Source organism: Mya arenaria, chromosome 9, assembly GCF_026914265.1.
Source record: "Mya arenaria isolate MELC-2E11 chromosome 9, ASM2691426v1".
Classification (NCBI taxonomy): Eukaryota; Metazoa; Mollusca; class Bivalvia; order Myida; family Myidae; genus Mya; species Mya arenaria.
The window spans coordinates 27,726,499-27,870,677 of NC_069130.1; the positions used below are offsets into that span (position 1 = coordinate 27,726,499).

Sequence of the window (144,179 nt, forward strand, 5' to 3'; positions counted from 1 at the left end):
TCTTATAGTAGCGCTTAGTTGTTTTGGTTATTTACCTTCTTGTGGCAGGAGATTGTTAATAGTAACATATGCAGGGGCGGTTCATGAATTGACGTTAGAAGGGGCGTAGCTTAGGGGAACAGGCTAATGAAATGCGCCCCTCCCTCAGAACCGAAATTTATATGGATTATAATTAGGGATGGAAACCGGATACCAAATCGGTATCCGGATATTCGTATCAAGTATTCGAATACTATCCGGATACTCGTATCAAATTGTTTTCATTTTTCATAATAAGTAAATTTCCTATTATATGTCACCCACCTTCTGTTATTTGACATAATTGTCCACTTAATTTATAATTCGTCATATGGCAATTTCACTTTTTCATTCATTCTTTCTCAGTCTTAATAATTTATAATGTTATAATCAAAGCTAAACAACTCATTTTACGTCATAAAACTCATGATGAATACCACATAAACACCTCGCGAATTTGATAGTCACTTCGGCCGAGGTGGTTGCTTGGTTACTGCCACTTGCTTTTGAGTTTGTTATTTGTCAGCAGGTTTCATGTTAAATGACGCTTTGATTATTTGATAGTTTATTGTAATTTTATTTCATTACATCGTTAGATTTAATGCAATACCTACAATTTCTGCGGTGTTTTGTAATGAAAGATATAATTGCGGAAAAGATAAGAAGACAAAAAGACTATCTGATTTTTCTTTATTTACATGCGTGTACTTTTTTTTATTTATCAATAAACTAAACATGTTTACATATCGTATGAAAAATAAAATACACTACACAAAATTAAACGTGAATAAATACTAAATAGTAAATAAATCATTTATATATTTGATCATTTAATTAACGTCATCGAGCCGGCCCTTGATACGATGGTGCCGCGATCGCCATCATTTCACGGAACCCCTGACCCTGGACGACGCTGAGGGGGAGGCAGTCGCGTACGACCCAGTCCGAAATCGCTCGCGTAAGACTTTCGGATGTGGCAGTCTACAACTGCGGAGGAGTGGACATGGTGACGTCAAGAGTCGTCTGCCTCATGGTGGACTTTGAAGGCGTAGTCGGTGGACTGCATACGGGGTGTTTTTTTTCATGTGATTTTTAAGATTTGAAGTTCCACCACAATATATACCAGTTTAACCTTACACAGTTGACACACAACACTTTTACCATCCTCGGATTTTGTAAAATACTTCCAAACACTTGAAGTCAATGTTGGAGGCATATTTCCTAGTCGTGATACAGGAATAACGATATATTATTCAAAACATAATTACAAGATTCAAAATGAGGGACATTTGATTGAAAAGTGAAAAGATAAACAAATTTGTGTTTGTATTTATTGTTCAAATAGCAATTATTTCTTCATGAATATTCATCAAAAATATGATTGGTCATTAATAGCTTTGATTGCACGACCCTTATCTTGTGATTGGACGATCAATTCCTACGGATTTATGATTATTCCGTTTAAAATCAACTAGTGCCAATTAGTGTCAAATAAGCACATCTGAGATCATAAAACAACACTTGTCATTGTAAACAAGGTCATAGAACTTCACAGGGTGCTGCACAAGGACACAATTTCACGCCTTGTGCAAACACCCGATTAGCAGACGATTTGTGACACATACTCGCTTCGCGACAGACATTGTTTATCACCTGAAACATTTCATCTGAAAAGTTTTATAACAATTGCTATGTCTCTGTTAAGCTATTTCATTGAAATGTAATTCTCAACGAATATTCGAATACCCATTTTGGTATCCGAATACTTGCGTGATATCCGGATATCCGGATACTCGGATATTCGCTTCCATCCCTAATTATAATGTTGACAGCGGAGTTGGGGGAACTCCCCAAGAAATCTGAAACGATTCATTCCGAAATAGTGCCTTTTGAGCGTATTTTATTACCTTTTTCCTCCGATATAAACATAATAAGAGCGTCATGATATGGTCCTTAAACACTCACCTAAGCAAAGGGCCACAACTCTGTGATAAAGCATTAATAAAAATGTTGCAATTAAGCATATCTTTACTGATGACCATGCCTTGTTTTAAATTTGTAATGCAATGAAGCTACCAGTAAAGTTTCATTTAATTTGGCCTGGTAGTTTCAGAGATTTTGTTTAAAGCAAAACGGTAAGTCGGCCATTTTGTTGTTGTTATTGATGATCAATTTTAATGCCTTGTAAAAAAATGTATTTTTGTAAAGGGTCATGCAATGAGGATTCCTGTCAAGTTTCAGTAAATTTGGAGTGGTAGTTTCAGAGGAAATGTTTTTTAAAGCAAAACAGGAAGTCGGCCATTTTGTCGTTGTTGTTGTTGATCAATCGTGACCTCTTGTTGTATTTTTGTAGAGAGACACCCAAGGAAGCTTCCTGTGAAGTTTCATTGAATTTGGCCAGGTAGTTTCAGAGGAGATGTTTTTAAGCAATTGTTGACGGACGGACGGACTGGCGGACGGACGGACTGACGGACGGAAAAAGACGGATCACAATAGCTCGCCTTGAGCACTTCGTGCTGTGGTGAGCTAAAAAGTAAACGATTTTAGGGTGTGTGTGTCGGGTGCAACCCCACCCCGAATCCACTAGTTATATGTGCCAAGTTTCGTTTACGACACCGACATCAAGGACATGACAATGTTTGACTGTTGTTTTTCACTAAAGGTGTTTCGAAGCAGAACCGAGGGAAAATGGGACATAAAAGAAAAGACGGACGGACGGACGAACATCCATGCTTGCAAAATCAATTCATCTACTACAAGCATTCATTTTTTACGAAAAAAAATCCACAAAACTCACCTCACACATGTCAAACGATTTCGGGAGGTCTTTCGTTCAGTTTGTTTAATTGAAATCATTTCTTCTGCATACATGTATAAAACATTCAATATTAAAATCGGCAAGGCGAACAACCCATTCACTTTAAATAACGTAAACAATTCTGCAGTTGTTTCCCTTAGATAGTAATTCCGTATATAAGTTCTGCCAATAATGTGGCAATAAAAACTAAGATGTCAGTTCTGCTTATAATGTCAGCCATGACGAATACAAATAAAACTCAAATCAACACTTTTGTCTAGTCGGTTCTGTTCAGAACCTCAGCAATGTCGAAATCAAATAACGGTCACAAAGAAAGCGGGCTCGACTACCCATTATTTTTAAGTCTTATTATAAAGGGGCATTGTTTGCATTATATGCACGATAATAATCCGGATTTTATAAATAGTTGAGTAGGTTGGATTATTGTGACCCATTGTATAAAGTTGCAATGCAATGTAGCAAGTTGTTGCTGAAATATTGACTTTTGCACGCTTAAATTGGACGTTGCATGTTGAATGCATTATATGCAAGACGTGGCTTTCTAACTAGATGTAGGTTAATTTCGACAATTCATGAAGTAGTTGCTTAGTTATTGACTGAAATGTTTTTCCATGGCTATTTAGTAGGTTGGATAGTTGTTAGCCGACCAGGCGCGTAGCTGGCTAAACGCAAATACGCGGCTGAATTCTGACAAAAAATATCTAAAAAATGAGCCAAAGTTGCACTTATGCGTACTAGTCTGACAGCATTTAATATCCTAAAACTTTCCATTTTCCAGTACTAAATTAATAAAGCACCTCAGAACACCAGAATGCACCAGATTTCACAATGGTTTTTCAAAATTTTCCGAGGATGTATGCCCCCGGACATCCCCCCGGCACAATTAGCAATCCACAGTAATAAAGGGCTAGCTACACCCCTGCTGTTGTGTAAAGTCTCTATACAATACATCACGTCGTTGTCCTTACACCACATTATCTTAATCAAATCATTATACGCAAACATGTTCGGTATTTTGGAATACTTGTTGAAAGTATTTCAATGCATGGAATATTTGCTGAGTACATGCGAAGTTGATTGGGTGATTAAGAACCATTGCAGAGGGTCCAATAAAACTGCATAAAACTTCCTCGCCAAACATAAAAGGTGTTTAAACAAAGACAAATCGGCAGTGTACTGCTCATATAAGTGCACCAGCCGTCGAAAAAAAAAACAGAAGCAAAAGTTCAAAACTAGGTAAACGAATGGTACACTTTGACTAAAAACCTAGTTTTAAGCCACTCAATTTTCTATTTTTACTTTGTAAACAAGTAATGGTTCAGCTTATACACTCAATAACTTTTTTGTTAAGGCCTCTAGAAACATAGGTTAAAAAACTGAGAGAAGCTTACAAGTGTGGCCTCCGGGGAGGCGTATTGATATTGCGAGAAAAATGATAAAACTTACTTACCAGGTGGAAATATCCTCCAAAAAAAAACTTCGAACACCGCCATTTCATTCCGCATCACACATTTTCCTCACTTAAAATTCGCAAAACACGTTAGACACCCCTGCCTTGTATCAAGTCTCAATGCAATACATCAAGTCGTTTCTGAGAAATGGTCCCTTACAAGCATAATCTTAAAGGCCTAGTTTAAGCCTTCTATAAGTGACCCCAACCCCAAAAAACAACAACTGTGTATAGTACACAAGTTCTGTGTATTGATCTTATTCTTTATTGCCTTATGCTGTCTATCAGATCTCGGATCTGAGTATCCTGCTGTGCAGTTCAAGTTTTATTAAAATTCGGAAAACACAAAACACGTTAGACACCCCTGCCTTGTATCAAGTCTCAATGCAATACATCAAGTCGTTTCTGAGATATGGACCCTTACAAGCATAATCTTAATCAGAATTTCTTAGTCGTATAACAAAGGGCAATAAGTATGCATTTAACCAGTGGAAACAAGTTGGTCGGTAGGTCACTTTTTTAAGTAATACATGCATTATTATCCCTCGCCGAATCGAAGGTTTCGGGAGGGGGATATTGTTTTGGTGTTGTCCGTCCGTCCGTCCTTCAGTCCGTCTGGTACCATATCTTAGTAGGCATTGATCAGAAAATGTTTAAACTTGGTCAGAATGTTCCCCTTGATCAAATCTCGACCACTTGTAAATGTCGGCCACATGGGGTCAAAAACAAGGTCACTAGGTCAAATTTTAGAAAAATCTTGGAACATACAAGAGGCATTATACATGGTCAAATATTCATGAAACTTAATCAGACTGTTTTCCTTGATTAACTCTTGGTCGTAAATAAATCTGGGTCACATATGATCGAATAAAAACACTTAAAAAGTGGGTCACAGGGGGTCAAAAACTAGGACCCTAGGTCAAAACTTGAAAATTATTGTGACGTACAAGAGGCATTATACATGGTCAAATATTTGAAAAAAAATCAGAATATTTTCCTTGATGAAATCTTGGACTTATTTAAAACTGGGTCACATATGATCGAAAATTAGGTCAGTAGGTCAAATTTTAGAAATAAATTGTCCAGAAAGGTAATGATTGGTCGGATTATGTTCGAACCTGTACCCCTTGATGAAATATGGACCGCTTGTAAAACAGGGGCACATGGGGTCAAAAACTAGGTCACTAGGTTAAATCTTAGAAAAATCTTTGAAACACATTAGAGGCATTTTGTATGGTCTAATATTCTTAAAACTTTATCAGAATGTTTTCCTTGATGAACATTTTGACATGTTTTAAATTGGGTCACATGTGATAAAAAATTTGGTCACTAGGGTAAATCTTTCAAAAGTCTTGTCCGAAACTATTTTAAAGAGGTGATTGGTCGGATTATGTTCAAACATTGTCAGAATGTTCTCTTGGGTTAAATTTCGACTGCCTTTTTAAAGTGGGTCATATGGGTCAAAAGCAAGGTCAATAGGTCAAATCTTGGGAACTAATTATAAAGGTAATCTAATATTCATGAAACTTAATCTAACTGTTTTCCTTGATTGTTGTTGAATGGTTCGAAACTGGGTCACATGGGGTCAGAAACCAGGTCAGTAGGTGAAATCTTTGAAAAATTGTGATGGAATAGTCAGTTATGTTCAAATTTGGTCAGAGCGTTTGCCTGAATGAAATCTTACACAAGAGTTTTATAATTGGTTACATGGGGTCAAAAACTAGGTCACTAGGTCATACTTTACAGAAATCTTGGGAACACTCTAGAGGCAATACATCTGCTCTAATTTCCATGACACTTAATCAGAATGTTTGCCTCGATGAAATTTTAGAAAAGTTTGAAACTAGTAGGTCATGTGGGGTCAAAAATGAGGTCAAATCTAAAACAAGAGGGCCATGATGGCCCTAAATCGCTCACCTGAGTAAAAGAGTTTAACCTTTGCAATCAATATAGATTGATATTTGTTCTCAAAAAATATTGAAAAACATACTGATCAAACAGGTTGCCTGGATAAGCACTGACAGGACTTGTCACAGTTGCCTGCACACTGACAGGACTTGTCACAGTTTCCTGCACACTGACAGGTCTTGGTGATTGACTGCACACTGACAGGATTTGGTTCAGTTGCCTGCACACTGACAGGACTTGATGATTGACTGCACACGGACAGAATTTGATTCTCATACCTGCACACTGACAGGACTTTGTTCAGTTGCCTGCACACTGACAGCACTTGGTACAGATACCAGCACACTGACAGGACTTTTTTCATTTGCCTGCACACTGACAGGACTTTGTTCAATTGCCTGCACGCACACAGGACGTCGTTCAATTGCCTGCACACTGACAAAACTATGTTAAATTGCTTGCACACTGAAATAACTTTAAGTATAGATACACAAACAACAAACAGTGCACCATCTAATAAAATCAATAAACTGCCTTAAAGCTGCAGCCTCACAGAACTACCGTTTTAACAACTTTTTTATTTTGTGTCTTAAAAAGAGCAAATTTTGGCGTAAATATCTACCAACCAATGATATTAAAAGATTGCTGACAAAAGATCAGATCGCAGATGTTAATATTTCTGTTTGAAAATTAATGTTTTGTGGCCTAAACCGTTACTAACAGTTAAAGAAAATGCATAAAACATTAAATTTGGACTTAAATATATAAATCTGCGATCTAAATTTTTGTCAGCAGTCTTATATGACTGTTGTCCGTGCTTTTCGCAAAAAAATGGCTCGTTCCAAGACAAAAACAAAAAAAGTTGTCAAAACGTTCTATGTGTGAGAGTGCAGCTTTAAGCTCTAAAAATCAAGTACGAGAACACATTCAGTACCCGTACACTAATATCATTGCTTCTTCCATTCAGGTCAACATCACGATCTTCCTTCACATTTCAAAAACCAAAATTTTCTTTAAATACATAAAGGCTTATTCACTATCCACACAGAAGATAAAATTGTAGCTAAGAATAATATACATGAAGTTCAATGGAAAAGTCTGATTATTAAATTCATCATTAAGTAAAAATGAAATTTCTTCTAAAGAATAAAGTGTATAATAATTATTTGAATCTATGAACCTAAAAAATGAACAATAATTACCTTTAAGTGGCTATGTTGAAGACTTTAAAATCTATTCCCTTGTTACTAAAATAGAAAGTAGCGGAATCTCATACAAAACGGGAGACCATATAGCAAGACTTGCTGCCCTTGCTTCAAGTGTAAACTTTACATGACTATCAGATTTTAACATTTTGGAAATATTGTTGTTGTTGTTGATCAATCATGACCTTTGGTGTATTTTTGTAGAGGGTCACCCAAGGAAGCTTTCTGTAAAGTTTAATTGAATTTTGACTGGTAGTTTAAGAGGAGATGTTTTTTAAAGCAAAATAGAAAGTTGGCCATTGTGTTGTTGTTGTTGCTGTTGTTGTTGATCAATCGTGACCCCTTGTTGTATTTTGTAGAGGGTCCCCAAGGAAGCTTCCTGTAAAGTTTCATTAAATTTGGAGTGGTAGTTTCAGAAGAGATGGTTTTTTAAAGCAAAATAGGAAGTCAGCCATTTCGTTGTTGTTGCTGTTGTTGTTGATCAATCGTGACCCCTTGTTGTATTTTTGTAGAGGGTCACCCAAGGAAGCTTCCTGTAAAGTTAAATTGAATTTGGACTGGTAGTTTCAGAGAGGTTTTTTAAAGCAAAACAGGAAGTCAGCCATTTTGTTGTTGTTGTTGTTGCTGATCAATCGTGACCCCTTGTTGTATTTTTGTAGAGGGTCACCCAAGGAAGCTTCCTGTAAACTTTCATTGAATTTGGAGTATTAGTTTCAGAGTAGATGTTTTTTTAAAGCAAAACAGGAAGTCAGCCATTTTGTTGTTGTTGCTGTTGTTGTTGTTTATCAAAAGTGACCCCTTGTTGTATTTTTGTAGAGGGTCGCCCAAGGAAGCTTCCTGTGAAGATTGATTGAATTTGGCCAGGTAGTTTCAGAGTAGATGTTTTTTAAGCAATTGTTGACGGGCGGACTGACTGACGAACGGACTGACGGCGGACAAAGACCGATCACAATAGCTCACCTTGAGCACTTCGTGCTCTGGTGAGTTAAAAAACGTGTGGACACTCTAAAGGCTATAGTTTTTGCAATAAATCTGGACCAATCTTCATGAAACGTGATCAAAATGTTTGCCTTGATGAAATTTTAGATTAGTTTGGTAACATGGAGTCATAAACTAGGTTTCTTGGTCAAATCTAAATGCTACATTTAATACTAGTATATATACAATATTTTATTTCAAACAGTTGCATTTAAACTCCATCTCATATATATCTATTTCACCAACAATTGATTTCCATTCCTTGACTTAGCTCAATCAGGCGGGGGATATCAATTCAACGAATTTGCTTGTTATTATTCTGTTAATGGTAGTCTACTTATTCAACAAAAAACGTTGGTCCTGTAACCGAAAATAGGTGTTTCTTTCTTGGCCTCGATACAAAATAGAGTTATCTTACTTGAGTTATTAATTTGGTTGGATTGCTGAGAACCGTTGTAAAGTCTCAATGCAATACATCAAATAGTTGCCGAGATATTAACCTATGTGTGCTTACATGCAAAAACCTAAACGATATTTCCAAGTAAAAATTTTAAGGGACATAATGTGCATTATAAGCAAGAAAGAGTTATCTTTCTTGGTAACTCATAACATTCGATGAATAGAAACACTAGTATCTGACGTTCTAAATCATGATGTTTTTGCAGAGATATTGACTTAAATGTGTGTAGATGCAAACACATTTCCAAGGTGTGCTACTGACGCCAGGGTGAGTAATATAGCTTTCATATTCTTTCAATAGTCGAGCTAAAAACAAAGTTGATTTCAGAAGGAGTGTTTTATTTCAGTAAGTTATTGCATATAGAGTGCAGGCATACATTGGTTACATGTATTTTCGGCAAAAAAGCTACGTAAATATCGTCCACAGATCTTAGCACTTGTACTGAGCACAAAATGGGGTGTAAATTAGCTGGAAATATCTGTGAAATAAGATTTCCGGCTAAAATAAAAGAAATATGGTTTATCCGAAAAAATCTGAAAAACTTGAACTAATCAGAAATGAAAAACTTTGCAAAAATGTTGGTTTTATTATAAAACACATTGTTTGAAATTATACGAAGTTAAGCAGTCAAGTCTTTCAGTTTTTCACTGGACATAATATTCTTGTTCATGAAAACAGAGAGGTGTTACGTTTATAAAATATAACATAAACAGTGTTGCCCTCTAATACGCTATACACATTTGAATGGGAATATGTAAATGAAATTCCAGTCAATCTTAAGTGAGATATATTTGAAGTAAATAAAAAAAAAAAATAGAAAGTCAGAAATGTAAATCATTTTGTCGAAAAAACATGGCGAAACATTGTAATTCAAAAAAATAATAATTTGTAGGGATTAAATCAGGAAATTACTTAGAGCAATGTTGCTAGTTTTTTCGCCCCGGCCTATTGCAAAACATTAAAAAAAGCAAAAATAAATGTTCAGATCTTTTCACATCATAAGAAAGTAATAATTATTTCAGCTTTAAAGTATAGGACACAATTTCAGTGAAATACAGATTATGCAAAAGAAACAGTATATGATGAATAAAAAGAAGCAAGGTTTTATATCTATATAAAGGAAACGGAATCATCTAGTCACATCTGACACCAGGATTAACGTGTTTCTTAATAATATCCATTGTTATTACGAAATTAACAAACTTTCACACCGTTTAATGCCATCTTAATAAAAAATATGAAGAAAAATATCAGTCAGGCCTCATATTTTTTTTTACAAATTTGATGAGAAAAATCAAAACAAAAAAAAAACAGAAAATAATATTACTAGAATTATTTTTTTAATATCCTTTAGAACAATCTTACATGTGGTTAATTGTTGTTTTTTTAGTTTTGTTAAAGATATGAGCTTTTAGAGAATAACTTCATACAAATGCCGGTTTTAAAGCAAAATATGAAGCAAGCAAAAAATTAAAACGTTGTTTGTTCAATTACAAAGGTCAAAATCTGGAATGTACTTAAATAAAATATTGGTCTAGTTTTTGTACGAATGGTGTTGGTCAGGTCCTGAGGTTATAAAGGGGAACTATTTCCGAGGCAAAAAAATAATAGTATTACATTTCTACATGGTAGAATTACATGCGTATATTAACCTCTCATACCATTTTATTCAAAAGTGTTTGTACACTACAAAAAAATCATCATTTACACTTTAAGTCACAAATGATCATTTTCCAATTAACGTCTTGATAATGAAGTCAATTTTCTGAAAAAAAGTATGTCACTTGACAGGATTTTTTCAGAACTACACTTTCCTACTAACAATGCAAATATGCGCTCAATTTAAAAAAAGCACAATTAGTAACTTAACAGGTAGTACTTCTTATTTTCAAATTCACATTATACTGTGATTAATTTGTTGGTGAAATCCTTCAACATCATAAGTCAGCCAACCGGATGGTCCCAAGAACTTTAAACAAATGTGTACATTTGTAAACCATTCGTTACTACGACATATGATAAGACAGCATTTTTTTGCACAATTACGATATCAGACCCACATAAACATTAAGTTTGGATGCCCAATCCCTCATATTATTTTGATATAATTTTAAAGGTCGTCATACAAAGAAAAATAAGTATTTGGGTAACATTAAAAATTGTAAATCAGTATTTTGGTAACATGCAAAAATTCTAAATCTGTTGTAACAGTGAAATTTCACACCAGTATTACACTATCTTTATTTAAAATTGCTGTTACATATTCAAAGATTCCAAATAGTCGGCAATTACAGCCACACCCTTGTTTAAATTTCCATGCTGACCACCTTCTGGAAGATGACCGACTACAATCGCTGTTTTTGATGCTTGAATTGAGAGGGCTCCATGGTCTTTTTTCTTTGCAAGGACTAATTTATCATCCTCTGCTCGTAAAAACTGGTACTTAGTACCTCCTACATGAACTCCATTAGCCTGAAACGCCGAAAAATCTTTGCCTTTGAACGCAGCCGCAATTTTAGCTGCTTCAGTTGGTGACATTTCGAGATTGTTAGCATTTGCAGATGTTGTCCATGCAGTCCCACCATCTAGACCAATAATGCAAGCTTTGTCGCAATTTCCTGTCCCACTTTGTGCAATCACGTTGTCGATGTATGAATCCCAACTCATGGTTAAGTCTATCCCTGTAAATAGAATAATCATTACAGCTTAGTTATCGAAAAAAACTGGATTAACACTCCTATAATCCTCGTACCTTACTATTTGGCTTTTAGGATGAGTAAGTTCCTTTTTTTCAGACCTAAATTTGGAGACAAAACCTTGCCATATTCCCACACTAAAACGTAAAATTTTTCCTAAAGGCAGGATATAAATTTCCAAATTTTCAGTTTTTAATCATTTTATTTATTTTTCAAATTGACCCCACAATATGATTTTGTATTGCAGAGTATGATGAGTTCAGAGTATTCTTAAAATTTCAAAATTTGATCACACTCTCTCATCCTCCTATCTTTGCTGTCTTATTCTTTAAAATCATTCGTGACGATTTCTCGGCAAATATTGGTCTTCCTAAAAAAGACACAATGAGAAAGGCCCAGCCCAATTCCCAAAATGGTGGGAAAAGAACACAGACATCGCTCCTCTTCCCTTAATAGCAATGAAGTCTAGTGTGGGGAATGACAGGTCGAAACCCTGGCCATATCATACATTCAAGCTGTGACTTCTACCTCCCGTGATCACTGTTTTGCCCCCCCCCCCCCCGCCCCAAGCGGACAGGCCGCTGAAACCAACACCAGGAAAAATTTTCATGGAATCAATCTGATCTTCAAAAGCTGTTGTTGTTTTTGCCTGGAATACTTCCTAACACAGGAATAGGATTTAAGAACATAACTGTCATCATTAAATGGTGTTCAAGTAATCAGTATATCATTATTCATCAGTATATAGCTTTTTAAACTACATATTTATAATTCAAACACATACAGTTAAAACCAACAAAATATAAAAAGGACAGGGTCTTGGAAGATTTGTAAAAAAGATTTGTATAGATTCAACAATATTAAACTATCAGACCATCAACAATAATCCTTGATGTTTTAAAAACCCTAAGAGGGCCTTTACCGCTCACCTGAGTTTAAGTTTAAAACCTTTGTTACCGCTAGACAATGTTACCCACTCAAATATTTTATCTCTAGGACTTTGGGTATCAGACAAGAAGAAGTATTTTTCATCTCTGTAACACAGGTGACCCTCATGGCATGACCTATTTTAACCATGGTGCATAATTTGAAAAAGAGGACCATAAAGAAACGCTACAGACCAAATACGAATATATCTAAGCTTGATATTTGTTTTCAAAACTATACACATGGTCCAAATGTCATTGCTGAAGCTTCGAAAAAAGGAAAGAAGGTCAAAAGGTCAGCTGTCAATGTCAATATGATATTTGTTTGCAAAGCTGTACACATGGTCCAAGTTTCATTGCTGTAGCTTCGAAAAATATAGAAGAGATGTTTGTCAAACATTATGCCCTCCTGAGTGCCCTGTTGTCAGGAATATTTGGACAATTGAATGAAATATACATGGACCGATATGACAGCTGAATCGTCATTGACATTAGATGCCTTTGAGGCAGTTTTAAGATAATGACCATTCAAAGTGTGACGATAGTGGGTACAGTTCTTAATCATGTTCAGATGACTGATATTTGCAGATATACATGTATGTATCCTCTAAGCAGCAGGGAAAAAGTAAATATGACGAACATTTTAATGACCTATAGGACTTGTGACCTTGACCTTTGACTTCAAAAATCCATAGGGGTCATCTATTGGTCCCTTCCAACATAAATATCAAGTTTAAGGGCCAAGGGTGCATGCATTGTAGAGCTATCACACACACAAGTTTTTGCTTTCAAGGTCATTGTGACCTTGACCTTTGACCAAATGACCAAAAAAAATCAAAAGGGGTCATCTACTGGTCAGGGCCGACCTCCAAGTCACGTTTGAGGGCCATATGTGCAAGCATTGACAAGTGAAAACTAGGACAAAAGTTTCGCATTCAAGGTCACTGTGCCTTGACCATTAAACCAATGACCCCTAAAAGCAATAGAGGTCATCTACTGATCAGGCCCAACCTTCATGTCAAGTTTGGTGACCAGCCTATGAACTGTTGGGTTTGCATTTAAGGTCACGGTGTCCTTGACCCATGACCCCTTATATCAATAGGGGTCATCTACTGGTCATGCCCAAACTCCAAGTTAAGTTTGAGGGTCATGGCTGCAGACATTGTTGAGTTATTACTCAGACAACCTTTTATCATTCAAGGTCACTTTGACCTTGACCTTTGACCCAATGACCCCTTAAATCAAAACGGTCATCTTCTGGTCAGGTCCAATCTTCATGTCAAGTTTGATCACCATAGGTCTAGGCATTGTTGAGTTATTTCAGGGACAAGCTTTGACAACCTTATACCATAAAAAGTCACTTTGACCTTGACCCGATGACCCCTTAATTCAAAAGGAGTCATTGACTGGTCACGCCCAACCCTCATGTCAAGTTTGACGACCAAAGGTCCAGGAATTGTCGAGTTTGCATTCAAGGTCATGGTGACCTTGACCCCCAAACCCCTTATATCAATATGGGTCATCTACTGGCCAGGCCCAACCTTCAAGTTAAGTCTGAGGGCCATGGCTGCAGGCATTGTCGAAGTATCACACAGAAAAGCTCTTTGCGTTCAAGGACACTGTAACCTTGACCAATGACCCCTTAAACCAATGGGGTCATCTTCTGGTCAGGCCAAACCTTCATGACAACTTTAATGAACATGGGTCCAGGAAATGTCGAGTTTGCCTTCAAGGTCAATGCGACCTTGACCTTAGACCCGATGACTCCTAAAATCAATAGGGGTGATCTACTGGCCAGACCCAACCTTCATGTCAAGTTTGATGATCATACGTCCAGAAATTGTTGAGTTATCACACTTTGTTCTTTGGACAAGCTTTGGTCTACCAACGGATTGACCAACCTACCGACCGACCAGTGCAAAGCAATATACCTCCTCTTCTTCGAAGGGACATTTTTTTGTAGAAGACAACTACACAGTATGACACATCAACTCTCTAAGCTCTATTAGGCCTTATGGTTTGTGCCAGTTTTGTTTTTTTTTACTTTTGGGAATATGACCTTTACCTGTGTGTCTGGGAATTTTCGCGTTGTTTTTGGCTATATGGGATTTTTTTCGTAAGTAATTACAAAGGATACAATATTGTAAAACTACAGTGAATAATACTCAACTGTAACTTAAAAAAACAGCCTGGCATGGAATTTATTTCTTTGAACAATTTTCAAAATTGTCCAAGCGGTTAAGGAGGAGATGTTGTTTCAAGCAATTGGTGAGTACGCTGGCGGGACGAAAGATAATGGTTATCAGACATATACCGATCACAATAGCTCACCTTGTCACTTTGTGCTGAGGTGAGCTCACAACAACATACAGGCCAAAATGCATGGAAATTGAGATAAGTTCACGTACCTCAAGAACACACAACAGGCTTGATGAATAAAAAAACAGTGGAAATGCTCTCCTTCTCAGAACCTGAAAGTAAACAAAAGTTATTGGGTAGGTTATAGGCCATTGCACGAATACTGTATTAGCGAGGTTTTAAACTGCTAAAAAGACATAGTTGGAGTTGAAAAGTCCAAAACCTATACGTCCGCCGACGCTAAACATAGAAAACGATTTTGTATAGCCTTATCACATTCACACACTGTACTCCCACTAAATTTGGGTTCAAGTAAATGACCTCCAATCTGATCGTACAAAATACATTTTAAAATCACGAAAAGGCCTATGCTACATGTAGTGTTTGCTTTTCAATAGGTCACAGCGATCATAAGTGATTGAGCAGAAAAAAGTGTTAAGTACGGACTAGTGACCATCAAATCAATTGTTTTCACCTCAAGGTCACCGCATCTTGACCTTCTGAACCAAAAATTAATAGAGGTCATCAACTAGTCATGACCAACTGGCATACCAAGTATGAACATTCCTGTGTGCAAGTGTTCTTTAGTTATTGAGCAGAAACCGTTTTTCACCTCATGTTACTGCGACCTTGACCTTTGACCTTCCGATCTCAAAAACAATAAAGGTCATCCACTAGTCATGACAAAATGGCATACCAAGTACCTGGGTGCATGCACTCTGTAGTTATTGAGCGGAAACCATTTTTCAACACCAGCATATTGTTTTCACCTAAAGGCCACCTCTACTGTAAGCTTTGACCTAATGATTTCAAAATCAAGACCAACTCGCGTACAAAGTAGTAAGTTCCTTGACCCAAAGGATCTTAAACTATTAAGAAAAATGTTTTTCACCTGAAGGTCACCGTGACAGTGACCTTTGTTCAACTGATCTCAAAATCAATATAGGTCATCTTATGGTCCAAGCGTTCTATAGTTATTAAGCGGAAAAAAAGTGTGACGTACAAATGTTTTGGACTGAGGAAGGGCAAAAACAACATTTCTCTTCCCAGAATGGGGCAGACATAATTAAGCCTTCTATAAGTGGCATTCCAAAGCAGAGCATTGCACTGGTTGTTCATTATCCCCTGCTGTGATGACCCTTATCAGTTGAGATCAATATATAATTATAGTTACTTGGGGACATTATCTGCTTTACCATAAAAAAATAATAGGCAATTGATATTAAACTAACAAGATGTTTGCCAAACATTATGCCCCCATGAGCGCCATGTTGTCAAGAACATTTGGACAATTGAATGAAATATGCATGCACCGAAATGACAGCTGATTTGTCATTGACGTTGAATGCCTTTAAGACAGTTTTAAGATTATGACCATTTAAAATATGGGGATAGTAGGTACAGTTTTAAATATGTTCAGATGACTTATTTTTGCAGATAAACATGATCCTCTTAGCAGCAAGGAATATATAAACATCCTGTAATTTTAATGACCAATATGAGTTGTGACCTTGACCTTTGACTCTATGACCACAACAAATTATAGGGTTCATCTACTGGTCACCCTAAACTAAATGACAAGTTTGAGGGCCATAGATGCAGGCATTGCTATCACACAGACATGATGTTTGCGTTCGAGGTCACTGTAACCATGGCCTTTGACCCGATGACCGCTTAAATCAATAGGGGTCATCTACTGGTCAGGCCCAACCTACAAGTCAAGTTTAAGGAACATGGGTGCAGGCATTGTCAAGTTATCACTCGGACCTTTTCGCATTCAATGTCACTGTGACCTTGACCTTTGACCCTTAAATCGATAATGGTCATCCACTGGTCTGGCCCAACCTTCATGGCAAGTTTGAAGACCATAGGTCCAGGAATTGTTGAGTTTGTGTTCACGGTCACTGTGACCTTGACCCGATGACCCCTGAAATCATTAGGGGTCATCTTACGGTCAGGCCCAGCCTCCAAGTCAAGATCGGGGGCCATGAGTGCAGGCATTGTCGAGTTATCACTCGGACAAAATTTAAGCATTCAGCCATAAAATGACCTTTGACCCGATAAATATAAAAAACCTGCAATCTAGAGTTTTGTCAGCAGTCTGATTTACATTAATTTTCGCATAAATTGGCTCGTTTTAAGACAAAAAATGAAAGAAGGTCAAAATTGTGAATCTGTGACAGTGCAGCTTTAACGGTCACTGTGACCTTGACCTTGGACCCGATGACCCTTAAAATCAATAGAGGTCATCTACTGGTCAGGCCCAACCTTCATGTCAAGTTTGCTGAAAATAGGTCCTGGAATTGTTGACTTATCACTCGGGCAAGTTTTGGTCTATCGACGAACCTACCTATCGACATGTGCAAAGCAACAATATACACCCTCTTCTTCGAAGGGGAGCATAATTACTAATTAGCCACAAATAGGAAATTAGTTGCTAGGCTTTTCCCTGCCAACTCACAAAAATACCGAAAGAAAAGGCCGAATCGAGTGAGGCGAGTAAGCCCTTTCTTAGTCTAAAATTTTACACAAAATGTTCCAAATTACTAAAAGTAACTTATTGTCAGCTGGCAGGGAATTCAATTATAACGTCATAAATGGAAAATGTCCACGTCTTAATGATGAAGCATGGTACTGATCGAAGGTAGATAGGCGAATTCCATCACTGGAAATCTATGTTATAATCTTATTGTCAATAAAAGTCATGCCAGCTGACCTCAGCATACAATTGCATGTTCCAATTGTCTGTTATAAAATCAATATATTGACATCCATACAAGCTGTGTAATATATTTAAGTTGCAATAGGTTGAGCAATGTACATGTAAGTGCTTACGCACTCGCATAATGACATCCTGGTTTTGCACTTAACCATGATTTGCCTGGGGACGGGGGTGCCACGCGTCCACGATTATTGTTGGACTGCAGTTGATTTCTGACAGGCAGGTATCGAAAGATTGCAAGACCATCAGACACAATTTAAACTAGGCCATATCCTAATTTCCATTGTTTTTTATGGAAAAACATAAAAAGGATTCAGCTTGTCCAGGAACACTGAAAGAGCCAAATCAGAACTTTATTGGGTGTATTTTCTTTTCTTTTTTAAAGGCACTTGACACTAGATCATATGGTCCTAAAATCGGTCAATACCGTATTTTTGTAGATTTGTCAAAATAAATTAGGATGAGGCAGAAACTACATCACTTGATGATTAAAATGATATTTTGTTGCCGCTTTAAATTAGCTCATAACGTCAACGGTTTCCCAGTTAATAGTGTGCACATTTAAAGAAAGATACATGTGTTGTTAGCAATGTGATACAATGTACATCAGTAAGTAAGAGTCAATGTGTTGTACAAAACAATATCAATTTTATGTAATTCTTTGACAATTTTTGTCTTACAATTGTATCATCTGTCTCTAAGTCCATTCAAGGGACTCGCTCATGGTTTGTAAAATTTCACTATTTACGGATTATGACTTTTAAATAAGAAATGAAGTGTTTCAAATCATTCGGAGTGTTCAAACTATGATAAGGACAGCTGATCCTGACTCTGGGTATATTTCAGGTTGAAGTACTTTCATCTACATTTCAGGAAATCAATAGCTAAAATCACTGAATTCGAAATGAAAGTACCTTGTCAAATTGTGGAATTCTATAAGATTTTAAAGAATTCGTCGTTGTTGTTGTTGGTGGTGTCTACTGCGGGACAACAAATATGAGGTTCAAACCCCCATTCAGGCATAGTCTTTTCTCAGTGTACAGAACTCCAAGTCAAATATTTAAGGGACATAATGTGCATTACAATGCAAGAAAGAGTTATCTAATTTGGTAAATCAAATAGGTTCTATGAATGGAAACATTTGTATCTTAAGTTTTAATTCAATACATGATGTTTTTGCTGAGATATTGATTTAAATGTGTGTAGATGCAAAATCCGTTTCCAAGGTGTAATACTGACGCCAGGGTGAGTAGTATAGCTCTCATATTCTTTCAAAAGTCGAGCTCAAAACAAAGTCGATTTCAGAAGGAGTGTTTTATTTCAGTAAGTTATTGCATATAGAGTGCAGGCATACATTGGTTACATGTATTTTCGGCAAAAAAAGCTACGTAAATATCGTCCACAGATCTTAGCACTTGTACTGAGCACAAAAAGGGTGTAAATTAGCTGGAAATATCTGTGAAATAAGATTTTTGACTAAAATAACAAAAGAAATATGGTTTATCCGAAAAATTATGAATAACTTTAACTACTCTGAAAAGAAAAACGTTGCAAATTTTGTTGGTTTTATTATAAAACACATTGTTTAAAATTATAAGAAGTTAAGCCCTCTAATATGTTATACACATTTCAAAAGGAATACGTAAATGAAATTCCAGTCATTCTATTGTGAGATATATTTGAAGAAAATAAAAAAAAAATAGAGTCATAAATGCAAAATGATTTTGTCGAAAAAACATGTCTAAACATTGAAATTCAAACAAAAATGATTGGTATGAATATAGGTACTGAATAGGAATGAAATTACTCAGAGCAAATAATTATTGTGGCTAGTTTTTTCGCCCCAGCCTATTGCAAAATATAAAAAAGCAAAAATAAATGTTCAGATCTTTTCACATCATAAAGAAAATAATATTTAATTCAGCTTTAAAGTCTAGGACACATTTTCAGTGACTTACAGATTATGCAAAAAGAAACAGTACATGATAAATAAAAAGTAGCAAGGTTTTATATAGATATAAAAGAAAGAGAATCATCCAATCACATCTGACATCAGGATTAACATGTGTTACTTAATAATATTCATCGTCATTACGAAACTAACAGAAACTTTCACACCATTTAATGCCATCACAATAAAAAATATGAAGAAAAATATCAGTCAGGCCTCATATTTTTTTTTCCAAATTTGATGAAAAAAATCAAAACAAAAAGACCAGAAAATAATGTTACTAGAATTATTTTTTAATATCCTTTAGAACAATCTTACATGTGGTTAATTGTTTTTTTGAGTTTTGTTAAAGATATGAGCTTTTAGAGAATAACTTCATACAAATGCCGGTTTAAAAGCAAAATATGAAGCAAGCAAAAAATTAAAACGTTGTTTGTTCAATTACAAAGGTCAAAATCTGGAATGTACTTAAATAAAATATTGGTCTTGTGTTTGTACGAATGGTGTTGGTCAGGTCCTGAGGTTATAAAGGGGAACTATTTCCGAGGCAAAAAAATAATAGTATTACATTTCTACATGGTAGAATTACATGCATATATAAACCTCTCATACCATTTTATTCAAAAGTGTTTGTACACTACAAAAAAAAATCATCATTTACACAATCATTTCAATCATACAAAAATTCAAACCTTTACAAACTAATCATACGCTAAAACATGAAAAGAAAAAAATGTGAATCGAAATTTTTTAAACATAAAGTCACAAACTATCATTTTTCAATTAACATCTTGATAATGAAGTCAATTTTCTGAAAAAAGTCTTTGCAACTTGACAGAATTTTTTTTAAACTTTACATTTTCCTACAAACAATGCAAGAATGCATTCGTTAAAAAAAAACCCCAAACACTTATTAACTTATCAGTTAGTACTTCCAATTTTCAAATTCTTATTCTTATTATATTGCAATTATTTTTTTATTTGTTAAATCTTCCGAACATCATAAGTCAGCCGTCCAGATGGTCCCAAGAACTTTAAACAAATATGTACATTTGTAAACCCATCGTTACTACGATATATGATAAGACAGCATTTTTGCACAATTACGATATCAGACCCACATAAACATTAAGGTTGGATGCCCAATCCCTCATATTATTTTGAGATTGTTTTAAAGGTTGTCATACACAGAAAAATATATGTATTTTGGTAACATTCAAAGATTATAAATCTGTATTTTGGTAACATTCAAAAATTCTAAACCTGTATTTGGTAACATTCAAAGATTCTAAATCAGTATTTTGGTAACATTCAAAAATTCTAAATCTGTAATGTTCACAAAGAGCTTTGTTTATTAACTTAATGGGGTTTGTTCAGTAATATCACAAATTGTCAAGAAAAAAGGAACTACATACGATCACTACATCCCTTAAAGTCTTACTGAACTTAAGTCATTATTTCATATCAGTTGTAACAGTGAAATTTCAAACCAGTATTACACTATCTCTATTTAAAATTGCTGTTACATATTCAAAGATTCCAAATAGTCGGCAATTACACCCACACCCTTGTTTAAATTTCCTTGCTGACCACCCTCTGGAAGATGACCGATTACAATCGCTGTTTTTGATACTTGAATTGAGAGGGCGCCTTGGTCTTTTTTCTTTGCAAGGACTAATTTATCATCCTCTACTCGTAAAAACTGGTACTTAACACCTCCTACATGAACTCCACCACTCATAAACGCAGAGAAATCTTTGCTTTTGAATGCCTTTGCAATATTAGCTGCTTCAGTTGGTGACAGAGTCAGACTATTAGCATGGCCACTTGTGGTCCATGCAGCCCCACCATCTAGACCAATGATGCAAGCTTTGTCGCAATGGGCGGTCCCGGCTGCATCCTTTGTTTGGCTAACCAAGTTGTCGATGTAGGAATCCCAACTCATTGTTAAGTCTATACCTGTAAGTAGAAGAATCATTACAGCTTAGTTAGGCCTTAAAAAAAAAATCATTTAGTTTGGGTTACCCAACCCTACCTACGGAATAGGCACCGACCCTACCGTTTTTAGTCAGTTTGAAAAAAAAATGAAAAACTTTGCTTAAATGCTTACTCAAAAGATAACTTAAACACCATTCTACTATGACGAAAATGACATTCTTAAATAAGCCTACCTACCCTACCTATTTTTGAAAAGAATGTAACCCTAACCAAACAATTTTTTTTTAGGCCTTATCGAAAAAAGACTACTGGATTAACACTTCTACATTTATATAAGGTCTTTCAAGTTGTCGATGTAGGATCCCAACTCATGATTAAGTTTAAACCTGTAAATAGTGATTTTTTGGGTGGAAATTACTGCCTTCTTAAGGCTCACTCAGTTTCCTCTTGTGAAAATGTGTTCATTTTTCCAAAGGTGCGTTACTGGATTAGCAATTAGCATTCCTATAAAAATTCCTACCTTACTATTTGGCTTTTAAGTCAACCCCCCCCCCCCCCCCCCGATGTGTAAGTTGAAATTTCGACCATGCCCAAACAATTCAACAATTGTCTACAAGGCTTTTGCTAATTTGTACTCCTGAACAGGGTCTAAGACACTTACATTTTTCACAAGGTAGTCCATTGGACTACTGATCTGAAATCCAGATAGTTCGAGTTTTATCTGCCTCAATTCTGAAATTTCCATATTCTTCTACAACTTTTGAACTATTTAAAAAAATTAAAACATTTATTTAATAGGCATTTTAGGTTGTGAGTGTCAAGTTTGTGGCTACACTGGACAGGGTTGAAAACAACCCTGTTCAAAAATGAGGGTTTATCGGTGATATTTGACTAGTTGACATCCATTTCAACCAAGATGGAGTGTAATGAAGATTTTATTCTCAATTAACTGATGTGATACTAAATTTTTTAAGTAGTCTAACAGACTACTGACTTCAAATTGATTGTAGTCCGACCAAAAAACTGGTAGTCTCGGACAACCGGACTACCGTTAGTGTCGAACCGTAGTGAATGGTGATCCTTAAATAATACAAATTCAACTTCACAGTGTTATTTTTTCAGTGTTATCTATCGGAGTTAAATAAATTGACCAAATCGAGTTTGCTGAATTAGACAAAATGAGTTTCCACTTCTAATTTTTATTTCATTACGCGTCCCTTTTAAATAAATCGCGTATTCTGCCTTTTCTTTTGCGTTTTGTTTCTCATTGATTTTCAAAACAATTGCGATTTGTATGATTTTAATTACACATTTTCGCAATTACGCAGCTTCGTTATCTGTAACTCTGTGTCATACACATTCAAGCTGTGACCTCGACCTGTGATCAATGTTTTGCCCCTAGGAAAGCTACGGTTTCATCCGTTTCAAAATCAGGTAACGTAGGAAGGCAAACATTATTGTCATCATTAAATAGTGTTCAAGTAATCAGTATATCATTATTCATCAGTATATAGCTTTTTAAAACTACCTATTTATAATTAAAACACATACAATTAAAACCAACAAAATATAAAAGGGGCAGGGTCTTACAAGATTTATATACATTCAACAATAACTACTAGACCATAAACAGTAATCCTAGATGTTTTAAAAACATTAAGAGGGCCATGATGGCCCTTAATCGCTCACCTGAGGTTCAGTTTTAAACCTTTGTTACTGCTAGGCAATGTTACCCACTCAAATATTTTATCTCTAGGCCTTTCAGTTACAAGCTTTTTGCTTTCAAGGTCACTGTGACCTTGACCTTTGATCTGATGACCCCTTAAATCAACAGGGGTCATCTACTGGTCAGCGCCAACCTTCAAGTCACGTTTGAGGGCCATAGGCGCAAGTATTGACGAGTAATCACTAAGACAAAATTTTAGCATTCAAGGTCACTGTGACCTTTACCTTTGACCCAATGACCCCTAAAATCAATAGAGGTCATCTACTGGTCAGGCCCAACCTTCATGTCAAGTTTGATGACCAAAGATCCAGGAATTGTCAAGTTTGCATTTAAGGTCACGGTGACCTTGACCCAATAACCCCTAATAACAATAGGGGTCATCTAATGGTCAGACCAAACCTTCAGGTCAAGTTTGAGGGCCATGGCTGCAGGCATTGTCGAGTTATTACTCGGGCAGCCTTTTATCACACAGACAAGCTTTTTGCTTTCAAGGACACGGCGACCTTGACCTATTACCCAATATAAAATCTTCTGGTCAGGTCCAACCTTCATGTAAAGTTTGATGACCATAGGTCCACCAGGAATTGTCAAGTTTGCCTTCAAGGTCAATGTGACCTTGACCTTAGACCCGATGACTTCTTAAATCAAAAGGGGTCATCTACTGGTCAAACCCAACCTCCAAATCAAGTTCTAGGGCCATGGGTGCAGGCATTATCGAGTTATCACTTTAACAACCTTTAATCATTCAAGGTCACTGTGACCTTGATCTTTGACCCAATGACCCTAAAATTATTAAGGGTCAACTACAGGTCAGATCAAGCCACTGTGTCAAGTTTGATGAGCATATGTCTAGGCATTGTTGAGTTAAAACAGGCACCAGCTTTGACAACATTTTACCATTAAAAGTCAGTGACCTTGACCTGATGACCCCTTTAATCAATAGGGGTCATCTACTGGCAGTGATTTTTATTTAAATTTTCAAAACCACCTGTGGCTCTACAATTTGGAAAATAAGCGTGTTAATTCCCAAAATTGGGAAAATACAATGAACATTAAAATGGTCATTAAAAATAACAAGTAATAAAGAAACCTATTAAAACTGTTTCAACTCTCTGTAATGACAGTTACTATCATCAAAACATGATTTTTGTGTCAAATGATCCCTATCAATGTTGGGAAATTCTTCATAAATAATAACAAAGGATATAATTTATATAATACTCAAATGAATAGCATTGGTATTTTCATCATAATATGCACTGACTGTGTTAACATCTTACATTGTTTAATCCTTTGTTTTAACTCTTTGAAATAATCAATTTTTGAATTAACAATTTCTTAAAAATTTCAGAGACAATTTAATGGGCTTATCTTCCTCTTAAATTGGATACACATTCTGCTGTCTATTAAAAATGATGACTTTTACACTCATAGAGAGAAAGGGATTAATATATCAATATTTTTAATGTTTTCCAATTTCCAAATAGTCAGACTTGTTTGCAATTGATCAAAAAACAAATGAATGAATTTTGTAAAATTTCATCAACATGTTTCCTTCGGCATTCATCAAAAAGTAAAAACACCATCATTATAATAAATAAATACTTTGTCATTTCACCCAGTTGTCTACTTTCAGTTTCACTTCTCAGTTCTGTCATTTTCCGATATTGGCAATGAAGGTCAATGTCATGTATGTAAACATGTAGGTGAGGCATGACAAAGAACAGCATTGTCTATTAGTTATTTAAATCCCCTCCTGCACCGAATAATTTACTGTCACTTTTGAATTATTAATCCTTTTTGACACATGATTTTAACACAATGTTTTTGACTCTTAATTTGTTACATGCTCTCTGATTGGATAAAAAATATAGTTAAACCAATGAAAATCCACCTTTCACCATGACGCGGATATTACATCATTGTATGTCTCTGTGAATAGACGCTTGCATGTAGGGGAAATAACTGTTTTGTTTACATTTTCATCGTCTTTTATTCTTATTTTCTTTTGAAGTTTTAGAACTCCAGATTGGGATTTTTTATTCAGAAATGGGAAAAAAGGAGTTGGGATTTTTTATTCAGAAATGGGAAAAAAAGGATACTTTATGCCATTGGGAACATGACCGAATACCAGCTATAAATATTGCCGAAAAAAAACACTTGACAATTCATAATTGAATTTTTTATTCATTTCTGAGGGGAATTAATTACCCTTTTTTGGGAAAATATGACTATTTTTTGGGAAAATTGGACGATTTTCGGTGAGGGGAAACAGCCGTTATTCGGCGGTTAATTTCACAAAAAAAAATCACTGACTGGTCAGGCCCAACCTTCATGTAAAGTTTGATGATCATACTTTCAGGAATTGTTGAGTTATCACTCGGACAAGCTTTGGTCAACTGATGGACTGACCAACCTACCGACCGACCAATGCGAAGCAATAACCCACTCTTCTTTGAAGGGGGGCATAGTTTTTTTAGTAGAAGACAACTACACATCAAATATCTAAGCTCTTTAAGGCCTTACACTTTGTGTCAGGAGTTTTTTTTTGTATTTTGGGAATATGACCTTTACCATGGGTTTGAGAATTTTCGCGTTGTTTTTAGCTAAATTGGGATTTTTTTCGTAAATAATTACATAGGATACTATATTGTAATACTACATTGAACAATACTCAACTGTAATTTAATAAAAAAAAAACAGCCTGGAATGAAATTTATTTCTTTGAACAATTTTGAAAGAGCACCACCCAAGGAACATCCCTGTAAAGTTCAATCAAAATTGTCCAAGCGGTTAAGGAAGCAGTGTTTGACACTAACGGGGTCCCGGGATCCCGAGGACACCAATTTTTCGGGAGGAACCCCTGAACTTCAAAGTCCGGTATTCTGTCGGGACACTTAAATTTTGACCGATAAAAGCTAAATATCAATAAATGAATAGCGTTTCATGAATTAATTACCTAAATTTGAGTCCCCCTAACTTTCTTGACAGTGCATGTAAAAAAGATATTAATATTAATACGTCGCACACACTAAAGCGAAAGTATGGCTGACCTTTTCACTATAATAACATCATGAATCTATAAATAAACAGGTCATTTCACAGTGCGCATGCGGTTCAACGCTTCCGCTTTGTTGTTTACATTATCAACAAGGTCAGAGGTGACGGACTTTAATAATCGGTACAATAATTATGGTGTCAGAGGTGACAGAATTTTATAATCGGTACAATAATTATGGTGAACTAGTTTGCTCATGTGTCAGAACCGCCCAAAAAGATGCCAAAACTGCTGACTTTGATGCCTTAATGATGCGACCGTCGAGTTGTTACAGTAACATTTACGGCACAAAAGACTGGCATCCTACGGAACTAGTTTACTGGGAAGCCATCCTACTATTCAGCATTCTTTGTTTTATGCCTTGATCAAAACATTATAGAAATAAAATTCCCAAAGTTTTATTATTTATCTTCAATCAATGGATAAAAGAATTATGACATTTTGGCGCGAAAATAAACATACACTATTTTCCAGTTGTCTGCTCTTCCAGTATGCACTACACTTGTTGGGCAGTCTGATTGATTCACAAGCCAGATGTAATATTCCTACTGTTTTTCAATCAAAAGCAATGACATCTGACAAGACCCTGAACCATGGCATTTTTAATGCGTATTTTCCGAAAATCTAAAAATAGTAACAACATCAAGTTTTTGTTTACATTGTACCCATTGTGTGACTTAGACATTCTACCACTTTTGAACCCAATCTACCGACTTAAGACCCAAATCTTCCTCTCTGCCATTGCCAGATCTATCGACTTAAGACCCAAATCTTCCTCTCTGCCATTGCCAGAGGTTCACATGGGTGACATTGTGCTATAACTTACTTGTCATTGCATGCTGTTGAAAACATGTATAATATGGTGTATACTGGAATTACAAATTGAAAAGTAAAAGGCACTGGATTTGTATGTTCAATTTAATATTAAAACAGGCCCATTAATGAAAAAAAATGTTAAAAATGGAAGGGACTCTTAATTTCAGGAAGGGACACCTGATTTCAGATGTTGGTGTCCCTTCGGGATCCCTTGGGAAAATGGTTAGTGTCGACCCCTGGGAAGAGATGTTGTTTCAAGCAATCGATGACGACGCTGGCGGGACAAAGGATGATGGACATCAGACATATACCAATCACAATAGCTCACCTCATACTTTGTGGTGAGCTCACAACAACATACAGGCAAAAATTCATGGAAATTGAGATAAGATCACGTACCTCAAGAACACACAATAAACTTGATGGATAAAACGAACAGTGGAATTACACTCCTTCTCAGAACCTGAAAGTAAACAACAGGTATTGGTTGGTAGGGCTGTGTATCACCGGACTAAAGGCGATCCGATTCGAATCGCAATCTTTGACCTGTGATCCACAAATCGATTCACGATTCACTTGGTTATAAAGCAATACATAATATGAAAGTAAATGAATAATAAAAGCATAACAAGTTTTCACTTTTTTGTCAGCGTTTACATCAAAGGTCACTTCTAAATAGTGCTGGATTTGATGTTTTTAATGACGGGGATGCCATGTTGACTTTGAATCGCAGACGAAGGTAAATGATAGCTGTACATAAGTTTCGCATTTTATTTTATTATAGTAGATCTTCTCTTTATTTCTTTTGTGCCCTTTGACTTTTTATTTCTTATTTGAGGAAGAATTCATTGTCCAGCTTATTTTGTTACATCACAAATTGCTTGGTGTCCACATAAAAAAAAAAAATTATCAATAGTTTAGTAAGTTCTTTTACATGCTACTGCATTTGTTTTTGTCACTTCTAAAATACCTTAGAAGATTTAAATAAAGCACTTCACACAAAAAAAGTAATGAGCCTTCAATTTATTTAAAAAATTGGTGATGTAACGATGACATTCCACTATAAATGGAACCCTTTCTTGTTGTAAACATTTGCTTTATTATAATTTGTAATGCTTTGTCACATAAATAGTTGTTTTTTATGCAGAAAAACAAAGCAAATCATGCCGAGTTTTGAAGCATACAATCGGTTTTAGGACTTTACATCCAGATGTAACTGGACACAAAGGCGCACATCAAAGAGTAAAGTTATATACTTTTGTGACAGTAATATGAGCTATTTGAGGCTTATTTCTAGTATATGTCTCTTGACTATTGCGTAACACAGGTACATAACATGTTTATACATTCTTTCTTAATAGCAATAGAGACTTAAAATGCTTTTCAAAATTATTTGGACGTAACTTGGGACTCTTTTACCCAAATGTCAAAATCGGTAATGAATGGTGTCGCCGTTACGTATTCGTATAATAAGAGCTGTTTGACAACAGGCATTTTTTAAGAAATTCCCAATTATCTGGTTAAAATTTACTCAGTTTATATGCAAAATTGGGAATTATGACTGCTTAAAATACAGCGTGTACCGATGTAAACACAATGACTTCGTAGACGTAACATAAGACACCGTAGACGTAACATAAGACACCAAAATACCAGCTTTGGATCGATCTTTACAACACATTTGAACTGAACGTGTGTGAAATCGAATGTTTTAAACCTCAAGACAATTGAGACAAATCATTAGTTTGTGCACCCGTACAGGTGAAATATACAAGCTGCATCAATTAATGTCATGAAACTGAATGAAATAGGCCCACCTCGAATCTGTTAGGACGTAACTTCCACGACAACACTTACCCATGCTTTGCTTGTTCTGCCATCTTGGATATACTACACAGTATCAATGCGCGCGTTCGGTGCTACTTTTCTGTCGCGGTATTAGCTATAGGCCACACAGTTAAAGTTTGTCGAAATACACAAAGGGCTGTGTACATGAACAAAATCTGAATAATTTGTGACGTAACATTACAGACACGACTTAAGGCAAAATATTTTGGTCGATCAATACACGTTTTGTACGTATTTATGGGAACTATTGTTTTCATCAAATGAACACCTGACCTCGGTAAAATTAAAAACAGGTCACTAAAGTGAATTATACATGTCTGTTGTTGTCAAAAAACCAAGCGATTTGAGACATATTTGACACGAAATGTTACGTCATGTTTTCTTCAGATTAAATCGGGATTTATATGTTTTCAACTCTTCCAAATGCTTATTTGGCAAATGGACGTTGGGAAATATACCTTTCTATAATGATAAATCGTCTGAAGCGACCAAAAGTCCAAAGTGCTGAAGGAGGCAATATCAGTTTTCTGAACCCACGGTAAAAATGTTCATCAAATGTTAAACAAAACTGACCAAATTTTATAAAAAATAACTAGTTCCTTTATTTTTAAAAACTAGAAATGTGTCCATAGGACACGGATGCCCCCACTTTGATTTTTTGTCACAGAAAATAAGCCATAATGATTATTCAGGATAATCTGCACATATAGGATAAGTTGAGTTGAGTTGGGTTTTACGGCATCGCAAGACTGTATAGGTTATATGGCGCCATTCAGGCAGGAAAAAACTTGTTGGATCCACATCTCATTTACATCGAGATGATATTTTTTAAGTATTGTTGGGAAATAAAGGGCCCTAACTCCTAAATGATTAAAGCGATTTCCATGGCTATCGAACTTGATCAAGATATTATGGTCACAATCATGTATATAAAGTTTGGTGAGGATTGGACACATACTTTTCAAGAATTAGATTGGAAACATATATTTTTCAAGTATTTTTGGCAAAAAAGGGCCGTAACTCCTAAATGACTAAAGCGATTTCCATGACTATCGAACTTGATCAAGATATTATGGTCACAAACATGTGTTTAAAGTTTGGTGAGGATTGGACAAACGGTTTTCAAGAATTAGATCGGAAACATATTTTTGAAGTATTTTTGGCAAAAAAGGGCCGTAACTCCTAAATGACTAAAGCGATTTCCATGACTATCGAACTTGATCAAGATATTATGGTCACAAACATGTGTTTAAAGTTTGGTGAGGATTGGACAAACGGTTTTCAAGAATTAGATCGGAAACATATTTTTGAAGTATTTTTGGCAAAAAAGGGCCGTAACTCCTAAATGACTAAAGCGATTTCCATGACTATCGAACTTGATCAAGATATTATGGTCACAAACATGTGTTTAAAGTTTGGTGAGGATTGGACAAACGGTTTTCAAGAATTAGATCGGAAACAATCTTCGGGACGTACGTACGTACAGACAGACGGACAGACGTACGTACGGACAAGGGCAACCCTATATGCCGCCACTTTGTGGGGGCATAATTATTATTATACACATAAAATTCCATCAATGTTGTCTTTCTAATGATTACAACACTAGAAGCATAGAAAAAACACGAACTACAACTAAATCCAATTATTTGACATGTAACTGAAAATGCAGGACAGTGAATTCTTCCTCATTTCTATATTTGAATTCTTTTTAAAACATTATATTCCCTTAAAACCTTGACAAGAAATATTCTCAATTCGAACACTGCACACTGAATTGAATGCTACTGCTGTATGGATTAACTTCCGGTTGCGTCAGTGTAACGTATTTCGGACATTTCGAATAAACATTGCATTATATATATAGCCACAATTTTAGCTGGAATTGAATTAAATCATTTTGTTATATTCTTTTATTAAATTTTGCAATTGAATCCAGCAATCTCAGCACTGGCGAGTATTTGTGTCTAATATTTTGCTTTGACTCGCGATTACTCGGGTACTTGTTACAGCCCTATTGGTTAGATTATAGGCCAGTGCACGAATACTGTTTAAGTGAGTTTTTAATCTGCTAAAAAAAAAAGTTGGGAGTTGAAAAAGTCCAAAACCTATCCGTCCGCCGACGCTAATTGTATAGTTTATCACATTCACACTCTGTACTCCCCACTAAATTTGGGTTCACGTAAATGACCTCCAATCTGATCGTACAAAACCCATTAGGCCTTTTTTATTTGATTCTATGTTTTACATACACCGCCACTCAAAAAAACTCATTTTTGAAATAAAAATAAAATTGTGATTTCGGGTTGTTTTTTTATTTCCGCTGATGAAACTTTATCGCGGCAAATCATTAAAATATTCCAGAAATGTAATTTTATTTCTATTTTTATTTCCTCCTCCTCTGACACTTCATAACTCTGGCCGTTCGTAAAACATATAATTTAAAAAAAGGCCTTATAAAAACTAAAATAAGAAGGCCTAAGCTAGAGATTGCTTTTTTTTAAAAAGTGCTCGCCCTCCCCTTTGTCTGGCCGGAGGGAAACAATCAATGACAGACATGAATTTTTTACATTTGGACTGGAGACGAACCACCATAGGGATCATCTAATGATCATGACCAACTTGCTTAACAATTATTAAGTTCCTGGGTTCAAGTATGAAGTTCCTGGGTCTAAGCGATCATAAGTCATTGAGCAGAAACAAAGTACCAACTAGTGACCATCAAATCAGGTTTTTTCACCTCAAGGTCACCTTGACCTTCTGATCCCAAAGTCAATAGAGGTCATGGCCAACTAGTATACCAAGTATGAAATTCCTGGGTGCAAGTGTTCTTTAGTTAATAAGCTGTTATTGAGCAGAAACCGTTTTTCATCCCATGTCCACTGCGACCTTGACCGTTTTCTTTCCGATCTCAAAATCAATAAAGGTCATCCACTAGTCATGACACAAGAGCCGTCGTAAGACAGCGCGCTCGACTAAGCCGCTTTGACTAAGAATACAATAACGATGTAATAATACCAAGTTTGGTCTCTTTATGTCAAACCTAACTAAAATTATTTGATACGTAAGGTGACTTTGATGCTGCCCTCCCACCAGCCCGCCCAAACAATGGCGCAAGTTATTCAAATAACTTGATTTCCCATTATGAAAATGTGGTTAAGAATATACAAATATGCCTTTCAAAGGAAATTTAAAAAAATTCAAAAAAAATCAAGGGCCATAATTTGTATTTAGACTTAAAACGGTGTTATGTTTCTTGTTGTAAGATGGTCGTAAATAATTTTAAATTTTATTAAGTGCATTTAATGAACGGTATAGAAGTTTTTTTATTAAAATCCCAACTTGCCCTTAACGTTTACTTGCCTAAAGCTTTAACCTAAGTCAATCTGGGGCCATAACTTGTATTAAGGAAATGGAGTTATGTAACCTCATTGGGTGATGGTCCAGAACAATTGTGTGAAGTATTAAGTCAATTGAATGAAGGGTATAGAAGTTATTAACAATATCCCAACCTGCCCTAAAACTTTAACCTAAGTTCCATAGTCAATCAGGGGCCATAATTTGTATAAAAGATAATATGGAGTTATCTAACCTCATTATGTGATGGCTCTGAACATCTGTGTGAGGTATTAAGTCAATTGAATGAATTGTATTGGAGTTTTAAGTGAAAATCCCAACTTAGGCCTAAAAAAAATACATTTGGTTCGGGTTACCTGACCCAACCGACGGAAAAGGCGCCGACCCTACCGTTTTTATAGTCAGTTTGAAAAAGAAATGAAAAAATAAAAAAAAATAAAAAAAAATTCGTTTTTTTTTTATTGCTTTTCAATATGTAGTTTAAACCTTAAATGCTTATACAGCAGATAACTTTAACACCATTCTTCAATGATGAAAAAGATATTCTTATATAAAGCCTAATAAAAAAATAAAAAATAAAAAAAAAGCCTACCTACCTATTTTTGAAAAGGATGTAACCGTAACCAAACAATTTTGTTTTTAAGGCCTTGCCCTAAAACTTTAACCTAAGTCAATCAGTGGCCATAACTTGTATTTAGGATAATATGGAGTTATGTAACCTCATTGTGTGATGGTCCTGAACAACTGTGTGAAGTATTAAGTCTATTGAATTCTAAGGATTTAGAAGTTATTAATAAATATTCCAACTTGCCCTAAAACTTTAACCTAAGTTCCATAGTCAATCAGGGCCATAATCTGTGTAAAGAATAATATGGAGTTATCTAACCTCATCATGTGATGGCCCTGAACAACTGCATGAAGTATTAAGTCAAGTGAATGTAGGGTATAGGACTTATAAGTGAAAATCCCATCTTGCCCTAAAACTTTAACCAGACGCCGACGCTGGGGCGAGTAGTATAGCCCACCTATTCTTCGAATAGTCGAGCTAAAAATGGCATACCAAGTACCTGGGTGCAAGCACTCTGTAGTTATTGAGTGTAAATCATTTATCAGAACCAACATATTGTTTTTCACCTGAAGGTCACCTCCACTGTAAGCTTTGACCTACTGATCTTCATATCAATAGGGTCCTCAACTGGTCAAGACCAACTTGTGTACCAAGTATTCAGCTCCTGGACCCAAAGAATCTTTAACTATTAAGCGGAAAACTTTTTTCATCCACTGATCTCAAAATCAATAAGGGTCATCTGATTGATGGTCCAAGCTTTCAATAGTTATTAAGCGTACCCCCCCCCCCCCCCCCCCCCCGCCCGCTTTGATGACCCTTATCAGTCGAGATCTACTGGGGGACATTATCTGCTTTTTTAAAATAGACAGTAAATATATCTTACCCTAGGAAACAGATTCAAACCAATAAGATTCAGTTTATAGGTGTCTTAGCAAATGCGAAAATAATAACTCAGGCCACAAATAGGACATAATTTACTTGCCTTTTCCCTGCCAGCTCACAAAAATACCTGGGACGCAAAAGTATTTTTAGCCTCTCGCCACATGCCATGGTCATATTTATTCCTTTTTTTGATACAGAATTCAGGGGGAAGTCAGGAAAGCTACCTTGCTTCTAACAACTAAATGCAGGATATGCCAAACAAGCCATTTTAGTAGTATTTAAAATATAAACTAGATATGGCTCAATCCCTCACCATGAACTTGACATTCAATAACTGTAGTTTTACATGCCCTGCTATATAAAATTCAGAATTTTAACAAGCCCTGGAAGACATTTTACCAGTGCAGGGCTTGTGGGCTTGTGTTAATTTCAACCACTGTAAATGTTTAAAGATACATGTATCATCTTATAAATATGGGATGAAATTCAGATAACAAAAACAAGCACACATTCCATACAGTAATGTCGTGTACAGCATAGATCGAGGCACCGAACCATGTCAAAGATAGCTTTTACTGTATACTAGTGTTATCGAAACCCTGCTCTCTACTCTCATCCATGAATGAACACAAAATAACCTACCTTTCAATCTACACTCTATAAAGATTACAACACTGAGTTTAACACATACAATGACACCAAAATTTCCTAAATAGGAAATTTTATTCGACCCTTGAGACTGTTCAAGTATTTCAATAACAGGAAATAAATGAGTGAGTGTAAAAACGGACGGACACAGAAGATAACATCATTGTTAGCAAAGGAAGTTAAATTTCATGAGCAACAAATGACAGCCATGTACATTGTACTGTACTTCAACTACTACTTCAATTTTGCTCTTTAATGAGTATCAATTATTTGTAATGAACTTCGGACTATTAAAGATAAATCTGTTTCTGCATTGAATGTACTTAAAAACTTTATTTAATGGTAGAAAAGGTCCAATCCAGTGAGGCGAGTAAGCCCTTTCTTAGTCATTGAAATTTTACACAAAATGTTCCAACTTAGATTATATTAACTTATTGCAGTGGTCGAAATTAAAACAAGCCCACAAGCCCTGCACTGGTATAATGTATTCCGGGCTTGCTCAAATTCTGAATATTATATAGCAGGGCTAGTTTAAAGATTTGATGCCAAGCAATAGTAACAATTTGGGCGTATTTATCCAAAAGTCTAATTTCGATCACTGTTATTGTCATCTGGCAGGGAACTAAATTATAACGTCATAAATGAAAATGTGCACGTCTTAATGATGAAGCATGGTACTGATCGAAGGCAGATAGGCGAATTCCTTCACTGGAAATTATTGTCAATAAAAATCATGCAAGCTGACCTCAGTAATTGCATACATTGCATGTTCTGATTGTCTGTTAGAAAATCAATATATTGACATCCATACAAGCTGTGTATTATTAAAGTTGCAAAAGGTTGTGCGATGTACATGCTTGTGCTTACGCACTCCCATAATGACATCCTGGTATTGCACTTCACCATGATTTGCCTGGGGACGGGGGTGGCACGCATTCAAGAAGGTTGGGTGGTTGAGTACCATTGTAACTATGAAGTCTCAATGCAATACATCAAGTAGTTGCTGAGATATTAACCTATGAGTGCTAATATGAAAAAACCTTAACCAGAATTTCTAAGTCGCATAATAAAGGGGCAAAAATGATATAATATGCAAGATAGAGTTATCTTTCCTGATTAATCAAGAAGGCTGAATGGTTGGGAGCCTGTGTATAAAGTTTCAATGCAATACATGATGTATTGGAATTTCTATGTCGAATAAAAAGGGCCATAATTTGAATTTATTGCAAACTAGAGTTATCTTACTTGGTTAGTTAGGTAGATTGGATGGTCGAGTACCATTGTATAAAGTCTCAATGCAATACATCAAGTAGTTGCTGAGATATAAACCTATGTGTGCTTACATGCAAAACCTTAACCAGAATTTTTAAGTCGAATAAAAAAGGGAAATTATTTTGCATTTGATGCAAACTAGAGTTATCTATGTTGGTTAATTAGGAAGGTTGGATGGTTGAGTACCATTGTATAAAGTCTTAATGCAATACACCAAGTAGTTGCTGAAATATTGACCTATGTGTGCTTACATGCAAAACCTTATGCAGAATTTCTTAGTCAAATAATAAAGGCCCATTATTTGCATTAAATTCAAATAAGTGTTATCTAATTTCATTAATTTAGTAGGTTGGATAGTTGGGAATACATATCTAAAGTTTCAACCAAGGTGTAACGCAAACGCTTGAGTGAGTAGTATAGCTCTCCTTATTCTTCGAATAGTGGAGCTAAAAAGTATTCAGCTAGTCCAGGAACAGTACAAGAGCCAAGTCAGACCTTTATTGTCTTGTGTATTTTTCGTTTCTTTTTTAAAGGCGCTTCATACCAGATCATATGGTCCCAAAATTGGCAAATACAGTATTTCCTCAAAACAAGAATTGTCAAAAGGAGGTAGTATGAGACCGAAAATACATCACTTAATGATTATTTTGTCGCCATCTCAGCTAACTGTTTTATAATAGCCCATAACGTCAATGGTTTCCCAGTTAATAGTGTGTAAATTTAAAGAAAGATATATGTTGTAAGCAATATGATACATCAGTAAGTAAGATTCAATGTGTTGTACACAGCTATATCAATTTTATGTAATTCTTTTCAATTAAACAATTTTTATTTTTCTTGCAATTGTATCATCTGGCTCCTAGTACATTCAAGGGACGCGCTCGTGGTTTGTAAAATTTTACTATTTACGGAGTATGTTTTTTAAATAAGAAATAAAGTGTTTCAAATCATTTTAATAGGAGTGTTCAAACTGTGATAATGACAGCTGATAACTGACTCTGGGTACTTTCATCTCCATTTCAGGAAATTAATAGCTAAAATCACAAAATTGAAAATGAAAGTTTAAGGAAGTACCTTGTCAAATTTTGTAATTCTGCATGATTTTCAATGATTTGTTGTTGTTGTTGTAGTGGTTGGTGTCTGTGGTTGGTGTCTGTGGTTGGACAACAGTTATAAGGTTCAAACCCCCATTCAGGCATACAGTATTTTTCAGTGAACAGTGGTATTGTAGATTGATAAACAGACATACAAGCGGTCAAGACCAGATAAAATTAATATCAAAAAAAAATATATTTACCTTACCACAATGCAATAATATCACTAGACAGACTAAATATCTAAAATCAATATTTGCTCAAGTAATAAAAGGGTGTATCTGCCATAAATATTTAAACTATCAGGTTTAACAGACTGAGTATAGCAAATAGCATTAAACCTGTGATATATACTGGTATACTCCAGAAATAAACCTTTATGAACATGCTATACATGTAGGGCTAGACCTACATTCCGCACCCTGTTTTTAGATATCAAGCTATTCAAATGACGAAATAGTCAGACATTCATCAATGGCGAATACTAGACTACACAACAATGGTTTTCTATTCGAACACGATGCTAACACAACTAATTCCAACTAATTACCAAGATTAATTCACAATTACAAAAAAAATAAGAAAAAGAAAAAGACTTACTAATACGGGTTTACACACTTTGTGTATACTTTAGACGATTAAAGGCTAAAATACAGTTGACTTCCGTCCATTCATCTCAAAAAGCAATATGCCGGCTGCTTCTATAAATATGCAACATGGCCAATGATTCATGCTTGGCGTGGCGATGAACGAAGGGCACATAATCCACTAAAATTGATATAAAACATGCTAAAAATCATTGTTTTTCGAGTAAAAACACACTACTTACCGACTTAACCGCTCCTGTTCGCCTCTGACTGCTAAAATATCCGTGAAATCGTCAATTTAAAGGGTTATTTTCCTCTTTAAATTGCCTCTTCCTGAATAGTCGACTATCAGTATGCACAAGCCGTGTGTTAGCGGGCATGTAAATCCGGTTGTCTACGTCATCAAAATGAAAGTGTATTCAATATCGGATGAGCGCTTCACGCATGGTTACTCATGCCGTATTTTAGGCGATGGGGGTTCACAAAGTATATATGAATGGTACATAATTGTATATTACACAATTTTGAGTAATGTTTACAGCGATCATTTTATCTGCTTGAAGTATATTGGAATAATTGGGTGGATATGCATATTTTGGACATGTATTTCAACGACCGATCATTGCTGATGCCGGTGACTGGGGCATAGCTGTTATATGCATTTTTCTGGAGCCTGTCAAAATTACCTAATATGCACTTAACATCGTTCGACCTTCTCCCAAAAGTAGGCACTTAACCTATTTGAGAAATACTTTAGTATACGCAGCCACTTTAGACTGTTACCGAATATAAAAGTAGTCCATTACAGGATTTAAAGGGGGAGGGCTGCGCATGCACCCCCTCCCAGCACCCCCCCCCCCAAAAAAAAATAAAATAATAAAATAAAATGGTCCAAGCTAACTATTTATGCCAATATCGGAGAAAAAAGTTATAAAGCACGCTCAAAATGCCCCATTTCTGACTTGTATTGTTAAATTTAAAGTGGGTGAGTACCGTGCCCCAGCCCCCTCCCCCCATACCTCCTTATCGCGGCATCAGTCAATTGTAACCACGCCCCCCCCCCCGGAATAGCGGGGACTTTGACTTTCGGTCCAGCGTAGTAGGGGTAAAATCCCCGTTCTGCGCAGACAAACCCCTGGTAAAATCCCCGCCAAATGCCCCCGGCGGCAACCTCGGGTTCCCGAGCTAGGTAACCCGCTATTTTTGGCGCGAGGAAAACCACTGCATTCATCCGGCAGTGCGGGCCACCTGGAAGGTAAAACACGGCCCATTTTCCCGGCTATCCCCGGTATACCCCTAGACCGGGGGTGGGGGGTGGGTTACAATTGACTGGTGCATTACAACATATTAAACAATTATAACTACTAGGTATTAAAAGGAACGGGCGCGTATAAAAAGGTTGCCCCCCCCCCCCACCTCCCACTTCATTGCAGATTTGGACGTTTCTTTTATAGACACGAAGTGAAAGCTTTGCTAACGCAGGTGACTGAACTATGTACGTATTCATAAAATAAATCTATCAATGAGTCAGAGAAAAACATATCCGATGAATAACGCGACATATGGTACATTTATATATACATGCATACGATGTCATTAATTTTACAAGATGTTACAATCTCAAGGAATAAAAGGCATTTTCAAAGCAGTTTCTTGATATATGTTATAGGAATATGTACATAGCGCCCCTGCCCCCCCCCCCCCCCCGAAAGGGCCCCTACAACTCCCCTTCCGGCCCCCATAAAGACGTCCGCTAACGCAAAGGCAATTTGTTACCGTGACATTTAAAAAAACAATTGTAGCTTTGTAGCTGGTTCAAAAAATGTTTACAACAAAAAAGTGGGGTCTTATTTTGGGGCAGATTTCTCCTTTCTTACTAGAATGATAAACTATATGAAAATCTTAGAATGAAATAAATTTCAGGCACACCGTGATGTTTGTCGCGGCAAGTTCTCCAGTGAATGACGAATATCTACTAGAGGTGTCTATCTGACATTTACTGCGTGGCCTTGGCCTTAAGCTGACGTCAAAGTTATCGCACATGGAAGACGGATACATGTACATAACCATATGACTATTTGACTTGGACGAATCATGAATCATTAAGTGAGCATTTCCGCCTTTTTCCACAATAATATGGCGACCCGGACGGGTTTCGCCGGCATGGGCGGATGTAAGTGATCACTATGCCGGACAAAATTTAAGCTGAGATTTATCATTATCATCAATTTCAGCTGAGTTTCATCGTCATCATCATCATCAGCAGCAGCAGCAGCAGCGGCAGCAGCAGCACCACCACCACCTCCTGAATACAACCACCACCACAACCACCGTCGTCGTCGTCATTGTCGTCAACATCATCATCATCATCATCATCATCATCATGCTGGTTGCTCGTAGCTACCAGAGACGACGTAACAGACACATAATGCACTTTACTAAAATATAGCACTAATATATTATAAACATTACTCTTGTAACAATTGTGTTTTACCGTTTTGAGTCTCATTTCTTTTAATAGTACGTTAGTATTCACCCTCGAGCTGGTTTAATGTAACGTCAATAGCCATACTTAATAGGTTGTTAACTTGTTTGGCGTAACCGTTTGGCCTTACAAGACGTACCCGCTACAGGGGCGGGCCCTGGAATGGACTTAGAGAGGCCGTTTACTTAGGGGCACAACCTTATGACATTCCCCTCTCCTTCAGAACTTCAGAACCTAAATTTAAAATTCACACCCCAAGAAAATAATAAAACCAGTCCAAAATTGTGCATTTTGAGCGTAATTTGCTTTTTCTCAAATATTGACTTAAAACGTTCGCTTAGACGATTTGAGTGTGTGTGGGGGGGGGGGGGGGCGCCGGATAGCGCCCCCCCCCCTTTAAATCCGGTAGATCTCGATGGTTTTACTTTTAAAACGTTTTTCATTAAGGAAGTAATGCACCAGCCAATTGTAACCACGGCTCTCCCAGGTCCGGAGAATAGCGGGGGCTTGGACTTTCGGCCAAGCCTAGCCTGGGTAAAATCCCCGCCTTGCGGGGACGAACTGCTGGTAAAAACCCCGCCAAATGCCCCCGCACCCCAGGGACCATAGGTAAGGAACATCCCCCCGCTATTTTTGGCAAAAAACACCCACCGTTTTCACCCGGCCCTGGGGGGCCGCCTGAAAGGTAAAAACACGGCACATTTCCCGCGCTATCCTCGGTATACCCTCGGACCTGCCTGGGAGGGGGGGGGTCAATTGACTGGTGCATAGAGGGTTTGGTCGCAATAAAACGACGGTAAAACGAAACACAAGTACTTTTAAATTGTTTGCAGGGGACTTATAAATCCCAGGCCGTTTTTTTACGCCGGAAAATGGCCGCGCAGCTCCGAATGCAAGACGATGAATCAGTGACCATCTGTCCTCTGTATGAGGATGATTCACAGTAGAATCTTGTTCACACAATGAACAATGGCAAGAAGCAGCTACCCTGACATTTAAACACTTCCCGCAAGCATGTCAATTTTCGAAGAACGGAAGTTTCATGGCGTCTGAACAATAATGAAACCGCCCCTATCTCTTACAAAGAAGCGGTAGTTTATAAAATTTTAGTCATGAGGAAGTTAAACTGGTGTTCATTTATGTCCCGATTATAACATCTCTTTTCATCTTTTTCTTCCATAACTCGGGTCGGTGTGTATCAACTAAGAACTACGGGGTGGTGTGACTGAAAGGGCACACTTTTGTACATGTGCCCCTTTCTTTACGAAACGAAATTAATACGGCGGGAACGTGGGAAGGTCTTTTGGCTGCATTTTTATTTCGGGTTGGGGGTTGGGTTCCTCCCCCTGGAATTTGTTTTAGCTATATTTAGTCTGAAATAGCGCGTTTTGATGTATCTTTGTTATGTTCTCTTAGATAAGGACAAAGTTAAAAGAAAGTTAACAAAGTCTTTGACAACTTAAAGAGGGGGGCGGGGGGGGGCACCCTTTCTTAATCTGCTGACAGACATAGACACCTCCTTTATAAAGGTAAAGAAGGTCAACGCCAGCATTTGGCGTAGGAGGGTAACTTGGGGTGCTGAATCTCGAGTGCGCCCCCGCCCATATACGCTTAAAATGTAATATGGAGGGAGAAGGCTATCATGGTCATCAAAAACAATTCGGCGAATTACAGTCTAAATATGGCAGGTGTATTTTGCTACATATTCTGTGTATATTAGTTTTTTTCACATTTTTCACATTCTCGGCCAAAAAAATCTCGTCGACTTTAGGCCGGGTAAACAAGACAAGTTCCGGCTGTAAAACACTTTGTATACTGAATACCTAGTAAGCCTTACCTTTCATACTTTCGACTCTGTTGGTTTCCTCGTTTTTATGTTTTATGAGTTAACATAATTATGCAACCAAAACCTCCAATGAAAGGAGCATGAACAATTGCCTGAAATCGGCTCTCCTATAGGGAAGAAATATCGCTTGAATGAACTATTAGAACTACTTTATTTTAATTATTTATTCCTATTGAAGCTAAAACGTGTGTTATCATTCGAGTTGCTACGCAACACAACGTGTACTTAAACGTTTACGTGTAGCTAGCTGTTCATGAAATATTTGCATACTTATTAAAACATGATTTAACACATTTTGGCTGACTGAATCTTATTTTCCTCGTGCACATCATTTCGTAGGCTACCTGATACTCATGTTCCTCGTGTACCTGTAGATATCATCTCTGTAGGCTACCTGATACTCATGTTCCTCGTGTACCTGTATATATCATCTCTGTAGGCTCCCTGATACTCATGTTGCTCGTGTACCTGTATATATCATCTCTGTATGCTACCTGATACTCATGTTTCTCGTGTACCTGTATATATCATTTCTGTAGGCTCCCTGATACTCATGTTCCTCGTGTACCTGTAGATATGATATCTGAAGGCTCCCCGATACTCGTGTTCCTCGTGTACCTGTAGATATCATATCTGTAGGCTACCCGATACTCGTGTTCCTCGTGTACCTGTAGATATCATTTCTGTAGACTCCCTGATACTCATGTTCCTCGTGTACCTGTATATATCATCTCTGTAGGCTACCTGATACTCATGTTCCTCGTGTACCTGTATATATCATCTCTGTAGGCTCCCTGATACTCATGTTCCTCGTGTACCTGTATATATCATATCTGTAAGCTACCTGATACTCTTGTTCCTCGTGTACCTGTATATATCATATCTGTAAGCTACCTGATACTCTTGTTCCTCGTGTACCTGTATATATCATATCTGTAAGCTACCTGATACTCATGTTTCTCGTGTACCTGTAGATATCATTTCTGTAGACTCCCTGATACTCTTGTTCCTCGTGTACCTGTATATATCATATCTGTAGGCTACCTGATACTCATGTTTCTCGTGTATCTGTATATATCATATCTGTAGGCTCCCTGATACTCATGTTTCTCGTGCACCTGTAGATATCATATCTGTATGCTCCCTGATACTCATGTTCCTCGTGTATCTGTAGATATCATCTCTGTATGCTCCCTGATACTCATGTTCCTCGTGTATCTGTAGATATCATCTCTGTATGCTCCCTGATACTCATGTTTCTCGTGTACCTGTAGATATCATATCTGTAGGCTCCCTGATACTCATGTTCTTCGTGAACCTGTTGATATCATATCTGTAGGCTACCTGATACTCATGTTCCTCGTGTATCTGTAGATATCATCTCTGTATGCTCCCTGATACTCATGTTTCTCGTGTACCTGTAGATATCATATCTGTAGGCTCCCTGATACTCATGTTCTTCGTGAACCTGTTGATATCATATCTGTAGGCTACCTGATACTCATGTTCTTCGTGAACCTGTAGATATCATATCTGTAGGCTCCCTGATACTCATGTTCTTCGTGAACCTGTTGATATCATCTCTGTATGCTCCCTGATACTCATGTTTCTCGTGTACCTGTAGATATCATATCTGTATGCTCCCTGATACTCATGTTCCTCGTGTACCTGTAGATATCTTATCTGTAGGCTCCCTGATACTCATGTTCCTCGTGTACCTGTATATATCATATCTGTAAGCTACCTGATACTCTTGTTCCTCGTGTACCTGTATATATCATATCTGTAAGCTACCTGATACTCATGTTCCTCGTGTACCTGTAGATATCATCTCTGTATGCTCCCTGATACTCATGTTTCTCGTGTACCTGTAGATATCATATCTGTAGGCTCCCTGATACTCATGTTCTTCGTGAACCTGTATATATCATATCTGTAGGCTACCTGATACTCATGTTCCTCGTGTACCTGTAGATATCTTATCTGTAGGCTACCTGATACTCATGTTCCTCGTGTATCTGTAGATATCATCTCTGTATGCTCCCTGATTCTCATGTTCCTCATGTATCTGTAGATATCATCTCTGTATGCTCCCTGATACTCATGTTCCTCGTGTATCTGTAGATATCATCTCTGTATGCTCCCTGATACTCATGTTCCTCGTGTATCTGTAGATATCATCTCTGTATGCTCCCTGATACTCATGTTCCTCATGTATCTGTAGATATCATCTCTGTATGCTCCCTGATACTCATGTTCCTCGTGTATCTGTAGATATCATCTCTGTATGCTCCCTGATACTCATGTTCCTCGTGTATCTGTAGATATCATCTCTGTATGCTCCCTGATACTCATGTTCCTCATGTATCTGTAGATATCATCTCTGTAGGCTCCCTGATACCCATGTTCCTCGTGTACCTGTAGATATCATATCTGTAGACTCACTAATACTCATGTTCCTCGTGTACCTGTAGATATCATTTCTGTAGGCTCCCAGATACTCATGTTGCTCGTGTACCTGTAGATATCATTTTTGTAGGCTCCCTGATACTCATGTTGTTCGTGTACCTGTATATATCATTTTTGTAGGCTCAAAGATACTCATGCTGCTCGTGTACCTGTAGATATCATTTTTGTAGGCTCACTGACAGTCATGCTCCTCGTGTACCTGTAGATATCAATTTTGCAGGCTCGTTGATGCTCATGTTCCACGTGTACCTGAAGATATTATTTCTGTAGGCTCCCTGATACTTATGTTCCTCGTGTACCTGCAGATATCACATTTGTAGGCTCATTGACACTCGTTATTGTGTGCACTTGTAGATGTCATTTTTAACGTGTACTTTAAAAACATACATGAATGGCTAAGCGCACCAAACACAAACCACACATATACATGCATGCCGTTACAATAAGCCGATCGGAACACCTCGGCCATCTCCGCCATACGACGAAAAAAAATATGATTCGCAGGGAAATGGCCGAGTTTCCCCGATCGTACAGTGCGTAATGAATTAAAACTCTTGTCTTTTTTCTCTTTTGATCAAAGGGAATAACTCGAGAATGATAGCAGCCAGAGTTATGCACAATCAAAAACATATCTTATATGAATATTGTCACCACAGGATTTTGACTCGGTGTTGGGTCTGAAATGACGCATTCAAGTCATTTTATAACGAAATACTGATAAAGATAACGATTTCGGACAAAAACCTGGTCACTTATTCCACGGGCCAACAAGCCATGGTGTATAGGTATGTGCTTATACTTCCCTAGTGTTTCAGGGGCGGCCCCAGGATTTGAAATTAACGGGGGTGTAACTTATTACGTAACCTATTGACTAGCTCCCTTCCGCAGAACCAAAACTAGACAGGTTTACTCCCCAAAGACATGTTAACAATATCTAGTCCGAAAAGGTGCATTTCGGGCGTATTTTATAAAAAATGTAAACTTGGGTGCCCCCCCCCCCCCCACAACTGGACCCGCTAGTGTTATTGCCAATCATCTCATACTAAACAATGAGTAGATATTTCTGCGATTGTCACTGATGATATGACTCACTAGCGAATCCGGAGGGGAGGATCCGGCGTCCATGTTTACTTTTTTATTTACAATATAAAAAAAAACAGTTATTAAAATACGCCCAAAATGCACCTTTTCGGACTAGAAACTGTTAATAACCTGCCAACATTTAAAACCATATACATTTCGGTTATGAGATAGGGTCGCAAGTCAAAGGGTTACGCCCCTAAGTTACGCCCCCTCGAACTTTCATTTCTATGTGCCGCCCCTGTTTGTGCAATATGTTTCGAGGCATCGCTAATATATTGAACGCTTTTTGAGTAATGACCAAGACGATGTTGACACCGACGATACTAATATCTGGAGCATATGGATGGAAATTCCATTTTCACTACGGAATGAACGAAAATAATTATCATTCAGAGCACTTTACAATATCTTTAGAGTGAATCCTGTCAAAAGATTCACCTCTGCTCTAATTTTACGCCCCCGACGATGTATTTGGTTTTATAACAGACACTTCAGCGATGAGTTTGTTTAAACTGTCATACCCACTCGACTCCAATACCTCATGAAAGGATATGAACCCATAATCGAAATTTATGTCTATGGGAATTTTATGATATCACCAACTCATTGAACGCAGAGTGAATTCTTGGATGATAATAATTATCTTCCTCTTCCTCCTCCCTATTACCACCGCCATCACCATCCTCCTCCTCCTGAGTATCTTCCTCCTCATCATCATCATCGGCGGCGGCACCACCACCACCATCAGCACCAGCATAAGCAACACCACTACCATCATCATTATCATTTGACAATTTCATCATCATCATCATCATCATCATCATCATCATCATCATCATCATCATCATCATCATCATCATCATCATCGTTCTTATCATCATCATCATCATCATCATCATCATCATCATCATCATCACCATCTTCATTATCATCGGCGGTGGCATCACCACCACCACCACCATCAGCACCAGCACAACTACCATCATCATTTGACAATTTCATCATCATCATCATCAATCATCATCATATCATTATCACCATCACCACCACCACCACCACCACCACCACCATCATCGTCAGAAGCACCAACATTAGCATCATCATCATCGTCGTCGTCACTACCACCACCACCACCACCACCACCACCATCATCATCATCACCACCACCACCACCACCACCATCATCATCATCATCATCATCATCATCATCACCACCACCACCATCATCATCATCATCATCATCATCAGCAGCAGCAGCAACATTATCATCATCATCATCATCATCATCATCATCATCATCATCATCATCATCATCATATTCGTCATCATTAACAACAACAACAACAACAACAACAACAACAACAACAACAACAACAACAACAACAACAACAAATCAAGAGGGAGCTCTGTATCACAACATTTATTACCTGAGAACCTGCAATATTCACAAATGAATGTAAATGCAAAAAGACAATCAAACATAAATCTCAATGTATAAGCTACTGCATCCACAACCCCAGTATTATTATGTTACCATCATAAATCCAAACGCTATACATGTTGCAAAACACGGTAGTCTTTAATCCACTAAAGTGCAATACGGCCGTATTCCTCACGGCTGACATTATGTCATAACATTGAGCATCAGTGCACATTTTTTAAAACGATGTCATGAAACAAAATAGTGTGTCATTAAAATGACATTAATTATGAAAAAAATGTTCCTTAAAGTGACTTGTCCAGTAATGTATATGATAAAGGGTTATTAGTACTGGAATGTCATATTCGACCGGGAAATTCCATAATCGACCCGGGAATATTATATTCGACCCTGGGATGTCATATTTGTCCTTGAATGTCATAGTCAACCTGGGAATGTTATATTTTTGCAGATTTTGACTTCACTCGGCTCGTTCCTCGTAAAATCCAAATCTGCGAATATCCAATCCCCCCCTCCCCCCCAATCAAAATGCAGTTGTAATAAACTGTACAAATGTTACCCTTATATATCATACACAAGCACGTTTACACAAGTGTATAATATTAATTACCATTGACTTTACTGTTATGTATGATGTTGTCAAGGACAATGTTTAAATACATAGCATGTAGTATAAGTGACTAGCATTGTGATTTATAGCACAGCAGTTATAGAACGGCTAAACCCATGCTTTTTACACATCTCAGATATGGGAGATAAACTGAGGACAAAAAACAAAGAATAACATTCCTTAACATGGTACAAATGACAAAAGACCCCATTGGCTAGTTTCATTTTTGATGAACTTACAAAAAATTATTTCTTATCAGTATAAACAAAATAATTAGACAAAACTATTTTAGTTTTACAATTGTGATTCATGTATAGTCATACATTTATGGTACAAAATATTAAATTTCAACAACTGCTTCAAATTTCCCCATATACATTGCAAATACTTTACCACAATGTTCAGTTTATATCATTTAACCTTAAAGTCAAACATTCAAATACATTCAAATATACAGTACCATATTCCATGCAAAAAACATATGAAACAAAAAAGTAGTGAAAATGTAAATACGGTATGTTCCAAAAGGAGCAAATAATAATTTATAAAATGTTTTTGTCTAAGTCTCGCTGTCGACAAGGATCTTGTGTTCTGTGAACAAAATGAATATTAAGAAAAATAAAATGTTAAAAACACACAAAAAAATTCCAGTACTAAATAACATAACCGACATATTCATTAAAGAGACACTCTTATTCAAAATCAATACATACACATGTATAACAAACATACATTTTGAGGGATAAACCTTTAACTACTCACTAACTAATGCATTTAGAGAAAATATTAATTACTGATAACAGAATTGTAACTGAGTATTTTTCTGTACCTTAATCTTAACAAATTAAACTTGGTAACCTAAATAAGTATCATTATTTTCGACATTTATTCATCCTTTTTGGTATATTAAAACAATTGTATTAATTATGGTAAATCTTATTTGGGAGTAAGAGTGCATCTTTAATTAAAATAATTACAATGGTAATTTATTGATGATTTTATAATATAAAGGATGATTGATCGCCCATGGCAATAAAATATAGTTTGTAAACAAATGATTTGATGCTAACAGTACGCTAAATTAAAACTTATTCACTGACACTGGTATAAAGTGGCCCTGATATGTATTAACATTGCATCCTTATGTTTAAGTCAAATATGATCTAAAAATGAATAATGACTTCTGTTTTAAACCTTTTTTAATTTTAAAAGTACATGTGTATTAATTATATTTATGAGAAAAAAAATCTCTTTTTTAAACCATTTTTTAACTCAGAAAGTACATGCGAGTTAAGTGTGTTTATAAGAATAAATATGGTAAACAGTTAACATAAAGATGCAAAATCAGCTATTTTAGTACAATTACTTCCTTTCTTATTGAAAACACTTCAGTTAAGTGTCGGAGCTTGATAAAATACATTGCTGTTTGAACACTTGCCAACATAAAGCATACATCTCCAATATAACAATCGATTAATCATATGAGTAACATTGTATAAACAACAAAACTTAATCACTGAAGCCTGAACATATTGTTTTTCGGCCAAGCAACAGTTAACACAGTATGCTATATAAACATTATTATATATAAAAGTCCTATTAAGACATAAAAAAGATATGCCTACCTACTTAACCTATTTCTTGTTTTATATTTAAGTGGAAGGAAAGAATTCTTCTTTTTTTGAGCTGTTTCTGATGTACAATTATGTTATTTTTTGGATGCATAGAGACACTTTATTACTCAAGTATCATTTAAAGGGTTTCATGTTAAAAGAAAGAATATGTAAGTACATGTATTACAGCAAAAAAATAAATAAATATCATTAAAGGAACAAGACACCAGATGGTCCCAAATTTGGCAAATACAGTATGGCAAATACAGTATTTCCCCAAAACAAGCATATAATTATCAAAACGTGCTAATATGAGGCCAATAATACTGAAGAAAACAATTTCAATTTAGTGTAAATTATGACAATTTTCTTTTTTCTTGCAATGGTATCATCTGGTGTCTAGTCCCTTTAAATACATAATACTTTTGTCAAAAGGTTATATGAGTGCAGTTAAACGTTTTCCATAAAAAAAACAAGAGATGTAAATGGCTTTAAAAATGTAAGATGTCAGACAAGGGTAAAATCCAGCTGGTAAGATGTATCATAATGGCTACATAATGCATTAAACAACCAAACATGGAACATGATATCAAAAATGGAACGGTGGCGCTTGATACCAAATATAGATACAAAATAATGAACACATCTTTCTCTGCTGTTAGATCAAAACATTCATTTTTCACAGGAATGTGTTTTGAAAAATGGATCTCATGACCAGCAGACTGACTTCAGTGTTTGAAAAACAAATTCTTGTCTGACAAGAAAAGAGCTAATACCAAATATTAATACAAAATTGAATAATCTTATACGAAAACTTTAAAAATTCAACTGAGCATATCTTTTCCCCAAACTCTTAATATGCTTAAATACTGAAATCATCCTTCGGTCAATTTAGATTCTTTACGATCCATTTTAATGTAAGTATTTGCATATTTGATATGGACTTATAAATCAGCGAGCTACCTCAATTCATTTATGACTGAAGAAAGCTTATCGCTACCTGCTTTCAAGTTATAATATAGTTTGGATTATAAAACATAATTGAGGCCGACATTACTTAAATGTTTGTTAAACTAACAAATGTACCTTGGACGGGAATTATTATTTAAGCCTGAATCTTGGGGTCATATTATTACATTTACGTTTTCCATTACGAAATTTAAAAAGGGGCAGGGTATACGGTTTTATGCTCTACTGAACACAAATCAATTTTTGTTTTTGTTTTGTTAACTACAGTCGAACGAGGTAAACATAATAATGCATTAAAATGGAAATATAATAAGCTTGCATCAATCTATTTTGTAAGCTTTTAAAGGGACTCACGCATATTTTCAAATGGCACCCAATTAATTTTTCCCGGTATTGCATCTTAAAACAATTTTATTATAACTATGCATCTTCTTGACCCTGAAATTGGGAAATTGGGTTCAAACCCACACTGAGTACAGTCAATGAAAAATAGTTATAATGACAACAAAACCTCACACCCACAAGGACTTGTATGCAATCTTAATGATAACTTAACCCTTAAGCCTTTTGTTGAATCGCCTTTCTAGCAGTATTCATAATCATGGACTTCAAAGACAACATTTGAGCATATATTAACATTTGTTGAATGGTTCCAGCCGTCAGTATTTAGTGTTAACAATCCTAAAGATTTGCCACACTTAATTTCGTCATTAAAAGAAAGTGAATTATATATAATACTAAAAAAAATGAGAGAGTCCCTGGGTTTGGAAAGTAAAAATAAACACAACAGAAAATATCTCCCAACATTTACAGATAACATGAAACAAACTATTTATTAATTGAAGCCTTAGGCAGTCCAGCCGAAAAATAGGATCAGAAACAGATGGGCGAGAATGTAATCTACTTATAGGTATCCATTATGTACAATTATATGAATTTGGGGTGCTAGTTGACCCAGTATTATTTTGGTCTTAATTTAAAAAGTTTAATAATAAAAAGGAGGAAAATAATATGTTAAAATTAAAATTTAATTTATTTTTCAAACAGGCTTATTCAGCCTTGAAAGATTGCAAAATAGGTTATTCACACTGGATTTAAATTTTAAAAAAGAACGAACTTATAAACTTTATCTATAGTAAGTTTCGGTCACATATTTTATATAGTTGTAACCAAGGAATTAGCAAGAATAAATTGCCCATTCAAATGCCTTGTACCAAATTTATATGCGGGTCACAAGAAATCAAAATTTAACATGATAATGCCCAATGGCTCAATGAAAAGGAAATCTTATAATGTACATAAATCCTTAAAGATGCACTCTTACTCCCAAATAAGATTAAACACAATAAATACAATTGTTTTATTATACCAAAAAGGGTGAAAAATTATGTCAAAAACAATGGTAATTATGAAGGATACAGAGTTTATTTTGAAAGAAATGTGCAGAAAACATTTCTACCTTATGAAACGATAGTAAATCACATTAAATCTTTTATCACTCACCAATCATTTAATATTTTTGCGTTTTCAGCTATTCAATACACAGTTACAATCTTGATATCAGTAATTAATATTTTCCATAAATGCATTATTTAGTAAATTAAGTAGTTTAAGGTTTATCACTAAAGATTTATATTTGTTATACATGTGAATGTATTGAGTGTGATAAAGAGTGTCGCTTTAACAAGTACTATACTTATAAACTAGTACATGTATGAGATAAAACAAGCCTGTATCTCTCAAGTGTGTTTGTCCTTCAATATTCAACCCTGTCAGCAACAATGTAAAGTTACATACTAGACATCTTAGCTGTGACAAAAAGTTAGTTATAAAGTCAGTCTGTGTTCAAGTTAGTATGTTTTTATAAGCTCTAAATGAAAATATGCAAACAATATATATGGTGCTCTTAATAATGTCAATACATATGTGTCGAAATACTGTATGTCTTAGATTTCACAATGTTAATGTTAACCCCGGGGGATTGGGGAGGAGGGGGGGTGGGGGGCCTCAGCGCAATACAAATGTATATAGATTAAGTATGTTTTTGCGCTTAAGCCCTGGATTTATCGGTTTAAAAATACTGCAAGAAATGTCTCAATTTCAAAGTACTTAAGTATGAAAACAGTTGAACATAATTTGGTGTTTCCCCATTTTGTTAAGAAAACATTTTGATATGTAAAATGAAGCTGTGTTTACTATACATTGTGAAATACTATGAAGACTCCTATTGGTATGATGTTTCAGCCTTATAATTGTAGCGTAACTTTACATATAAGGCCTTAAAAAACCAGCTTCTGGTATGGGTTACAGGACTCTACCTACAAAATGAGTGCAGGCCCTACCGTTTTTATAGGCCATGTAAAAAAAACAAAAAAGCCTACCTACTCTTCCTGTTTTAGAAATTGAGGTAACCCTAACCAAACCATTTTTTGGGGCTATGGAAGTATTTAATATCATTGTAATAATATACACGTTTGACATATTCATATCATGTTTTGTTGTTTGGTGTCTTATTTTAACATTCAACTATCAGTGATATATCATTAGCAGATTTAGAGGGGGGCGCATCCGGCACCCGCCCCCTCAAGAATCATCCAAGTTTACTTTTTATTTCAATATGGGAGAAAATAATAATAAAATACGCTTATAATGCACAATTTTCGACTACATATTGTTGATATTTTCTTGAGGGAGTAACCCCCCATGCAAATAGTTTATGCCGTATACTTTAGGTTTTGATGTAGGGGCGTTTGTCAAACGGTTGCGCTCCTAAGTTACGCCACTCTAACGTCAATTACTGGATCCGCCCCTGTATATAATGTTTTTAACAACTTGTAATATGATGAAATTTGGGTGCGTTAATGTGCAGTGGGGTTAATGTGGATATAGTTTGAACTTTAGATAATGTGTGACAATAAGCAAGTTATGTCGAATTTAAAATAACTGTAACGTTCTGGTACATTATAATTGTTTATTAAATAACTATTAATTATTAGCCCTTAAACACAGCATTCGCCTTGTCCAATAAAACATCTAAGGCCTCCTCTATGAAAGTGCCAATATCTATATCAGTTAGCGGCCCTGAGGCGAAAAGTGATATAGATATAAAGCCCGCATTTTAAAGAATTTGATTGGCTAATAAAAAAGGACAAAAAATGATATAGATTCGCAGCTGGAAATTCGGAAACAGCAGCCATTTTATTTTAAAGTCAGTATTAAAACGTTAATATTTTTTTAAATAAATTTAGTGTTTAAACTTTGAATCCTTTAAGTGCATGAAGTTATTTAATAAAATTGACATTAAATAAGTGATTTGACATCGGCCCTGTTATTTGTCCTCGGCACATTTGTATTGGCCCTTGGCCAAACAGGGCCAATATCAAATCAATCATTTATTAACTAATACCGGTAGCATAATATATCATTTTAATCAAATGCATCAAGAAGGACACTTTGTGCAATATGAGTTTCCTTCAAGACAAGGAAAAAAGTTAATAAGCGGAAATAAGTTTAACAGTAAATCTGATGTCACAAGCAAATCGAAAGTTATTGTTTCCTGTGACTGAAAATAGACTTTTTAAGTTTTGAAAGTCATGTCTGATTTTTCCGATAATGGGCCAATTGTCAGAATGTTGTTCAAGTTAAAAATATTGTATACGTCATCATTGTTAACTTTCAAATCTTTACTGCATGGTTTAATGAATTCACATGACTGTGATCTGCAGTATTTATTTACAAATTAAACATAACTGTTACAGCTGGGATAGTTGTATTTAAATATAATATTCCGCTACATAGATCGTAAAATATTTCACTTTTAAAAGTTAACAACGATGCTGTCAACAATAATGTTAATTTTAACAAAGTTAACAATGATGCAGTTAACAATGTTGTTTACTTTAACAAAGTTCTGAACACGGGGCTCATTATAAGTTTGACCCTGAATACAAACCATGTGTGACATGTTTTGAAAGGTCATGTCCGACTTTTAAAGATAATGGGCCATAAAAACTCTGTTCAAGTTCACAACCTTGAAAACATTGTCGTTGTTAACTTTCAAAACTTTACTGCTCTGGAAGTTTCATGGACACCAACATCTGTGGTATTACTCTGATCATTTAATTCAAATATATAAGCACATCCTAAAATATTACACTTTCAAAAAGTCACAAAATTGCTAAAAATAACATTGTTTAGTTCCGAACAATCAGCCAATTATGTTTCTTTCCATGTAAAATGTATTTCACAGAGTACACAAAACTGGGAATTCAAAATTCAACCTATTTATGCTTGTTGCCATTCATATTACAGGCACTATTAAATGTTAGTATGAATGTCAAAGTAGAAAGTTGTTTTTTTCATGATTTGAAACTGAAACATGCAGCATCAGGTTTTTCGGGTTTTTTTTTAATCTCTAAACATAAATATGCAAACAATATATTTGCTGTCCTTGGTAATGTGCATAAATATGTCATAACAATGTACATGTATGTCTAGAATGTCGCAGCTCAAACACTGGTTCGTCATAAAAGTACACTTGAAATATAACCGGAGAATGAAATTGAATATATTTCCCTTCAATAAGTACAATGCTTAATTGGTATGATTTGCAGTTTAGGAATTTAACGGAGTTTATTTAAAAAAATTTGTTCCTGCTTGCTAAATAAAATGTTTTAATCTAAGTCAATTATAACACATTTTGTAAAAAAACTGTATGACAAAGAAATACTTCATACATGCAATATTTCTAAGAGGCTTCCCATGGGGTTTTGGTCTGAATTCAAGGGGATTTTGATACTACACCAGGGGATTTTGGTCTGACTTCAAGGGGATTTTGATACTACACCAGGGGATTTTGGTCTGAATTCAAGGGGATTTTGATACTACACCAGGGGATTTGGGTCTGACTTCAAGGGGATTTTGATACTACACCAGGGGATTTTGGTCTGACTTCAAAGGGATTTTGATAAGCTTCAATAACATTAACACATCATATATTGGTTAACAAAATATGGTAAACATTGGTTCTATTGATGCGGCATACTTATAGGGGCAAGATTTACAACGCATGTAGCGTACAAGTGTTTTTCAAACCAATACTTCTCGGGGAAAAAAATCATGCAATGATACATGTACACTTCGTGCTGATCTGAAACACTCATCTGTACCTTAACGAACATCATTTAACATTAGATGCATACTGCATAGTTACAGAATTACATGTAACTATTCATGTGCCTAATTTGCCACTGATAACATTGAACAAATTACCATGCGATTATCTTTAATGAGTTTTAAATTATGGTCGAGGTTAAAGATTTTGCAAGCCAATGCGGCAGATAACAACAACTTTTTTTTCTTTGTCGAAAAGTGCGGAAAACCCCCCACTTTTTCTTTGTCAAAAAACCCCTATCTGTTCACTTTCTATTTAAATTGTTTAAATAAATGTGTTGTAATTTAATAAACTTACAATGATTTTGATGCTTGATTTAAAATGAAACCAAGGTATCAATATCAACAAGTCAATGCAAAACACAAGTTACATGTTTTTTTCAATTATAGTCCACCATTGGCTTATTGTCTCAATTTCCTCTTTGAATCAAACTGGATGTAAAGGACCAATTTTATAATATTGAAGGTAAGTATTCTGGCATGGTTTGAATTCTTCGAGCCTCGAGGTATTCGAGGCGTTTCCGGGACTTCGAGTCAACGGGGTTCAACTGTACAAACCAAACTCTTTGAAATGGACTCGTTCATGTTTTATAGGAATATAATCTGAACAAAATGCTTGTTTCAATGATAAAACATAATAAGTGCTTGAATTTTAGATTTATTGTTGAATATTAATTTACCAAGAGCACTGCCTGCGGTCGCTTAAGGCTCGTCTGACTTGATCCCTTTTACGGTTTATTTATTTCATTATTACATTTGATAGTGAACAGGTATTCCAAAATTTGAAAGTGATAGCTTTGATAGTTTGCATGTAAGTGACCCAAGCACAAAACTTTAAAAAGTCAGACCAGCTAAAAATTATAAGTCCAAAAATACTAAAATATCCCCCACCCTCCCCCTTCCCTTCCAAATGTGATTCAAAAAACTGTTATATATATTGAAGTGCCGTTTCCATTTATTGTCTGTGAAAAAATTGAAATCAATTGAAGAAAAATTGAAGAAGCTATTTCCAATTCAACCGAAATCCATCAAATTTCATGTTTTTTACCCTCCAAAACTGGTGAAACTCAGCATCTTTACGGTACAATGTAAAGAAGAGTATAATATGAACAAGTTCCTCAAGATTCAAAGTGATAGCTTTGATAGTTTCCATGTAAGTGACCTAAACGCAAAACTTAACCAACGCCTCCGACGATATAGACAACAATCAAGTGAAGACAATAGCTCAACATTTTTTTAAAAATCAGACGAGCTAAAAATTGGATAAAAAAACTCCAATTTGCTGAAAAACTTTATAGGTAATGCTGTTGAAAATTGAATAGTTTTAAACCTGGATATACAAACCACTGTTCAAACAAGCATCAGATCATGTCAGTTGCAAATTGTTTATTAAAGTATGTGAAAAAACAAAAACAATTTCAAAAAAAAGTTTAAAAAAAATGTTGCTAACATACAATCTGTGAGTAAAAGTTATCAATTATGGTTCTTATTATGATACATGTATAATACAATAATTTCACATCAAATTATATCAACTAATGTGTATTAATAAAAAATGTTGAAATATAGTAAAATTCAACACAGCAATGTAAAAACATCATAACACTGTATAATCTGCGAAAAAATGGAACATCAAATTCATTGATTATTTATCATGATAATTTATTGTACATGTACATTAAAGTGACACTCATATTCAAAACCAATACATTAACATATTTAACAAACATACATTTGGAGTGATAAATCTTTTACTACTTACTAATTATTGCATTTATGAAAAATATTAATAAATGATAACAAAATTGTAACCGTGTATTTGATAGCTGAAAACGTGAAAATATTAAATGATTGGGTAGTGCTGACAGATTTACTGTCATTAACTATTGTCACATAAGGTGGAAAAACTGTGTTTTCTGCACGTTTCTTTTGAATTAAACTTGGTATCCTTCATAAGAATCTTTTCATTTATTCATCCTTTTTTGTATATTAAAACAATTGTATTAATTGTGGTAAATCAAAACCAAAGTTTTCTCTTTTTTGTGTCATCCTTGGTTAGGTGTGCCTGTCATGGCTATTGATAATACCACGTATGTATAATGTTATTTACTATACATGTTGTTTATTTTAAATGTCCATGTACATGCATTCCTTACTGAAATAAATCTATATATCTATATAAATCTTATTTGGAAGTAAGAGTGCATCTTTCATGATAATTAATAGTCATCAAAATTAATATTTTCTATTTAATTTTTATCTAGTCGAGATAAAGAAAATGCTAACCTAAATTACAACAAGGTGAGTTCATTTTTACAGAATTTCAATAACACATAAAGAATACTACTAAGCGATTTCTGTGGCAATGCCAAAATACTGGTACATACGTGTGACCCTCTTTTATGTTCATATAGTTATATCTAGGGTTTCTAAAAGTTTGGACCCCCCCCCCCCCCCAGACTGGTTCTAAAGCCTGATTTTATAGAAATGTCCGAAGAATTATATCACACATTTCCGCAATGTGAATTCTTTCAACATTTTTTCACGTTGTGGCAATTCGTTAGAGGGCTTTGAAACCATCATAGCCGATTTAGATTAGTAATTGATTCAAACTTAATTTCATATTATAAACATATTTAATTATAACCAACAAGCCCGTATATATAAACATACATGTATAACAAAACCTAACCTTTTTTCAATGTATTAATTGTATTGCATTGCCTCACTAATTCATGCCCCCAACATATTTAAGGACCACAACGAAAATTAGTTCTCCAGGACCCATTTTTGTTATCCTTTGTGCTGGGATGCATGGCATAAATTTGAAGTATGTCAATATCTTTACTTTCTATTTACTGTTACATGTTTTGATTGTAATGTTGTGCACCCCTTGCCGAAATAAATGTATCTATCTATCTGTAAGCTTGAGTCGGGCTTGCGGGCTCATGCTTATTTCAATCACTGTTAATGATAATATCATAGATATGCAACATTCACATAATAATTACTGGTGCATTTCATTCATGATGTCAAAATGATTGTGTTTCAATCTTAAATCAAACATTAGCTTAACATAATGTCTACTTCAGCTAAATTTTGGGCTGATTGTTCACAACTTTGTCAAAAGTTAACAACGTTGTTAACGTCACTGTTGTTAACTTCAAATCATTTCTTTACCGGATGTTAAATGTATACACTTGAAATCTGTAGTATTTTTAATAAGATTTGAAACACCTGTTTATTTTTACCTGTTTTATTTAAATCTACACGCACATCATGAAATAACACACGATTAAAAGTTAACAACAATGTCCTTAGTCACATTGGTAACTTTAACAAAGTTCTGACCAATTGACCTATATTTTGTCTGTCGACCTCAGCTTAATATATTGATAACATTATTATAAATTCTGCAGGATGTAGAAATCTTTTTTCAACCATTTACCCTGAAAAACTACTATAATACTACTAACTTCTGATCTGAGACCAAATAATTGAACATTTATACAAAAATAACTTGCGTAGGTCGGATACCGTACAAGGTTTTTGGTGTTGTTTATTTTGTATAAACTCCAGGTAAGTTTTTCTCAAACAACATAATATTATTGCCATGACTCTAAATGGTTCAAGACTTACAGATCCAGATCCAAACAACCAGTGTCAGTGCTTCTTCTTTGGTCTCAGAATCAGCTCATTTTGGCATCAGTGCCTTCAATTCAGTCACTTAAGATAACTTACAATAAAATATTGTCAAAACAATCAATCTGTGAGAGTGCAGCTTTAACGACTAGCAAGAATGCTATGGTGCGAATGCAAATGCCAAAGCTGTGCATTGATTTTTTAAAAAGCCAAAGTTAAATGCTTCACTGTGCATGTGTTATTGTCACTGGCTACATGTGTGCCAAATTTCATATGAAATTCTTGGAACATTTTATTAGTTATTAGTCGAGGTTGTTCCATACAGTGTATATGGCAGCAAACATCCAACCAACTTTCACCAAATATGGTCCCACTTCAACCTATCTATAACACAGTCATATATGCTATATCATCTATGGTGAATGACACTACATCTTTAATTCAAAGGCCCACATTTCTGGCCAAATAAAAACCCTTTAGTCCACTATTTGACCACGTAAGCCTCTGTCGGCTGGAGGGTTTTGGTTTTAATACATTTCCACAACCAGTCTACCGACACACACACCCCTGCACAGTCTGCACCTGGACCCTGAAATAAACATACAGTAAAGTATATAAAACATTAATGATATTTTTCTCGTTTCAAACAATTTTGCCCCATCTTGTCAATGCATGTAACGCGTTTAATGTACGATTAATGATTTAAAAAACAAATATTTCTGAGTAGTAATACGCACTATTTATCTCATTACTAAAAAACTTGAAAGCATATTTGATTTTGCAAGACACAATTTTATGATTTATGACGATTAGAAAATATTTAAATGAATTTTTTTTAAATATTTTTTTCATGCATTCGAAAAAGTATGGCCCCTTCATTTAGGTTACTTTATTCTCGAAACATTAGCAAATAAATTATGTCAGAGGCGATGGCCAAGTGGTTAGAGTATCGGACTCCATATCAGAGGGTAACAGATTCAATCCATACTCAGAGCTTCATCAATGATTAGTATTGAGGTTATTACCCAAGAAAATGGTAAATGGTTCTTAATCACATGTACATTGTAGATTAAAAATAAAATAATATATATATGTATACATAAATGTATATAATTTAAGCTGTTATTATAATTCTGTAATGCAAGTTCAAATAGAACATTCAACTATACATCATTTGCAAAATCTAAAGTCAGTGCAATCTATCATTTATGTAAATGTTTAAAAAAAATATGCAAAAATGAACTAAAGTACTGATAACAGTTAGCTATAGCTAGTCTGTTTCCCTGCGTACTAATTCAGATAGTAGCATAGTGATAGGGGAAGTAATCCAGACTAACCCAAAAGCTTACTTGTTTTTTTCTAAGTGAACAAGGGTCATGAATCCATAAGTATTTTAAACCGAGTGAGGGCTCTTACTAAAAACATGTGCATATTAGTAGAGCATATGTTCCCTTATGATGGTAAATTACATGTTAGTATCTTGAATTTTTTTTTGTTATGACCTAAGATGTTTTTGAGACAGTCTGTTGATTATGACACCAACGGTTTGAAAATGTCTCGAAAATCTTCAAAAACAGACGCACCATAATCATCGTACAAACAAGCCTTATCTAATATTTACACGATTTGGTTGTTTTACAAAAAAAAAGAATCACAAGCCCTTCTAAATGAATTCAAATTTTAGCAAGCTGGAAACAATTTTACCAAAGCAGAGCTTGCACGCTTAATATGCTAACCTTTAGCGCTGAAGATAAAATACTGACCGTGTGTGATTTGGGCACTATGGAATGAGTAGCAGTGGTCTTGGTAAATTCTGAAGCTACTTCACCATCATATCTGGGAGCAGTCAAGGAAATAATATAAAGCTACACTCACATATTTACCGTTCTGACAACTTATATTTTTTTTTTGTCTCGGAATGAGCCATTTTTTTGCGTAAATGTCTGAGAACCAGTGATATACCAGTCAGACTGATGACAAAGAATCAGATTACAGTTTTTCATATTTACCTTTAAAAATTGATGTTTTATGCTGAAAAACTCAAGGGTTAGAAACGCTTTTAGCCACAAAACTACAATTTTAAAAACTGTGATCTGATATTTTGGATCATCATCTGGGCTAAATTGGCATGTTTATCATAGCGTGGTTAAATGCAAAACTTTAACCAGAATTTCTAAGTCAAATAATAAAGAGCCATAATTAGCATTATATGCAAAATAGAGTTATCAAACTTGGTTATACACGTAGGTTGGATGGTTGAGTACCATTGTATAAAGTCTCAATGCAATACACCAAGTAGTTGCTGAGATATTAACCTATGTGTGCTTACATGCAAAATCTTAACCAGAATTTCTATGTCAAATAATAAAGGCCCATAATTTGCATTATATTCAAATAAGTGTTATCTAACATTATTTATTTAGTATGTTAGACAGTTGGGAATACATATCCAAAGTTTCAATGCAATAAATGATGTATTTACTGAGATAATGACTTAAAGGTGCTAACATGCAAAACCTTAACCAAGGTGTGACGCCGACACTAGGGTGGGTAATATAGCTCTCCTTATTCTTCAAATAGTTGAGCTAAAAAGGGCACCAGTACTGGTTTTTGCCCAGGAAACGTACTTGAGCTTTTGTCATAATCAAGCTAAAATGAATTAGAATAAACCAAAAAATACTGGCAAAAAATATGACTTTGTTAAAAAACATGTTCAATTAACCTCAAACAATTGAAAATATTGTTTCAGTCTGCTGCATTTGGTGAAATTTGTTTATATGCTTTATAAATCTCAAGTGAATATTTGTCCACTGTGGTCTAGCGGATAAGATTAATGACTGGAAAAATGGAGGTATCAAGTTCGAATCCTACCGCCGAGGAAAACCTTTAAAACTGTTCTTCTCAGCTGTTAAATTGTTTTTATTGGTTATTATATAATTATAGAATCTATTTCATTTGGAACTGTCTTTTTAAAAAAGAAGAAGAAATATTTTACTTTTAATTTCAAAAAAAGTGTAGCTTATGTGATAGAAAGTTTGACTGCCAACAGATTAAAAAATAATTATATTAAAAGTTCAAATTGAAGAGGAAAGGTTTTTGGCAGTTTTCTCGTTCAATATCCAAGTATAGGATTTCAAGTTACGTTTATTACATATTTACCGACTGATGTTTCATTTTAAGAATCCACCTCACCTATTTTTTTTAAAAAAGCAGAACAATGAATGTTTAAGTTGGAAACATGTCTTCTATTCTCTTCCTGATATGTATGCTTAGCATGGTTATACCTTTTCTGCATTTTTCCATCTTTGGATTTTTAAAATTAATTTAACACATGTTTAAAACACAATTAATGCGCATCCATAAACTTTTCCTTATTTAAAATACCTTTTTTTTGGTACTGAATAAATTAAAACAGGAATATGATTAAATTTAATGAGTTAAGAGAATAACCAACCTAAAATGTTTTAGCAAGGAAAACCCCAGCTACAAAAATACATCAGAAGCGAAATTATCAGCATTATTTCATAGCTACTTCCTTGTTGCCAAAAATCTCTCTACAAAACAAGAGTCCTGCAAGGGAACCCCAACGCTTGCCTCTTTTTTTACCCAGTTGAATATGGAAAGCCAGAGAATTATGGGTTTTGCGATAATTATATGTACGCCGACAACAATAACAACAAGGCTATAACAATACCTAATTACCTGGACGTTTTTTTACCTCATAAACTGCCGACAAGCAAAAAAACAGCTGTTGTCAAATATTGACCTTATCCCATGAAGAGCATGCCATGATATTAACACTATCAATTGAAAACCCCATTTATGAAGGCTAATATTTTTCATCTGTACACAAATCACTTGGTCACTGGGCCAAAGGCCAAAGGTCAAAGTCACACTTTTCTGCTTCTTTTTGATCAATTAAGGCCAATGAGTTTAACAATAAAATTAAAACTTTTTTTGCATCAAACTGTGTTGTTCCCTATTTTTGTATAATGTATGCTTCATAAAAATAAGACTTAAAACTATGCTATATGCTTATAAATTGAATATTTGATATCATTGATACAAGTATAATATTTCCTTTGATAATTTGTTTTGATGCATGTTCTCCTTAGTAATAGTATATATTTGATATGTTTGTAATGTATTCTAAATGTAATACTAAATGGTATATTGACTATTGTTTATATGTATGATCATGTTGATGGATGATGAATTGTATGATTAAATCCAAAATTAATAAACTATTCTATTCAATTCTATTCCTATTAAAACATGAATTTATGTTGTTGTTTTTTTTTTTACCTGTTTGAGGTCTTATGATTTACATATTAATAACAGCCATAAGATATAACTATTATTTATTTTCCTTCCATTATTTTGAAAAATTAATTGTTAAGTACAGCAAAAAAATAAATAATACTTTTCTTAGTGTTTGGCGCAAATGGATCTATAATACAAAGTGCACACTTAATAAGACCAATAAACTACTTCCTGTTGCTTTAATGATAGACTTTCAAAATCATTAAATCATAATTTGTCTGGCTTGCCAATTAATGGAGACATAGGGGTAAACACTAATAGAAAAGAAATGAAAGTCCATTGCTTAAAGGATACGCTATGATGTATCGCTTGAGCTGTTTGTTGTCTTGGAGGTCGCTGGGTAGGAAGATCTTGGCACCAGAGAAAACATTCGGCAAACTCTGAAACGCATAGAAAAATATATACATAAATCTACTGGTTCATAAGATGTACATAAGTTCATTAAAGATCTAGCAGGTAAAAAGAACAAAAGGAAAAAAAATAATCATGTTTCAATGACGAACAATATACAGTAAAACTGCGATCACTTGAGGATGCAGGTTTTTCACACCTTATCAGATTCAATTTCAACTCCTCAACTTATTTATGCTTCGTATATATATATATATATATATCGTTCCAAGACAAAACAATTTTTTTTATGTCAAAACATTCAATCTGTGAGAGAGCAGCTTTAAAAAAAATAAACAAAAAAATGCTTGCATCAACGAATATTGTGTGCTTTTAAGGCACTTGTTCACCATATATTGAGTGAAATGTGAAAAAAATGCTCGTTTTAATGAGAAAACATCATCAAAAGTTCAAATCAAAGCTGCTTTGTTAATAAATTCTTAAAAATTTGATCAAAAATGCTTGATTTTGTCGAAAAAATGTTAAGTTATTGATGGCTTGGATTACAAATATTGCTCAAATGAATATCTGTCAGTAACAGCTGTGTGTTTGTGTTCTCATAAAAGTAAGAAAAATAACTATATTTGTACAAAAAGTGTAAAAATTTGTTAAGGACATACAATATGAGTGAGATACTTCAAAAAGAGAGCAAATGACAACAAAATGTAATATCATATCATGTGATACAACCATGTGTGACACAAATACTTAGATGTCAAGGAAACATAATACAAATGGAAAGTGATTCTTTTAAGCGTGAATTTGGAGGGTGAAATTGGTCTACTTCAGAATCATTTCAACACTTCTTCCTGTATTCATAGAATGGAAAATAAATCAGAAAAATTGGGTAATTGACTGTGAAGAATTTGAACAATTACCATGTACATGGCCCATTATGATACAGAATTTATATAAAGAGGGGATATTACTCAAGGTTGTAACAATTCATTTTTTGGCTTAAGTCATTTTTTTGTTTTATTTGAGTCTATCAAGGTCTGCTCGTCCCTATTGGCTGCATTTTGGCTTTACTCCACCGTGACGCCATCATGACTTAAATTGTGTTAAAACACCATAAGTGACATGAGATAGAAGTGGCTGCAATTTGCATTCAAGTCCCGAGATAAGTAGACTTGAAGAAACAAAGTGAGATACAAAAGATCTGGGTGCTATGCCCTAACTCTTTGCAAAAAGACCTCTTGGTTCTTTAAAATGCTTGATGTAAAACAACAACACACAGGATACAATTTTCCTGGGTGGGACCAGTACTGAGTGCACCATTTTCCCAGTACTACCCTTGAAATGCCCAATGCTAGGCAAGGGAGTTTCTGGTACCATATTTCAAGTTTCGAGAAATTGAGGCCAGGCCCCAATTTCTCGAAACTTCTTAAGCTTAACAGGCTTAAGTAGCTTATTTCAATCAGCAAAAATACATACTTAAATTGATTTTTGATAAATGAAAAATAGTTTATTGTGATGATCATAATGATAACTCCTGTCTAAAGTGTTAAAACTCTTAATGAAGTTAATATTATGCAATTGATTGAACACCAAAAATAGTGAGCTTAGCTTAATCCTGTTATAAGGGACTTAAGAAGTTTCGAGAAATCGGGGCCATAAGTCCTTAAACCATTTCGGCAATGGGTTATGGGGGTGCTTAAGGCACCCAATGGGGCTCAAACAGGGCGAGGATCCTGCTGCAGAGTCAAAACTGGCTATTTATAAGCCCATTCTCCTGACCACACATTTGAATCAAATTGGAATGATAAAATGTACCTGTTAACATTTTTAATCAGATTAAAAAAAAAAAAGGTTTTACAAAAAAAAATATTGGGGGGGGGGGGGGGAGAGGGGGGGGGGGGACCCTGGATCCATTAGATCCAAAGACAAATCACACCCATGGTTTTCTAAGAAAACCAGACATGATAATAAAAAGACTCACCCCATTACTTGTCTGCTGCACCTTGGGTGGATGGTAAAAGTTCTTAAGATGGTCTGGGTTCTTTTGGTAACAGTCAGCTCCGTACTGGCATTCAGGGCGTGACTGAAAAGCACCCACACATTTTCCTTTTAAAACATATAGCGCCCGGGGGGGGAGGCAATTATTTAAATAGTATATAGTTGGGTGTCTTTTTTCGCTTTTTTTTACTTTTTGTCTTTGAAAGAACCAATATAATATAAGACTGATGAAAAAATATTGGATCACAGTTTTTAAAATTAACATTTGAATATTTAAGTTTTGTGGCATTTTTTTTTAAAGAAAAATGAGTTTTCAGGGTGTTTAACATCAATTTTCAAGCTTAAATATATATCACTGGTCCTCGCAAAAGTTGGCTTATTCTAAGACAAAAAATATAAAAATGAGTCCATCTGTGAGAGTGCAGCTTTAATACAACATCATGTTTGACTCTGTGTTCCCAGCCAAAAATGATTATCAGCAATAGGCGATATTATTTATCTTAGATGTACATCTTCTGCAAATACGTTTATAGTGAAATTGCATGAAACTCAAAATCATAATTATTATTATATTTTTTTCATTTCACTTCAAACTTATTCTTCATGTTCTATCTTCACAAACTTTACTGTTTATAAAAAATAATGCCGACTTGAATCAGTTTACCTGAGTCGCAATGCAAATAAAAAACAATGCACCATGCTGATTTTAATCAAATAGCTTAAATAGTCAGTATGAAACTGATACTTTAATTTTAACAGGTACAATGGCTATATATTTTTTATCTGAATACTCATTCTCTTCAACGTCGTGCCTCTATACAAGAATATGTGACATGAACTCAATGAGTAAAAATACCCAAACAGTTCATAAAAAAAATACAGTTTAAAGACAAACAGAATCAATTTCAAAGTTAACATATAGATAGCAGGGTTCCCAAATTTTTCTGCAAGTAAAATTTCAGACTTTTTCAAGTTCTTTTTTGGCAAATTCCAGACTTTCTCCCAACCTTTTTACACAGTTTTTGCAATGAAACTTATTGGCCATTTTAAACAACTTTTTGAATAAGATCAAATGTCATTTTAAAAGGGATTTAATCTCTGAACAAAACCTTTCACTTTCCGAACTTTTCAGACATTTATTTAACAACTTGATTATCATTTAGCATGCTGAATACTATTGGCCGCTGTGGCCAGTGTAGACAGGGATCAGCTGACATGATCAGGATCTAGGCTGTTTGCTACTTGGAAACTTAAAGGCTTACCTACTATCTGTGCATACAGCAGTGTGGACCCTGATCAGCCAGCATTCTTTGGTGCCGGCTGATATATGTATACAATACTAATTGTTGTAATTGGTGGATAAATGCATACTAAAGGTTAATGTAATTTTAACAACTTTTTTAATTTTTTGTCTTTGAAAGAGCTAATTTTTGCATAAATATCTGCAAACCAACGATAAAGATTGCTGACAAAAGATCAGATCGCAGATTTTCATATTTCCGTTCGCAATTTTATGTTTTATGGCTTACTAATGCAGCAGTCAATTTTAACCACCACGTCCGGAGGTATACCGGGGATAGCCGGGGAAATGGGCCGTGTTTTAACCGCAGTGCCGGGTGAATGCGGTGGTTTTGTCTTCGCAAAAATATCGCAGGGATTGGGCCTAACCTAGGGTCCCAGGGATGCGGGGGCATTTGGCGGGGATTTAATCACCATAAAGTCCACGCAGGGTGGGATTTTACCCGGGGTTGGCTGGACCGAAAGTCAAAGTCCCTGCTTTTCCCCGGACCTGGAGGGGGGGGGGGGGGGGGGGAGGGGAGCATTGATACAATTGACTCTTGCATAACGGTCTAAGAAAAATGCATAAAACATCAATTTTTGAACTTAAATAAGAAAATCTGCATTCTAATTTTTTGTCAGCAGTCTAATATAACTTGTTTTTATGGATTTTCGCCAAAATTGGCTAATTCCAAGACAAAAAATTAAAAAGTTTTAAAAACATTCAATCTGTGAGAGGGCAGCTTTAAACATTTATTGAAAAATTTGAACTCATAACATCCAGTGTCATTTTAAGAGTTTAACTCCCTTTAAAAAAATTAACATTCTGAACAAAACTGTATTATGATCTACTAACAACAGTGAGCATGCAATTCAGCTATATCTGAACATTAATCTACATCAATCCATGTTCTTCTCTTCAACTATTTGGGTGGAAATGCAAAATAAATGACTTTTTTGCACAAGTTAAAAGCTTTTATGATGTCTACTGGCCAAAGATGGTCTTCTCAATGTATATAAATACGAGCAATGTCAGTGTACACAGAGTATTCACGACAATGTCAGTGTACACAGAGTATTCACGACAATGTCAGTGTACACAGAGTATTCACGATAGCTGTATTTAGTCTAAAGACATCGTTGAAAGAATCACACTTTAATAGCAAATATTTTGACTTTAAAGTCAGGCTGGTCAGGTGAGTAACAGAAGGCAGACTAGTGAGATAATTGTAATTAATAATAGGTGAATTTCAGTGCACTGCGGCCAATTTCACATTTAAAATAACTTTTGATGTATGCAGAAATCGCTACTATCAAGAGCATACTGTAGACTAGAAAGATCGTTGTAGATAGCATCCACGATTGTTACTGACAGCATATAAAGCGAATCTCGATGAACTGTGGCCAATTTCTCGTTTAAAATAACTTTTGAATGCAGACGGCAATGCAGACACAGCTACTATTCATGATCAATAAACGCTTACATGTGGTAACGGATACCTTCTTAGTCTCAATCATTCAGCCGCTCTGATTAAAGTTAATTCAATACAGAACGGTATCAGATACAAGCGCCTATATGATTGAGACTTATAACTTTATACTAGTTTCGTACCCAAATTGGTTCAAACTTAATTTTAACCCAATATCGCAAAAATCAAGGCATTTTCACGACCGGGAACAGACTTTTCAATATTCCCGACTTTTTCCCGTTTTCCCGGTAGCGTGGGAACTCTGAGATAGGGCCAATTAATCAAAACGTTGTTAAAGTTAACAATGTTGTTAACGTCAGAATTGTTAACTTTAAAATCTTTACTGCTCTGGAAGTTTAATGGATATACCTGCCATCTGCAGAATTTCTTATGAAATTGGAGACAACTGTTTCAGCTGTATTTGCATTATCTAAATAAATGAGCAAATGATAAAATATTTCACCTTTAAAAGTTAACAACAATGCAACATTATTAACATTAAACAATTTTTTAATCAATTTGCCCATTTTAAATTGACTTAAAACCTAGAGATCCTCACTTTCTTTGCTGGACTTGATTCACTGCCATTTTCACTGGCCCGCTTAGTTGGTGTTTTTGTAGGTGTAGCCGGTTCAACAGGTTCCTTCTTTGGGGAGAAATATTTGGTGATTCCTCCAGGAGCAGCGATGGGGTTAGCTTTACTGGGGGTGTGAGATGCTTTAGGTGTTGATGGTTCTGATTTAACAGGGGTGGAATTGCTGTTTCCTAAAACATAATAAAACATTTCCTAAAACATAATATTTAAATGCTTTTATTTCTATGTTTTCAAGCGCTTTTAACTTAGTTGTGGAGTAATAGGACAGTGGGTGTATACCACGTGATAAATTACGGTACATCATAAATGCTACGTCTGAAGGCAATATTTGGCTTCAAACTAAGACAACAAACAAATATAACTCAACTATTAATTCACAATTTTCATTTTAACAAAGCGCAGTTGACACCGCTAACAGAGCCCGGCCGGGTCTTTAACTAGAGTTTGATTGGGAGTACTTTCTTAAAACACTTCGACAATCCTTTTCACAAAACCGCCTCCTGATGAAGCACTGTCAAAACATTGTTTGAAAAAGTGTTTTATGAAACTAATCCCCTAGTCAAACTCCGGTAATAAAACAAAGGGGATCTATGAGAGGCATACAGACCTTTGTTTCATTTAAAATGGTGAAGAAAAAGAAAAGATATTTTCCTTTTAAAGTCATCATTCGAAGCAAACTGTTGCCTTCTGACGAAGCATTTATGACGCAAATTATCACATGGTATACACACACTGAAGGATGAAGCTTAAGGGAGTTAGTGTTTATAAGTTCTTCATAGGATTGCATGTTTTTTGCCATTGTGTTTAAGACGAAACCTTCAATAAATTGTGTCCTCTAGTTATTATTATAATTCAATAAATGATATTTTAAAAGCAATCTTTACATTTATTTGTAATTCCCTCAACACTAAAATCTTACCATTATCACTATCAGTGGACTGTAACCTCTTGACAGGTGTGCCCGCCTTGCCCTTGCCTTTGGTTCCCGGTATCACGATGTCTGACGTCTCCTTCGACTTCTTAAACAGAACCTGTAAAAGAAACGTTTATTAGCTTATAGACTAAATACAAATGATACTGTTTATATATATTTGTACGAAATTTCAGAACGTTTGATTTCTATTTATTCAATTAAGGATTGATCCATATTTTTCTTGCAATCATGCCTAATCACAAATTTTTATTTGATGTAATCAAGTGTCAGAAAGAAAATCAAAAATTAATTTAAAGTAATATTTCTATCGAAATTTTTTGTTTCAAAATGTATATTATTAAATCAATGAATAAACGAACAAATTTTTAAAATTTAAAAAATGAACACAAAAAAATACACTTGATGAAATGGCCTGGTTACACTCAACTATTACTTATATCCTGTGAGGTAATCTTCAATGTTTATTCCAGTCAAATGTTGGATCTACTCTTTATGACCTTTTTCTTAGTTAGATTTCAAAACATTTGTTTCATTCCTTGCCTTAAAGATAGATGAACCAGACTTTTAAAATATTATTGCTTTTATTACTTAAGTGCTTTACTTTTATTTTGGAAATATTTTTATATTAGAAAGCAATTCAGGTCAGTTTAATGGCACTTTTACCTTATCCCACTGCTATTTTTAAGACATCATTACTGCTAAATGAGCTCCATTTTAAAGATTTCGACAATCTTTAAGGTACCGAAAAGGTTTTATATTCGGTGAAACATTTATGATTTTTCAAACTTTTTTAATGGAAAATTTACATTATTAAGCATTGGGCCCATTGCTCAGAATTTTGTTAAAGTTAACAACATTGTTAACATCAGCGTTGTTAACTTTAAAACCGTTACTGCACTGGAAGTTTAATGGACACACTTGACACAGATTTGACACACCTGTTTCATCTGTTCTTCACTTTTTAAAGTTAACAGAGATGCTGTTAACAACGTTGTAAGCTTTAACAAAGTTCTGAAAAATCAGTCCATTGTAAAATAAGCAAACCTACCTTAAGCCTTGGCAAATCCGTCGCCTCCTCCCAGGATTTGTCATCCCGCACCTTTGTTACCCGGGGAAACCGGATCGAGATTCCGTCTGCAGTGTGCACCTGGTCAATACATGTAAATGACCATGTCAAATCAGACAACAGTTCAAGAAACCAAACTTCATATTTTTCCATAAATTAACAAACTGTTACCATGCTCCAAAAGTAAAAAAATGTTTTCAATAATTTCATGCGTTATTTTTGTTAAATATGGATCAACAATGATTTCTTTTTTTCTTCGCTCACAATATACCCTACCTCAGCCTTACTGAACTCTGCACCAGAGATTTCCCAGATAGGGGCTGCTTTCGGATCAGCGACGACAAAATCGGGGATGACATTTTTCTTAACATCTAGCCAGGCGGGAACTTTTTCAGGCTTCTTGCTGATCTTGACCATGTCCAGCTCGGTCTGAAGCTTGTCTAGCGTTGCGTCATCGAAGCCGTTACCAACCTTGGTTACAGTACACCATTTTTCGTTTGCTGGGTCGTACACACCCATCAAAAATACAGACATCATGCCCCCTGTAAAATAAAAAATAATATTTAAGTCTACATCAAATTAATATTGCTCAATATCTAGCTGATTTAATTGCATACTTTAAATCAAGACTGTTTAACCCTTTATTGAGCAGAAGTTGATAATTAGTTGCTCTTCACCATTAGTTGGGGAGACTGCTCATTTTAATTTAAATTTAAGTTGACCCTTGTCAAAAGCTCAAAGATTTAAATTTCATTTCACAAAACTTCTTGCTTATACTAAATTTAACAAACCAAAAAGAAGCTTATCAAAATTACCTTTAAAATGATTTCATTTAAAACTCTCAAAGCTTTTTTAAAATGAGAATACAACAGAATTTTATTCTATATTAAATTCAAAAATGTGAGTTAACCCTTTAGCGCATGTAAATAGGTTTAGCAGACTTTGCCCATTACAGCATTGTAAACGCATACGATCAACTTTATCCACTACAGGGCGTAAACAGGTTTGACCACTTTTCAAATGGATCATCAAAATGATTTGGCCACAATTAATGCAAGCAATATTGATCTAAAGGTCATACTGGTATATAAATTTGCAGTTTTCCAATATCTGCAAAATGGGCCTGTACAAATATGGTATGCTTATCAGAAAGTTGGCTATTGACTAAGAGGTCTTATCTGCCCTCTTGACTAAGTGCTAAAGGGTTAGGCTTGATCCTGTTAAAAAGGTCTTAAAGCTGCATAATTTTTTGTCTTGGAATGAGCAAATTTTTGCGTAAATATTTGTAAACCAGCGATTAAAGACTGCTGACAAAATAATGTTTTATGGTTAAAAGCGTTAGTAACAGTTTAAAAAAAAAAATGCATAAAAAATCAATTTTTGAACTTAAGTATAAAATCTGCGATCTTATTTTTTGTCAGCAGTCTTATATTACTGGTTTCCATGCATTTTCGCATCAATTGGCTCGTTCCAAGACAAAAAAAAAGTTGTCAAACATTCAATCTGTGAGAGTGCAGCTTAAAGCTTGTTTTGAAAATTTGGAGCATTGTGGGCCAGATATGAGATTTAAAAATCAATGCCAATCCATACCCTTATTGCCACTGCCGTAGAATGCCCCCAGGACAGTGAGGTCAGCGCTGTCGGCCATCGAGCCCTCGTTCAGGTAATCTTTCTTCACTTTCAGCCAGTGGCGCTTTCCTGGCTCATATATGCTCTGGAAAAACAGAAACAGTGTGTGTGTGTGTATACCACATGATAAATTTCGGCACAAACGCTACGTAGGAAGGAAACATTTTGCTTGATTACTTAAAACATGGATAACTTTTCTTTTTCTTCACCATTTTTCAGGAAACAAAGGGCAGTCTATGCCGCTTGAAGAGCCCTGCCTTCGGTTTATAACCAGAGTTTGAATAGGTGATAAGTTTCCTCAAACACTCGACGAACCTCTGTCAAGTCACTGCACACAGGATACCTTAAAGCTGCACTCTCACAGATTGACAGTTTTTCTTTTATTTTTGTCTAAGAATCAGCTGATTTTGTCATCATTGCTTTCAATTCAGTCATATAAGATAACTCGCAATAAAACAGATCTCAATTGTTTGAAAAACTAATGAAAAACTTTTTTTAAGCATAAGTAATGTTTCTAGCCATAAAACATCAATTTTTTACCGTTAAAATTAAAAAACTGCGATCTGATCTTTTGTCAGCAGTCTAATGAAACTTGTTTCAAGATATTTAAGCAAAACTTGGCTAATTCCAGGCCCAAAAATAAAATGGTTGTCAAAACGGTCAATCTGTGAGAGTGCAGCTTTAAGTTCGAAAAGACACCAGTTAGTGACAATAGATGTATAGACTCACATTGACGTCCTTAAGTACAAGTCCCTCAAGTCCCTCCTGGAATACGCGGGTCATCATGTCAGTAAGGTCATCTTCCTCCTGTAAGTGAATAAATACATGTATATATTGTTAGAATTTTAGCCAGGCTTTAAAAAGAGGTGCTGCTGAGATGGGACAGGGTGCTTAGGGAGAAACAGGCACATTGTAACAGGCTGTGAAGAACTTGGAACGTTCTGAATTCGACAGAAAGTTCTTGGCACTTAAGGTTTCAAATGTCAAATATGTTAAGTCTTGTATGTATCTATAAACATATTATAAGTTTTAATTAAAACTAAAGACATCTTTGATAATCTTAAGCATTTAATGACGACTGAATGGTGCTATCAAAAACGGACAGGGGGCAGCAACCTTCCATGACTCTTAATCTCAAACACTATATGTATTAGGGTTGGCAACGAGTAGTAAAATTGGTACTCGAGTACTCGGACAATCTTCCGATCAAGTACTCGGGTACTCAATTCCTCAGATAACTTGAATTTGTTTTCGGGAAAGACAAGTTCGTGTATGCATGTATCGTTCATATACTTTATGCGTTGGTCGTAATATTGGCCATTTTCATCTTCAAATAAGACTGCCATTGTGTACCTTAACAGAAAAATCAATAAAAAGAAAAGAAATACACTCAATAATGAACAACATTCAGAATTACAATCAACGAAAATTATTCATAAATTTGTTTTGTTGTTTACTCTACGAAATAATATTTAAACTGACAGTTTCCATACTGAAATATTGCTGTTTACCTCATTAATATGCATAATTCATGAGTTAAGGTATCAACCAATCAATTGTGACAAGCATTGCAAAAAATACACCCATTCAGAAATCATTGCTCGCAACGGTCCTTACTAATTCGCTCGTCAACGTCCATTGGTGAAAAGTCTCTAATTGGTGAACAATACAGTTTTGTAGGAGATGTATCGCTATCAAATCTTCGCTAATTGACATCAGTGCAATTTAGCAAATTTGGGCCTTTTTTGACAGTTTGCAACTCCCACAACAACTGTCAATTAATGTATTAGGGTCAATTGTGTACACAGCAGGGATTTCAGGGACCGTAATTTGTCATTTTGGAAACATGCCAGATCTTATACTTAAGTCTTTAAATTGTGGATTTGGTGAATTTATATAAAATACTTACTTTTTTCGAGCACTCGAGTAGTGATTTGGTACTCGGGTACTCGGATGATTGATCGAGTACTCGAGTACTCGTTGCCATCCCTAATATGTATACGATCAAGTGCATATAGTTGAGTCACTGTGTGTGCATGAAAAGTCCCCTCTGAAATTTCGTCTAAATTGATCAGACAGCATCTTAAAATTAGGCTGATTTGATGCATAATCATCCTTTTTAAAAAATCCAAGATGGCTTTATGCACTGATGAATTTACGTTTTAAAAGATTGATTACACTTTAAATAGGCAATTCAAGGAAATGATAATTTATCAACCTCAATTTTCTTCTTGATACTTTAGCCGCATCTTGATCGATTCTTGATTACACTTTTTAAGCAAGTTCATCCAAATGATAATTTATAAAACTCATTCTTCTAGAAAATTCACACAACACCCATCAATTCTTATCAGATTCTTTTTATTTTATGATATTTTATACATGTTTTTTGTATTTAGGCAGACGGACAAGCTCATTCTGCAGAATTCTTTCATTAAGCCTGGTCCTGTTTTCGTGACACTTTGTTTTTGCTCAATTTCAGGTCCTGATCAATCATGAAAAATTTACAAAACTAAACTCTAACAAAGTGAACACAATCTTTGGTATATCTAAGCACATAAACACCACCATCAGACTTACTGTTATGTGTTTCATCTCAGAAAACATGATCCTGTTAGGAATCTCCACCATCTCCTTGGCCAGAATTTTCCGACGCTCCTTAATTGGTCTGAGGGAAAAATACAAGACAAAATCAATATAATTTACATGTATGGTCAAAATTCTTTGATTTAAAGTGTTTATTAATGGATTGATAATCTGACAGCGAAGTGCCTTATTAAAGGAATCAGATGCAAAAAAAGATAGAACAAGCAATGTCTGTAGCCAGGCCTTTTTCTGTCCATTTTGAGAATAACCCTAAACATTTTGGGAAAATTTTAGTTGCAAAATATGCACCTCAGTAAAAAACAAACCAAACTTAGCATAGATTTTACTTCTTTTAACCCATAAATGCATGTTTGTAATAATTTATACCCAGTAAACAGACTCACTAGTGGTTCTATGAGCCCTCAGTTTTTGTTATAATAAAACTAAAACTGATCCTTAATTAGTATTAGCGCTCATTTTTCCATCAATTGGATCGCAAGACTGATAACTAATTTAATACTTTAGAAGGCATTTGACGAAAAAACCATTAACTTTCCATTAAAGGGGCTGTCTCACGTATGATAAAAAAGCGAAAAAAAAAGGAAATTGTCGAAAACTGACATAAACTTGGCATCGATGTGTACAATGCATTAAAACTTACTAACTGAAGTACCACATAGTTTACAATTTATTTAAGTTTAGCAGTTATTTCATATTTTTCCATTAAAAAAGATTACTGGGTATATCTACCAGGTAGAATTTATTCCTTATGCGCGATTGGCTAGTCGGTGTTATCAAGTGATATTACCGAGGTAGGTGTATAGCTTAATTATGTAACCCGATTAGAGTAAGCCTTTGTAGCTCAGTGAGTAAGATGCTGGACTTCAATTTTGGCAACGTGGGTTCGAACCCGGTCTCTGACACAATTTTTTTTTTATATTTGGTACTTTTTTTACAATTATGATATCAAAGCGTAACACATTCTATTAGATAAATGTCCTGAGATTCGTTACAGAAAAAAACTTTTTTTGGTGCCAATCTGTGACACAGTCGCTTTAAGTCCTTATTCAATTTTATTAAGTGGGTTATTCAGCAGTTTGCCCATGAGCACTGCGGCCCCCCAAAAATAATTTGGTTTGGTTAGGATTACATCCTTTTCAAAAACAGGTAGAGGAGGTAGGCTTTTTATTTTATTATTATATAAGGCTTTATATATATATATATATATATATATATATATATATATATATGTTATTGGCTTCATTTGAGAATGGTTTCAAGGTTTTAAACTAAATCATTCAAAAAGAAATAGTTTTGTTCCAAGCGAAGATGAATAAAATTTATCACACTTTTAGCATTTACATTTATACAATTGCTGATTTTCGGCTCAATCATGGGAGAGGAAACCATAATATTTTATTTCAGACTAAACATAATAAGCCTGTCTCACTTACTTATCCATGATGTTTTCCCCGTTGAGGTGCAGACAATCAAACACAAACAGGCACACGTTGGCATCCTTAAACTGCTCTTTCTAAAACCAAACACGCAGAATGGAAACATTACCAATCATATTTTATTTACCATGCAATCATAATTTTATGTTAAAGCTGCATTCTCACAGATTGACCGTTTTGACACCTTTTTTATTTTTGTCTTGGAATGGGCCAATTTCCATAATTGTGTAAATGTCTGGAAACAAGTAATATAAGAAGACAGACTAAAGATGAGCTCGCAGTTTTTTTTTATTTTTATGGCCGTAAAACTATGTTTTATGGCTAACACTTAAGAAAATATAGAATTTTCGACATTCACACTTGAGATCTGTTTTATTGTGAGAAATCTTACCGTATATGATTGATTTGAAGGCATTGATGCCAAAATCGTCTGATTCTGAGACAAAAATTGAAAAGATGTCAAAACCCTCAATCTGTGAGAGTTCAGCTTTAAATGTAAGATATAGTTCTACAGTACTCAATGCTTTCATTAACTTGACATACTTGTTGCGCAATGTCTCTGAAATTACAAAATCAAAGAGATTTCGTTCATTTATTACTACAGCCTCCAAAACAATTACGGCAGACATCAGTATCTTAGTTTTAACACTAATGATTTGCCACACTATATTTGGCCGTACAAATAAAGTGCATTTTACAAAAAAAGAACGTTTTTCAAAAAAATGAGGGAGTCTCTTTAAGATTTGCAACTTTGCTCTTTCTCAAAGTCAGGATATGGGCCCGGACTGAGTGGGTTAGCTCTTCCAGATTTGCAACTTTGCTCTTTCTCAAAGTCAGGATATGGGCCCCGACTGAGTGGGTTAGCTCTTCCAGATTTGCAACTTTGCTCTTTCTCAAAGTCAGGATATGGGCCTGGACTGAGTGGGTTAGCTCTTCCAGATTTGCAACTTTGCTCTTTCTCAAAGTCAGGATATGGGCCCAGACTGAGTGGGTTAGCTCTTCCAGATTTGCAACTTTGCTCTTTCTCAAAGTCAGGAGATGGGCCCGGACTGAGTGGGTTAGCTCTTCCAGATTTGCAACTTTGCTCTTTCTCAAAGTCAGGATATGGGCCCGGACTGAGTGGGTTAGCTCTTCCAGATTTGCAACTTTGCTCTTTCTCAAAGTCAGGATATGGGCCCGGACTGAGTGGGTTAGCTCTTCCAGATTTGCAACTTTGCTCTTTCTCAAAGTCAGGATATGGGCCCCGACTGAGTGGGTTAGCTCTTCCAGATTTGCAACTTTGCTCTTTCTCAAAGTCAGGATATGGGCCCGGACTGAGTGGGTTAGCTCTTCCAGATTTGCAACTTTGCTCTTTCTCAAAGTCAGGATATGGGCCCAGACTGAGTGGGTTAGCTCTTCCAGATTTGCAACTTTGCTCTTTCTCAAAGTCAGGATATGGGCCCGGACTGAGTGGGTTAGCTCTTCCAGATTTGCAACTTTGCTCTTTCTCAAAGTCAGGATATGGGCCCGGACTGAGTGGGTTAGCTCTTCCAGATTTGCAACTTTGCTCTTTCTCAAAGTCAGGAGATGGGCCCGGACTGAGTGGGTTAGCTCTTCCAGATTTGCAACTTTGCTCTTTCTCAAAGTCAGGATATGGGCCCGGACTGAGTGGGTTAGCTCTTCCAGATTTGCAACTTTGCTCTTTCTCAAAGTCAGGATATGGGCCCGGACTGAGTGGGTTAGCTCTTCCAGATTTGCAACTTTGCTCTTCCTCAAAGTCAGGATATGGGCCCGGACTGAGTGGGTTAGCTCTTCCAGATTTGCAACTTTGCTCTTTCTCAAAGTCAGGATATGGGCATGGACTGAGTGGGTTAGCTCTTTCAGATTTGCAACTTTGCTCTTTCTCAAAGTCAGGATATGGGCATGGACTGAGTGGGTTAGCTCTTCCAGATTTGCAACTTTGCTCTTCCTCAAAGTCAGGGTATGGGCCCGGACTGAGTGGGTTAGCTCTTCCAGATTTGCAGCTTTGCTCTTTCTCAAAGTCAGGATATGGGCATGGACTGAGTGGGTTAGCTCTTCCAGATTTGCAGCTTTGCTCTTTCTCAAAGTCAGGATATGGGCATGGACTGAGTGGGTTAGCTCTTCCAGATTTGCAACTTTGCTCTTTCTCAAAGTCAGGATATGGGCCCGGACTGAGTGGGTTAGCTCTTCCAGATTTGCAACTTTGCTCTTTCTCAAAGTCAGGGTATGGGCCCGGACTGAGTGGGTTAGCTCTTCCAGATTTGCAACTTTGCTCTTTCTCAAAGTCAGGATATGGGCCCGGACTGAGTGGGTTAGCTCTTCCAGATTTGCAACTTTGCTCTTTCTCAAAGTCAGGATATGGGCCCGGACTGAGTGGGTTAGCTCTTCCAGATTTGCAACTTTGCTCTTTCTCAAAGTCAGGATATGGGCCCGGACTGAGTGGGTTAGCTCTTCCAGATTTGCAACTTTGCTCTTTCTCAAAGTCAGGATATGGGCCCGGACTGAGTGGGTTAGCTCTTCCAGATTTGCAACTTTGCTCTTTCTCAAAGTCAGGATATGGGCCCGGACTGAGTGGGTTAGCTCTTCCAGATTTGCAACTTTGCTCTTCCTCAAAGTCAGGATATGGGCCCGGACTGAGTGGGTTAGCTCTTCCAGATTTGCAACTTTGCTCTTTCTCAAAGTCAGGATATGGGCCCGGACTGAGTGGGTTAGCTCTTCCAGATTTGCAACTTTGCTCTTTCTCAAAGTCAGGATATGGGCCCGGACTGAGTGGGTTAGCTCTTCCAGATTTGCAACTTTGCTCTTTCTCAAAGTCAGGATATGGGCCCGGACTGAGTGGGTTAGCTCTTCCAGATTTGCAACTTTGCTCTTTCTCAAAGTCAGGATATGGGCATGGACTGAGTGGGTTAGCTCTTCCAGATTTGCAACTTTGCTCTTTCTCAAAGTCAGGATATGGGCCCGGACTGAGTGGGTTAGCTCTTCCAGATTTGCAACTTTGCTCTTTCTCAAAGTCAGGATATGGGCCCGGACTGAGTGGGTTAGCTCTTCCAGATTTGCAACTTTGCTCTTTCTCAAAGTCAGGATATGGGCCCGGACTGAGTGGGTTAGCTCTTCCAGATTTGCAACTTTGCTCTTTCTCAAAGTCAGGATATGGGCCCGGACTGAGTGGGTTAGCTCTTCCAGATTTGCAACTTTGCTCTTTCTCAAAGTCAGGATATGGGCCTGGACTGAGTGGGTTAGCTCTTCCAGATTTGCAACTTTGCTCTTTCTCAAAGTCAGGATATGGGCCTGGACTGAGTGGGTTAGCTCTTCCAGATTTGCAACTTTGCTCTTTCTCAAAGTCAGGATATGGGCCCGGACTGAGTGGGTTAGCTCTTCCAGATTTGCAACTTTGCTCTTTCTCAAAGTCAGGATATGGGCCCAGACTGAGTGGGTTAGCTCTTCCAGATTTGCAACTTTGCTCTTTCTCAAAGTCAGGAGATGGGCCCGGACTGAGTGGGTTAGCTCTTCCAGATTTGCAACTTTGCTCTTTCTCAAAGTCAGGATATGGGCCCAGACTGAGTGGGTTAGCTCTTCCAGATTTGCAACTTTGCTCTTTCTCAAAGTCAGGATATGGGCCCGGACTGAGTGGGTTAGCTCTTCCAGATTTGCAACTTTGCTCTTTCTCAAAGTCAGGATATGGGCCTGGACTGAGTGGGTTAGCTCTTCCAGATTTGCAACTTTGCTCTTCCTCAAAGTCAGGGTATGGGCCCGGACTGAGTGGGTTAGCTCTTCCAGATTTGCAACTTTGCTCTTTCTCAAAGTCAGGATATGGGCATGGACTGAGTGGGTTAGCTCTTTCAGATTTGCAACTTTGCTCTTTCTCAAAGTCAGGATATGGGCATGGACTGAGTGGGTTAGCTCTTCCAGATTTGCAACTTTGCTCTTCCTCAAAGTCAGGGTATGGGCCCGGACTGAGTGGGTTAGCTCTTCCAGATTTGCAGCTTTGCTCTTTCTCAAAGTCAGGATATGGGCATGGACTGAGTGGGTTAGCTCTTCCAGATTTGCAACTTTGCTCTTTCTCAAAGTCAGGATATGGGCATGGACTGAGTGGGTTAGCTCTTCCAGATTTGCAACTTTGCTCTTTCTCAAAGTCAGGATATGGGCCCGGACTGAGTGGGTTAGCTCTTCCAGATTTGCAACTTTGCTCTTTCTCAAAGTCAGGGTATGGGCCCGGACTGAGTGGGTTAGCTCTTCCAGATTTGCAACTTTGCTCTTTCTCAAAGTCAGGATATGGGCCCGGACTGAGTGGGTTAGCTCTTCCAGATTTGCAACTTTGCTCTTTCTCAAAGTCAGGATATGGGCCTGGACTGAGTGGGTTAGCTCTTCCAGATTTGCAACTTTGCTCTTTCTCAAAGTCAGGATATGGGCCCGGACTGAGTGGGTTAGCTCTTCCAGATTTGCAACTTTGCTCTTTCTCAAAGTCAGGATATGGGCCCGGACTGAGTGGGTTAGCTCTTCCAGATTTGCAACTTTGCTCTTTCTCAAAGTCAGGATATGGGCCCGGACTGAGTGGGTTAGCTCTTCCAGATTTGCAACTTTGCTCTTCCTCAAAGTCAGGATATGGGCCCGGACTGAGTGGGTTAGCTCTTCCAGATTTGCAACTTTGCTCTTCCTCAAAGTCAGGATATGGGCCCGGACTGAGTGGGTTAGCTCTTCCAGATTTGCAACTTTGCTCTTTCTCAAAGTCAGGATATGGGCCCGGACTGAGTGGGTTAGCTCTTCCAGATTTGCAACTTTGCTCTTTCTCAAAGTCAGGATATGGGCCCGGACTGAGTGGGTTAGCTCTTCCAGATTTGCAACTTTGCTCTTTCTCAAAGTCAGGATAAGGGCCTGGACTGAGTGGGTTAGCTCTTCCAGATTTGCAACTTTGCTCTTTCTCAAAGTCAGGATATGGGCCCGGACTGAGTGGGTTAGCTCTTCCAGATTTGCAACTTTGCTCTTTCTCAAAGTCAGGATATGGGCCCGGACTGAGTGGGTTAGCTCTTCCAGATTTGCAACTTTGCTCTTTCTCAAAGTCAGGATATGGGCCCGGACTGAGTGGGTTAGCTCTTCCAGATTTGCAACTTTGCTCTTTCTCAAAGTCAGGATATGGGCCTGGACTGAGTGGGTTAGCTCTTCCAGATTTGCAACTTTGCTCTTTCTCAAAGTCAGGATATGGGCCTGGACTGAGTGGGTTAGCTCTTCCAGATTTGCAACTTTGCTCTTTCTCAAAGTCAGGATATGGGCATGGACTGAGTGGGTTAGCTCTTCCAGATTTGCAACTTTGCTCTTTCTCAAAGTCAGGATATGGGCCCGGACTGAGTGGGTTAGCTCTTCCAGATTTGCAACTTTGCTCTTTCTCAAAGTCAGGATATGGGCCCAGACTGAGTGGGTTAGCTCTTCCAGATTTGCAACTTTGCTCTTTCTCAAAGTCAGGATATGGGCCCGGACTGAGTGGGTTAGCTCTTCCAGATTTGCAACTTTGCTCTTTCTCAAAGTCAGGATATGGGCCCGGACTGAGTGGGTTAGCTCTTCCAGATTTGCAACTTTGCTCTTTCTCAAAGTCAGGATATGGGCCCGGACTGAGTGGGTTAGCTAAAGTTTTTAATTCAGTTACTTTGACTATTTGATGCATGGGTTTGTTTTTTTATAAAATAAAATATTATCTTATTTTGTAATGGATATTACCTGAGCCATTGGCTGAAACATTTACGTTTTAGATTAATAGTTGAAAGGAATTGACAATACAAAGATTAATTGAGCACCTTATGTTTGCCGAGGCTGCCAAAGGGCAGCGGATTCCCCGTGTTTGTATCTATCAGCAGGACTTCAGCATCCAAAATGAGGTCATCTCCACTCTGAAAAGCCTTCGGTATGAATTCCTTGAAATGGGATACCTGCAAAAATGTGGGTTAGTTCTGTAGTGAAATATAAGATAAAGCAGTCATATAAACAGGGGCCATATTACAAAAGAAACTTTTTTCTAATAATTTAGAAAAGTGGTATTTCTTATGATTTTCTTGGAGTAATTTAAAACAAAAAAATCGAAGTTTCAATTGGAAAGTTTGTTTTCAGATTTCACCCTAGAGCCTTGAGGTTATACTTAAGCCCAATCAGTGACAACTTCTTGGCCTCTAAATAGGAAACCAGGGACCATGATTACGAACAGTCTAAAGTCCAAGTCAAGACTCAGAAAAGCACCTTTATTAAATCACAAAGAATCATCATTATTCCTTCGTTTTTTACGAAAATAATTTGTGCTATTTCATTTAGTTTTAAAATTCTGTAATTTTCATCATCATAACGCATCTAGAAAGAAAGTTACAATGAATGAAGACTTGCTGTTTTGCCACTTGAGTCTGAACTGTTCGTTATTATGGCCCCTGTATGGATTTCTACTAAAGAGGCAGATTTTGAGAGTGATTTATATCAGTTGTCAAAATCAAGCTTAAAAAAAATAATTAAAAAAAAAAAATCGAAGTTTCAATTGGAAAGTTTGTTTTCAGATTAAATTAAATTATGTGGTATTTCTTATGATTTTCTTGGAGTAATTTCAAAAAAAGAATAATCCTATATTTCAATTGGAAAGTTTGTATTCAGATGAATTTAAATTACATAAAGTATAATATAAATATTTAAAAAAAAACAAAAAAAAAACAGCAGCATAATTCATTTCAAATGTGCTAAGATTTTACAGTGATAGAATAAACTTTTGTCTTCATACGGTAGGAAATGTTAAAGATTTCTACTATTAGCAATATTGCATATCAAGGGAGGTAGCTCTAGAAGTATGTCATCTAATTTCCTTGCATTAGTAACTTCCCCTCATAGTCGACAAAAAGAAACTGATTAAAAACAGCAAACTGAGTTATAAGAAAGATAAAATATCAGAAAATACTTACACACAGCTCATTTGAAAACCCATCTCCCCCCAGTCTTTTTATAATAAAGCAATCAACCAACCACCCATTACAAGGAATTTTTAAAAGACCACCCATCCATAATTTTGAATCATAATCAGACTCAACCGCCCTTAATTAAAAGAAATCAATAACCCCACCTTCCGTCAAAAAATCATTCAGGTGCCGTTCCCACCCCCCATTATTTTAACACAGACAACATCATTAGTAAATATTTTGCTAGGGTTTAAATAAGCAACGTGTTAAATGTTCAAACATTAAAAATACCAGCCCAATCTTTAAGCAGCTAGTCTGTAGTATGTATATTTTGAGCCATTATGCAGTTTGACCCATTTTAAACACGTTCTACATAATTATAACAATTTAGCGCCCGCTTACCTTATGGGGCAAGACGGGTTTGAGGCTTCGACTAAAGTACTGGAATTCTGATCCCTTCTTGTGTAGCTGGACTCGTTCTCCATCATACTTTATCTCGGCGTAGAAACCGTTTGGACATTTCTTCATGGCCTGATGGACTGATCTGCATGCCTCAGCCTGGAATTTAAGAGGTGATATTTAATATTATTACTCAACTATTACGTATTTGACACGATACAGGGACAATCGCAAAACTAATCAGGGGTGTAGAAATGGGCCAGGAGCCGGTAAAATAACCCGATTAGCATCTTCACCCGGCTAATTTCCGCGCATCAATAAAAATTAAATCTGTTAATTTTTTGTCATGTTTTTTTATGTTTACATCTGTTTAAAACCCGATTGTTGGTATTGTTTATTTTGGTTTTTCCATGTTCTGACTACAATAGAGCATTAGCTCGATACGTGACGTCATTAGTCGCATCCCCCTCTGGGATGTTTTCAAGTACTAGGTTTGGGGTTTCCAGCATTCCAAATACAATACAACATACGCTCCATATATGACCTCATTAGTCACTTTTTTTAAGTTAATGGTTTGCGAAGCAATGGAGGGTGAAAAAAATATTATTTTTTTTCTAAACACAATTAAAGCATCGTAAGTTAGCAACATGAGCATGTCTGGCCTGCTGTTAGTAATATCACCATTTACGCTTCAGTCCTTTTTGCGTGTTACCCAGGTGTAAACAAAATGAAACAAGCTTGCGGTGATGTCATTGCTAAAAATAATCAATTATTTTGATGAATTTTACATGTACATTGGGTGAAATTTTGTACGCTTTAAATGTCACAAAGTGTCCAGATATTTCTTTTGGTTGTTAAAACTGAATATGTTAGCTGCAGGTGAAATATCTGGAACCTAAGAAAATGAAGTTAAATGTTTAATTTTCAGAGGTTCAGAGTGATTCAGTGGCTGAAAGAATCACTGGTAGAGAAGTAATTACATATATTATTAGGAGGGAATTGCTAGCAAATGGCAAGGCATGTGGTCTGGAATGTTATAATATTATACAGAATCGGAATTTGACAGTAATTTGGTTCATTAGATAGCCCTCACTGGTTGGGGGGGGGGGGGGGGGGGGTTAGTACTCAGATTCAGTATCATATTCAAGTACATTTTGTTAAGGTTCCCTGTTACAAAATAATCATACATCAGAAGACTAGAAATTTTGGTTGAAAAATGCTACTAAAATAATAAAATGCACACCCAAATTACCTGAATTTAGATGAAACGGCACACACATAACATAGAGATGGACACCAGCATGGTTGTGAGAAGGAGAGACTGGTCTTGTGGTAAAGTCATCTGCCATTCACCATAGAGGTTATTCCTAAGAGCTCCAGGAAGGACATTAATAGGACATCAGGGCCATCGACGACATCAAGGCTATGACAATACAGTCGAACACCATAAGATTCCTTGTTTGCTCAAATTAGATGTAAAGGACCTATTTCTTTATACTGAAGGTAAGCATTATTGATAAGAGTTAAATTTTCCAAGGCTTGAGGTATTTTTGCCGGTCCCTGAGAGTTCGAGCCAATGGGGTTTGATGGTACCTAAGACAATTTATCTTCAAAAACAGACCATCTAAAAATCAAACTAACCAGCATGGGCAGTACAGGGGTCATAAGAGAGGCCCTGACTGAGAGTTTCTACCTGAGGCCCCTGTTCTCCACAAATGTAAAACGTCTCCCATAAATAACCATGTTAGAAAATGTCAAACTAACCAGCCTAGGCAGTACAGGGGTCATGAGTGAGGCCCTAACCGACAGTTTCTACCTGAGGCCCCACCCCCTGTTCTCCACAAATGTACAACCTCTCCAATAAATTACCATATTAGAAAACATCAAACTAACCAGCATGGGCAGTACAGGGGTCATGAGTGAGGCCCTGACCGACAGTTTCTTCCCTAGGCCCGGTTTGTCCCCCCTGTTCTCCACCACCCTCTCAACGACGTCACGGAGATCACGGGAAGCCTGGAAAGCTGCGTACGCATTTGGGTCCAGGGCGTCAAGTCTGTTATCATACATAAAGCTTTACTGACAAACTCATGAAAATCTCTCAACTTTCTTTTTTTATACATTTAAACGGACGAAAATCAATTCATAGCATTGAATAAAAAAAAGTTCAAATTTTCTTTTTTTATACAATTATACATATGGAAATCAATTCAGAGCATTGTTTGAAAAAAACTTAAAATTTGGAGCTTTGTTAACTTTCGTTTTTTATATTTTAATAATTTTACCTCAACTTGCATTCCTTCAATTAACAGCTTTTTGGCAATTGAGAATATTTTCTGATATACCGGTATTTAACATCTTTGGATAAATACGGATTGTGAATAATGGCATATTAATATTCGCAAACTAATATCAATAGCATATTATTGTTCAATTGTATTCTTTAAGCAGGCCACGAAATCTTCAGACTCCACACACTGTACCCAGCCCAACTGCATTCATACCCCAATAATGACATCAATGACACAATTCATTCCTAAAAAAAAGTACAAAGGCATAAAACACATAAATGATCTCACATATGTTTGGCTCCGGAGTTAATTCGAAGGTCGTGCTTGATCAGACGAATAATCATCTTCAGGTCATTTCCTGTGCATCTGAAAGAAAGCAGGACCTTACAACACGAACATCACACAGGTCAATTGACATGACACTAAAACCAAATAATGCCCGCCCTCAATGTTTACCAAGTTCATCATGCATCACATAAAATCTAGTGAATTCAAATTGGCATTTGTTAGTCTATGTGTAGGTTTACCCTTACCATACATGTTTCCCTACATCAACATTTATGTATGGTGGTTCTGTGTCATGTCAATTGAAATGTAACTTCATTCAGATTACATCCCCCGCAATAAATTCATTATAAATGAGACAGGAAATGTTAAGAATTGTGTTTAATTGAAGGAGTATTTGGTTTTGACTGCCAGATACAATGTACGTAGGGTTTGTATGTATTTATTATTTATCTCCGGTTTTAATAAAAAAAAAAAAAGAAAATTTGACAGTCCTAAGCATTTCATTCTATGAAGGCAGAGGGGTGCCAATGCTGGTCTCCATGAGGGTATTACCAAAACAGGACAAGAAGCATCGCCCTTTTGCAGTCATTTACGCAAAAATTTGCTCATTCCAAGACAAAACATAAAAAAGTTGTAAAAACGGTATAACTGTGAGAGTGCAGCTTTAATTAACGGACATTATTTGAAATACAATCATGATAATCTTGGCGTCATGTTCATTATCCCGTGTTTTCTGCACCTTTCCTTTAAATTAAACACAGTAACCTTCTTAAGAACCATTGTTGTCGATATTAATTTATCGTTTTTGGTATACAATTGTATCAATCATGATACTGCTTATTTGGGAGTAAGAGTGCATCTTTAAAGTTTAAACTTCAACTATATACCGGTATGCCTAATACTAATTTCAGTGTACATTTCAACAAAACTGGTAATTCAATGGGTACCCACTGTTTTGCAATTTGGCGTAGAACCTTTTCCTGGTCATCTTCCTTTGTCATCGTAGACAGCTCTCCCAGGTACTTATCCACCTGTGGATAAAAATGTAAGAAAACTTCATGGCCAGGACATATGACATTACTTAACAGAAAATCAATTCAGTGTTTAAAATTATGCATTGCACGAAATTCGTTATGGCCTTTTTGTGTTGTTTTTTTCTTTTTCATAGACCAAAAATAATTACTCTTTATCTTATTCTTTCTTCTTGTTCAATGTTGTCACATCGCCCCTACCCATTTGGAATGAAACCAAGGCTTTATGGATATCTAACTACAGTCTAAGTTTGGTGAAGATCAAATAAAAATTAGAGGCTCTGTTCTTTTCACAAGCTAAATTAAGCAGATCTGGTTTTGGAAAGGAACCCAGGTCTCATCATCATTTAACTACTGTCTAAGTTTGGTGAAGATCTGATTAGAAATGGCGGCTCTAATGTGTTTACAAGCTGTATTAGGGCTATTTTGACAATTTCAATGGGCATAATCCAGTCACGCATGGGCGGATCTGGCTGGTTTAGAAAAGGAACCAAGCTTTCATGTATATCTTATCACTAAATAAGTTTGATTGAGATACAATCAAAACTGAAGACTTTAAATTGTTCACAGGCAATTGTTTAAGGGTAGCTGCCAGACGATGGACACCGCGCCATCGCATTAAATCTGTATCATTTCAGATTGAATGAGATAAAAATATAATATTTGAAATGTTACCTCTTGTAAAGTGAGTGTACACTTTTTCTGAGGTGGTAATGCGGTACTCTTCTCAAAGAACATTTTCACCGTCTCCGCCACATCACCCTGCTCCAAATCTTCCAACATCGCTTTCTGACTCGTGTGAAATATCTGCAAACAAAGCAAGATTGTATCTAACACTATTTTTGTACCTCCTAGACTCACACTTCTGTTTTGGAACTCACCAGATTTCCTTTAAGCCTGAAAAAAAAACCTGTTGAAAGGGCATCCTGATCCTACCTGGAAAAACACCTAAACCCTGTGTTTATCGACCACAGATAAAAAAAATCTGATTTTCTATCTATTATTTGAAAAACAAACAGATGATAAGACATCCAGCATGTTTTACCTGGCTGTAGAGTTTGACAAGCTGTTTGTTGTTGAGGTTGTAGACACTCTTTACCACACCAGGCAGCAGCAATTTCATCAGAAGGTACAGGTTCCCTTCATAGCCATCTGTAGAATAAACAATTACACACGGCTTAGACTAACAGTTTCTTTTAGAAATGAAAAAAATAATCATTACAATTTATCATCGAAATCAATACTGGGTACTTGTACTATATAACATATACTGCAGCCCTATTTTTAGCTGTTCCAATGTAAAAAAGTATAGAATTTTTCCAAATGCAGAATGTTTCCAATCAAGAGTTTAAAAAAGAATTGAGGACGTTCTTGTTGAAAAACTGTAGCTTAATGTTGTTGAAGTGATAAAATTCTACAAATAAATTATTAAAAAGAGTATTTTTGTATATACAACTTACTAATGTATTTATCATTTTTTTGTGAAAAAATGATATCAATATTCCCATATTCCAAGCATAAAGGTCATTTCCACCAAATACCAAAAAAATGAACTAAAAATTTATCAAGGTTTTAAATTTCACAATCTAATGCAGGATTTCATTGAAAATGTAACAGACTGCACAAATTGCCACATGTATGTGAAACCAGGTATTACATTGGTTAATAGCAGCACTTATACTGTCTTGCTATAAAAGCTAGCTCTATAGCCAGACAGTATAAGTGCCGTTATTTACATATCAAATACCCAGTTACACATTCCCTCTCCATTTTGAAATTTGTCAGGACGATTTTCAGAGAAAAAGATCAATTTCCAATGACCTTGAGGCTAATTGTGCAACACGGGTCCCTCTTTGAGCACCAAATGTAACAGTCTGCACAAATTGGTATGTGCACCTTTCAGTGTCCAAACCCACCACCTCTCACTCTGGAGCCGGACACTCTAGCCCGTTGCTATTAAAGCTAGCTCTATAGCGAGAAATTTAAGTGCCGCTATTGACATATCAAAAACCGGGTTACACAAATATTATGCAATTGTATTAACCTCCTGAAGAACCCTTTGTGATAAACTTGGAGACAATGGCAGTCTTTCCGGTGTAGCTGTTTTCCTCAGCGATGTCCGCACACAGACGCCGGAACTCACGAAATGAGTCATCCTTCCCTGATTGTAAGACTGATGAACCATTGCTGCTGGAATCATTGCTAGGAGCTGAAAAAAGGTAGGTTCAGGGCTAATATTGTCAACAGGGGTAAACATTAAGGGACTTAGGGAGTCAGAGACTCCTAAATTTTGGCTACTTTTTGTGGCAAAGTACATTGTATGCTAAATAAAATTGCATCTGTTAGTTAACTCAAGTTGAATCTTGCTAAAATGTTGCCTAATTGTTTTTTAAAAACGTTTCCCTTTTGTATGATTATAAATTTATATTATACCGCTTGACTCCTAGATAATGTGTCAGGCTCCTGAAATTTTGAGCGGATATTCTGACAGACATTAACAGTTCAGTGCAATAATTGATCGTGTCTAAAACCGGCTGCTTGCTTGAATTTTGCGATTTTGCAAATGGACCAGGTTTAAAATTAAACATATATACTAAAACAGTTTGGAAATATTTCTTATCTGATGTCCGTTGATGTTTAATTTATGGTATTGCATGTGGCAAATTTTAAACCTAGCAAAATTAACATCGCGAAAAAAGTAGCAGACCTCTTGAAATGAAAACAATTTACAATATTGTTTCAGTAGTTTTGATGAAAAAGTTTATACATATTCATTATATGAAGCAACGGTTATGGTCCGGTATGAATTGAATTTATAGTGTCTTTGTATGATAGTACCATGTAGTGCCTCAAACAGGATATGAAAAAGGCAGGGACAAAAAGGATACTTTTCAAGTGGATTGAATGAGCCTTAATGGGGCACTTGCAAGGGTCAATGTCCAAATCATATTTTGTATTTGTTGTTATCATAAGAAGTCTGATCAAATCAAAGTAAAATACAGGACAGCTGGCAATAAAATGTTTATCTACCAAAATATATCATGTATCTATTTTAAGTTACGCGGATTATCCGGCTTAGCTGAGGGGCCCGGATCTTGGTGTGCCACTGGATTGGATTTTTTGGCTGGAGTAGATTTAGGCTTGGAAGGAGTTTTCTTCTTTGACGGGGAACCTGCTTTTGCCAGAAGATCTGCAATACAAAATTAACAAATGTAAGAATATCCGGGGATGGGGTTTCAATTAATCACAATACCACTACTGCTTAAATGAATGATTTAATTTCTTCACACTTCAATTAATAACACATTCAAATAATGTGAACGAGTATTAAAAATAATCGCAAAGGTTTAAGCAACCAACAATGAAACAAACATTGCAAGCAGATCTAACTCAAAGTGTATTTCACCTTAAGACATCAAGTTTCATACCATACCTTTTATAAGACCAAGTATCTTATCTTTGTCGTCCTGCTGTAGGTCAGAAAACCCTTCAACATCATCTGGATCCTCAATTTTCTTGGTAGTTGCCCTGGCTCTCACAAATGTCTCGAAGATACATGGTGGGTGAAACCACTGCTTCATATCCCCTGCGTCTTCAGAGAATGGGTTAGACACAAGCTTGGCAATTCTAAGTGCACCTTTGTCAATCTTTTGTTTGCACTTTTTACAACTTGATGTTCCAAGTTTTGCATATCCGGCTAAGTACCTGTTTTCCGCCATATTTGAATTTGATAAAAGCAAAAGATGATAATGTTGAAGTAAATTTTGTTTGTAAATAAAGCCTTGTTTGGTACGATAGTTATGTTGATTTTTATTCCAGTATTAAATTAGTTTCAAACACTGTCTGTTGTCAAACAAAAGCAGTACTGACACTGCCTGATCTGTTATCTCTGAAATTACACAAAGCACTCTAATTATTATAAAATAATCCAAACTTATTCCTAACAAAAAATTTACAATTCTTAAGGTTTGGAAAAATATCAATCGATAAAACAAACGCGAAAATTTCAAAACCAACTCGCATTTAACATTGAAAACATTAAATCTGAATCAAAACACACTGTCCGAATTTCTTTGTCCGAAATAATGCAAGCCGACTGTTTAAACGCGATAACTGGAGTAATGTTGAAAGATACAACGCGGATATTGTTAAAAATGATGAACAATTTAGTATGTCTTCATATTGTCAAAACAAATTAAACAAAAGCATGTCCAAAAAAGACATTTAACAAGTTTTGCTTACTTTGCAGAAATGTAAACAAACCGCAACAATAAAGACGCGCTCGATTGACAACTTGACCGTAATTATCGATTGCAATCGATGCTACAACGGTTTAGTATTCATAAGATTTTTGAATAGTTTGTGTGTTAAAGAGTGTTTTATCAATCCAATCAATTTGAATTAATGTTTCAAGAAGTTCATATAAATTGTTCTAATCGGTTAAGAAACAAAACTGTGTTAAGGAGGCAGTCGACATTTTTCAAAACATATTTAATGCAGTGGCTTCCCCTTATTATTTGCTCTTTTGTTCGTAAGATCTAAAGAAACACTGAGATCTTCGGAACAGTTTCATTGTCGAACCTGTGCGTATGTTTCATTATACCATATATATTTCACAACGGATGTAAAGTCACGACAATAAACGGGTACCGGATGTTTCGTCACCTTACCATTTCGTCTACCTTATTTTATAGTACAAAATGGGTAGTTGTTTCGTCAACATATTTTTACAGTTCGTCAACCTTATTATAAGTAGCAATTAATGCAACTATTATGTCCAATTTATTAGGTGTGAGCAAACACCAATTTAGGAATAAACACCGCCATTTTATTGATAAATATTGGGGTTAACAAGTTTCAACGGTTTCAAGTTATATTCATACTCTTGGCCCACATGGGCATGAGAGGTAACAAAAACATGTATCAAAACATACAACAGCAAGAAAAATATAAATATGAAGATGAACTGCAAAAACAACAACAAAAAACATATCAGCATAATTATATTTATAGAAGTTATGATTAACATATTTACGTCTTTCATAAATGAAGTGATTACAAATAAAAATATAATGAAATTCGTCTCCTAATTCTTGTCCATCACACAGTGTACTAAGTCTTTTTCCTCTTTCAATGCCATAGAAACGACCACAACACCTTGGAACAATTACAAAAGAAGTCGTACCAACACAAACTCGCAGTACAACGAAGTCGCGCCATATATGGAGAAGGCGCTCCTCATACGGATTATATAGTACATGTTATTTCGGTTAAACTTTACAACGTATATTGGATATCTTTTTTTTAATTATTTAATTGATTCAAATTTAAATTATGATGATAAATTAATATAAGGTCTATCTGACAAGCTAATTTTATAAATCTACCCATACCGCCTAGATAATATATATGGGGGGGGGGGGGGGGCGACTTCTCCGTATATGGTGCGACTTCGTAGTGGTGCGAGTTTGAGTTGGTACGATTTCTCCTGTTACCCCTTGGACCGATCATTGCAAACCGGTCTAGTGGTGGTGTTAGTAGTTTATACTCCGGCTCCTGGCGTGAGCACATTGAAGGGTCCCAGAGTGGCAGTTCAACCACCGCACACCTATCCTGGGCAGACTATCTGGCGGTTAACCAGTACTAGGTGCATTCACCTCTGCAAGGAACTGACAACTTCTGTACAGGGGGAGTGGTACAGTGCAAATGGTCGTAGAAAGGATTTCATAACCAATCACAACAAAATTCAGTGACCTGGTCCGCCCGGGAATTGAACCAGGGTTGTCCGATTTACGGTCCAACGCTCTATCGATTGACCTAACCGGGCGGTAAACCGGTCTAGGTGATCATAACCTCTCTTATGCACCAGTCAATTTTAACCACGGCCCCAAGTCCGGGGGGGGGGGGATTGGAGGAAATTGGCCATGTTTTTACCTTAAAGGTGGCCCCACAGTGCCGAATGAATGCGGTGCTATTGTTTTCGCGCAGTAAATAGAAGGGAATGGGTCTTTAAGTTGCACTCTCACAGATTGACTGTTTTAACAACGTTTTTTAATTTTTGTCTTGGAAAGAGCAAATTTTTGCGTAAAGCTCTGCAAACCAATGATAAAATATTGCTGACAAAAAATCAGATCGTAGATATTCATATATCCGTTTTTGAACTTTTATATAAAAATCTGTGATATGACTTTTTATCAGCTGTCTTATATAACTGGTTTCCAAGGATTTTCGCAAAAATTGGCTCATTCCAAGACAAATAATAAAAAAAAAGTTGTCAAAACGTCCAATCTGTGAGAGTGCAGCTTCAACTAGGATGTCCCACGGGTGCTAGGGTATTTGGCGTAAATTTTACCAGCAGTTTGTCCCCGCAGGACGGGGATTTTACCTGGTGTTGGCTGAATGGAAAGCCAAAGTCACCGCTATTCCCCGGGCATGGAGGGCGGGGGGGGGGGGGAGGGCGGGGAGGGGAGGGGGTACAATTGACTGGTGAATAACGTACCGATATTTTTACATAAAGGGAGAAGTCAACACAATTAACACAGCCAGTTTATTGTTATTTATTGGAGTAACCACCCTGGCACGGTCAGTGAAAACTGTGAAGTTAAACCGGATTAGGAGATAACAGCCTCACTCTTGTCCCAACAGTTTTAATAATGCGAAAATCCAACTAAATAAACTCTTTTGGTTGAATGATAAATATTGGGGTTACCACATTGGCGCGGTCAGTGAAAATTCTAAGGTTAACCCAGTAAAGCAAAACGACATATAAATACACACTGCCAGTGTAAGGATAACTATTGGGGTTACCACCTTAATTCGGTTAGTTCAAAGTCGGAGGTTAAACCAGTTTAGGTCTTGCATAAATGAAGAATTAGGCCAGATATTAGTTTTTGTTCAATTCCTTTTAAACAAAATATATTTTGTACAAAATTATAAATCATCTTTTGAGATGCACTCTCTCAGGTTTTTAGCTACTCTTTTTATATTTTTTGGTCTTGGAATGAGCCAATGTTTGCGTAATTGTCTGAAAACAAGTGATATAAAACTGCTTACAAAAGATTAGACCGCAGTTTTTCTTATTTACGTTCGAAAAATAATCTGTAATGGCTTAAAGCGTCACTAACGCTTAAAGAAAAATGAAATTTTCGGCAGTTTTCCAAACAATTGACAAATGTTCTATTGTAAGTTATCTTATACGACTGATTTTAAGGCATTGGTGCAAAAATCAGCTGATTTTGAGTTTAAAATATGTCAAAACTGTGAGAGTGCAGCTAATGAATGAGAAATATAACTTATCTGAAAATACGTTTCGAGGATATAAAAATAAAACAATATGGCCTATTATTTAACCCTTTAGTAATCCATACTTATGTGAGTTGGAATGATAATAGCTCACACTATTTAAGAATAAGCTTGCCTTTTCTGTTATAATGATAGTTTATTTTTAATACAGATTCAATAAGCCACATGACCCGTGAGAAAACAAAATACACGAATAAACATTTACGAATGACATAGCAAGTGGAGCAGGTGAGGATTTATATAGATACGAGCTCTTAGATTTTTTTTTTAATTTTGCGAAAACGTTTACAGGTAAGGAAAGACATGATTAAAGTCAACGTGAAATTTAAAGATGAAAGTCCACATCCAGGGGCGTAGCCAGCGTTACGCACTTACGCATGTGCGTAACATCAATTTGAAAAATTAAAAAAATAAATCTGGCCAAAAATGGCATCAAAGTCCAGGGCTAAGCTAAATATTGATATCAGAATAAAGGGAAGATCAGCTATAGGAAGCATTATTTTCTGTGCTAGATATCTTACTGTGCCTAAATCAATCACTTGGTAACTACAGTCGGCGGCCTCGAACCTATAAATCCCTCCAAATACACATCAGTGTTCAACATGTTAGTTCCATTTTCCATTTATTCCGTGGGAAGTCATCCCCCGAACCCCCATACGGCTACATGGATATTCCCCCTCCCATACCCTCCCCCTTTCGTGCGTAACATTCAGTAAAGTTTGGCTACGCCCCTGACATCATAGACGGAGAAGATGTTCATATATATCCCTACGAATACAAACCTACAGTGCAGCAACATAGTCAGTGCGTGTATACCACGTGATACATTTCGTCATACATGCTACGTCGGAAGGCAACATTTTTCTTAAAATGAAGAATTAAAACAAAGATAACTTTTCTTTTATTTAACCATTTTAAATGAAACAAAGGGCAGTCTATGCCACTTAAAGAGCCCCGCCTTCATGCTCTTTCCGGACTTTGATAAGGTGATTAGTATTATCAAACATTTCGACAAACCTGTTTCCAAAATAATGTTTTGACAGTGCTCCGTCAGACGGCCGTATTGTGAAATGGTTTGTCGAAATGTTTTAAGAAACTAAACTCTCAATTAAACTCTGGTAAAAGACCGAAGGCGTTGCTCCGCCAGCGGCGTAGACTGCGCTGTTTTATTTACAATTGTGAAAAAAGTGAAGATATATTTTCTTAAAGTATTCATTCGAAGCAAAATGTTTCCTTTCGATGAAGCATTTATGGCGCAATTAACGTGGTATACACGCACTGAGTTAAGTGAACTTTTTACACATTTCAAAGTGTGTGCGTTTTTTTAATATTTCCTTCTGACCGTGTCAGAATTTCACAATATAAACTATCTTTAAAGAAATTGGAACAATCAACTTATAAATTCAATATTGACAATATGAATTAATAATTGAAAATTTAAGTATCGAATCTTCTTTAAGTAACCCTTGTAACAATATCTTTTGAAGTTGAATACTTTCAAAGAAATATTTCTTTATTACGGTCACATTTTTAAAAGAGTATTTCAGTTTAAATTATGAGTATTGATAAAATTATTCACTCTTTCCATTATAATTCGCCTTGTTATTTAAACAAATAAATTGGGCAATTAAAATGAATTTCTTCTACAATCCCGATAGTTGAAATATGGAAACTTAATAGCAATGTTATTATGAACATTTTGAGGCGCCGTTTATCAATCTTTTCGCTTATTTATTGAAGTTGAAGATTAAAGAAACTGATCTCCCGAGGAAAAATAATCTATTCCATTATTACAGAAGAAAAGAGAGGAAACGTTTTCGTTTTTGTACTATTAGAAATGCGTACTTTTTTGATAAACCAAGTATGTGAATAATCTTTATAAATTAGGCTATTGATACTAAGCATTGATTTTAAAGATTTTTAGTGGATTTTGTGGATTTAAATATCAGTGACTTTATAATTCAAACGATTAGTTTCAAACATTCAGCATAATTTATGGAACTACTTTTCAAGAGTAAATACCAAACACAGAACTATCTGTGTTCATCTATCAGTACAAAACTTATTTCGAACAAAGCTTTTGTGAAAATGAAGTGACCGGTATAAAAATAATGCAAACTGTGCTTAAATTTTACATCACTTTCATTTTGCCTGGATTAATAACATTTCACGACAAAAACAGTTCAAGAAAGACCAAGCTTGGCATTATGGCATCAAGTTGCTCCTGCGAGTGTTGTTTAAAAATATTCCTTAGATCTGATTAAAACTGAAACCAACTCATCAGCCAAGTTCAGAAATCTCGATGGATATTAAAGTGCGTATTGCTATGAAAAGTCTTCAAACCTCTTGAAAACAAATGCAGCATTGATCTCCGGACTTGAAGGGTATCACTATGCAAACAGCCATATTAAAAACAACGGATTAGGCAGCCAAAGGTAGCCTGAATCCTATCAGGAAGTCGTCTTACGGGACTTTGGAGACAAGTTTTAACAGACCTTATGGTCTGACATGAGAGCCTTTCGATCCTTGAGTAAATTTTCAGCAAAACAAGGCGATTATAATAATGCGTTTGATATATTGACGCAAGGCGCTTTTAATTCACAAGGTTACGCTACCTACAGTTTGAATGGCACTAAATGCGATCCGTCAGTAATTTTCTGATATTAATTTTCACAAAAATATGAGGCTTTAATCTGCGATTTTATAAAAAGAGTGTCATTTGAAAAGAATGGGTCATGTTACTTCTGTTCGTATGCGAATAAGGTCGACAGTTACTTTCATAAATTAGTTTTTGCATTTGAAAATGATTCAAGGTTTGGATTTAAGACATGAAATAAAGTTGTTTCCTTCGCAGAACGGAATGGAATAACACTTTCAAATATTACTTTGAGGATAAACTAGACTGAAAAAAGAACAGTGCTATTTGATGGTATCTAAATAGTAATATAAGTTATAAAATTCAGATATTAGAGTTTAATCTTCGTTCTTCTTTTCTCCAAAATGGATATAAATTTACCTCTTGCGCCACCGGTGAACAATAAACTTCAGATGTCGCTGCACAACAAGCTTGATGCCATGGCTTACGAGAAAATTAAAGTGGCAAACACCCAGTTGAACTCGAGACGCGCATTACAGGAGAAAGTCATTGACAAACACAGAAAGGATATTGAAAAGTTTCATGCAAATGAAACTCAGCGTCTTCGCAGAGAAATAAAAAAAGTCCGCGAAAAGAAACCTGACTATGTTCACGAGGAATATGACGTAAGCAATTCTCGCGCACGCGCAGAAGCTGTGAGACCTCGGTCGCTAAGCGATAGCAACAGTAACCTAAGTTATTGTCGACGGTTCTACGCGCATCATTACGATGTTCGTGACGACACAAAGAAGAGTGAACCTGACCATCATTGCAAGAAGGAGAGTCAAAATGACTTCTTCAATTTGAAATTCAGGCTTTATTACGTCAATATGATGAACAATGCAGTAGAAAACTTAAAACTGCGCCACGAAGACCCAGAAGATCTTGGTTTTAAATGCGCTCATAGGGATGTGTTGGGAAACCCCTTCTCGCCCAGAGAGCTAGCAAATGGAGATATGGGGTACCACACACAGACAAGCGTTGAAGACAGTGAAAACGACGATGTGTTCGCAAAGAGCCATGACAGTTTCAAACGCGACTACGCAAATATCAAATTAAAAAACTCAAGTCTTCAATCCTTTGATGAAATCACCCGGCATGACGCACACCACTCAACCGACAAGCACTTGACGCCAAATTCCTTGAATGGTGGGACTGGAAAGCAAAAACGTCTTATACGACGTCACACTGATCGAACCAGACGTCGACGTCGCACAAGTACTTTGTCGGATACACAGTCGGAAAACATCGAGGTGACGCAAAGAAGGTCGAAAATGGCGTTTGAGAAAATATTTAACGGTCTTCTTTGATGTTTATGACAGTATCGATCGTTCCCATAGAAATTTAAAATCAAAGGGGTCGGTGGGACGAACCATATTAGCTGTTTTTTATGTACATTTTTGGAAAAAGTAGACATGACTTATACGACAAGATGAGCGTTGATATTAACAAAATCGACTTTAGACGATAGACACTAATTTTAGTATTCTTATATACCTTAAAAACATTTCTTTATAATAACTTGGCATGTTTCAAAGCTTGATTTGTTTAGACTGGTCCCTGTATTGTTAATACTCAGTCATAATTTAGATTTTATATCAAAATCATCATCAATAAAAATTACAGTGTACATGTGTTAATACAAAAATAACTGTCGAGGAAATTGCCCGATCGGGGAGCGAGTGGGTTCCTCTTTAGTGTTTCCCAATTGGGAAACTTTTGTTAATTCAATTCCCGATCGTAAAACCAGTCGGTTCTCCCTTAGTGTTTCCCAATTGGGAAACTTTTGTTAATTCAATTCCCGATCGGGAAAACAGTCGGTTCTCCCTTAGTGTTTTCCTAATTGGGAAACTTTTGTTAATTCAATTCCCGATCGGGAAAACAGTCGGTTCTCCCTTAGTGTTTCCCAATTGGGAAACTTTTGTTAATTCAATTCCCGATCGGGAAAACAGTCGGTTCTCCCTTAGTGTTTTCCTAATTGGGAAACTTTTGTTAATTCAATTCCCGATCGGGAAACCAGTCGGTTCTCCTTTAGTGTTTCCCAATTGGGAAACTTTTGTTAATTCAATTCCCGATCGTAAAACCAGTCGGTTCTCCCTTAGTGTTTCCCAATTGGGAAACTTTTGTTAATTCAAGTCCCGATCGGGAAACCAGTCGGTTCTCCTTTAGTGTTTCCCAATTGGGAAACTTTTGTTAATTCAATTCCCGATCGGGAAAACAGTCGGTTCTCCCTTAGTGTTTCCCAATTGGGAAACTTTTGTTAATTCAAGTCCCGATCGGGAAACCAGTCGGTTCTCCTTTAGTGTTTCCCAATTGGGAAACTTTTGTTAATTCAATTCCCGATCGGGAAAACAGTCGGTTCTCCCTTAGTGTTTTCCTAATTGGGAAACTTTTGTCAATTCAATTCACGACCTGGAAGCAAAACGCTTAGTTTCAGTTTTCGTAAATTAGTATTGTGCATAATGGTATTTAGTTTATTGACATCTAAATCCATGTTGTTTACTAAAAATTAAATATCTAAAATTCTACGATTTTGAATATTTTTAATTTCTCCATTCTTGAGATATTGAGATTTTTCTCGCGATGTTGCATGATTTGAAAGCACTATTTCCCAATCGCGAATCAAAACCGACCAGGCAAAGAAGAGGGAAATCCGAACGAAAGGATTTTAGATCTATATTTCTAGTACACTTGTACTTGGACTTAATATCCTTATTCAAGACTTAATAGCCTTATTTACAATACAATTTTACTTAGGTACAGGAGGGGGAGAGACCCTTGTTTCCCGATCTGCCAATTTATTTCATTGTTTTAGAATACAACCTGCATGTTCTGCCAATGAAATTGCAGATAGGCTTAATCATCAAGGAGTTCAACCTTCACGAGTGTTTAAAGGGACTGTACACCAGATTGGCACCAAAAAAAGTTTTTTTCTATAACGAATCTCAGGACAATTATTTAATAAAATGTTTTACTCTTTGATATCATCATTGTAAAAAAAATACCAAAATGTAAAAAAAATATCGAGTCGGAGAACGGGTTCGAACCGGTGACGCCAAAATAGCATTACAGTGTTGTATCCACTGTGCTACGAAGGCTTACCCTAAACGGTTGGAATATTTAAGCTATATACCTAACTTGGTAATATCACGTGATTACATCGACTAGCAAAGCACGCATAAGAAATGAATTCTACTAGGTAGACATACCTAGTAATCTTTTTGAATGGAACAATACGAAAAAACTGCGAAAAATAAATTAATTGTAAACTATGTGGTACTTCATTTAGTAAGTTTCAATGCACTGTACACATCTATACCAAGATTATGTCAGTTTTCGACAATTTTCTTTTTTATCCGCTATTTCATCATACGGATAGGTATAGCCCCTTTAAAGGTCCGCCTACTGCAACACATCCGATACACACTTCCATAGTCAAACTTGCGTTGACAATGTATCAGCCAAAGAGATTGTATTCTACATTTCGCCCACTCCGCCATTCTTAATCATTTAGATTTTACTTCATGTCATCTAACTATTACATAGTTATGTTAGTTATGTTTTATTTTATCATAATTAAAAACTTTCATGTGGTAACAGCTAGTTAGGTTATGCCGAATTGATTCTATGTTTTGTGTTTGCTGGTGTGTCAATTTGCGTCATGATTTTTTTCGTCATTCTGTTTTTGAGGTATATTTGGAAATCAGACCCCGACGCTAAACATATAATCAATTCGGTACGATCTTAATACATGTAAGCATACAGTGTACATGTGTTGATTGGATCATTCTAATTATGGTGGTTTTGTGTTTAGAGTACCCATTCTTTCATTTTGCATAGAAATGTATGGCATCAGTAATACAAATATGAAACTTGACCGTCTTGTCGATTGTTTTTTCTTCTTTTATTTTATAACAAGGGCGTTTTTGTTGGTAATAAACTAGTTTTGGTTTTATATCGAGTTCACAAACTGTGTTTTGTCGTGACAGGTTCAAATAAAATGAAAACCAGTTTTACCGTTTGTTTTACAAAAACCGAAACTGGTTTTTGAAACTGCGGAAACTCGCATAGGAGAAGGTTCCACACGTATGTTAAAACACTATATAGACGAAACAGGTAAACGGCCATTTGCGGTATCATTATTTTGAAGACATTAAGAAATAATGGCTGAATGCAAAGGAACTATACAGAGGGGTTATCTCCAAACACAACGACTGCACACATGAATTATCTCCCCAAACACACATGCGTGCAGATAGGGATTATCTCCCCAAACACCGGTGTACAGAGGGGGTGGATCTCCAAAAAGCACAGACTGCAGGGAGGGGTTTTCTCCCCCCAACACACATGCGCGCAGACAGGGGTTATCTCCAAACACACAGACTGCAGAGAGGGGTTTTCTCCCCACACACATGAGTGCAGACGTGAATTATCTCCCCAAACACAGGCGTACAGAGAGGGGTTATCTCCAAACACACAGATTGCAGAGATAGGTTTTCTCCCCACACACATGTGTGCAGACAGGAATGATCTCCCCAAACACAAGCGCTCAGACAGGGATTATCTCCAAACACACAGACTGAAGGGAGGGTTTTTCTCCCCACACACATGCGTGTAGACATGGATTAGCGCCCCACACACAGTCGTGCAGAGAAGGGGTTTTCTCCCACCTCAGATAATTAGATCCAAAAATTTAACCATGCTAGAAATGTTTATCTTGCCCTCGGGCAAAGATAAAACAAGTACCCGTATGAAACTCCTTTTTAATGGTCTTCACATTGTAAATACCTCCATTGTTGAAGACTGTCGTCTGCAGCTTCATAGAATCGTTGTCTTGTGGCAATATTTAGAATGCTAATGAATTATTTTTCGCCTCAAATGTTACCATAAAAATGTTTTTACGCACCTTTCAAGAACAAATGCACTCTCCTCAGAACTATTTAAAGACCAATTTACTATTAACATAATCTGAAACACTGCGCAACCACGAATTATCACATATCCATACGCATTTATTTTCACTACGCACAAAAGAGTTCCAGCAAAAATTACATTTTTTACTAAATATTGTTTAATTGAGATGGGAGAAAAAGCATCTACCATAGCCGCTCATGTAAGATAGGTTCATCCCAACCCTCGCGCAGGGTGTTTTGCGGAAACTCGGTAAACCTCGTTTCCACAAAACACCCTACGCTCGGGTCGGGATGAACCTATCTTACACTCTCGGCCATGGAAGATACTTATAATCTACCCACACACATGCGTGCATAGCGGGGTTATCTCCAAACACACAGACTGCAGAAATGGATAATCTCCCCAGACACAGGCGTCCAGAGAGGGTTAATATCCCCACAAACAGGCGTGCATAAAGGATTTTCTCCAACCTTAGATAAGTAGATCCAAGAATTAGGCCATTCTGGAAATTCTTATCTTGCCCACGGGCAAAGATACAACAATTACCCGATTGGAACTCCTTTTTTATTTTCAGCACACAATTACCTCCCTTGTTGAAGACCATCGCCTGTAGCATCATGGAAACCATGTCTTGTGTAAATATTTAAAATACAAATTAATTACTTCTCGCTTCAAATGCCACAAAAAAGTGTTCACGCCGCATTCAAGAATTGACGATCGTCCCACATCCTTTTTATATTCAACATCTCATCGTTTACAAATAGGAACACAGTAAAATATTCTATACAGCTTAGGATGTTTTAAAAATATATTGCTTTAGGGAGGGGGGAATATTTCGGAAAATTTGGGATTTTCCGAGGGTATTTTGAGGAAGAAAAAACAGAGTCTATCGCTTGTTTTCTATGAATTCTTTCCCAATGTCTTCAATTTAGAAGAGGCTCGCAAGGGGGCTATAAGTCTCTATAGACGATAAATGAATGAAAACATTTAATGTTTTTTAAAATGATTTAATAATTTGCAATTAAATATTGCATTTTATATGTTTTCACAGAAAGTTTTATCATAGTGAAAGCAATAAGAAGTAAGTTTTCAGAAAATTTTATTTGAAAACTTCAACCCTGTTAGTGCCCCTCGAAGGCTCGCCGACTTTTCTATAAACCAATCAAAACGGTTCATTACCTTTACTTCTTTGACATTATTTATTACATACAAATTTGATTGGTCTACAACCTAAGCCATTTATATAACGCCGAAAAAAGAGCCAGAATCTGAAATCGAGATGTTTCCTGTAAATCCAAGATGAATGGATTTATCATCTAAAAGCCATGATTAAAACAGACGTGCCAGACGAAATCCTGAAATCTCGCTGTCGAAAACGACCCCCACCCACCCAAAAAATAATAATAATAATAATTAAAAAAAATCAATAAAATATATTAAAGATGCACTCTAACTCCAAAGTAAATTTAACAATTTTTTAAAAAAGATGAATAAATGTCGAAAACAATGGTTTTTATTAAGGATATCTCGTATTTCTACCTTTTGCGACTATAGTAGACCACAGTAAATATTTTAGCATTCACCATTTTTTTTAATTATTCTGTTATTAAATACATAGTTACAATCTTGATATCAGTAATTAATATTTTCCATAAATGCATTATTTAGTAAGTAATTAAAGGTTTATCAGTCAAGATGTATGCTTTGTTATGTATTGATTTTAGATAAGAGTGTCACCTTAACAACGACAATGATAAAACGTTATTATTTTATGAAAAAGATAATTGTCTGTGATATATTGTTTTTAAAACAAATTAAAACGTCAATTTATTCCATTCGTGACGTCACTATCTACTAGACCCAGCGCCAGGTACAATTATTTTCATCATCGCCGTTCGTGCAATCCCGGGAGCCATTGCACCGCAATGCGACATTGAGGCATACTCCGTTTAGTCCGCATCTGAATTGTCCTTCCGGGCACGGATTATCCGCTGAAATATATGTAGAAATCATTGAATATTATTTGTTTGTGGGGAAGAACTTGACGCGAGAGATCAACCGATTACCAAATATATTCGAACACTGATTGGGTCTTTTTCTACAAATAAGATGGCATGAATCACTGGCACCGGATTTTCAAACTCAATCATTTTGTTTTTAAAGTAAAAAAATATCTTATAATTACCAACTAAAAATTAGAATACCAAAAATGTGAAAAAATATTGGAAAATGTTGTTTTTTTTCATAAAAATTCATTTTGAACTGTATATTAAATAAAACATATTTTACATTTTTTTCACATTTTTGGTATTATAATATTTAGTTGGGATTTTTAAGATTTTTTTTTTGAAAAATGATTTGAGTTAGAAAATCCGGTGCCAGTAGCCTGAAGAAATATGATTTTCATTAAATTCTAACTTCAGCGGCGAATTCGTAGTAACTTAAATAACAAATTGTAACCAGTGAACGAATGAAAAGTGAGCAGATGATCATGTACTTCCGGTAAGGATCCCCCCCCCCAATAAAAAAGGACATTTGGAACACCTCGGCCATTAGCCATCGAAAACAACTTTGGATGCAGCTGGTACATCGGACGAAGTTGTTCGTAAAACATTAAATAATAATATTCAATAATTGCAGTGTTTTAACGTGTGTTTTGTATTAAAAAGTTTAAATTGATTGCCCATGTTGCCGTTGATGTGTATTACTACATAATCAAGATGAAGAGGATTAAGTTTAACTGCTCCATTGAAATTTACTACGCGATCTACTTACAGGCTAGTTGAACGTAAAGATTTCTGACATTGTTAACCGTCCATATACACCCCAGGTTGTTTCCAATGGAATATGGCCGAGGAGTTCCGATTAAAAAACGGAAACATCCGAACTTTAGCTACTCACTGAGACATTCCTGTTCGTCTTCCTCCTCGGCACAATCCGGAGACCCATCGCAGTAGTATCTTTCCAAAATGCACTCACCATCATTACAGCGAAACTGCGCACCGGGGCACACTGAATCATTGCAAAATAATAATATTCTATATAATAATAACTTCTGCTACATTCGGAACTCCTCGGCCATTCTTATCGAAAACAATCTCGGATGTATGCCGTCACATCACTAGAAGTAGTTCGTAAAATTTTGAATTATATTATTAACTAAATGTAGTGTTTTAGCTTGTATTTGTAGATCCAAGTTTAAATTGATCGCCAGTGAAATGTATTAATGAAAACATAATTATGATTCCCAAGAGTTAAGTCATTAAGTTTAACTGCTAAATTAAATCACTACGCGAGCTACTTGCAGCGGACTTAAACTGTATCGAAATCTGACATTGTAAACTGTCCATATACATCCGAGGTTGTTTTTGATAAAAATGGCCGAGGAGTTCCGGAGGCTTCCGCTTCTCTCTCACAATACAGTTTTAAGTAGCATAGGAAGTGCAAGTGCTTCTATGGTAACTAAAACGTAAGACTTAAGATGTCTGAGACTACATGATTCTCAATGTTTAATTACTTTGCAAAACAATTGAATTACAAGTTCACCGGTAAATACCGCACATATACATAACACTATATATGTCTGTATAAGTCAACAAAGCTCGGAAGCAAACCTTGCTCTTGGGTCGTCGGCGATGTGGTCGCCGGCGCATGAGTTGATGGCCGTAGGGTCGTAGACGCTTGGATCTTCTGTGGTTTGGACGTATGCGTTCGAGTCGTTGGCATTTGGGTCACGGCTTCAATATAAAATAACAAAGCCAAAATGAATAAATAAATAAATAAAGAATATTTATTAAAATTCGGTATAATTTTTTTTTAAATCCTAGACATTTGCCAAAGTCAAAATAAAAGCAGCGAAAATAACACGTTATTTAACGAAAGTCATAAAAGGAATAAAATCCCCACACCAGGCCGTTACCCTGGAATAAGGTCCGTATACCAGACCGTTACCCTGGAATAAAGTCCCCACACCAGGCCGTTACCCCGGAATAATGTCCCTACACAAGGCCGTTACCCTGGAATAATGTCCCTACACAAGGCCGTTACCCTGGAATAAAGTCCCCACACAAGGCCGTTACCCTGGAATAAAGTCCGTACACCAGGCCGTTACCCCGCCCTACACCAGGCCGTTACCCTGGAATAAAGTCCCTACACCAGGCCGTTACCCTGGAGTAAAGTCCCTCAGGCCGTTACCCTGGAATAAAATCCCTACACCAGGCCGTTACCCTGGAATAAAGTCCCCACACCAGGCCGTTACCCTGGAATAAAGTCTCTACACAAGGCCGTTACCCTGGAATAAAGTCCCTACACCAGGCCGTTACCCTGGAATAAAGTCGACACACCAGGCCGGTACCCTGAAATAAAATCCCTACACCAGGCCGTTACCCTGGAATAAAGTCCATACACCAGGCCGTTACCCTGGAATAAAGTCTCTACACCAGGTCGTTACCTATGAATAAATTCCCTACACCAGGCCGTTACCCTGGAATAAAGTCTCTACACCAGGCCGTTACCCTGGAATAAAATCCCTACACCAGGCCGTTACCCTGAAATAAAATCCCTACACCAGGCCGTTACCCTGGAATAAAGTCCATACACCAGGCCGTTACCCTGGAATAAAGTCTCTACACCAGGCCGTTACCCTGGAATAAAGTTTCTACACCAGGCCGTTACCCTGGAATAAAATCCATACACCAGGCCGGTACCCTGAAATAAAATCCCTACACCAGGCCGTTACCCTAGAATAAAGTCCATACACACGGCCGTTACCCTGGAATAAAGTCTCTACACCAGGCCGTTACCTATGAATAAAGTCCCTACACCAGGCCGTTACCCTGGAATAAAGTCCATACACCAGGCATTACCCATGAATAAAGTCCATACACCAGGCCGTTACCCTGGAATAAAGTCCCTACACCAGGCCGTTACCCTGGAATAAAGTCCCTACACAAGGCCGTTACCCTGGAATAAAGTCCCAACACCAGGCCGTAACCCTGGAATAAAGTCCCCTTACCAGGCCGTTACCCTGGAATAAAGTCCCTCAGGCCGTTACCCTGGAATAAAGTCCCCACACCAGGCCGTTACCCTGGAATAAAGTCCCTACACCAGGCCGTTACCCTGGAATAAAGTCCCAACACCAGGCCGTTACCCTGGAATAAAGTCCCTACACAAGGCCGTTACCCTGGAATAAAGTCCCCACACCAGGCCGTAACCCTGGAATAAAGTCCATACACCAGGCATTACCCATGAATAAAGTCCATACACCAGGCCGTTACCCTGGAATAAAGTCCCTACACCAGGCCGTTACCCTGGAATAAAGTCCCTACACAAGGCCGTTACCCTGGAATAAAGTCCCCACACCAGGCCGTAACCCTGGAATAAAGTCCCCTTACCAGGCCGTTACCCTGGAATAAAGTCCCTCAGGCCGTTACCCTGGAATAAAGTCCCCACACCAGGCCGTTACCCTGGAATAAAGTCCCCACACCAGGCCGTAACCCTGGAATAAAATCCCCACACCAGGCCGTAACCCTGGAATAAAGTTCCCACACCAGGCCGTTACCCTGGAATAAAGTCCCCACACCAGGCCGTTACCCTGGAATAAAGTTCCCTTACCAGGCCGTTACCCCGCCCTACACCAGGCCGTTACCCTGGAATAAAGTCCCCACACCAGGCCGTTACCCTGGAATAAAGTTCCCTTACCAGGCCGTTACCCCGCCCTACACCAGGCCGTTACCGTGGAATAAAGTCCCCACACCAGGCCGGTACCCTGGAATAAAGTCCCCTTACCAGGCCGTTACCCCGCCCTACACCAGGCCGTTACCCCGCCCTACACTAGGCCGGTACCCTGGAATAAAGTTCCCTTACCAGGCCGTTACCCCGCCCTACACCAGGCCGTTACCGTGGAATAAAGTCCCCACACCAGGCCGTAACCCTGGAATAAAGTTCCCTTACCAGGCCGTTACCCTGGAATAAAGTCCCTACACCAGGCCGTTACCCTGGAATAAAGTTCTTACACCAAGCCGGTACTTCTTGAATAAAGTCCCTGCACCAGGCCGTTACCCTGGAATAAAGTCCTTACACCAAGCTGTTACTTCTGGAATAAAGTCCTTACACCAGGCCGTTACCCTGGAATAAAGTCCTTACACCAGGCAGGTACATCTGGAGTAAAGTCCATACACCAGGCTGTTACCCTGGTATAAAGTCCATACACCGGGCCGTTACCCTGGAATAAAGTCCCCACATCAGGCCGTTACCCTGGAATAAAATCCCTACACCAGGCCGTTACCCTGGAATAAAGTCCCTACACCAGGCCGTTACCCCGGAATAAAGTCCCTACACCAGGCCGTTACCCCGGAATAAAGTCCCTACACCAGGCCGTTACCCCGGAATAAAGTCCCTACACCAGGCCGTTACCCCGGAATAAAGTCTCTACACCAGGCCGTTACCCCGGAATAAAGTCCCTACACCAGGCCGTTACCCCGGAATAAAGTCCCTACACCAGGCCGTTACCCCGGAATAAAGTCCCTACACCAGGCCGTTACCCCGGAATAAAGTTCCTACACCAGGCCGTTACCCCGGAATAAAGTTCCTACCCCAGGCCGTTACCCCGGAATAAAGTTCCTACACCAGGCCGTTACCCCGGAATAAAGTTCCTACACCAGGCCGTTACCCCGGAATAAAGTTCCTACACCAGGCCGTTACCCCGGAGTAAGGTTCCTACACCAGGCCGTTACCCCGGAGTAAGGTTCCTACACCAGACCGTTACCCCGGAAAAAAGTTCCTACACCAGACCGTTACCCCGGAATAAACTTCCTACACCAGGCCGTTACCCCGGAATAAAGTTCCTACACCAGGCCGTTACCCCGGAATAAAGATCCTACACCAGGCCGTTACCCTTGAATAAAGATCCTACACCAGGCCGTTACCCTGGAATAAAGATCCTACACCAGGCCGTTACCCTGGAATAAGGTCCTTACACCAGGCCGTTACCCTGGAATAAGGTCCCTACATAAGGCCTTTACCCTGGAATAAGGTCCCTACACTAGGCCGTTACCCTGGAATAAAGTTCCTACACCAGGCCGTTACCCTGGAATAAGGTCCCTACATAAGGCCGTTACCCTGGAATAAGGTCCCTACACTAGGCCGTTACCCTGGAATAAAGTCCCAACACCAGGTAGTTACCCTGGAATAAAGTCCCTACATAAGGCCGTTACCCTGGAATAAGGTCCCTACACTAGGCCGTTACCCTGGAATAAAATCCCTACACCAGGCCGTTACCCTGGAATAAAGTCGACACACCAGGCCGTTACCCTGGAATAAAGTTCCTACACCAGGCCGTTACCCTGGAATAAAGTTCCTACACCAGGCCGTTACCCTGGAATAAAGTTCCTACACAAGGCCGTTACCCTGGAATAAAGTTCCTACACCAGGCCGTTACCCTGAATAACGTTCCTACACCAGGCCGTTACCCTGGAATAAGGTTCCTACACCAGGCCGTTACCCTGGAATAAAGTTCATACACCAGGCCGTTACCCTGGAATAAGGTTCATACACCAGGCCGTTAACCTGGAATAACGTTCCTACACCAGGCCGTTACCCCGGAATAATGTCCCAACACCAGGCCGTTAACCTGGAATAAAGTTGCCTTTCCAGGCCGTTACCCCGCCCTACACCAGGCCGTTACCCCGGAATAAAGTTCCCACACAAGGCCGTTACCCTGAAATAAAGTCCCCACACCAGGCCGTTACCCTTGAATGAAGTCCCTACACCAGGCCGTTACCCCGGAATAAAGTCCTTACACAAGGCCGTTACCCTTGAATAAAGTCCCAACACCAGGCCGTTACCCTGGAATAAAGTCCTTACACAAGGCCGTTACCCTGGAATAAAGTCCCTACACAAGGCCGTTACCCTTGAATGAAGTCCCTAGCTGGTACCTCGAAATAAAGTTCCTACACTAGGCCGTTACCCAGGAATAAAGTCCCTACACCAGACCGTTACACCGGAATAAAGTCCCTACACCAGGCCGTTACCCTGGAATAAAGTCCCAACACCAGGCCGTTACCCCGGAAAAAAGTCCCAACACCAGGCCGTTACCCTGGAATAAAGTCCCTACACCAGGCCGTTACCCCGGAATAAAGTGTCTACACCAGGCCGTTACCCCGGAATAAAGTCCCTACACCAGGCCGTTACCCTGGAATAAAGTCCCTCAGGCCGTTACCGTGGAATAAAGTCCCAACACCAGGCCGTTACCCTGGAATAAAGTACCTACACCAGGCCGTTACCCTGGAATAAAGTCCAAACACCGGGCCGTTACCCTGGAATAAAGTCCCTCAGGCCGTTACCCTGGAATAAAGTCCCTACACCAGGCCGTTACCCTGGAATAAAGTCCGTACACCAGGCCGTTACCCTGGAATAAAGTCCCTACACCAGGCCGTTACCCTGGAGTAAAGTCCCTCAGGCCGTTACCCTGGAATAAAGTCCCTACACAAGGCCGTTACCCTGGAATAAAGTCCCTACACCAGGCCGTTACCCTGGAATAAAGTCCCTCAGGCCGTTACCCTGGAATAAAGTCTCTACACCAGGCCGTTACCCTGGAATAAAGTCCCTACACTAGGCCGTTACCCTGGAATAAAGTCTCTACACCAGGCCGTTACCCTGGAATAAAGTCCCTACACCAGGCCGTTACCCTGGAATAAAGTCCCTCAGGCCGTTACCCTGGAATAAAGTCTCTACACCAGGCCGTTACCCTGGAATAAAGTCCATACACCAGGCCATTACCCCGGAATAAAGTCCCTACACCAGGCCGTTACCTCGGAATAAAGTCCAAACACCGGGCCGTTACCCTGGAATAAAGTCCCTCAGGCCGTTACCCTGGAATAAAGTCCCTACACCAGGCCGTTACCCTGGAATAAAGTCCGTACACCAGGCCGTTACCCTGGAATAAAGTCCCTACACCAGGCCGTTACCCTGGAATAAAGTCCCTACACCAGGCCGTTACCCTGGAATAAAGTCCGTACACCAGGCCGTTACCCTGGAATAAAGTCCCTACACCAGGCCGTTACCCTGGAGTAAAGTCCCTCAGGCCGTTACCCTGGAATAAAGTCCCTACACAAGGCCGTTACCCTGGAATAATGTCCCTACACCAGGCCGTTACCCTGGAATAAAGTCCCTCAGGCCGTTACCCTGGAATTAAGTCTCTACACCAGGCCGTCACCCTGGAATAAAGTCCCAACACCAGGCCGTTACCCTGGAATAAAGTCTCTACACCAGGCCGTTACCCTGGAATAAAGTCTCTACACCAGGCCGTTACCCTGGAATAAAGTCCCAACACCAGGCCGTTACCCTGGAATAAAGTCTCTACACCAGGCCGTTACCCTGGAATTAAGTCTCTACACCAGTCCGTTACCCTGGAATAAAGTCCCTACACCAGGCCGTTACCCTGGAATAAAGTCCCTACACCAGGCCGTTACCCTGGAATAAAGTCCGTACACCAGGCCGTTACCCTGGAATAAAGTCCCTACACCAGGCCGTTACCCTGGAGTAAAGTCCCTCAGGCCGTTACCCTGGAATAAAGTCCCTACACAAGGCCGTTACCCTGGAATAATGTCCCTACACCAGGCCGTTACCCTGGAATAAAGTCCCTCAGGCCGTTACCCTGGAATTAAGTCTCTACACCAGGCCGTCACCCTGGAATAAAGTCCCAACACCAGGCCGTTACCCTGGAATAAAGTCCCTACACCAGGCCGTTACCCTGGAATAAAGTCCCTCAGGCCGTTACCCTGGAATAAAGTCTCTACACCAGGCCGTTACCCTGGAATAAAGTCCAAACACCAGGCCATTACCCCGGAATAAAGTCTCTACACCAGGCCGTTACCTCGGAATAAAGTCCCTCAGGCCGTTACCCTGGAATAAAGTCCCTACACAAGGCCGTTACCCTGGAATAAAGTCCCTACACCAGGCCGTTACCCTGGAATAAAGTCCCTACACCAGGCCGTTACCCTGGAATAATGTCCCTACACCAGGCCGTTACCTCGGAATAAAGTCTCTACACCAGGCCGTTACCCTGGAATAAAGTCTCTACACCAGGCCGTTACCCCGGAATAAAGTCCATACACCAGGCCGTTACCTCGGAATAAAGTCTCTACACCAGGCCGTTACCCCGGAATAAAGTATCTACACCAGGCCGTTACCCCGGAATAAAGTCTCTACACAAGGCCGTTACCCTGGAATAAAGTCCCTACACCAGGCCGTTACCCTGGAATAAAGTCCCTCAGGCCGTTACCCTGGAATAAAGTCCCTACATTAGGCCCGTGTAACGTTGTTAACTGATCCCCATAGAAAAATGACATCCCGGTCATTATTTTATATAGAATAATGACCCTTTTCTATAAAATGCTGACATCCCTTATAAAATAATGACCCCCCGATTTTATCTATAAACTATTGACACATAACCTATTACTAACATACTCTATATCAATTCAAGTCACGGTCGTGTTTCTATTGCTTATATATGTTGTTGTTGTTGTTGTTGTTGTTGTTGATATTGTTACTGCTGCTGCTGCTGCTGCTGCTGCTGCTGCATTTACAGCTGACACAACAGCAGTATAACTTAGAGGCCCCGCTTAGACATACACGTACCTCTATTGAAAATGAAAATGGAAACGGTTTTCATTTGAATTATCATTATTGTACTTAAAGAGAAGATATACCTAAGTCGTTTTAAGGTTACTAAAAAAACAAAGAGAACCGATATTTAGGCTGGAGGATAATTTGGTTCTGTTTACAAACAGTGTATTATCATCTTTTATTAGTCATCGGAAATGATTCTGGTCATGTTTTCTTGATAGAAATTGAGATCATTCTTTAGAAATAAAGCGTTTACGAACATAGAAACTTTTGGAAATATATTTTATATGCTAGTTCGTCATCGATTTTGGGCCTTTATATAGCCTATTTTACGGAGAAGATTTGCTTCTTTGCTTCTCCAGATATGGCATTCGATAAACACTGAAACCCGAAGAAAACCAGACTAGAAAGATTCACATAATGTGCTATCAGCGATTTGACGCCAATCACATTTTTACTGGTCACTCATTCTAATTGTATGACCGGTGATAATATTATGACCGGGGAGTCACTATTCTATATAAAATAATGACCGGGGGGGGGGTATTATTCTATGGGGGTCAGTTTACAACGTTTCACCGGTACTTCTGGAATGTCAGGATTGATACATACATTTATCCAAAAGTAATATGAAATAACGATCAAGTACCTTGAAAGCAGTTGTGTTCGTCTCTACCGAATATGCAGTTACGTTTTCCATCACAAACTTCAGCTTGCGTTAAACACTTGCCGTCTTCGCAATAAAATTCGCACACTGAAAATAGAAACAAGTAAATTTTTATTTTTTTTATTTTTAAAGATGAGCTTTTGTCAGAAAACGATTACAGAAATGCATTTTATGTTATTAAATAATTTGATGAAAAAAAATAAACTTGACTTGCATGTATGAACTTTTATTGTTTATAATATATATATACATTGTAGTCCAAAAAATACTTAAAGATTGTGTATAGAAAGCGAATTGTTCCTACCCGGGCAGCTGAATTCATCACTTCCGGTTCCATAACACTGTATGACGCCATCACACACCTGCATTGACGTCACACACTGACCGTCACCACACTCGAACTCACATATTGGAACTAGCAAAAATACATTCGTGACACTCTTTATCATTTAAATGAAAGTATGCGAGGTGTAAAGTGTATTGAAATAGTAAAATACTTCTACCTATTTTACTACTTCTACTTCTACTACTACTACTACTACTGCTACTACTACTACTACTACTACTACTACTACTACTACTACTACTACTACTACTACTACTACTACTACTACTACTACTACTACTCCAGCTGCTGCTTTAGTAGACACTCTTTATACTAAGAAAAGCAGCCGACATAAACAAAAATGAAAACAATACTTACAAAGCTGCTGCTGTTGACGCTGCTGCTGCTGCTGAAACTGCCTTTGACGCTGCTGCTCTAGCTGCTGCTGACGCTGCTGCTCCTGCTGCTGCTGTTGCTGCTCCAGCTGCTGTTGACGCTGCTGCTCTTGCTGATGCTGACGCTGCTGCTCCTGCTGCTGCTGCTGACGTTTCTGCTGCTGTTGCTGCTCCAGCTGCTGTTGACGCTGCTGCTCTTGCTGCTGCTGACGCTGCTGCTCCTGCTGCTGCTGCTGACGTTTCTGCTGCAGACTCTGCTGTTGCTGTTGCTGACGCTGTTGCTGCTGTTGCTGACGCTGCTGTTGTTGTTGCTGCTGCTGCTGGCGTTTCTGTTGTTCTTGCTGCTGCTTCTGCTGACGCTGCTGCTCCTCCTGCTGCTGCTGACGCTGTAGCTGCTGCTGACGCTGCTGCTGCTCCTGCTGCTGGCGCTGTTGCTGCTGCTGCTGCTGCTGTTGACTCTGGTGCTGCTGTTGTTGACGCTGCTGCTGGAGGTTAAAGGCTGTAAAAGACGTGGAGTAGTGTCAGAGGAAGACAATGAGGAGATGGACACAGTAGGGAATAAAGGAAGTAATAGTCAAGCAGAAGTGGGAGAGAAACACGTTGAGGAGGTGGACAGTGTAGGGGAAATAAGACGGGAATAAAGTCTGTAAAAGACGTGAAATAGTGGGAGAGGAACACAGTGAGGAGGTGGATAGTGTGAGGGAATAAGAGTGGGACAAAGTGTGTAAAAAAAGGTGAAGAAGTGGGAGACGAAAACAGTGAGGAAGTGGACAGTGTGGGGGAATAAAACGGGGGAAAAGGGGGTAAAATATGTGAAGAGTCTGGAGAAGAGCACAGTGAGGAACCTGACTGTGTGGGGAGGGAGCATAGACGGGGACAAATGGGGTAAAAGACATGCAGAGGTGAGAGAGGAAAACAGTGAGAGGTTGGACAGTATTAAGTGAATAAGACGGGCGATACAGAGGGTAAAAGACATGATGCAGAGGTCGGAGAATAATACAGTGAGGAAGTTGACAGTAGGAAGGAATTAAGACGGGGGATAAAGGGGCTAAAATACATGGAGATGTGGGAGAGGAACACAGTAAGGAGGTGGACAGTGTGTGGGAATAAAACGGAGGATAAAGGGGGAAATGACGGTGTATATGACTTATTCATGATCATGCCATAACGTACACGTTACGGGTGTAGAGCCTCGGACTTTCCATGTCTGATCTTTGTAATCCAGTGTATTATAAAGATACGACAAAGCTTAATCTAAGATATCATAGTTGCTTACCAAATACAAGGTTGAATGATTTCTGGAGGTGACCTTGACCTGACAGCCAGCCTTGACACGTGTATAACCCAGAGTCACGCGGTAACATATTCTTAATAGTGAGCACTGAACTTCGATCTGAGGACCGTCGTCTGTAATACACCCTGAAAGTATAGTTAATACTGCTTTATTTCGCTCTATTGTTCATGCAGTTATACGCTTATATAAATAATGAGTCCGTTTCCTAGATAGAAATCAGTCCGTTTTGCGAGGCCATATATACGACCATGTCGTATATTAACCCTCACACCCAACCCATTTCGCACCTCGGGTTTTATTAAGTTTAAACAACGTATTTAGAAAGCTATACGTCTGTATGCAGTTCCGCACACCGAACCGGTATATTCACAGATTTTACCTGCCGGATGTCTGTGATAACTCGTCGCCGTCTTTGTAGAATGTGAGCGCAGGAGTGTTTCCACTTCCGGAACAGAACGCTTCGCAGCTCACCTGATTGGTTTCTCCTATCCGTGCCAGCACGTGCTCACCTTCTGCCAGTTCCCGATCCCCCTTCCTCACCGTCAATGTACATTCGTGACCTGACGTGACGTCATTTCCTGACCATGACGTATCGCCCTCACTTCCTGTAGCCCAGTCTGTATGATCGTAATGGTCAGTGTAATATGAATAAATGCTTCGTTGCAGCCTCGATTTCAACGGTGTCCATTTGACGCCGCTGGAGAGAGCCTCTACCAGACGTCTAGATGTGGGTTTGGTGGCTCCTTTCGATACGTCCTGTTGGAAGGCGTCGTTGGCCGGCATGGGCGATGCAGCCGCTAGAAAAAATACACATGGATGAAATGAACGTAAATATGGACTGTCTTATTATGTTTAAGATAATATAATCAAAACTCATTTTTGGCCAGTGGTCGTTTTTTTTTGCCGCCAATTCCGTCTTACTCCAGTACAGAATAAATGTTAGGTATTTTATTTTTATAACAGCGTATTCTACACGCGCGGACTGGTTTTCTGGTTATTAATTTTGAACAGTAAAAGTATCATTATACTTTCAAATTACTTAATAAATGTGTTGAATCTAACCAAAATGACCCTTCTTCCACGTGTTAAAGTACACATACATGTATAAGGAAAAACAATCGACGCCTTTTTATCGTTATTCAGTGTGCCATAAATTTAACGGATTTGGGATGAACCTGGGTTCTAAGGATGACCAGAATGAACCAGTAAGCATTTTCTTAAATGTGCGAATCGATCTCCAAAACTGGCGATCTGCACTCGGAAAACAATAACAATACCCTTTCATTGACCAAAAACAAGGTATCGGATGAGGTTTGCACGAAAGAGAACGGTATAAAATCGTATTTTTGAAGAATAAAGTGTATTGAGTGAGTCGGGAAGCCTAGTAACAACGTGCATTGTTTTCACGAGATATTTTAATACGGACATGCTTTTCATCTCAAACAAGCGTCTTTGTAAACAAGCAACTGCTATTCATTCGGTGCATAAGGTCGTTTCTAAACAAAACGTTTTAACAATTTATAACAATGTTTATACTCATCGAATCGAGGACGTTTTTCACCCTAAAAAATGAACTATGAAACCTGGACGCACCTGACATTACTGCCATTGTATACATTTGAGTCTATTGCCAAAATCGAATAACAAAGGCATACAAGTCATAGAGGTCTGACAAATCCCACGGCATTCGGGTCTCCTCGGCCATTTTTCTCGAAAACAACCTCGGTACATCAGTAGAAGTAGTTCGTAAATTGTTGAATTATATCATTAATTAAATGTAGAGTATTAGCTTGTATGTATTTATCTAAGTTTAAATTGTTTGCCCAGTGAAGTGTATTATTGCAAACATAATTAAGATTTCCAAGAGTTGAGTCATTAAGTTTAATTGCTAAATTAAATCACTACGCGATCTACTTGCAGCGGACTTAAGGATACCGATTTCTGAGTATGTAAACCGTCCAAATACATCCGAGGTTGTTTTCTAGCAAAATGGCCGAGGAGCTCCGAATGATCCTACAGCGGATACGGCGTCCCCCCACCCCCCAAAAAATAAAACAAATAAATAAATAAAAAAAATATCCTAGTGTATTTCTTATTTAAATATAGGAGAAAAAAGTAATAAAATACGCTCGAAATGCACCATTTCGGACTAGAAACGGTTACAAAAGAATGGGGGGGGAGTTCCCCCCTCCCACCCCCCTCCAAAAAAAAACAACCCCTGCCATCAACCAAATAATAATTATTTTCGAACGAAAATATGAAAATCTGCGATCAGATCTTTTGTCAGCAGTTTTATATCACTGATTTGCTGATATTTCCGCAAAAATTGGCTCATTCCAAGACAAAAAATAAAGTCTTAACAGTAAATCTGTGAGAGTGCAGCTTTAAAACATAATTACTAAACAACATGCTGTACTGAGTGCTAAAACACCCGTTGAATAAAGTACTTCTAATTTTTGTCAATAAAAATATCTGAGAAAAAAATAATTTAATTGGTATTCCCAATGTTTACTTTAATCATTTTTTTTTGTTTTTGTTTTTATTCACTCCTCCTTACGCTTGTTTTTGAGAAAAAAAATCCGTAAAACGTAAAAAAACACACAACAAAAACAACATTTTAATTAGTGATTCTTATATGTGTTGTCGATATGATAATATATATCATCAGAACAAAATAATAAAGTTGTTTTACCTCGTCCGACCAGCAGAATTACAAAATACGTCAACATCATCTCAATAAGTTAATAAATTTAACTCAAAAGAATGGTGGTTGTAAACTTTATACAGCTGTCCACTTACACAGACCGGAAATCTGTTAAAGCTGCACTCTCACAGATATACCATTTTTACAACTTTTTATTTTTTGTCTTGGAAAGAGCAAATTTTTGCATAAATTTCTGCAAACCAATGATTTAAGATTGCTGAAAAAAAATCAGACGGTAGATTTTCATATTTCCGTTCGAAAATTAATGTTTTATGGCTTAAATTGTTACTAACGGTTTAAGAAAATGCATAAAACATAATATTTTGAACTTAAATAAAAACAACTGCGATCGAATTTTTGTCAGCAGTCTTATTATCACTGGTTTCCATGGATTTTCGCAAAAATTGGCTCGTTCCAAGACAAAAAAAATTTGTTAAAACGTTCATTGTGTGAGAGTGCAGCTTTAACATCAGATCCAATGACTGGATTGACTACTTAGAACGCAGAGGGTTACTTAGAAAAGTGACGAGAAGGGTTTTTGAAAGTCAAGTCTGACTAATAGATAGATATATTTAGTTCCTCCTTTCAAAGAAAATTAACCGCAAAGATACTTATAACACAATCATATACATAAATGTTTCACTTATTCCCCGAAATCGGAAAATAGACGCCATTTTGTTACGATATAAATTTGGTGACCCAATATGAACTAATATGACCCAATGACCTCAAAATCAATAGGGTTAAACTGCCTAACAAGTTTAAGGTCCCAGAAGGAAAGATGGACAGAAGGACGGACGGACGGTCCAGTTTCAATATGCCGTTCTTCGGGGCATAAAAATGCTTCTTTCTTAAGCATTAAACAACGCAAACACGTAATTATGCCCCTGGTAATTTCAGGAAGATAAAGGTATGGTCCAATGGATTACTTTGTCCACCCCTGACAAACAACCTAGACGCTACTGACTAAGGGGGCGGGGGGGGGGGCTTATTTACCCTCGCCATCGGGTAATACCCATTCGGCGAGCACGCTACAGATTTCATTAGGTCTATAAGTTTTAAAAACAATAACATCATAAATTAAAAACAAATAAAAGCAACAGTAAATATAGCGTGGATGCTTTGGACAATAAAATATATCGACGTCTACACAGAAAATAAAAATCGAAAGTTAAATAATCAGTAATTTTTATATAAAATTATCGTCTGGAGATTATACCCATTACATAATGGTAAAGGGAACAGTATAAGTTTATCAATAAAAGACCTACATCGTATATTTTTCTTCTTTTTAGGCTCAGTCTACATGTATAACGTATATTTCCTTGGCAGTATAAAAACTCGCTAGTTTGAAATTCATTATGCACCAGTCAATTGTAACCTAGTGCCCCCCCCCCCCACACTTCAGGTCCGGGGGTGTACCGGGGATAGCCGGGGAAATGGGCCGTGTTTTTACTATCCAGGAGGCCCCGCAGTGCCGAGTGAATGCGGTGGTTTTGTCTGCGCACCAAATATAGCGGGGCATTTGGCAGGGGTTTCATCAGCAGTTCGTCCCCGCAGAGCGGGGATTTTGGCCGGGCTTGGCTGGACTGAAAGTCAAAGTCCCCGCATTTTTCCCGGACCTGGGGGGGGGGGGGGGTGGTTACAATTGACTGGTGCATTAATTTGAACGGATCTCATGCTAGCAAGGAATGAGGCTCCTATTTACGTCAGGTTAATTTGTGTTGCCTCACGTGATAATGCTTGAAGACTAATTTAGATGCAGTGTCACGTATATTGTTTTCGCAAAAGGATGTGAGTATAATAAACAAACTGTAAGAGTTCAACGAGTAAATGTAATTCATTCGTTATGTTATACAATCAAACATGATGATACTAACTATCGAACAACGAATACATTTGTGTTTGTTATATTTTAGCACGTATGCACCAGTCAAATGTAACCACGCCCCACGCCCCAGGTCCACGGAAACACGGAAAGCAACATTCGGAGCTCCTCGGCCATTTTTATCGAAAATTATCTCGTATGTATGCAGGTATATCTTAGAACAAACTTAGATCAATAAATACGAACTAAAACACTGCCTTTAATTGATGACGTAATTCAAAAATTTACGAAATATTTAAACTGATGTACCGGCATATGTACGAGGTTGTTTTCGATAAAAATGGCCGAGGAGCTCCGAATTTGCTTTCCGTGTTTAGTTTCTGAGCTAAGTATAATTAATTCAATTACCGAATACCCCTGACTCTGAGTGACTTTGATGTTTTTAGGCAAAAAGTCGCCTCTCTGACATTAATCATAAAGGCAGACAAAAACTTTGTAGTCATCGCCGCCATTTTAATTTTACGAACTACTTTTACTAATGCACCGGTATACATTCCAGGTTCGTCGTAGGGCGGAGATTACCGAGGTGTTCCGATTGGAACTTGACATTCTTGTTGATTTCTAAGAGAAACATATTCTGACTTCTTAAATTCTTGGACATTAAATGAGAGTAAAGGTCACAATTATGGTATCTTGGGTTTCAAGACGGGGTTTTTCGCGCCTTGAACTATTAATGACCGTTTCTCTGGGGTTTCCCCCCGCTTGAAGGTTGCCTCATTTTGATTGGTGAATTGAGCAGCTGTGTTGGCTAGCTGCCAAGCTGGTAAAAGTGGTTTGGTCGTTGGCATTGGTGGAGACTGTCGTCTGCAATAAGGAATTATATTCCAAGTACTTCGTACTTTACAAGTGCTTATTGTTTACCACTTAGTATTTAATAGTGCAAGTTTATGTAGTTAATGCTATGAATCATAGCCACATGTTTTAAACATGTATACGCTCCAATCTTGCAGATTGAACGTTTTGCCATCTTTTTTTTTTCTTTTTTGTCTTGGAACGAGCCAATTTATGCAAAAATGCATGGAAACCAGTGATATAAGACTGCTGACAAAAAAATCAAATCGTAGCTTTTCATATTTATGTTCAAAAATTGATGTTTTTTGTATTTTTCTTAAACCGTTAGTAACGCTTTTAGCCATAAAACATTAATTTTCGAGCGGAAATGTGAAAGTCTGCGATCTGATCTTTTGTCAGCAGTCTTGTATCACTGGTTTGCAGATATTTAAACGAAATTGGCTCATTTCAAGACATTTTTTTTTGTCAAAACGGTAAATCTGTGAGAGTGCAGCTTTAAATACAATATATTGAAAACTTTATACAATAAATCAAACATATTTAAATTCCTTTTTTACCTACACGCACCTGAATGAAAAAGGCCTTTGACTGATTAACCATGCCAACTTTGATTTCGTTAAAGTGACACTCTTATTCAAAATCATTAAATACACATGTATGAAACACATACATTTTGAAAGATAAACCTTCAACTACTCACTAGATAATGCATTTATGGAAAATATTACTGAGAACAAGATTGTAACCGTGAATTTTATTGATAGCTGAAACGGAAAAATATCAAATGATTGGTGAATGCTAAAAGATTTACTGTGATCTACTATCGTCTCATAAGGTTGCATGTAGAAATAGTGTTTTTTCCGCACCTTTCTTCCAAATTAAACTCGGTATCCTTCATATGAACCATTGTTTTCGACATGTATTCATCCTTTTTTGGTATATGATATAAACCTCTTTTGTTTAATATGACCGACTACAGTGACGAGGATGTAACGTCCCGGGTGGCGCAGGAGTACGTCGTTTACGAGAATTCAAATTGCAACGCAAATTAACGAGGATGTCGACCATACGCGTGCCGTTGACGTGGCGGGTTCTCTTCGCGAGGTGGTTTTCCAGCCCCGGAATGGCTTCTTCAATTTCGTAGTTGTCCGTGTGGACAACATTTCTTTTGTCTTGAAATGAGCCAATTTGCAAACTTGTGTTATAAACCTCTCTTGTTGAACACGACGAGGATGTAACGTTTCGGGTGGCGCAGGACTTCGTCGTTTACGAGAATTCAAATTGCAACGCAAATCAACGGGGACGACGACCAAACGCGGGCCGTTAAATGATGACTGACAATGGAGGGTTTGGGATGTCCGACATTTTAGCCCCCTAAAACTAATAAAACCAATATATATTTACAGTAAATTAATGTACAAAGGATAAGCACATACTTCATAAGATATTAATGTTAATCTTTCCTTTGATATCAAATTATTGCCGACTGAAGAATTGCTTTTCGGGTGGCGCAGGAAGACGTCGTTGACTTGAATTCAAATCGATTAGGTAAGTCATAATTATGAGTTAGAAACTCCTTATAAGAAGAAAGTTAGTCCTGTTTATGAGTTATTATCTCCTAGTTAGGAGTTACAACGATTAGCAAGTCATAATTATGACTTACATAATAGTATCTCCTTATCAGGAGATAGTAGGTCGTAGATAGTAAAAATAACCAAAACAAAACATGTTTATGGTATATTTGAAGTAATATGCGACCTTGACTGTTAAAATTATCTTCTGTATAAGCATTTAAGGTTTAAACTACATATTGAAAAGCAATTTAAAAAAAAAACGAAAAAAATAAAAAAATATTTTTTTCATTTTTTTTTTTCAAAATGACTATAAAAACGGTAGGGTCGGCGCCTATTCCGTAGGTAGGGTCGGGTAACTCGAACCAAATGTATTTTTTTTAGGCCTAAAAGAAAAGTGTCTGCGTTGAAGGGTTAAACGGCCTTAAAAAATTGTCAACTTTTATTTGAAGCCAATCGTGCATATAAATTATAAACTATTGACTATGAACAAAAAGAGGTCGCACAAAGCGTCGGACGAATATACAAGTAAAATATTTTCAAGATGACGGACGATTTAAATGGATTCTCTAATCCTGAGGCTGAACAATTCTCGGAACGGCCATCAGATCCTAACGACAATGAAATTACTCCAGCGGAAGTTACTAAAGTGATAAAAGCATTAAAACGAGGGAAGGCGGGACCTCAAGACGGACTTATCAATGAATATTTTATTGAAGCCAGAGATATAGTGCGTAGCTGTTTAACGAGGATGCGTATATCTGGTCAAAAATTACGCAACGTGTCAATATAGAAGTAAGACAATGTTTATTATGTGTTAATACTTTAAGAGACATTGACGATGAGTTCATTTTGTTTTAAAATGTGATTGTTACAAAGACATTAGGAAACGTTATATAAGCAACTATTACACTAGTAACCCGAGCATGTGGAAATTAATGGAGTTGTTTTAATCAAATAACAGATCGATGTTAAATCGATTGTGTACTTATACAAGCAATGCTTATGAAATAAGAAATTCGCTTTCAAATACTATACTTAAAAGACACTTGTATATCCGAATTTTGCCATTCGTAAAATTGGGAATTTAAATAATATTTTTTTTATACAATGTACATAATTGATTGTTAGGAACTTTGTATTAGATGTATTTGTTATTAAATTTAATATATGATATTTTGCAGTTTGGGTACGATTCATAAATTCTACTGCTTTAAAGCAGTATAATGTGTTTGAGAATGGCCTTTGAATAGTGACTGTTGTGCGGTTTATAGGTCAACATTTTAAAGATCCATGCTTGTAGCGTTTGTAATCCTCATAATTTATCCTCAAAAGTTTATCTTATAATTCTGCATGCGCAATTACAATTCAGAATACATTTTTTAGATATCTGCCTTCTGAATATTTTAATATTAGGTTGAAATATGCTGTTTCGATACAAAATACAGCCGCTTCAGAGTTTTAAATGTATATGTTTTGTTTTGACGATTAATGGGTTTCTTCAAAAGGTTAAAACAGTTCCCTGAACACACATTATTCTGGCTAGCATGCATGATGATCAAAGTATTTATTGAATTTCAGAGATGTCCATTCTTGATGTTTGAGTTCTTCAAGTCGATGCTCACTAGGGAAGGACAGCTGCTACCAATGATCTGCTAACACTTTCTATATTTAAAATCAAACCGCTCAAAGCGTTGAATGGCTTTCGGCCTGCAACGCTTTATGAGTATAGTCATGCAATTGTAAAACATAATATTTAACATCGAAGGATAGTATATTCTCGCTCATAATATTCTTCGCGAAACGTTTAGAGTTTAATGTAGATTCTCAATGAGATCATGAAGTATAAGTCACTTGAAATGTGGAATACGCCAAATAGTTAGTTATAAGGTATCGAGTAATTCCCAATGTAATATAAAACCTTTTCTGGTGTTTTGGTTTCATAAACAATGTAATGCCACGGATAAAGCATTAATGAAGTTTAAGTAAAATCTACTCTTCACTTCATACTTGACTTAGGCGTATTTGATTTACTAACAGGGTATGCCTGCTAAACCAAATGCATCCCGACAAAATGCATTGGACACATCAATTAGGTTTATGTTTAAGGCTTCTTTCTACAACGCCAAATACCTGGATCGAATCACCTATGGAGGCTATTCGATGCCAAAAGTCTAGACGTGTAATTCCCACAATGTGCTTCTTAATCGTACTAAATATCCTTTACATTTGTCAATATAGACGTGCTATTTGTTGTTTCTATTCCACGGCCTCTAAACGCCAGCTCCACCACTTTACGGTGGTGCAAAGAAAAAGAGCTGTCGACACTTCCATGGTGGAGCTGTGACCTATGTTTACATGAACAAACGTGAGTACGATTTATATTTTATTTGATAATTTCATTTAACGGACATATTTCGAAAATCGGAGAATGTGGTACCGTGTAAGAACACTTCTACTGTAGGCTGGTTACTATTTCGTTTCAATATTGTGCAAACTGTGGTGCCAGGAGCTTTTCTCCCGAATAGGACTTGTGCATATTTTGAGATCTGATTACATTGCAAGTACATTTCGGGGCTTACACACCCCGTAAGAACATTCTCACGCGTGCAAACATAACTGTTATGTCTAGTACCTATGCCGGAACTCAACAAAACTGATAAGCACTTCTTAAAAAGGAAAAATGCACACATTTATAAAAGTGGTGGGGCTGTTGCCCTAGTGGTGGCGCTATCGAGTATGTTTTGCGCTTGAATTAATATAAAAAGTTAACGCTTTTGGAATGAATACAAAAGTTGCTATGTTTATCATTCATTGAACATTATGCTGGATATGCATACTACTTGCGGAAACAAAACTCTACGCGAACTACCTTAACCTTACTGAAAACTATTTCGAAAACAAATGGCTAGCTGCTGTTTATTTTACCACAAGTAAACTTAAAGGTTATTTTTTTGTCAATATTTCTCAGAAAAAAAGTACTTAATTACGCCATAATGCACCAATTCAGACTAAAAATATTAAAAAAATTCTAGGGGGAGTACCCCTGAAACCCACTTCCCACATTTTAAACATATTAATGTCATGCCCACTCGAGGGATCATGTCCAAAAAGTTGTGCCCCTAAGTAACGCCCCTCTAACGCAAGTCCCTGTTCAAAACCTGCTCCAGCAAACCCACGAAACTTTCGATGGACATCATAATGATATCCACCTAGTTTTGTCTGATGTTATACATATACTATCTTAATAAGCATGTATGGAGTAAACGTGTAATTTCAATACATCATTGAAACAAAATATCTCTGTGGATGGAAGAACAGCCCTCCAACCCACTTGTGTCCCCCAGTTATGAATTACGGGATTTGCCACTGTGAACCATAACAAGTGGGGCATTTCAAGAACATGACAAAATAGATATCGTGAGTCTTAGATAAGAAAAAGAAACGCGCGATTTTCCCCTCCAAAAGGGCTAGGGCCGCTTCACCTAAATGTGAAAAAAGCCCTGACTATTGAGTGTGGGTGGGGTATAAAAGGTAGCAGCAAGTAATAATTGTTTATTAGCAATAAATTGACTTCATCATTAAAATACTTTATTAATTACTTATAAAATAATATTCGTTACAGTATAATGTGCGAGTTATATAAAGTTGTAATCTTAGTGTATTTTATCCATACAGTTCCAGCTACCAGGTAATAAACCTCTGGGGCATCTTAGTGAATAATTTCAACTTAACGAAAATTTATATTTTTTTCTTTGTAAATTTTAAATTATCTAATATTTCTTGCAATCTTAAACATTGCAAAAAGGCAAGAAAGTGTCCTCTAATGGTAGAATTTAAAATAGTGTGTATAGTAATTTAAAGCTGCACTCTCACAGATTGACAGTTTTGACAACCTTTTTGTTCCCAGACTCGGCTGATTTTGGCAGCCATGCTTTCTATACAAATAATAAGATTACTCACAATAAAACAGATCTAAATTGTTTGGAAAACTGCCGACATTTTTCATTTTTCTTAAAACGTTACTGTAATATCACTTTTAGCCATAAAACATCAATTTGCGAACGTAAAACTGTATCTGATCTTTTGTCAGCAGTCTTATACCACTGGTATCCAGACATTTACGCAAAAATTGGCTTATTCCAAAACCAAAAATAAAAATAGTTATCAACACGGTCAATCTGTGAGAGTGCAGCTTTAAAAGAAAAATAAGACAATGGGACTTTTCATTCCTGAAGTATAATTCAATGCTAATGATTTACATTTTGTTGTGTTTGAGTCAAGAATCATTTTGCATACATCTCATTTCATATCACATGTGCGTATTAATTACTATTATATAGACAAAAACATGTTGTAATATCATATATTATTTTATTCGACATAAAATAATTTATAATCCATCCTGTTTCCAAATCATAGTCCATAGTGTCATAATATAGATGATTCGTAATGTCCATAATAAGGTTCGCAATGTCCATGGTCCAAAGTATCCATAATTGGTTTAAATAGAGCCGAGTGATAGCGGAAATTTCCGAAAGACGTAAGGAGGAGTTAAGATATGGTTAAGGTGGAGCTATCTATAAATTAAATTAAATTCATCTCGTAAACATGTTCAACTGCGAATGAAAAGTCACCACCATGCAATGTCCTTTGTAGAACTACGAACTGAAACCTGTCTTTTACACACCGCAATGTAAAACTCGGCATGTGACTTACACAGAATGACGTGTGTTTAACATACACAACTTTATAAACACGACTGAATCGTCTGTTGAATAGATGCAACGAGAATAAAACTCCAATCGGTACAATGAAAAATGAAAATGTGCAGTGTAAAATGTAAACATACAACCGATGAGTTGGCGGTTGTAAAATGTAAATTGGTAAATCATCAATGTTTCAAACCTAAAATACACACATACACGTCTGGACTTTTGGCAACGAATGGCGTCCATAATCACCCACATACCATTTATTCGCTGTATGTTTGATGTACATGTATCTTAGTTCTGCCCTCAACATATGTCAATAGTGGACAATATGATCAGATTAATATCAGTGTTTTTTATATGCATATGCATTATGCTACATGCTAAAGATCTTGGACTGAAATGACTGTGACAAACTGAGAAATATTCACATACTTTCCGTTTCATTCGGCATTTCATGACCATGACACAAATTGTAGCAGGTCGGTAGCCTGTCAACGCTTTACACGATTTGATTTGAAAGGTAAACCTGTATAATATTCATTTAGTAATGGTTAAAAGTTTGTTAGTATGTATTTACACAAGAGAATAGTTTAATGCGACACAGATTTGACAAACACATGTAAAAACTAAAGTAATAGCAGCTTTAGGCAATTTAAAACGTAGAACATATGCTTACGAATGCACTACAATCACCAAAAAAACCCTCATTGTTGGATAAATTAAATTATTTTAATTTCGTTTTAAACAATATGAATTGATATTTTACGCCTAATTAGCATTTAAAAACACCATGATACGATCCATAATTTTTCCTGGTATTAACGACTTCTCGGAGTTTATTTCCGGGGAATAAACGTGTACGAATGCGATGACCCACATTCTATTCTTAACTACAATGTACATGTAGATATTATCGGTCCTCGGCCAAAGCAAAATCTAAACACAGGTATATAGGATTCTGGTTTTCATATTGTGTTCTGTAACTCGCCGATACGAAAATATTTGCTTTTTGTACAAGTTCAATTGCGTTATATTACGCAAAACGCAGCTTATTCGAACTATATTAACCGCCTAACATAGGTTATAAACTCATTACTGCGCTATTTATAGCAAGCTTATAAACATGCAGAGCGCAGTCCGTAGCTATTAGAGCAGATTACTTACTAGGTATTTTCGATTTAAATGTTAATGTAAATTAGGTCGGTGACCACCGCAGTTCTAACCGCGCTGGAGTTGATACGCCCGTGCGCGCATTAATTCGCCAAAAGTTAAAAATGTTATGTCGATCTGCCGATGAAATTTCCGAGATACGGTTATAAAAGTCTGCAGGCCTAGCGGCCTACAGCCTAAAAAAATGGTAAGCTGTCTTCATATTATTTTGCAAAACACAAGTACAGAATAAAATAAATGAAGTGTTATCAATGTGAATAGAAACTTTCCTTGACTTTTGCTAAAGAAACACACACAGAGACATAGATACATTTGTTTTGTACAAATATTAGACGGACTTGACATAGGATATAAAACAATATTATATGATATGCCGAAACATTCAAAGAAGAGGTTTTTCAAAAAAAATCACTTGAAAGGGTTTATTGCATACCGAAGACATTTTATTTTTACGGAATTTTATGTTTTAATGTTATTACTAAATTGTAAAATTAGTTATTTATATGTTTGTTTTATTCCAAACATTATTTTTTAAATATTTTTATTTTTTAACTCCAATGGTTTAAGAAGACACAAAATCGAGGTAATGTTTGTGAGCAATAACCGCCCAGGTAACTTAGTTGGTAGGAGCGCCTTGCTTGTTCTGGGTTCGAGCTTTTTCCCCTTGGAGACCTGTATCTTTAATGATATCAATTCTCAGTATTGTAATAGCTTTTAGCCTATGTATCGTTGGTGTACTGCTGCAGCCAATTGTATAAAAGTTGGTTAGATTTAACCGCTGGTTAAAGTTGTCCAGCGGTTAACTTTAACCAAGTTGGCCATTTTATCCAAACCGTTTATCCGTTTGTATAAAGGCAGAAAATGCGGCGGCTAAGTTAACCAACTTGGACAACTTTAACCTAACCAAAACTTCCTAAAAATACCCACAATGCACTGATCAACATGGTCGGTTAAATTTTGTCCAAAAGTTAGCCGAATCACGCTGGTTAGGATAACTTAATTTTTATACAATCGGTTTTCGGATAACTTGACCAAACCAGGGAGATTCTTGTGCACAATTGGCCGAAATTCATACAGCCTTGATATTCAAATGAAACTTGGTAAACATGTTGCCAGAAATGAAATACATAATATTTCAAGACTTGAATGATTCAATAAACCTGCTATGTGTCTACAATGTGATAACTGAGATTGTTTATTATTAAAGTATAGTCTCCAGTCTAAAGCCAAAAAACATACTTACGTTTATAGCGTTATATGCATATAAAATATTTATTGTATGCATGACATAGTAGTTTTGAAAAACGTTTACAAAATGGTTTCTTGTTATCATCGAAACTGTAATGGTTTGTCGGGAAGAAGAGCTCAGAAAGTACCTCCAGGTACTGTACTCTAAACACTGTCGAGCAGGTTTCAATGGTCCACGAAAGAATGGCGAAAACAAAGGTCCCTGTAGCAATTCTTTAAAAAAAGTTTGTTTTTTTTCAGTCCTTTGATACCTTGATTTCATGGTGATTTTCGGATGACTGATTTCTGAAACAGTGACCTTGGATGAAATATTCACTAAAAGAAGAACATATTGTTACCAAAACTGCTGTAAAAGGAATTTGAGCATTATCCGGTTTGGTGACTTGTAAGGCATGCAGTAACTATAGATATTTGATTTCGGCCAGGTTAAAAATACCTTATAAGTATGGCTTTTATTGATATTATATCAGGATCAGTTTGTTGTTTGTAGATACGTTGTGGGGTACGTCATTTTATCGTCCTGTAGGTCAATTAGATGGTGAGGCGACAAGCAATCAGAAATAGCAAGTAACTTTACAGTTTTACCTTTCTGGAAGTATTCAACATATTTTGTAATGTCAATTCAGGCATTATCTCGTTGTATTTGCAAACAAAAAACACTCCTTTACCGTTCGCAAACAACATGTTCACGAATTTAGTGGTCTTGAATTTCTCTCGATGCATTTTGTCTGAAGGATAATTCATACGGCTGGCAAAATACTGTTCTGTACCATGCTCCATAATAAACTGACGATATATTCTTTATTTGTTTCTTCAAGTATGAAATGCAGCATACTGGCAAACAAATCAATAAACAATGTTAATGTTATTACGATAATGTAACGACATTAATAACTTCTACATAGTGGAAATCATTTATCATTTTAAAACTTATGCAAACAACGCTAAGAAATGCATTAAGTAATGATTACTTTCCAGATCACAAATAAATTACAAAATCACTTTTTATATCCGTTGAAGCAGTTCACGAATGAATGATAACACTTCATGTGATCATGGAAAGCAAATGGCAAAGTCTGAGTGTATATCAAACACACTAGAGTAGAATGAAACACAATGGAAACACCAGTAAAAATTATAGTACTGTGTTCAATATTGAAAATGAACTTTGTTGTGACGTAAACAGTTGCGTCGAGTCGAAACTGCGTTCACTGCGTTATGACATCAATCACGCAATTCACAACTTACAGTTACACCAATATTTCACACGTTTAACCAGTGTAATGCATTCATATCCCCTATTCTTTTCAGAATTATTAATAAGGAAAATACTTAGTTTCATTGAAGAAGACCTCAACAATTTCTTATTCACCCATTGTGTAAATAGAACGACCTGTGTCCTCATTTCATTGCAAATTATGACAACATGTTATTTGAAACGTATTCAATGGTTGTTCATTTAAGGAATGATGTGTAATATTATAACTGTAATCATTGCATAATGATTTGGAGTACCCATTTCAGAGCAGATGAGTTTTTATAGTTTGTTTTAGCAAAAATCCGAGGAAAAAATACATAATTCGGTGTCGCCTTAAGAATGAAAACCACATAATAAGATATATTTTATTTTCGGTATCTCTCAAAGGATCTTTGATAAACGTCAAGGACAAGTGATGACATTTGAATGAACCTATTGTTGTGTATTTGGTGTCTTTCTGAAGAAAATCATCTTGCGTTTCACCGTCACCTGAAAGGAAAAGAAAATATACGTAATGTCATTCTTTAAATATAATAAAGTATGAAGTTTATTATTTGCAATAGTCAGGAAGTTGGAAATGTTGGCGATTTTTTAATATCATTTAAGCAAAGGTTAGTTGATTGTAAAAGACAATACTGGTTCGAAAATGTGGGAGACTCAACACGATGTGACACATATAAGCATTTCAAAACTTTGCTAAATCCAGAAAAATATTTATGTATTAATCTACCATTTTATGTGAGGAAATCGTTAGCGAGATTTCGATGTTCTAGCCATAAATTGTTTATTGAGACTGGTCGACATTTGGGTATCGAAAGGGAAAATAGACTGTGTAGATATTGCTTAATTAATTTTGATATCAGATGTGTAGAAGATGAATTTCATGTATTCTTTCAATGTAACAAATTCAGGCAAGAAAGGCAATTTTATATCTATAAATGGTACACGGGTAGGCAAGACTTCCAAAACTTCATAAATCTTATGCAAAGTCTAAACGATGACCGAATAAAAAATATAGCATTCTTTGTAAATGTAATAACGAAACAAAAAGATAAGGAAAAATGAATGTCTTTAAGGAATCACAACTCTAAAGATCTTATGCTTTGTATTTTATGTGTTGTATTATGGGTCGGAGGCCTTTCTTTACAAATAAAATTTGAATTTGAATTTGAAAAAATAAAGGACCCCCGTAGCAAAAGCCGAACACCCTTTTCTAGAAGGTCTTAAACAAAATTAGTGACTGTAACATTTGCTCGACTTGAATATGCCATTTTTATAAAATAATTTTCTAGTATTCTGGTTTTTCATTAATTAAATATATTAAGTATTAGAAAGTTATGTTGATAAAAATACAATCGTCGTGATTTATGATCGCAAATCTGTAGTACACACCGACACAGGGTGTCACAACTGATAATGTTGAAGGGCAAAAACAGCATATCGTTAGTCAGTAAAAAATCATCATCATCATCATAATCATCCACCAACAACAGCAGCTCCAGCAGCTCCAGCAGCAGATCAATTGCAATAGCGCATATTATCATACAGTCGAAACTCGCTATGTCGACTTTGTCGGGACCTAGGGAAAAAAAGTCGAGATAACGAACATTCGACACATCCAAATTACAAAAAGTATCACCAATCTCAACACATATGAGTTTGATATATGTCCGACATCCGACTTCTTCAACTGAACTGTCTTATTACGGTCGTGGAAACAGCATAGGTATTATTTAAAAATAAATTGATAAAAAAAATGAATTATTTGTGCCAAGTTTATATAATTCACGTTTATTGATTACACAAATCAGATATAAAACCACAATAACATCGACACACTTAAACATTGTAAGACAACGGTAAAGCACATATGACAATAACCAAAAATAGTACGTTTGTTATGCCCGTTGGTTTTCTACTTGCAGTATAGACAAATTACTTCGTCACGTAACTTTCAATGTTGTCGAACTGTCCGATGATGTCATCGTCTACCTAAACTGTGCATTTCAATGTATAGCTTGATCAACAAAAGACTCTTTAATCAAAAACGTAAACAAACAACTTTAATTATTCACACTTTCCAATTAACCTCCAATTATGACAATTTGTTATGAATATGAATGTATATATATATGCATTTGGCTACGAACATGTTAATGTTTATGCCTAATAAAAGTTCTGTTCTGTCTGTTCTGTTCTGTTATTTTGAAACGCACGGTAATTTAGCGACATGCCGCAAACTTTCATAACATTTTTTTCACCTACATCTCGATCTACAGTTCGACATAAGGGACAAGGGTTTTTGTGAAAATTATTTTTGTGTGAAATTCTACCACTGGGACTGAAATATCGACATAGCGAAAAAATAGAGATAGAAATATCGACACAAGCAGATTTATTTTATATAGATTTAAAAGGAATAAATTCGGGACCGGAGAAAAAAGTCGACATAACCGGAAAGTCGAGATATCCGACGTCGACTTAGAGAGTTTGGACTGTAATTATTAAGGGGACGATTAGGTCAAAATTGGTCCAAGAGTTAGGATTCCTGTAAAACATGCCATATCACAATATCGTTCCATTAACTGCCATTCAAAATTGTAACAGTTCTTTAAAAGTAAAGTAATTTAAATACATTTTATTTCAGGCGGGACACTATTATCATGGTTCTTGTAATATGCACAAGTCAAAACTGTATTGCCATTTTTTTATTATTTAAAGGTCCCAATTCTTCTTTCAATATATTGTTTACAGATGGAAGTGAATTAGTTGGCATTAGGTAGCAATAATATACATGGTATAAAGATAACGTAAAATACTCGACATTTAGACAAACCCGAGCTACGTATATGCGTCATGTATGGGCTATTCATTCAATATATTCTTCGAGAAATATGTCTGTTTCGGATAACCCGACCCTACCTATAAAAATGTGCCGACCTATTATTTTTTTTCCGTTTTTGAGCAAAAAAAAAATATTCGTTAGCGAATAGAGAGTTACGAGGAGCGGATAAATGCAGATTTTAATCAGAATAATTGATTATATGATAAAAGAAAGCCAGGCAATGACAGTAATGTAGGAAAGACTGCCATGTGCAAGAAAACACTCTGAACTTACAAAAGATTAGAAAATAATAATAATCAAAAAACATCCCTACCTACCCTACCTAGAAATTTTGGGAATGTTACCCTAAACAAACAATTTTTTTTTGGCCTTAGGAAAGATCTATGGCTAACATAATTGATGTTTTATTGCGTCAAAACACATCGAATCGAACGAGGAAGTTAAAAGTTCCCTAGTACGAAGATTCCATAAATATAATTCCAATAACTTTGCTTACCTTGACCCTTCTAATAATTGGCGGCGTCGGACGGGGAGCTTGTGTCGTCAGGGTTGGCCACTGGTTCGGCAGCAAAAATATGCTGTTGTCGTCGTCTGTAATAACAATCAAATATAGGAACAGCTCGTCAGTGTTTTGTTCTGTGGTCTGCTCGGTAGCAATAACAACGTTGTATAGTCATGTGATATATCACGATACAAACGCAAACTCGCATATGTTTTTAAAATTCGCATTTTTAATGTTTTGTTTGCCAGAATGTCTCTGAAATGCAAAAATAACGTATAAATGCATCATGCAGATGTTTGCGCTATAAAAAGGTAGGGGTAGGGGACTAGTAGGTGTTGGTTCAGATATTGATATTTCATTTCTGGATGAAACATCCGAAACACATATTATAGTCAATAAGGTATGCATTCATGTGCACCGTGACTTGAGCATAACTGCAAGGATAATATATCAACATACTGTAAAAGAACAGTGTTTTTGCACCAATTCTCTGAAGACACCAGATGGTATATGAATGATAGATACACAATGACAATGTAACACGTATGAAAAAAGACATTTAGTCAGGAGTTTTAACAAATGTCATCAATTATATGCTATAGATGCACTCTGTAAATAAATAAAATGACCAATGAGCATTAACAACACAGCTACTCATCGTTCTTGACAGGTAAGTAAGCATATTTAGAAGTATCCCTTCCTTGGTACCAAGTAAAACGAGAACGGCAGTTTTTGAAAAGGATTACTATTTTTCAGTAAGTGTCCCTTAGATTGTACATGTACACGCCGGGTAATCATTGGAGCCATAACATTTTGTTATGTGTTGAAAATGCTCCAACGCGTCTTCCGTTATAGTGCCAATGAGTGGAATATGGATGTAAACAATGAGTATGGTTTCTTATTTTTCATTTTTAGAGGTTTATCCGAGTAAATTTAAAAAAAAAAAATGGAGAATTTAGTTCCACATAGGAATGGCCATGAGTTGTTCTAAAGGTAAAAGTTCTGAATAAAATTTCATATCTGATCGTCTAGAACTTGCATAACTTGCTAGACGTTAGTGTTGACAACGTAAAAATCTGGATTTTCGTGAGAATTGTTCACATACCTTAGGTTTAAGCATTTTCTTTACATGTATGTGTTTTTTTATTGACAAAAGGTTGCCGCGTTACAAATTTTAGAACTTTATTTGTTATACTTGCTGCACTACGCTCGATTTTCTAAACGTTGTGGCGCCAATGAATAGTAATTTAGTAGGAAACGAATTGTGAAAAAACTGAAGCAATTTCATAACATGAAAATTAACAATTCACTGAATTAATATCATGTTCGATCTTTTTAAAGTATGACCTACTACCACACAGCTTCGCGGACTTTAAGGTTCATTTGCTGTCTTATAAATTAATATTTAATAGCAAATGGTCGTCGTAATTCTAATTATGTATTTCCAGGTATTGTAAGGCAAAAATCTAACGATTGTGTTTTCATATTTTCAGATTGGTGTCTTTAAAGGGAAAAGGAGGCGGGGCTATTCATGTCGAGAAAAAAATCACTCCGTAGCTCAAAATTTGCAAGAAAAAGTATTTTATTATTTTTTTCACTTTGTAAACAATCAATCGCTCAGCTTATACGTATAGTAACGTTTTTGTTAATGCCTCTAGAAACATAGGTTAAAAAACTGAGTGAAGCTTACACGTGTGACCTCCGGGTAGGCGTAATTATATTGCGAGAATAGTGATAAAAACTTACTAACCAGGAAAAAATAACCCCCAAAACACCAAAATCTCTTCGAACACCGCCACTTTATTCCGCATCACACATTTCCATCACTTAAAATTCGGAAAACACAAAACACATTGGATCCCCTGATTCAACGAGATGCAGTAAATCATTATTGCGATTGAATTATGACGTCATTTCCGAAATGGAAATTCCGGGAAATGTCGTGTATCGTCTAAGTTTAAACTAGAAGCGATGGCATAAACGTGAATACGATTGAAGGAGACATACAATATGACAAATATTTCGATAGGACGCTTTTCTGACCTGTATCACGTCTTGTTCGGTGTATACATAACATGCATCCGTCTTAACTGATACGCGTTACACACGAACTCGACGTGATACATAAACGTCCTGTCATGATATTCCCTACAGTATACACAGTTTTCTAAAGAATCATCAAATGAGAAAATAACTGAGATAAATCGTTACCTGCTCTGGTTCGGCTGGTTATTGAAATAAGAACACAAAACCCCAGAACTAATTTCAGAAAACTAGACATCTTAAACAGTAGTTGATTGTAGACTAGGAACAAATAATGCGTGCACATGATTTGCTGGGGTTTTATATGGACATTTTGTGTCCATATGGTGCCTGTTATTTCATTTTTCGACATAACTCTGTCCAACAACCTTTTAGCAAAGTTGAAACTAATTAATTGACATTGGGGCAAACAATTCGAGCAAAGTGCTTATAACCACTGTGGGGAAACGGACACCGGATATAGCTAAAAAAATGATAAGTAAACAGACAAATATGCAGTTGTTTTTCTTTACCAGAGGTAAGATCTTGCTTTGTTAACGCTTATCTACCGTATCAACAACTTAAATAAGTGTTTGAACTAATAGCTGAATGCTTAATTTGGCCTATGGTGTTCTTTATAATGCTTACGATTTAGCATGTACAGAGGATAGTTTCAAAGTTGAGAAATGTGTACTGGGGATAGCATGTAAAATGGGACAAACAATGAAAGCCACACTGTTTGTATACAATATACATGTATGTCTGTATCGAACTTTTTCGTTTACTCAAGTCTATCAATAAATATTTATCATACGTTGGTTTAAAACTAATTTAGTATCCAAGTAGTGTGCAAGTTGTAGCAAGACGTATCACATTTAGAGGTGTTATTATTTCAACAATTGGGAATCTCGAAAAGACATTAATCGGAACAAGAATAATAATATCTGTCATGTATTTCCGGTCCTTTGATTGATATATTTTTCTAGCATACCTTATATTACATTTTTGTGAACAAAATGCATAGAAAAGCTTATTTGCGTAATTTTCACCAAAAAGCGCGTGCGAGGATGTTTACTGACGTCATGAAACGCAGTATTTTTTATTCTCTGCAATACGTCAAGTAATTTCTTCAGTATCACGTCTTTGAATTATTTTGTTTTGTTTTGAAGGTATTTTTTTGTAAAGTAAATGTTTATAAAACTCATCTATTGAAATCTCATAATTATGGTTACGTAAAGTGAAACTCATCTGACAAGGGGGGGGGGATTGTGTGTGTGCCAGATTAATAATTTCTAGCACACCGGATAGGCATTTCCGGTGAATTCAGCCATGCTGAAAACTCCATCTGGCACCCCTACTGTCAGATGAGTCACGCGCTGTGACGTAATACTTTCTATCTTTCAGTATACACTTTATGTAATCTGACCCGTTTGGCTCCTGATTGCTGGGCACATCTTCTTTTCAACAGACAAAAGTTCACTATAGCAAATTTTCACTGACACACCTGCAGCATAAAAAAGTATGTATAATTTTTACATCTCTCCATAGCTTAAATGGAATAAGGAAATGCAAATAATAGAAATGAATTTATATTTAGCAATGCATTGTTGAAATTAAGATATTTTCCGGCTGCTTTAGAAAAAATCCAAAATTTTGATTAATTGAATTGTAGGTTGTCTTCATATATGTTTAACAATAAATGCCGCCTCAGACAATCACAGTGTTGGGGCATTGGTCTGGGAAGAGTGTAGCTCTACAGAATAAGGTTATTTTTTCTTTAACACCAACAGGCGTCTTGAGTAGTTCATGTCGAGACGACGCTAACAATAAACAACACGTCTTTTCCATAGTTTGAACAGAGAGCGTTGAACCATGGCTACAATTAAAGGACACATTTATAAATAGAAAGTAGTAATAAAATGCCACTTAATTGCCATAACACTTTAAAAGTTAAAGTGGGGTAAAGGCACAATAAAAACATTTAAAGTCATTGTGTTGTCAGGCCTACACAACCAGCACATTCCCTCCGCTTCACTTAACTTGAATCACATCACGACAGTGACTGTAGCCATCTGACTACAGGTTTGAACCCGGGACCTTTGAATTGGTATAGAAGCATTTTACGATATGTGCTAACCGGGCCAGCTTTGAACTGTAAGAGTTAATATACATTCAATATATATATATATATATAATTCATATTTAACCTTTGACCATGTTATGTTTTCCATCTGAATGGTTTTAGCTAATTATCGAAAGTAACAAACATTAAAGATAATAACAACATCCGAGCTAATATCAAGTTCTAGTCATTAGACTATTATTAAAAACACCTTTTCAAAATGAGCAGTGAGAGTACTTTTCATTCGGCAACTTGTTGTAAACCTTCAGGATATAAGTTGTAGTTTCCTTTTCTTTGGCTTCACCAGCGTTTGACTCTACAATTTTAAAAATGAAATATTTTTAAAACAAACACGTTTTGACAGGTATGGTTAAGTTGAAGTCCTGTGTGATAAAGCTTTACACTGGATCAGGCCAATTCTAAAATAGATTTTTATACATTTTAACTATAAATAATGTTTGGTACAAGAAAACACGCATATATGACATATTTAAACACAGGCCGCTATGTTTTAACAAGAACACTGGTTTATATGCGACTCCTTACCAATGATACCATCATCAGCCTTGATGAACCGGTTTCCGAAATCGAAGACCTCCTGGCAGGTCTTTTCTGGTGATATCTCCGTCCAGTCTTTTCCATCGGTTGACGCATAAATAGTGTGTTACTTTGCTTCACCTGATGCTGATGCGATTTCATCGCTTACATTTGAGATCAAACGCTTATCGAGTACAATCGATTCATTGTCACTGACAATGCTATGTCGGCGACAATCGATAGTGGTTGTCCAAAATCAATGTCGCTAATGTTACTTCCAGTTACTAATTATTTTTGTTTGTGGTAAAAGTCGAGTAAATGTCAATTTAATATGTGTCCAATAGTAAATCGAAATGCTTGGTCCGAATCGATTCGATTATCGATAGCAAACGGAGTCCAAACACTAGTTGCAGTTCTTACGAAAACGTTTACATGCAGATGGTATGTTGAAAATGAGAATTTAATTTATGTATGACCTCATCTTCATTGAGGCAGCCAAAACAATTTTCAAAACTGCACCTAAAGGAACAGGCAACAGGTCTAATGAAAATACATCAATTTTCACGTTCGCAGAAAAAAAACCCAATCCGATTTCCTTTTTCAATTATTTTTTCATTTTTTTGGAGTTTTCAAAATAATTGGGCGGCGGATCCGTTAACCAAAAAAGGCCTTATTTATGTTTCACTTGCCTGTCCTATTCATTTGTCCTATTTTGTAACAGAATGTCCCGCTGGCCACCTCCTCGAGGGATTGATTTGTGGCGGCACGTGTAGATGGAACAGATGCAATTCATTTGGCAGCGACTTTTACTAGTGTGTTTATTTTTTTGTAACTCCTCTAGTTATCTATCCAGCTTCATTACCAGCTAACTTAGAACTTCAAAAATAGTTCTACCAAACGGAAGAAAAATATAACTAAACATATGTATTGGATGGATGTGGATATAACGTAAATATGACTTAATATATACATTGAACATATGCTAATTTGTTTTGCTGTTCTGTTAAGTTGTTATACATGTATTTAATCGCGTGCAAAAATACCACTATATAATTATCAATTTTCAAAAAATAAAGGTCAAGTTACGCCTCCCATTATTAAACTGTGATGGTAATTCTAGGTATTATCGATTATTATTTTACATCTAACGTATGCTGAGTCAAGTATTATTGTGATAGAGGTCGCTCTTTCCTCGATGTGATTGTGCCGATGGAGCGGATTTGGAATACTATGTTCAACGTACAGTTTTGTTGGCGATAATGCTACACGAACCATAATATGAAATCGTGTATTCAGATGCTCGTTGTAATCCCCGAGTGGCGAGTGTTGTGACGAGGCTGATGGGACAGATACGGCTTACCGGGAGCGTTGCAGTAAATCAAATGTTGTTTGACAGCACACGCTTGCGACATATGGATAATAAGCAAATAACTGTACTATTATTTATTTAATATACAACTGCTGCTAACATGTTTTCAGTAAATGTCACTTTGCGGTGGTCCATATTGTTAAACACGTAAGGTGACAATCAAGTTATATTTAAGGAATCACTGGAAAGCAATCTTAAATAGTGATATCTAATAATGTCTCAATTAGGTAATTTGACGACGCTATCGTTGGCACCGCTATATGAAGCGAAGAACTAACGAAATATAACTGATTTCACTAGCGCGCCGAGTTTGTTTTTTCGACAGAAAATCTTCTCTTACGCGTATAATTCACATATAATCCATGTTTCATTGTAATTACTGAAATTGTTAGATGTATCCATACCTTCTGTTTCTAAAAATAGTAACATCCGGTACAGGTCGAATACGTCCGATGTTCGTCGCGATCAGTTACGGCGAGTGGCGGTATGTGTCGATGTTACCCGATGTTACCCGAGATGTATTACATGGCTTATACCTTAATTACAACTTTTTAACAACATTATATGGCATAGTTATACCTTTCACATATACAAACAAGTCCTAGGAGCTGTATCCTAAGTACACACACACTTGTTCTTTGGTACTATTTGCTTAAGGCATGATAGAAGAATTTGCATATTCGTCAAAGCTGCGAATCATTTTGATCGCTTGTTGAAGTGTCTGCTTGGCAAATCAATTCTAAACAATACTTTATGAAGTTTGAACTATCACTTACAAATGCATCTGAAATGACGAATCTCTGATTTGAAAAATACAGTCGTATAATTTAGTATTGAACTAGTGTTCATAGGCCTAAGCGTTAATCATGTATTGATCGGAAACCGATTTTAAATAACATCATTGACATTGACCCTGAATATGACCACCCTGTCTCATTATCCGGGACCACATTGATATGAAAAGTTTAGGGGGGGGGGGGGGGAAGCGTAGCGACCCGCCACTGGATCGTATCGTCTATTTATAATAAAAGGTTAAACTCGATGTGTTGTTGATATTCTTACTCCAATGCTAGAAATAATCTAAGAATTGAATCATTGGTAATTAAATGTACTTTAGCTAAACTAAGATTTACACATATGTATGTATACAAATATCTTGTAAATCTCTTTTTGAGTCAATATTACTTCAAATCAATTAGATTTACCTTCACTTTTTCACAAATATACAAGAAACAATATTTTTTATTTAAAGTCGGGTATATGATAACAAGAAAACATAGGTACAAATATCGGAACAGGTATTTACAAAAGCTGTTCCTTTAAATATTCATGCATCGATTACATAATTTAAAAGTAAGATCGATTTGAGCACTGAACTCAGTGATAACATCAACTAGTCTTCCCGGCTGTAAGGGCAATCCACACGCGCATTGTTCCGCTAGTTGACACACCACTGAAAAATGGTTAGTTCGTTCAAGAGTATAACTTAAAAGAAATAACATATACATTTAAAGCTGCACTCTCACAGATTTGCCGTTTTTACAACTTTTTTATTTTATTTTTTGTCTTGGAAAGAGCAAATTTTTGACTAAATATCTGCAAACCAATGATAAAAGATTGCTGACAAAAGATCAGATCGCAGATTTGCATATTTCTGTTGGGAAATTAATGTTTTATGGCTACTAACGGTTTAAGAAAAATGCATAAAACATTATTTTTTGAACTTAAATATAAAAATCTGAGATTTAATTTTTTGTCAGCAGTCTGATATCATTGGTTTCCATGGATTTTTTTGTAAAAATTGGCTCGTTCCAAGACAAAAAATAAAAAAAGTTGTCAAAACGTTCAATCTGTGAGAGTGCAGCTTTAAATAGCAAAATTGTAAGTTGCATGCTATACATGGAAGCTACAGCATGGTTCATTGATGTGTAGTTGGTAAACATGTTAAACTTAATCTAGCTTGATATGGAAAATCTTTTGCAGGTGTTACTAAAGAGTAGGTATTGTATTTATCATGTAAGAATGTAAATACTACTAGAACTTGCTGATATTATCAGATACAATGGCGTACAAAAGCATGGTTTCTTCCATGATTAGTTCAATCCCTACCCACAGGTAACGCCCACATCTCTGCCCGGCCACTGTTCTGACAATATCAGCACCTACCACTGTGTCAGAATATCACTATGCTGGTATATGTTATACACCCATCCGACACAACATAGTATGAACCCCAGCCGCACCAACCCTCTTTGGATACTCTATTGTATATACTGTTAAACATTATAGAGTTTTCCGGGTATTCTGTTTTCCGGTAATTCCACCGACCCCTTTCGCCACAAGTTTTTTTCTTGTGGGTAAACTCAAACCGGTAGTATCTAAACTGAAATTCATGCGATTAGCTGACGGGTTATCGCGTGAGCCTATGTAATTGTTGGGTTACGTACAGTTCCTACATGCTGTTATTGATAGTGTTCTAGGTAATGAATTGTCATTGACTTCTCTGGTTTATCCATTTATTAAAAATCTGATTTTCTTAAATTAGGGATGCAAACGAATGGCAAAATTGATATTCGAATATTCGGTATTTCTTTCGATCGAATATTCGAATATTCGATTACTGAAATACATATTTGGAAGATGTAGTAAACTACTATTATTATTCGCTTAAGCGATAGCCGGGTCAATTTTATCCTACTTTGTCGTAGCGCGACGGACCCCGATTTTCCCCAAATGAGCCTTTGAAATTCGCAATTTTCAGAAAGAAAAAAAAAACAATACATTAAAACAGACAAACAGAAAAATCGAATAAATTCAATTCCACTGCCTTTTTATGTATAAACAATGTGAAAATAGATGTATTACTAGTCAAAATAGAGCTTTGCGCCAACGGAGGGTCTTTCCGTAGGACAAGCAGCCTCGACATTAGATTGACTTCTTTATTGACTAATTATAACTATGGACAACCAAACCAACTCGGAAACTAGTAAAATGATCAAACGAAAACATATCTGGATTTGACTCATCCAGTGTTCAACAATAGAGAAAATAAATCCTAACGCTATACTAATGCATTTACATTTCATAGCACGAACATTGTATCGAAACATGGAAAACACATATATGTAACAACATAATTGTAGCACATGGCATTCATAATATCACGGCGATTTGAGCTATGTTGCACAGCTTAATTTGCAGCCAAGACAAAAAAATGCTGTTAAAGCCGAATCCTAGTCAGTTATTGTAACAGAAGGGGGACTTTTTACAGTATCCGACGATATGCCCCTAAATGACATATGACACGTGTTTAGTGTATTGTCATCACATTCACACCTCTAGCATTAGGGGCCGGTCGTTGTAAAAACAAAACAAACGAAGTTTATAAACAACAACAGTGTTGTAGACCAAATGTTTTTTATTCTCTTTATTGCGGGCCGATATATTTAATACGTGGTGAGTAAAAGGTTTATGGAGACTTAAGAACTTGGTTGAAAATATGCGTCTCTTTTTCCTAAAAAAATCAAGTACTTTTGAGCTGAAAATGTAGACACAGCCAATTTTCCCCTTGAATACATGAGTTGTCGTTCTTACCATAATGATTGTCTCGTCATTAAATAAACGGTGTTACTTTTGACATAATAATGTAGACACAGTCTATTTGTTTAGAGAGTTGTCTTTCGTACGTTTGTTTTCGGATCGTTCCTGGGCACGTACTAAAGTGCTAACGAGTTAGCTGACGATATAGAAATAGAGTAGAGTTGCTGACCAATTGCTGACCATATAGACAAAGAAGGAAAAAAAATAAGTTTTGAAATTAACGATTTTTTAAGACTTATTTTGTTTAATTTATTTTAAATACTCCTTAAAGTGTACGTAAAGACGGATGTTTGTGTATTTTTATTGAAAATGGCAGTTCGTTAAAATGAATTTAGTATTTTTTCAATATTTTTTTTGCTTGTTTGGTGAAAAAATGAGAAGATATCACGGATTAAATTACTTTTTAGGTGTTTCATTTACAATTGTTTGAACCAATTATTTTCATTGTAAATGTA

General features: G+C 36.6%; 2 protein-coding genes across 2 annotated transcripts; both read right to left on the minus strand.

Annotated features, from left to right (window-relative positions):
• Positions 1-55,931: 55,931 nt before the first annotated feature.
• Positions 55,932-91,641, minus strand: LOC128245599 (DNA ligase 3-like). Its single transcript, XM_052963805.1, has 23 exons — positions 91,463-91,641; positions 90,654-91,109; positions 90,282-90,410; positions 89,265-89,429; positions 88,266-88,372; positions 87,896-88,027; positions 87,141-87,220; positions 86,190-86,267; positions 85,507-85,666; positions 83,617-83,772; positions 82,084-82,215; positions 76,295-76,374; positions 74,835-74,922; positions 72,984-73,061; positions 72,216-72,339; positions 70,902-71,167; positions 70,608-70,706; positions 69,545-69,656; positions 68,590-68,795; positions 65,267-65,368; positions 63,232-63,317; positions 60,378-60,450; positions 55,932-59,203 (listed from the first exon to the last, which is right to left on the minus strand). Exons 2-23 carry the CDS (start codon positions 90,937-90,939, stop codon positions 59,099-59,101), a joined length of 2,844 nt encoding a protein of 947 aa, XP_052819765.1. The 5' UTR covers positions 90,940-91,109; positions 91,463-91,641; the 3' UTR covers positions 55,932-59,098.
• Positions 91,642-103,057: 11,416 nt separating this feature from the next.
• LOC128202864 (uncharacterized) lies at positions 103,058-118,203 on the minus strand. The gene is made up of 9 exons (XM_052904025.1): positions 118,074-118,203; positions 115,761-116,178; positions 115,364-115,506; positions 114,071-114,586; positions 113,672-113,782; positions 113,350-113,454; positions 105,686-105,808; positions 104,973-105,083; positions 103,058-104,062 (listed from the first exon to the last, which is right to left on the minus strand). Exons 1-9 carry the CDS (start codon positions 118,111-118,113, stop codon positions 103,926-103,928), a joined length of 1,704 nt encoding a protein of 567 aa, XP_052759985.1. The 5' UTR covers positions 118,114-118,203; the 3' UTR covers positions 103,058-103,925.
• Between the last annotated feature and the right edge of the window lie 25,976 nt (positions 118,204-144,179).

Coding starts and splice junctions, on each gene's coding strand:
- LOC128202864 (XM_052904025.1), bottom strand. CDS start 118,113: ATGATGTTGACGTATTTTGTAATTCTGCTGGTCGGACGAG. Junction 115,507..115,760: donor TTATCACAGACATCCGGCAG/GTAAAATCTGTG, acceptor CTATACTTTCAG/GGTGTATTACAGACGACGGT. Junction 105,809..113,349: donor CGAACACAACTGCTTTCAAG/GTACTTGATCGT, acceptor TTTATATTGAAG/CCGTGACCCAAATGCCAACG.
- LOC128245599 (XM_052963805.1), bottom strand. CDS start 90,939: ATGGCGGAAAACAGGTACTTAGCCGGATATGCAAAACTTGGAACATCA. Junction 70,707..70,901: donor CAGAGTTCAGTAAGGCTGAG/GTAGGGTATATT, acceptor TGTATTGACCAG/GTGCACACTGCAGACGGAAT. Junction 59,204..60,377: donor TAGTGCCCAAATCACACACG/GTCAGTATTTTA, acceptor TGTTTATTTCAG/GGTCCAGGTGCAGACTGTGC.